Genomic DNA, 136,609 nt, shown 5'->3' with positions numbered 1-136,609 from the left:
GGTGATGCATTGACACTGACTCTAGTGCCATCAGCAGGTCGACATTTTTCAATCTGGTGATCCTGACATTATTTCTGAACATCAAAAACATCAACATCTACTTGGTGATTGGTTGCAAAACTTTGTTTGTGATCTCCAGAGGATTAATTTTAAAGTTTCCAGGATGGTCAGAAGGTATTTCCCTTCAAATACCATCACGTTAAAAACCACTGAAACTGTCAGTTGTCCATTACTTTGCAAGCTGATCAGCTGTACTTTGCAGGATGCTAACTAAGGGATGTTAACTAAGATAATAAACAGTTTGACAGAGGTCATTATTTTGTCATTAGTGGAATAAAGAATGAACAAAGTAGACAAACAACAAAAGACATTTAGTATTGATATCAATTCACAGTGGAGTTCATGTGAGCTCAGGTGTTCCATCTTGTTTAATTTAGTAGATACATCATCAAAAAATACTATTTCTATATGCTTAAGTGCCTCCATTGACTCACAGTCAAATCAGAAACAATGAAATGACACTGATTTGGCAAATTATCTCGTTTTCCTTTGTAAATCTCCTGAGCTCTGTGGGTTTGCTCTTTTCCATAAAGAATAGGATTTGCAAAACTTCCACTGACAGCGAGTTATGAATTTGATGGATGGTTAATCACGAATATGTGCAGCAGTTCCTGCAGATGTTTGACACTTTAGTCAAGGCAACACCACACAGCAGGAGCTCTGCACAAACACCTTCACAAAACCTCATGAAAAGGTATGTATGCACTTGTGTTTTTCTACTTTCTATTTAACATTGTAATTAAGGAGCTGAAGTTTCTACACAAGGTTTACAAGCTTCTTGCCTTTATTTTGTTTCATGCTCTGAACCTGTGCTTTTCTCTCTCAGGTCTTTTATCCGCTACTCTGCTCAGTCATGTTGCTTGAGTCGCATCTTCATCTCGATCATTGGTCCAACTACTCATCTGGACTCAGGACTTCCTGTGAAGGCATTGAATGGGGCATTTATGTTTGGAGTGTGTGGTGTCTCGCCTAACCACCTGAGGGCGCTCGAGGACAGAGTGAGCAGGAAGGAGAGCAGGGTAAGAGCGCTGCTGGAATGAGGACCCTGCTAGCAGGTTTGTTCCATGCTATTCGTTGGCTTGAAATAAAGTAAAGAAATCAAGTAAGGACTGCTTGTGTTACATACTCAACATATTGGCGACGAGGATGACGGCCCTGAACCTGAGCCAGCCGGCCCCTTTTCTACAAAATGTCGGGGAACCGCCGGTCCCATTCAAAGCATGGATTCGTACTTTTGAAAACTACCTACTAGCACTGTCAGACGCTGATCTGAAGGAGGCACGTAAGAGAGCTCTACTAATACATTGTCTGGGGGCAGAAGGACAAAGACTCTTTTATACATTGACAGTAGCTGATGATAAATATGACACAGCACTGCAGGCCCTCACAGACTTTTTCACCCCAACTGTGAATGTGGTTGCGGAGCGCTACCGTTTCAGGCAACGTAGCCAGCGCCCGGGGGAAACTACGGATCAGTTTGTTGCCGCTTTGAAAGAACTGGTCACAACATGTCAGTTCGGGAACATGGAAGAAGAGATGATAAGGGACCAAATCATTGAAAAGACTAATTCAGCCCGCCTCAGGGAGCGGCTACTACTGGAAGTTCCCCTTACACTCGCCAAAGCTTTGACCATTGCGCGCCAAATTGAAACTGCGGTGGCAGAAGCTAAAGCTATGACTGTGTGCACTGGAGCAACAGACAACGCTGTCCAAGCTGTTCATCAAGGACCACAACAAAACAGAAAGTTTAAAAGAGGAAAACCTACACCACAAATATCACAAACGGGACTACAGAAATCATGCTACAGATGTGGCTCAACCCAACACACTGCAAATTTCAAAGGATGTGCTGCAAAAGAGGCACACTGCAATTCCTGCAAAAAGAAGGGGCACTTCGCCAAAGTTTGCCGAGGAAACAAGCATGTGAGTGAGGTTGACGCTGTCCCAGAAGTGACTATTTTGAATGTGAATAGTGTAGGCTCTAATGTCATAATGTGTACAGTTAAAGTAAGTACTGCAGAATCTGAGAGTCAGGATATTGAGCTAATACTAGACACAGGCTCAGCAGTATCCATCCTACCAGAATCTATGGTCACTGAGTACTTCCCTGCATCCTCCCTCACAGAACCAAAACTAAGATTGAAGGATTATGGTGGAAATTCTATTCCTGTGAAGGGTTGTCTACAAGCTAATGTGACATTTGGTGACCTAAGTGCAAACACTGTACTCTACATTGTTAAGAAAGGTTCAGCAGTCCTAGGCAGAAACCTGTTCAATGTACTAAAGATGCAAGTCGCTGGAGGAAAAGTCACTACTGATACCAATAAAACTACAGTAGCAAATGTGAAAGCTGAAGAAATAGGATGTGCCAAAGCTTTTGTCCATAAAGTTAAAGTTCGACCAGATGTACCACCAGTACAACAAAACTACGCAGATTACCTTTCTCTGTGAGAGAAGCAGTGTCTAAAGAACTAAAGAAACTTGTGGACCAGGATGTTATAGAACCAGTGGACTCATCAGAATGGATTTCACCCATAGTAGTCACTACAAGAAAAGACAGACCTGAGCCAAGACTTTGTGTAGACTTAAGAGAACCAAATAAGTCTGTTGTCATTGATGGCTTTCCATTACCTCATATGGAGGAAATGTTTGCAGAGCTGAGAGGTGCAACACTGTTTTCCACATTGGACCTTCAGAGTGCGTACCATCAAATGCCACTACACGAGGACAGCCGTAGTTTAACAACTTTCATCACACATGACGGTTTATTCCGTTTTAACGGGTGCCATTCGGACTGGCATCTGCGCCCAGCTGCTTTCACGGATCGATGTCCACTCATCCTCAAAGGTTTACCCAGGTGTCCAATGCTACCTTGATGACATTATCGTCTCGTGGAACAACGACTGAGTGGAGCATGACAAAAGACTCTCAGTTGTACTTCGTGCTCGTATACATGATAGCTGGACTTAAACTAAAGTCACAGAAAAATGTCAACGTCTCAGGCAAACAGAACTATCTTTCTTAGGGCACACAGTATCAGGTAAAGGATTAGCAAGCCGTGAGTGCCTCACATGTGTATCTGCAGTCTCTCAAGCTCCTCCTCCTGACAGACCTGCCCAAGTTGAGGTCGTTTCTTGGGACTCACATCCTGTATTCTAAATTCATGACCAGTATATGCATGCTGTTGTCGAGCCTCTTCGAGCGCGCTGACTACGGGGGAGCAGACACATTCACATGGACACCAGAAAGCCCAAGAGAGTTTTGAGACTGTAAAAAAGCTCATAGTGAACAGTCCTGCACTTTCTCTGTTTAACCCAGAACTACCTACTTTGGTCACTACAGATGCATCAGATTACGGACTTGGAGCAGTACTCACCCAGATTCATAAAGATGGATCAGAAAAATCAGTTGCTTTTGCATCCCGTACACTCACCCAGGCGGAGAGGAAATACTCTACTGTTGAAAAGGAGGCCCTGGGTGTGTGTGGGCAACGGAAAGATGGAGAACGTATTTGTGGGAGACATTTCACATTACGTACTGATCACAGCCCTCTCACCACACTTCTCGCATCAAAAGGACAAGGACGAGCAGGTATGCGGATAGCCAGATGGTCCTCTAGACTGTTATCATTCAACTATGATATTCAGTATAAACCGGGACGAGAAACGTGACTGCAGACTGTTTGTCTCGACTCCCACTGCCAAGCTCAGAACCAACTTCAGAGGAGGACACAGAGGTTGCACTTACCTCTACATTGACGGCCATTTCTGACTCTGCTTTTAAAGCTGCTTGTATTGCATGTCCTGTACAGACAAAACTGCGTGAACTGCTTACTTCCAAATGGCCAAAGTCAGGAAAAAACTTAACGCCTGATATCCAACCATTTCACAAGTTGCGACATGAACTTTCCCTACAAAATGACTTAATCGTGCGTGGCACGCACAGACTAGTGGTACCTGACAGTCTTCAACCAAAAATGATTTCACTGGCACATGACACTCATCAGGGTATTGTGAGAACTAAGCAGAGACTCAGAGAAGCATATTGGTGGCCAAAAATGGATGTACAAGTCGAAGCAGCCATCAAAGCATGTATTACATGCCAGTCACACGACAAGTCCGCAGTCACACACAATACTCCTCTACAACCTGTGCCATATCCAGATGGAGCTTGGGAAAAGGTAGCCATTGATGTGGTGGGGCCTTTTGATAGAGCACCTATAGACTGTCGTTTTGCAATAACACTTATTGACTACTACAGTAAGTGGCCAGAACTAACCTTTGTCCCACAGGTTACCTCAAGAACTGTTATCCAGTTTTTTATCTGCAGTCTTCAGCAGGGAAGGTGACCCAAGGAGCTAGTCTCGGACAATGGTTCCCAGTTCGTGTCCCAAGAGTTTGAATCATTTCTCTGTGACAGAGGCATCATACACAGGAAATCTTCAGTTTATTATCCGAGAGCTAATGGTGAGATTGAGCGCTTCAATCGCAGCCTTAAAGACACTCTGCAGACAGCCGTGCTCGAAGGAAGACCCTGGAAGGAGTTTATGAGGGAATTTCTACATGTCTATCGTGCAACTCCTCACTCTACAACCCAATGTTCGCCTGCTGAACTGTTACATGGTCGACCCATGCGCACAAAACTGAACGTGGCTGGACGTCCACTGACCACCAATAAAACACAGTCATCAGAACAGGTGGCTCGCAGAGTGAGTGAAATGCAAAAGAAGAGCAAAGAGTACACGGATAGAAAGCGAGAGCAACAGCAGTGTCTTTCAAATGTGGATCATATGTCCGGGTCAGAAAACCTGGCATTATTCCTAAAACCCAGAGCAAGTTTTCCAAACCACTCAGAGTAATGGAGCAAAAAGGACAGTATACTTACCTGCTGTCAGACGGAAGATCCTGGAACGCATCTTACCTTGCGCCTGCTTCATGTCCGGAGAAGGGTAGTAATGGTCAACTACCGCCACTGGACTTTGTGAACACACCACCAACACCACCAGTGACACCTACACCCTCGACCAGACCAGTCAGGCTCAGACGATTGCCTGAGTGGACTAAAGACTTTGTGCGTTGAACAAAACGAATAGTTAACTGCTCAGGATAATGTTAGAAACTTATAGACTGCAAAGTTACTGTTACTTTATTCATGTTCTTTATGCAGACTTTAAGAAGGGTTCACTGATTTTATGAACATTAGAGCATGAGTTAAGTTCATTTCTAAATACTAATGCCAGTTACGAATAACATTTGTAATTCATTCACCTTCACAGCTAAAATGTTCATATAGATATAATGGTGGCTTAATTAAGGGGGATATGTGGTGTCTCGCCTAACCACCTGAGGGCGCTCGAGGACAGAGTGAGCAGGAAGGAGAGCAGGGTAAGAGCGCTGCTGGAATGAGGACCCTGCTAGCAGGTTTGTTCCATGCTATTCGTTGGCTTGAAATAAAGTAAAGAAATCAAGTAAGGACTGCTTGTGTTACATACTCAACAGAGTGCTAGCTCAATGTTGTGCTTTGCTGTTGGTTTTCCTGCATGTGCCGCCATCCTCTGGGAGATGTTTAAGACACACAGGAGAGGAGCTCCCTTCACACCATATGAATTTTTGATACTGAACCTCTCCACCATGGATGCCGTCTTCTTGGTTTTCATCCCAGTTGGATTATTAAATACTTTAATCTGGAAGATAGGCCAGATTGAAGCCATCGGGGACGGCATGTATGCCTTAAGCGTATGTGGGAGACCCCTGATGATGTCTTGTATCTGTGTCGACTGTTACCTGGCTGTGGTTCATCCAATCATTTACCATAAGAAGAAAAGTCTGGCTCCCAGGGTTGTGGTAGTGGGAATAGTTTGGGCTCTGACAGTTGTAGATGGGATTATACATGCTTTATCTGGACTATTTAAGCTTTCGCCATCGTTATCATTGTGATATTTCTAATTGTCTGTTGCAATCATTGTAATGCGCGGGACTCTTTTATTGTACATACACTAATAAAGTCTGACTCTGACAGGGAAATAACGTTCACCCTCAGAAGCAACGAGCCATTCAGACTCTCATCTACAGCCGTGTCATTGCACTCATCTCTTACTTCCTCTCCTGTGATTATTTTTGACAGCTGGGAAGGTTCTGGTCACGATCAGTGATATCTTCGCATGCAGCATCGTTCTTCCAACTATCATTACTTCCACTGTCGGATCTGCTGTCATGCCTTTAATCTACCTACATAATATTGGGAAACTGGGTTGTTTCAGGCTGAGATGCTGCAGCCGAAACCACTGATTTCTGTTTCTGCTTCTGGCTAAAACTGTAGGGAAAACAGAGTAGAATAGAAAGCTTTCAGTTGTCACATCAGCTGTGTTTCCTGAGGTCCTGGCTGTTATCGTGTGTAAATTTAGATTACAGGATGTGTTAGAGGGGGTTCTTATCTTGATATCATGTACAATGTTAAATTGTTCCTTTCAAAAACATGTAAGAACATTTTATATTGTTGTGATGTAATGTGTAGTTTTTGTCTTTAAAAAGAGGAGTTAAAATGAAAGCAACCATGGAGAAACCAAGCCTAGAAAACTGCAGTTCTCTTACATTTTAAAATATGTTTTTCTTAAGACTCTGCATGTATGGCTTTGGGACTTGTGTGTTTAATTAAATGTTAGGCCACTGAAATATATTAATGAAACTATCAATAAAAGCTTTGACCTCACTTGTTTTGCCCCTGATTATTGAATCTAAAATGCTGTCTCTCTGCAGGTGGATTGACTTGATTCCCAACAAGGGTTACTACAGGGAAAATACTTGATAAAAATACCATCCTGGCAGCTTTGTATAATCAGGTATATACAGGTACTTCTCAGGATCAGTCGCAAGAAATGCACAACTTTTTAACTGTGCTTAAGTGTGGCGTTAGTAGTGCTGAACTTTAATTTTCAAAACATTCATCTGTACAGTAGTAACTTTTATTGGTTATTGATTAGACATAACACATCAGAGCAAAAAATACACAGAGCTTCTTTATATAACTTCCTCTAAATTCCAAACCCTCAGACTGAGCCTTTATTCTGAAAGGTCAGAAACAGTCTTAATGCTGTTTACAAGCTCATATCGCAGAAAACTTCCAGAGAAAAATCAAAAAAAGTCTTTTCCATGACTGATTTACATGGGGTCCCTCATGTACAATGATCACATTGCAAATGTAAATGATGAAGGCAGCAGATCATCTTTCATGACAGGTGTGCAGACACATACGAATGCCTTTTACATACTGTGGTACTTAAGGCGTATGTTGGAAAAACTACACAGTATGACGGAAAAATGAAGCGTTTTCCATCATGCTCAAGTAGGTACAAAATCTGTGTCAGAAAGCCACAAATAATGTGTTACCTTAAAGACTATTCATGAATGTATGTGGAAAGTGGAAAGTGTATGGAAATACTTTGTAAAACAATGGCTGTGAGGACAGAACTAACTTTTAACAGAAGATGATAGCCATCTAGAAAAATATCTGTACTGGTGGGGACAAGACCTTAAATGTATGCCACAGACCACAAAGAGACACAAACTACCCAAAACAACTTGGAGCCAATGAAGACGAGACGTAAAATGAACACAAGTAAATGTCAAACTAATCCACATAAAAGATCCACAAAAACAGCAGAAAGTGATGAAAGTTGACCATACAGAGGAATAACTAACTATAAAGTGAACACAGTTACACAACAGCAAAAGACATCAAAAGACCCAAAAAAAAGATGCAAAACAACCCCAGACACACAAATCAACCAAAACGAAATGGAAAGCCAATGCAAAAAGATTCCAAAAGTAGCACAAGATAGAAGCTAATTCACACAAATACATAAAACCGACCTGTAAGGGACCAAATAAAAAAAATCACAGGTGGATAGCAAGAGAGCATCAAAAAAAAAAAAAAAAAAAAAATAAAAAAATTACAAAGACACTCAGAAACAATAAAAAAGGATAGAAAAGTGAAGGCATAAATAAATGCATAAATGACTACTAAGGAGATCTAGACCAATGAAATATCGACATGGAGAATCAACACATATAAGTAGCACAATAATTACTCTTGCTTGAGGAAACAGCATCGATTTACTGCACCACAGGGCAGCCCAAGATTAAACTAAAACTAAATTTGAGAAGCATTTTCCTTTTCATAAATGTTTCAATAATGACCACGAATGCAAAATAATTGCAAAAGACAACACAAAAATGATCAGACAAGCCAATTGAGAGAAATCTCACTAAAAATAGATCGAAAAATTTACATGAACAGATGCAAAACCATCACAACAGAGAAAAAACATCAGCAAAGGACTACAAAAAGAAGACCACAAAATAGCAATGGACTGGTTATCTTATAATGAGTCTATGGTTTGTGCTGTTAAGTTTGTTTATGTTTTACTTTGCTTTCATTACTCCAAGGAACGGCAGAGTTGTGTGATGATTGGCGGTACGTTATCTGTCTGTTAGCAAACATTACTCAGAAATGGATTAACGAATTTAGACTCAATTTTCAGGGGAAAGTCAGAAATGACACAAGGACCTAGGTTATATAAATTTTGGCAGTGGTGACTGCATACATCTGTATTAAATGACCACATTCCATGGTGCCGTGATGTCTGACATGAATTTTATTCAAGATCTCAGTCGTGGGAAATGATACAATGACTGAGCAGCCTTGGTGAAGTACTGCGCTGTCTGAGTGCTTTTCTTGTTTAAAAATGTGTATAATGTTTTATATTCATGGAATATATGACTGTCCAACAAGGGCAAAAATCTAAAGAGCATTTGCAATTTTCTTGTAAAACCCATTATATATAAAGAATATATATTAAAGAAAAACACATTTTTTCTTCAGATAATAAGCTTTTTCCTGTTAAGATTAAACCAATATTTTTTTCCAGTCTCAAGTGTCGTATAAATTACACAACCCATTACTATTACAGCCCATCATAAACGCTCTTAGACTGAACAGCAGGGGGCTCTTCAGACTCACCAGACTTTACACTTCTGCTCCACTGCAATTCTGAAGCGAATGTTGTACTTTTGACTTAAATTTTACTATTTTACTTGTGGATTCAACATTTTTGCATGCAGGGTAGAACATGCAACCTCTCCAAAAGCAGCAAGTTTGAACCCAGAACCTTCCTGCTTTGAGGAAACGGCATCAACTACTGCCTCATAGTGCTGAAAAAGAGCAACGTAAACTAAATTTGAGAGCTTTTCCTTTTCTTAACTGTTTAATAATGACTAAAAGACATGCAAAATGAATGCAAAGATACACAAAATGACCAGAAAGCAATTGAAACTCACTAAAATTGTTACAGGGGGTGTGAATTTGGGAACCCAAAGTGAGAAACACACAGAGCAGCAGACAGGCAAGTATAATCAGATTTCTTTTTTCTTTAGAGTTAACCAATAATTAGCCACTATGGCCAGAAACTCACTAACTGAGGGAAGAGGGGGAGGAAGGCAGGCTCCACAGGCTCAGCAGTCAGGGACAGAGCTGGTCGGTACAGTCCAGGGGGGGCAGGTCCTCTATCTGGAGGGCCAAGTGCTGCTCCTCACCCGGAAGCAAATCAAGCGGGGGGTCCAGGGCCTCTATCTGGAGGTTCAACTGGAAGGCAGGCAGCTCCGTATGACCGTCTAGTAGAACGCTTGGAGACACTCACTGTGCAAACAGTACAATCCCACAGTGCATGCAGTGTGGGGCTCCCTCTTAAAGCCAGGTAATGATAACTACCCACAGGTGTGGATTGCCCAGCTGCTCTCCCTCTGCCATGATCACCAGCTACTGTAAACAGAGGGAGAGAGGCAGAAGCTGGTGAGCCAACCATAGGAAGGTGGGGGTCACACGCTGTCCATAACAAAAATAAATTGAAAATTTACACAAACAGATGCAAAACCATCACAACAGAGAAGAAAACATCAGCAAAGGACTACAAAAAAAGCACAAAAACAGCCATCTATGGTCTATGGTTGCGCTGTTAGGTTATGTTTTGTTTGTTTGTTCCTCTTCCTCCAAATAATTAGTTTTTTCCATTTAAGACTAAACCAATTATGTTTTAGCCTCAAGCATTGTGTAAATGACACAAACCGTTGCCACAACAGCCCATCGTAAACACTCTTACACTGAACAAGAGGGGCTCTTCAGACTCCCCAAATTGCCCAAATAGAGCAGAGGCATGACTGCGCTCCCTGCAGTCGGCATTATGAGGACAGGTATGGCTATAAAGCACTCAAACTCCTGTTCATCAGTAAATATCAGATTCCCGAAGCCGTAGACCAGCACTGGAGGGACGTAGGAGGTGACGGTCATGACCATGCTGTTGGTGATGATCTGGAGAGTCTTCTTCTTGGGGTGCAGGTCGCCTCCTCCACGGTACGACTTCTTCAGAGTCCACAGGATGGAGGCGTCGCAGATGAGAATGATAGGGAGCCCTTTGGGCATACACCAGCATGGCCCAGGCACTGTGGTTCAGCTCTTCATCGACCCCAACGGGACAAAAAGCAAGAAAACCAGGTCCATGACGGTGAGGTTGAGCATGAAAACGTCGTTGGGGGTGATGGAGGCTCCTGCTTTGTGTCTCTGAAAAAGCTCCCAGAGGACGGCAACGCATGGCGGACATCCAACCAGAGAGAGGAGAGCGCTAAGAGAAGTCCAGACTATGACACCTGCCATCATGTCGCCGCAGTGTCCAAACTGATCCTCCACAGGATCACTGAGGTTGCAGGTCAGCTTCTCACAGCGAAGATGAGAGGAACATTTTCAATCAGTTACTGCCTACAGCTGAAATACAACAGACACGTATATGATTTACTAATTTTAAAGCTTCACACAACAAGAGGAGATCTGTTAAATGTTCATCTTACCTTGAGGATCGGACCTGGTTTTTGGGAAAGATGTTGCAATCATGCAGCCAATTATGGAAATACTTATTTCCTCTTATGGAAATACTGATTTGAATATGCAAGTCACAATGACGATCATCTTCTAGTGTTGGCTGGATGTTTTTTAAAGCTAGAAATCAAAGTGTTTGCGGGTACTGCAGATTCAATTAGTTCATATGTGGTTAGAAGAACTGGTTTACAAGATAATGATGCATTAAAATGAAGCTTTGCCTCATGTACAGTTAAAGGTCAGAGGTCAAGAGGTGTGACGTGGAACAGAGTGGTTCAGTGTACAGAAATGAGGCACTTGTATTATTTTCGTGTTATAAATGGCAGTTAATAAGCATATGTTGTATTTTTTTTACTTACATTTTTACTACTTTACTTGTGGAGTCAACATTTTTGCATGCAGAGAGAACATGCAACCTCCTCAAAAGCAGCAGGTTTGAACCCAGAACCTTCCTGCTTTCAGGAAACAGCAACAATCACTGCAACACAATGCAACACGCAAATAAACTAAACTACATTTTTTAAAGCTTTTCCTTTTAATTAATGTTTAATCATTTGGATTATATATATATATATTAGAGCATGTAGCAACATACTGTCCTGCACCAGACTAGCTCTTCACAAAGCAGAATAAAACATTTGGTGATGCTGCTTTCTGGTGTTTTGCTCTGAGCTTCCAAACAGAGGAAGACATTTTTAAAAAGCAAACTAAATAGCCATCTATTCAGTCTGACTTGTAGGATTTTATGATGTTAGTATTTACCGTTCAAGAGTTTGGGGTCACTCAGGCAATTTCCATGAAAACTCACACTTTTATTCATGCACTAACATAACTGCACAAGGGTTTTCTAATCATCAATGAGCCTTTCAACACCATTAACTAACACAATGTAGCATTAGAACACAGGAGTGATGGTTGCTGGAAATGTTCCTCTGTACCTCTATGGAGATATTCCATTAAAAATCCGCCATTTCCAGCTAGAATAGTCATTTACCACATTAACAATGTCTAGACTGTATTTCTGATTAATTTAATGTCATCTTCATTGAAAAAAAACTGCTTTTCTTTCAAAAATAAGTACAGTGACCACAAACTTTTGAACGGTACTGTTATTTTTAGTTTCTTTAATTAGCATTGACATTATCTATTTATTCTGCTTTATTATAATCACTTCATTTTGTGTAATAGTTATTTTTATTGATTGTACTACCATTCTACATTACACATCATCTTAAGCACCTTATGAAATTCCTTTTTCTTATTCCATTGTTTTGGTGTGAATTCATCTCTAAATCTTTAAATTTCTACTTCCTGTATTTCATCAGTCACCTGCAAAACACTTTGAACTGCATTTGATTAGTTTACAAACTGCTAAATACATAACATTTGATTGATTGGTTGATTTTAGAGTACATATTAATACAGATACCCACATTTTAAGTGTTTATTACATCAGCAGAAAGCAAGAGGAATCGAAGAAGACCAGAACTCCTTCCCGAATTATGAAAAAAAAATGAAAAATTAAAGCTACAAGCAGCGTTGGATGGGTCCTCGCATCCATGCTCGTCGTCGAATCCACGCACGTCCACCAGGTGGCGCTGCGACCGAGAGTGTATATTGGCCTATGGATGTGATCACGTCCGCACTCTGATGACACATATAACATTTCAGGCAGATCGGACCATGTCCAGGCTAGTTATAGAGCTTTTCCTTCTATCCACCAGGTGGCGTTATGACTGTGGCTGTATTTCAGCATGTGAATGTCATCAGGGCGGGACTCTGATCATACATGTAAAGTTTGAGGCAGATTAGAGTATGTTTAGGGCAGTTACACAGCAGTTGATGTGTCATGTCGAAGCATCAAAGTTTGGGAGCCTGCCATGGCCACGCCCTCAGACTTTTGTGGAGCATTTTGATAACTTTTGATCACCCATGCCTGGAGTACATCCTGGCTGAATTTCATATCTGTCGGTGTTACCCTGTTTGAGTTGATAGCTTTTCAAAATGTCTAAAAATGACCCAAAATTGAAGGTTGGTGTTAAATTCTAGAAAGAAGAAGAAGATTAAAGAAAGAAAATACATAAAAAAGAAGCAATTAAATAAATGGGAAAAAGTTAAGACAATTAAACTTTTATAAAGTATGGGGGGAAAAAAGATGTAAGAAATTAAAGAATTGTATTTAATAAATAAACAGGAAATTTGTAAATAAGTGTTGTAGTCTTTTGCAGTTAATTGATGGATAGGCGTAGTGAGAGACAGCCAGACAATGGGGTAGAAATAAGAATGAGAACAACTAATATAGCACAGGGTTGCGAGCGGGAATCGAACCAGGGCCTCAGCATTGAGGACCAACTACATGCGTCAGTGGCTTAACCCGCAGAGCTATATGATCACACATGTTGGCTGTCAGCAAAGGTGTATCAATCCAATAGAAAGTCTAGGGGTAGGGTTCGGGTTACAGAGGAAGGTCCTGACAGTAGCAATGTACCAAAAACATGGATATAAAATTATACATTTTTTCATAATTTAATATTAAGTCACACTAGCCAAAAAATTCTTAGAATAAAGTTGGGGTTTTTCCTTCAGCCGTTGTGGTTGCACTGTACCTTTAGGTTATCTAGATCTACAACGGCTGAAGGAAAAACCACGGATTAATTTCTCAGAATATTCGGCTGCTTAGTATTAACATTAAAAAATATTTATGTGTAATATTAATTACCCTATTTTTTTCATTACAACTGTAAGGACCTTCCTCTCCAACCCTAACCCTACCCCTAGACTTTCTATTGGATTAATACACGTTTTCAAGACCAGAACATGTGTGGTCATGTAGCTCTACGGGTTACGCCTGTGATGTTCAGGACTCATTCTTGTATTTTACACTCTCTGATGTTTTCTTTTCTTCATGTCTAGTGTGTGAATCATTTCTGGTTTGTCTCTTCAGTGTCTCATGTGGCCCTGCAGCTTCTCCTCCTCCACCTCCTCCTGAAGCCTTCATCTTCTTCATCATCAGCTGCTCAGTGACTCTGTTGGACATCTCACCGTGTGGCAGCAGCTCAGGTCAGTGGTGAAGATCCTCTTTATCAGCTCCACACCCACAGACGTAGTGAACGCAGCGTCTGTTGTTGTGCTAATAAGAAGCTGCATCTGAGCAGCAGCAGCTCTGTTCACTCCAGCCTCAGTCACACATGGAGTCAGAGCAACACTCTGTCAGAGCTGATTCCTCAATGTTAGATCTGATTAATCTCTCTCTAGTAACAGGTTATGTACCACTGGCTTTTAAGGTTGCTGTAATCAAACCTTTACTTAAAAAGCCCACTCTAGATCCAGATGTTTTAGCCAACTATAGACCAGTTTCCAACCTCCCATTTCTCTCCAAAATTCTGGAAAGAACAGTTGCAAATCAATTATGTGAACATTTACAAAGGAATAGCTTCTTTGAAGAGTTTCAGTCAGGCTTCAGAGTGCATCATAGCACAGAAACAGCTCTGGTGAAAGTTACTAATGACCTTCTCATAGCGTCAGATAATGGACTGGTCTCTATACTTATTTTATTGGACCTTAGTGCAGCATTCGATACAATCGACCACAAACTTTTATTACAGCGACTAGAACATTCTATTGGCATTAAAGGGACAGCACTGGACTGGTTTAAATCCTACTTATCAGACAGGTTCCAGTTTGTGCATGTCAACAATGACTCTTCTGAGCATACTAGGGTTAATCATGGAGTTCCTCAGGGTTCTGTCTTAGGACCAATACTGTTCACATTATACATGCTTCCCTTAGGCAACATTATTAGGAAGCACTGTATTAATTTCCATTGTTATGCTGACGACACTCAATTGTATTTATCTATGAAGCCAAATGAAACTAATCAGCTAGCTAGACTGCAAGATTGTCTTAAGGACATAAAGACCTGGATGACCTATAATTTCTTACTACTAAATTCAGACAAGACTGAAGTCATTGTATTTGGCCCCAAACATCTTAGAGAATTGCTTTCAAAGCATATAGCTACTCTGGATGGCATTACATTGGCCTCCAGTACTACTGTGAGGAACCTCGGTGTTATCTTTGACCAGGACATGTCCTTTAACTCGCACATAAAACAAATCTGTAGGACTTCCTTTTTCCACCTGAGAAATATTGTGAAAATCAGCAACATCCTGTCTCAGAGTGATGCAGAAAAACTAGTCCATGCATTTGTTACTTCTAGGCTTGACTACTGTAATTCCTTATTATCAGGTTGTCCCAATAGCTCTCTGAAACATCTACAGCTGATCCAAAATGCTGCAGCCAGAGTACTGACGGGAGTTAGCAAGAGAGATCATATTTCTCCTATATTGGATTCTCTTCATTGGCTTCCTGTTAAATCTAGAATAGAATTCAAAATCCTTCTTCTGACATATAAAGCTCTTAACAACCAATCTCCATCATATCTTAAAGACCTGATAGTACCATATTATCCTAGCAGAACTCTTCGCTCTCAGACTGCAGGCTTACTTGTTGTTCCTAGAATCTCTAAAAGTAGAATGGGAGGCAGAGCCTTCAGTTATCAGGCGCCTCTCCTGTGGAACCAGCTCCCAGTTTGGGTTCGGGAGGCAGACACCCTCTCTATTTTTAAGACCAGGCTTAAAACCTTCCTTTTCGACAAAGCTTATAGTTAGGGCTGACTGGGGGACCCTGACGGGGTATGCTTGTGTTTTCATTTGCACAACTGACTTCCCCTCTTGACGTCCCTTAGTTCTGCCCCTAGTTATGCTGCTATAGGCCTAGGCTGCTGGGGAACCTCTCTTGATGCACTGAGCCCTTCTCTAACTACCTATGTATTTACTACATATACCATTATTGCATTACATTCACTCTGTTTCTTTCTGTGTCCTTTCTCCGAGTGTCCCTGGTCCCAGAGCTGGATGCTGGATGCTTCAGATGTGTGGCTTGTGTTTTATGGTCCTTGTGTCCCAGCCCCCCCACCTCTCTATCTCTACCCCTCTATCTCTACCTCTACCCCTCTATCTCTACCTTTCTACCTCTTCTGTCCCTCTCAACCCGCCCGGCCAGCAGGCAGATGGTTCCCCCCACATTAGAGCCGGGTTCTGCTCGAGGTTTTTTTCCCTGTTAAAAGGGTGTTTTCCTTGCCACTGTCGCCTTTTGGCTTGCTCTGGGGGTCAGGCATATGGGTTCTGTAAAGCGTCTCGAGACAATTTGACTGTAATTGGCGCTATATAAATAAAATTGAATTGAAAATTGAATTGAACTGAGAGCTCTCAGCAGTTTTCTACCCATTTAAGAACAGGACAAACCGAACAAGCTGTTGTATCGATTTGTCCACGATTTCCTCTCGTGTCCATTTTAAGGAGTTTGCAGTCAACCAAGGCCGACTCAGAATCACTCCCACCGGGAAGATCTGTGAAGGAAGGGCCACCCGGCTGGTCCAGAAGCTCCGGTCCAGCAGAGCAGCGTCAGGATGGAGACGTAACCGGGTGAGTTAACTAGAGAGGCGACACATTCACATAGAAAATCCAACAATTCCTTCTGTTTTTACAGTTTGTGACTCTGGTAAATGGTGTCATTTTTCAAAGCTGGTGGGTTTTGGGCTTCACAGATTGAACCTAAATGCTTTTCTTAAACAAACTGCTGAGCTGCTGCACAGTGAAATGTTTGAGTGGAGCTCAGGATGAAAGCATCAGAGCTGTTTTACATGTTTTTATGTTCAGCTAATATCATTTCCTCTGGACAATGTTTGTGGTGTTAGAAGTGGACGTTTGTAGGGAGTTTTCAGTTGTGATACTTAAATGCATAAATATTTGCAGTGGTGGTTTCACTGCAAGCATCTACTGATGTCACCAGTGAAGTAAATAAAAACAGCATTTGTTGAACTTTACGCCTCTCAGTGTCTGCAGTTAGTTTAGCTGAATCAATGCAAAGATATTTCTATTTTTCTACATGACAGGAATGTCAGTGAAATCCAAATGCTAAGAATAAACAAGTGATCTGCCTGGTCACAGATCCCACTTTAATCCAAAATAAAGACTTTGCAAGGAAATGAACTTGAAATATGAGCCACCAGTAAAAGTTGTGATCAGACAGAAGGGCCTGTATTTTATCTTTGGAGAAGTTTAACATGTAAGTTTGTGCAGCTGATCAGTGGTGAGGCCTGTGGATGACTGGAGATGTGTGTGGACACTTAGACGAAGCAGCAAATGTGTTGAAAATGAGTTGTCTTCTCAGAGTCTTGAAGATGTTTTGTCAGAGCTAAGAAAGAAGTAAGAGATCCTGCAGGTGATTGTTGAGTGGTGTTGAGGAATTTGAATGTAGAGGAATAGCAAAGAGATTTTGAAGATATTTAAGCCATAAGTTGTATTTTATTTGTTTGCTGTTCTCTCCCATTTGTAGTGAAGAGAAGTGATTTGACATGAAAAAATGTGATTTGTGTGGATTTGAAATTGTGTTAAAATGTAAAAATGAGTGATGAGGAGAAGAGTGTGACTTTTTAGTATTGTGTTTTTTAGCGTGTTCTTTAAAAGTTGTAGGTAGATTATCTTCTTTTTTTGATTTTGTGGATTGTTTTTTTTTTCTTTCAGTGTTGATGTCACCGCCTTGACGAATAGAAGAAAAGCCTGTATTTGGGTATGTAGGACCAGTAGTCCAGAGGTAGTGATGGTGGTTTGGAACCTGGAGAGTGCAGGTTCAATCCCCCACTCTGCTCAAGCTTTTTTTTTTACATTTGGGCAAAATCTGCCTTCGTGCCTTCGTGCCTTCGTGCCTTCGTGCCTTCGTGCCTTCGTGCCTTCGTGCCTTCGTGCCTTCGTGCCTTCGTGCCTTCGTGCCTTCGTGCCTTCGTGCCTTCGTGCCTTCGTGCCTTCGTGCCTTCGTGCCTTCGTGCCTTCGTGCCTTCGTGCCTTCGTGCCTTCGTGCCTTCGTGCCTTCGTGCCTTCGTGCCTTCGTGCCTTCGTGCCTTCGTGCCTTCGTGCCTTCGTGCCTTCGTGCCTTCGTGCCTTCGTGCCTTCGTGCCTTCGTGCCTTCGTGCCTTCGTGCCTTCGTGCCTTCGTGCCTTCGTGCCTTCGTGCCTTCGTGCCTTCGTGCCTTCGTGCCTTCGTGCCTTCGTGCCTTCGTGCCTTGCTTATGGGTAAATCTCCTGGTTTTCCTTTTTCCCAGGATCCATCCTTGAAGTCCAGTCCAGTCCAGTGACACTCCACACCACAACCTTTCCACTCCACTATCATCCTCGACAAGGTTCCCAGCGGGGATTCGAACCATGACCGTCCACATGACAGACACACACCCTCTGTGTGAGCTATCTGTCACACAAGGTCCCTGGTGGAGTTTGTTGTAATGATGGTTGCAAGAGGTTGTCATGCAGCCAAAGTGTAAAAAGAGCCTTGAGCTGGATTCAAACCAAGGACCTCCTGGATAAGAGGCAGATAACTTACCACTGCACTATCCTTCCTACTGGGTGTAGCTGTTAGTTTTCATAAATGATGGTACACAAAAGTATTAAGGAAGTGAAGATAATAAAGGTACTAAGGTACCGGGGAGGCAAAAAACTTACCTCTACACCACCTGTCCTACAAGATGTTGCTCTAACTTTGCTTAAATGATGCTATCAATTAGTACTGGCGCAACCAAATGACAAATAAAAGGTGTGAGTGGAGATCTGAATCATGTGAGGTTTGTTTCTGAGACTGAATACACCCAATCTCATCTGATCTGCAAAGCTAAGCAGGGTTGGGCCTGGTTAGTATTTGGATGGGAGACTACCTGGGAATACCAGGTGCTGTAAGCTTTTTACTTCTCCTCACAACCTGAACAACACACTGCTAGCGACAGCTATCAACTAAAACCTCTTGGTTTCTTTATTATACACTCTATGAGGTGGATAAGCTGCAGCTCATGCTGATTTATTGCTGCTTCTGGTTGGAGCCAAAGAACAAAGGCTTCACCTGTTGGAGCAGCTGATGTCCTGCAGCCTCTTCACCACAGAAAGCCTCTGACAGCTTCAATTCTTTACACTCTGACTGCAAGACACCAATCACATAGGAACATTTACATGTATGGAACAAAGAGCTGAGCTGACACTCAACATATGTTTGAGCATTTATTGATAAAGACATTCAAACATGTCTAGGTGCAGGGAGCAATTCTGAGGACCTTTTATGGTTGTGTGGTGGTATCAGCCATCCTGTATGGACTGGTCTGCTGGAGCAGCAGCATCACGGCTGCAGACAGGAAGAGACTAAAGAAACTGGTTAAGAAAGCAAGCTCTGTCCTGGGCTGGTGGTAGACAGGAGGATGATGACAAAGCTGTTGTCTATCATGGAGGACATCTCCCACCCCCTGCAGGAAACAGGACCATCACCGGCAGCTCCTTCAGGGACAGACTGCTTCACCCACGATGTTTGAAGGAGGTCCTTCCTTCCTGCAGCAGTCAGACTGTGTTCAATCAAGCCTGCTCCCAGTAGTTCAGATCACCCATGAAGTAACTGCAATAAAATGTAAATAAGTCAATATGTGCAGTTTCACAGGGTTTTTTTTTTTTTTACAAGCATTTCTATTTCTTCTCTAAGGAGAAAGCATCTATTTATATCTGTGCACTGAGTGCTGCTTTTTTTTTTTTTTTTTTTTAACTTTTTTTCCTATCTGCTACTGCCACACTGAAAATTTCCCCACTGCAGGATCTACCTATCCATCCATCTATCTATGGTCCATCTACCTCCCTACCTATCTATCCATCCATCCATCCATCCATCCATCCATCTATCCATCCATCCATCCATCTCTCTCACAGGTGTGGGGAATGATTCACCTGTTCTCAATCACCTTAATCCACGAAGGCCCGGTTCTTCATTCTTCCGCTCTCTGCCAGACCACAGACTCTGAAACCAGAACCTTTCTCCTACAATTAGTCTGGTTTCCCCTTTTTGTTTTCACCTTGGTTTAGTTATCCTTTCTGTGTTGGTTTTAGTTTCATTCGTTAAATAAACTCCTTGTAATCTTTGACCTGTGTCTGCAGATGTCCTGTGACACCAATGATCCCATCTGATATTTAGCATGTTTTCAATTATTGGTCCCATTTCTTAAAAAAAAAAAAAAAAAAAAAAAAGCCCCCTGAAATCTGATCAGATAAATGAATGTGAAACTACTTTGGGTCTGCTGCAGCTGCCTCCCTCTGATCTTGTTCCTGCCCACAGCACAATCTGATCAGTGAAACACTGAAGGACAACTTCAGCATGTAAAACATAAATAAGCAAAGGCTGCAACTCGTGATTATTTTAATTTTAACTTAACTTTATGTGCTGTTCAAAAACTTTATTTTTCCTGCAAATGTGTAGTGATTCCAAATCTTGGTTATTGATCTCCTTGATTACAAAAAAAATCTGTATCGACCCGGAAAAAAAACAAACATGTCAGGCACCCTATGATGTTAACTGTTTGCCTGAATGTTTTTGTTTAAAATCCTCAGTAATAACCTTTGACTGGTTGCTCTTAACCCTGTAAAACTCACTGCTGCAAAAATACAACATCATCTTATTTTTTAATTACTATTTTCTATTATATATATCTGAAATAAACCCTAATCTGTGGGTCTGACAGCAGCGTGAGGTCAAAGAAGCTGCCATCAGCTGCTGCACTTCTGTCCGTCCAGCAGATGGAGCCATGGAGCTGCAGTCAAGTGAAGAGCAGCACAAGGCAACCACCACTTCCATCCACTGACGCATTCAATTTGACTGACGCTAATGTTTTATTGACTTCCAACCACTAAACCAATATGATCACTGATGCACTGAGCTGAAGAAGTAATGTTACATTTCAAACATAACTGGGGAAATAACCGAAACTTCTTCCTTAGGAAAGGAGAAAGTATAAGAGTATAAAGGCAGTGCAAGAATAAATAAGAAAAAAACGGTGCAAAAATTGCCCATAGCATTATATACAGATGACTTTATTCTTAAAAAAAAAAAAACAACAAACATGTAGAAGACTATATACAGAGGATCAGGTTTCAGGTATAGATAGATCGACAGATGAATCCTTACTGTGAAAATATTTAAAGACATTGAACATTGTGCAATATAAGGTCAGTCAGCAGCCTCAGTTCATGCACCAAGAAAACTTTTATGCATTTTTTAAAAATAAATTTTCTCCATTTACAAGGCAGGGAGATAACCGAAACTTCTTCCTTAATAGTTCCTGTTTAGTTTGTATGCTGTGGTGTCAGGATTACTACACGTGGAAATGAATATCAAATTAAAATCATTTCCATATCTTGACAAGTTGTTGCGATCAAAAAGTAAACTAAAGCTGCAAGCAGCGTTGGACGGGTCCTCGCATCCTTGCTGGTCGGCGAATCCACGCACATCCACCAGGTGGCGCTGCGACCGAGAGTGCATGTCGGCCTATGGATGCGATGAGGGCTGGACTCTGATCACACGTACAAAATTTCAGGCAGATTGGAGCATATTCAGGCTACTTCTAGAGCTTTTCCTGTCCATCCACCAGGTGGCGCTGCGACCGAGAGTGTATATTGGCCTATGGATGTGATCAGGGTCAGACTCTGATCACACGTAAAATTTCAGGCAGATCGGACCATGTCCAGGCTAGTTATAGAGCATTTCCTTCCAACCACCAGGTGGCGCTGCGACCGAGAGTTTATGTCGGCCTATGGATGTGATCAGGACTGGACTCTGATCACACCTGTAAAGTTTGAGGCAGATTGGAGCATGTTTAGGGCAGTTACACAGCAGTTGATGTTTCATGGCGAAGCATCAAAATTCACGAGGCCGCCATGGCCACGCCCTCAGACTTGAGGTGAGCATTTTGATAACTTTTGATCACCCATGCCTGGAGTACATCCTGGCCGAATTTCAGCTCTCTCGGTGTTACCCTATGTGAGTTTATAGCTTTTGAAAATGTACAAAAATGACCCAAAATCGTCAAAACGTATGACATATAATTCAAAATGGCCGACTTCCTGTTGGGTTTTGGGCATGGCTGTCAATTACATTTTGGTGTGTCTTGACGAGTTACATATGCCTACCAAGTTTCATAATTCTAGGTGACACGTACTGGCCGTAGTAAATGTTTGAAATTTTCCAGGTGGCGCTATGGAGCCATTTTGCCAAACACATGTGCAGTTTCCCTAAAATATCAAATGGGTTGCTGGTCCAGATATGTGTGGTAATTTTGGCGAGCATTTGAGCATTTTTAACCTGTCAAAAAGTACTTTGTTTATTCCGGCAACGATACGTTGCCACGGCAACAGCGTTTTATGAATCGTCAAAATCTTCACACTGTGCCATCGTCAATGTGTGGTCACTCACCTGACCAATTTTCAGAATCATATGACAAAGTATCAGGCAATGGCACGTGCAAATGTAATAACAATTTCTTCCTGTTGCCAATAGGTGGCGCTATGAGTATTTCTAAATTTATGAATGTGGATGTGTTCAGAACCGGACTGGTGTCCATCACATCAAGTTTGGTCCGGATTGGATCATTTCCAGCTGAGATATTAATAATTCAATTTTTATGGCGAGAAATCGAAATTCGCCGCAATGCCACAGACACGCCCCTTGACGACGAGTCACCATTTTCTTTGGGAATCATCATCAATGTGTTCAGGCTTATGTTACCACATTTGAGGTGAATCTGATCAACGTGCTAAGAATAGTACATCAAAGTGTGAAAAATGTCAATTTCCTGCTACCACAAGGTGGCGCTATGACTGTGAATGTATATAACCACATGGATATTGTCAGGGCTGGACATTGATCACACATGTCAAATTTCAGGCAGATTGGACCATGTACAGCTGAGTTAGACACCACTTCCTGTTTCATGGCGAAGGATCCATTTTTTTGGGAGTCGCCATGGCCACGCCCTTTGAAATGAAATGAACATTTTGATAATTTTTCATCAGGTCGCGTGTTTGCATATATTGGCCAAATTTGACGTCTGTCGGACTTATCCCCGATGAGTTATTAATTTTGAAAAATTTACAGCTAATTCAAGATGGCCGACTTCCTGTTGGTGTTAGGGCGTGGTCATGATTGACTTTTTTGGGTTTCCTGATGTGCTGAATATGCATACAAAATTTTGTAGCTGTACATGAAACATCGTGCAAGTTGGCCTAATGACCAAATTTTCAATTTTCCAGGGGGCGCTATGGAGCCATTTTGCCACACACATGCGCAACTCCCATAAAATATCAAATTTTTCGCGCGGCCTGATGAGCATGCCACGTTTGATGCGTTTTGGGGTATGATAAGGCCGCCAAAAAGGCAATTCAAAAGTCCGGAAAAGAATAATAATAATAATAATAATAATAATAATAATAATAATAATAATAATAATAAATAATTCCTTGCATTCCAATAGGGTCTTCGCACCATTCGGTGCTCGGACCCTAATCAGGTAATGAAATGAAACTAATACACAGGTCACTTATCATTATAGAAAAACACAGTATTTGTAGTTCCATTCATCACCATTAGGTGGCAGGAACGATTCGTTATAGTGGATTGTGTTGGAGTTGTCACATAAGTGGAGACCAAACTTAATACCTTCAACATGTATTTCACAAGAACATATCTGTGTAAAAACAGTTATTGACAATTTTCAATCATTATAGTCACAATACAGTCAATTATCTTCCCAAATGAATAATTAGCATATAATGGGCCCTTTTCAAATGTCGGACATGTTGCAGATTTTCCATTTTAATTCAGTTGTCATTAATGAAAGAGAATTGCAAACAGAATCACCCAGTCTTTCATTATCTATAAAGGTTTACAGCAGGTTTTAGTGTTTTATAAGCGTTTAATGACACACAATGTATGCAGACAATATAAAAATTTCTTCATGAAATATTCTCTCGTGTTTTCTCTCCCCTCCTTCCACAGGAGAGCAACTGGTCGCCACGCATCCAATCTAATTAGCTACCAAAATTGATTGTTTTTATTTATATACACAACACATTTACAAGATTGGACTTACTGACCAAAAATGAAAAGATGCACGTAAAAACTCCCCATAAAATGGTTATTATTCATACCTTGAAAGGTACAAGAATATTCACATAAAAAGTACAAAAGATACATTTTCTTCAAAGTGTAAATTACAGATATTTAGCCATTCCTGACTTTTGTGCTCTGGTTTAGCTTCTTGGATGAAAACATGCAGTTACGTGCTTCAGCCACATTTGAGACGCATCAACACACTTTTGTAGATGTTTAACAAAAGCAGCCTCAGGTCCCATTTTCATTTAGTTTGTTTTATCTGCTCAGTATCAGCATGACACAGTTACATCCGTTCATCATCTTTACATTTAGCCGTTTCCAGACAGAATGTTGATCGTGGTTCAACATTTTTGCTCAATGACACGTGAAGGCAGGAAATTCACCTCGTTACCAATAAACCACCAGACCGTGACCGGTGCCAGTCCTCTGGCTCAGAGCTGATTTAAATCCAACCGAGTGGTTTTATATCAAAATAACTGTGTCAAAGAACAACCAGAGAAAGGTCACAGACGGTTTTAAAAGGACACGGCAGGCAGATCAGCCCCGTCGTCTGTGAGATTCCTCGGTGGTGTGCAGGTTTCATGAGACATCACAATCACAAGACAGTGTAAACACCAGAACGTTATCTATGATTGCATCGAAGATCTACGACGTGGTTTCATAGTAACCAGAAAATATCACATTCTTAAACAAAGAGGGAACATCTGTGATCTGTGCTATAACATTGTTACAGTCTGAAAAAAGCCATGTATCTCCAGCAGAAGTCATGTTCAAGTTCTATGTTTCTGTTTTTAAAGAATACCTAATAAAAACCCCAGGAACTGATTGTATTATTGTGGAATAAAAATAAGTCATTGTTGCAACCTAAAAGTTCAATTCATGGGTTACAGAATTCCACATCTATTAATGTTCTTGAACCTTTTTCAAATTTCAACAGGATCAATGCAAAAATGCACTTTCATCATCCTGAAATCTGCTTTACTCCTAATAAGTTGCCCTCATGGAGATTTGAGGTTTTCAACAGACAGCAACAACACTTATGAAGGGTTTCATTCCAAAAAACTACACTGTATATAAACATGAATAGAGGTTATGTGAATCTTATCACTCAAAACTTCAAAAACAGTAATTCTAAATATTGTTAGTATATGATAGCTGACAGTATTAAAATAAAATCTTTTTATTAAAAAAGAAAAAAAAAACAACATTATTTTTACGTAAGAAATTGTCATCTAAAATTAGGTATATTTTTTAAAGATCTTATTCTGGAACAAAACTCTTCAAAACCCGTATGAGAACATCAAGATAAAAGATAATCTGACAAGACTTTTAGAGTGAAATATGTGAATGGGTGGGGGGATTTTTACACATTTTGGCAAACATCTCAGCTCTCCCACTGATGACACACTGCATTCACTATGTGGAGGGTTCATACATATATTTATACATTTGGATCTCAGAGAGGTTTGTCTTTAAAAATGCTCAATGTTAAAACTCAGTAGTAGTTGTTGTTTGCAGCTGGATAATAAGCTGCAGTTTGTTTAGTACACGAGGGCAGACAAGAAAATCACGTCTCCCACTATTTTTCAAGACCTGTCCAGGATTACAAGCCTCCAGTGAACCGCATTCTGCTGCAGAGTCCCAGAACTCTGCAAACTGCTTCTTTCTTTCCAAACCTGTGACAACAGCGACGTTGGGATGTGTGAGTTAGGACAGCGCTGACTTTCCAACAAGGACATGAGGGTCAGACAATGGCTCCATTGACTCGGTTTTGACCTCCCCCAGCCCAACACCAGTTAACATGAAAAAAAACAGCCTTCGAAAAAATGCTGTTGATTATTAACTGGGATGCCAGTGTGTTGTGGCGGAGTGGAATTCGAGCCATGCATTGATTATCCAAATGGAGCAGAGCAATGTTGTTGCCTCCTCAGAATCACATTCAGCTCCAGTGTCTGGAGGATTGCTCACTCTTACAAAAAGCACAAACAGCAGGGCTGCTTTCTGTTTTGTAAAGGGAAACACTTGTGTATGTTCATGCAGATTCTTCACATCTTGCACAGTGAAAAGCTACCAAACCCAAAAGGCTCACTGTGATAACACAAGCTTGGAGTATCCTAACATATAGTACAGTTCGCAAGATTTAATAGAAGTTATTCTCCCTGCTTCTCCGAAAAACTGACAGTCCCTGAAAGGTTTGCTTTAACTTAATTACTTATTCACTATGTCTTTACAACAAAAATAGAAGTTATATCTTTGTAGCTTAAAAAGTCTGCTAGTACCTCATAACAGATTCCTCGTACCACAAAGTAGCTGCAGCCACAGACACCAACAACCACATACATCAGTGCGGTACAATGCCGCTGTCTTCACCAAACAGGATGCCTTTCTTTCAGGGAACATTTCTACTGGCCAGATGGGCTGCAGGGCCTTCTCTGTCCAAAACTAAATGGCTTTGAGAGTATTAAAGACCCCCATCAGGTCCGGGAGATAGTGACCAGAATACTAAACATTATCTTCAATGCATATCATGGCTCACTTTGTCAGAGTTCTATGTGGATTTTTCACTGCTCAGCTGAGGGAACTGAAGGAAATAAAATGAATGATTCACAAGTAGTGGAAACAACCACAGAAACTGAACAAATTAAAAGAAAATGTCCTTAAAAAAATCAGCATTCATGAATCCAGTCGGGTGATTCTGTGACGATCTGATTCTTCTCGTACCATGACGGGTTTTTGACTAATGTGAACTTTGCATATTGAGTTATTTACAGAGGCCGAGTGAACCTCTTTTTGGCACTTAACAGTCACAGATTGATGACAGGAAGACATGAATACAAATGATGCCATAGACACCACATTATTGCTACACTGTGCTGAGTCAATATGTGTCACAACTGGGTGATATGGTGACTTCTGATAGACAGACTGCTTTTGTCGGTATCGAGAGAAAGTTCTGTCTCACGTGCCTTTACTACAACCAGTTTCAAGCACACACCCTGTTCATTTCTGTCACATAGATATCTGTCTTCCCTTTCTCTCATTTCCCTCTGCGATTTCATTTCAGTTCCCAGTCCCTCTCCTCAGGTGTGACCACTCCAGGTGTCTGCTAGTCCAAGATACTCCGGATTTTCTGCAGTAGGGGTCAAAAATCCGTTCACATGCCTGTTAACTCCGTCGCTCTCCAGTGCTGCAGCACCGTCCACCACTGCAGCTCCTGGTGCCACTTTGGCCACAAGGTCCAGGTAGTACGGGTTGTCAAAAGCAGGAGAGGTGGAGCTCGAGGAGCTCACAGGGACCAAGTAGCCGGGATTTTCCACGCTGTGACCAGAGCTCAGTCCGTTAGGGAGGCGTCGGTCCACTCTGGAGCCTTTACGAGGCAGCGTGCTCGGTCGCTCATAGATCCCTGGTCTGAGATCCTTAATCTCCTGGTTGATGTACTCTGATAGGGTGGACAAAGGAAAAAAAAGTTAGAAAAACACTTTGAGGTTTAGTTACTCCTTCTCTCTAGATTTTTTTTTAGAGAGCATACAGAGGAAGCAATCATTCACTCACCTGGCAAGGTATGATTGTGATTGTGGCCATGACTCCTCCTGGGCAGTGAGTGATGAAGGTGATGAGGATGGAGAAAGCCGTTGGGCCCATCGGTCTCGAGGTCTCCCTGGCTGCCGTTGGGGTTGGTGGGGTCTTCGCAGTAGCGTCCAGGGCTGGCTGGGGGCAACGAGTGGTCGTCTGGAGGCCCATCCAGGAAGACCGAGTCAGACTGGCCTCCAGCTGAGGGGCTGCGAGCCAGCGTCGGGTACTGAGGCCACAGACCGTTAGAGGTGCTGGCTCCTAACGGTAAGGTCGGGTACTGGCTGCGACCCAGAGTGCTCAGGGACGAGTACATGCTCCGAGGACCACCGGCGATGGAGGGCTCAACATCTAAGCCCTGATCTCTGCTCTGCTAGAAAGATGACAAACAAAAAGACTAATAAACTAAAGACACAGAGCATATACTTGTATCCATTACCTTTATGTAATTATTCCTTATGGCTTCATTCTGACAATATTCATCACCTAGTGCTCGGGAAGAATCCGTATTGCTGCCCAACAACAGTGATATGTTAAATAACATAAAGGAAGAAGAGTGTTTTCATTCACTCTTCTCAAAGTGAATCCACTAATAAAATTTCCCTTTAATCACATCTTTTATTAGAATGTTTCTGCCTGCTTAGTCTAGAAAAACATTACAGCAGGTTAGGACTCTTTAGCTCTTATTTTCAAGCATGCTGCATATAGCACATTTTCCTTCAAATGCAATTCCTCATCTGTTACCAGTGAACATTGAAAATATACAGAGATACTATCATTGTCCTGTCCAAGCCTTTTTTAAACATCTGTCTCCTGCATTGCAAAGAGGAAATTATTTCAGACTGACTTGACATGAAAAGAATCTGCCTATCAATGTAAGATTGTCCCTTCATTGTTTATTAGCAAGAACTGTATTAAAGTGATGTTAACTGGGTGTTTCTAGCAGATCTGAGCAAGGATGAAGATGATACAGAAACACTACAAGGTCCTACTAGTGAGATTGTCCCTGTGACTTGTATATAAGTGACTCACAAATTTATTCAGCAACATGTTTAAAATCATGGTGTGGTTGTACCTATAATCAACCGCTAAAGTCTGTAGTGCTGCTATTAAGAAAAATCATGTTAGAATTAGAACTATGACAGTAGAGCTATGATTTGAAAGTTTAGACAGATTATCAGCCAGTGTAAATGTATATGAAGAAGAAGGAAAGATAAATAACTGAGGACAAAGATGCTGTTCTCCCTCACTAACCCTGTATGACTGGTGTCTGGACGGTCCATTGGCCTGCGGTTCGTCTCCCTTATTTCTGGTGAAGAGGTTCGGCTGCGGCACCAGATACTCCTCGGCGTCCATCATTTCCCCCACGTTGTCGCCCTCCTCCAGAAGCATCCGGTAAAACCTGCTGTCCACTGGGCTGCACTTGCTCATGTCCTCATCGTTCTGCATCACACGAAACGACAACATGGTAGAAAAACACAGGAAAAATATAAGAAAAGTCTGTGTTTACCCATAAGGTCATTTTATGTCTTTTTCCAAGGGTGACGAGGCACACATAGACAAAAAACATTCCACAGTACAATGTAGACGACAACATACTGAGAGCATAGTCACACAAAAGTTAAAAACATGTGTAAGACATGCATGTACCTGAATGACTACATAGCGAGGTGGGTCTCTGGCCATGGCACTAAACTCGATGATCAGATCTTTGAACTTGGGCCTGCTTTCTGGATCGATCATCCAACCTGCGATCCAGACAGAAAATCAAGATGTCAGTCGGTCGAATTCAATGTAAACCAATTCTGTCAAATCCTGTAGTAAGGTACAAACAACAGGTCATTTCTTTGACTGAAGTTCATTTGAAATTCATTAACCAAACTACTCCGCCGAAATCGTTCAACTGACTGAACAGGTTCATGTACAGTTTCTATATTTACCAGAACAGTAAATTAGTGAACAATTAATCTTCTGAACCTCAAGCAATTTCTGGATGTTTTTGCTACTGTTACAGTTTTACTCATTGCAGGTATGTAATATAAAGTCACGCACCACTATGGAAACAGCACAACCATGACTAGAAGCAGAGAGAACTCAGAATTTTTTTTTTGTACTGTACTGACACAGTTATAATGTCATAAATCATTTAAAAATTATGTTTAATATCTATAATTACCTAAAAAAAATCTGTAATTAGGGTCGAGCGCAATATTTTTCCAAGTGTCCAGAAGTTTTAAATAAACTGGAAGAAAATAGTGACTCTACATACTCTAGATGTTTTACTATTAATATTTTTAATTCATTTCTTGCCTCAGACAGCCTACAGTTCAGCTGAAAATTTCCTGAATTTTTGTCACATTACTGTTGGTCACTTTTGAGTCACAAATGGCTTCACAATGGGGCAATGAATGAATGTAGTTTTTTTTTTTTTTTTTTTTTTTTTCCAAAATCAAGTAGATCAAATACTGCATTTTTGGCAACATTTTAAATGAGACATGTAGAATTAAAGTGATTTGGATGAAATATCACAATTTTGAGCTTCTAGTTGAGATGTTAAGTTTCAGAACACCAAGTTAGAGGTGAGTAGTTAAAGGACTGCTGGAAAGCTGAAAATGAGAGGATTCCTTCTGTTTTTACAGTTTGTGGCTCCTATAAATGATGTAATTTGGGTATTTTTCTTTTAAAGACAACATGGCTTTCAAACCCGCTGGTGGGTTTTGGGATTCAGAGAGGGTTACATTTTAAGACACAGACAAAACGTAAAAAAAAGTACTGACATTTGACCATGATCATGTAGACCTCGATGGTGCAGATGAGGGGCTGAGGAAGCCGCTCTCCGCCCTCTAAAACATCTGGGATCTCCCTTGCTGGGATTGTGTCATAGGGCTTCGAACCGTACGTCATCAGCTCCCAAACTGTCACTCCTGAGGGAGAAATTCCAACAGCACAACAGTCAAGCACTAATTTAAACCTTGTTTTATTAAGATTAGTTCAGCAGAGGGACACTGACCGTAGCTCCAGACGTCACTCTGATGAGTGAACTTCCTGTGCAGAATAGACTCCAGGGCCATCCATTTAATTGGGACCTAGAAATACAGAAACACATCTTAAAAAACAGAAAAATTCAATCATTGTGGATGTTTCAGGTGCTCCTACAGTCTCGTCTTACCTTCCCTCCATCAGCGTGATACTCGGTCTCGTCTATATCGAGCAAACGGGCCAGACCAAAGTCAGTGATCTTCACGTGATTGGGGTTCTTCACCAGAACATTTCGAGCAGCCAGATCTCTGTGAACCAACCGTACCTCCTCCAAATAACTCATCCCCTACACCAACACACACACAAGTCCATCACCCGCAAAGCCATGTGTCCACAAATATACAAACTGGTACCAAATGTAAAAGGAAAAATAAGATGAGAGGGACATCAGCAGCAACATTACGACACTGCATTTACAGTCAGCAGTCACACAAGCATGCAAATCAACAAAAACACAACATGTTGTCGTATTGTTTACGTACCTTGGCAATCTGGACACACCAGTTGAGGAGGAACTGGGAACCAATGCGGTCCTTGTTCTCCCTGACGTAGTCGAGAAGGCAGCCGTACGGCATCAGCTGAGTGACCAGCTGCACTGTGGAGGTCAAACAAATCCCTAAGAGCCGGCAAACGTACGGGCTGGCAACCCCCGCCATCACATAGGCCTCCTGGAGAAGACAGAGCAAAGGTGTTGAGAGATGTTTCTAGTGCACTTTTCGGCTGTAACTGTGTGTGTCCTGTACTCACGTCAAGGATTTCTTTATTGGCCTTTGGGGAGGTGTTTTCTCGCAACACCTTAATGGCTACGGGTATTTTCACACTTTCCCCTTCAGGAGCCCACACTCCCTGAAACAGTGACCAAAACCATTAAAAATCATCAATATGAATATCAGATTCACAACAAATACCGCTGCTGTTCATCTCAGTCAGTTTTGGAAGTTGTGGCTTGCTTACCTTATAGACAGTACCAAAGGCTCCTGCACCGAGCACCCTGAGTTTTTTCAACTCGGTCTCCTTCAAGATGCGCATCTGAGCTTGATTAGGTGACGCACCACTTGGTGTTAAAGGCTCCACCAGCTGTACACATAAAAGGAGCAGCACATTATTCATCGCAGAGCCAGGACAACACATAGCAGCAGTTGCTACATGTGGGAGCTTGTGTGCAGCTTAAAAAAATATGGTAATTCCGCCTCAATTCATCAAATTTTTAAAAAAGTTTATCCCTGACCATCTCAGACTTTTCTGATTTTATTCTGTGCATACGTATTTTGCTATGTAAAATCTGGATTCATAGGTAACATTACTTGTTGAGTTAAAATTCTTAAAGAAAGTGGGGTCGTGTCAATTTTTGCACTGTTTTCTTTGCGCCAATCTGTGGATCACTGTTTGAAGAGCCGTAACTGGAGAATTAAGACAGCTAGAGTCGTGAAACTTTGTAGGCTAATTGATACGTACATTTGGTCTTCAATGGTACAACCTTTGATAGAATCATACAAACCAGTTATATAATTGTGCAAATTCGGTCAAAAAATGGACATATTTTTTTGTATTCCCATATTCCCCCAACCATGAAACCTTTATTTTTCACCCTAAAAGGCTGATTTTTTTCCTGTGAGTGGCACCAATGGGAGCTTAAAAAACATCCGCAAGTCAGAAAATTAAATTAAATTCAAATTAAATTTTTGCATTTCCAGCCAATATCTGAAGATGTATTGAGCATGTATGATACATGAAACCACTTCAATAGAGATCCCAACTGGAAGAGTTCTATAATGTTGTTACTGGGCTAAAAGAAAAATTATGTTTTTTCAGCTCATAGTTATTCAAATAATTTTATGAAAAGTAGCAGCATAAACAATGACGTGTTTATTTCAGCCACATATATTATCAGGTGCTTTTCAGTTCTTTATCAAGATCTGTTTTAATTCATTATAACCTTGTTAACAAAGAATTAGTGAAATAGATAGTCAGACGTGGGGCATTCTGTAAACTGAGGCCCTACAGTAAATGGTGTTCCCATCATTCCCAGTGCTCACCTCGTGCTCCTGCAGGATCCTCCTCAGCGTCTCCTTCCTCTTCAGCTTATTCTGTCTCCTCAGGTAAAAGACCAGCAATGCCAGCAGGATGAAGAAGAGCACCACTCCACCCACTGCAGCTGCGATGGTCGTACCGGGCCTAAACAGAGAGAAACAGCTTAGCGCAGCTTCCAGAAAAGTTGAAAGTAAAATAAACTTGCTCTGACAAATTATTCTTTATTGTTTGTGCCTGAACGCTTGAAGCAGCTCACCCTGCCCTGTTGTCGATGGGGCAGCCTTTCTCATCCAAGAAAGTGCAGCTGAAACAGAAAAGCACCAGGTGTGAAATTATTCTCACTGTGTGTGTTTGTGAGCTTGTGTGTGTGTGTGTGTGGGTTCACTTACGGCAGTGTACAGTTGGTGTTGCATGGCAGACAGTGTCCGGTAGCATTGCTGTACTTCCACACAGCTTGCTGATCCTCCTTCACGCCGCTGGGACAACTCGCCACGCAAAACTCACCATCCTGGAAGTTCAGACATTCTGTGCAATTATCTGCACCCTGGAGACACACAGAGAGGAACGTTAAAGCAATTTATACAAAAGTGTCTGTGTTTTGGCTTATTTGGTAGTTTTTACACTACAGACAAGCAGGAAATGTGAGAAACATCCACCAGAGGATGCAAAAAACATCCACAGCTGGAGCCGAAGCAGGAACATTGTGGTTACTTGGTGACCGCTGGAGCACAGAATTACCCCGGCTTATTGACTGTTTACAATTTTAATCAATGCATTGTTGGATTAAGTAAACATCTAAAAATGTCAATCCTACATTTCCAAGAGACATTCAAAAATTTGATTTAACCAACACTAAAATATCTAAAGGAACTGTGGCATCTGCAGTGGATGCTTTGCCGGTCTGTTGTGGTAACAAGAGAGCTAAGCCAAAAGCTGAAACCGATGATTTACTGGTGGATCTACGTGCTTACACTGACCTAGGGCCACAAGCGGTGAGTACTGACCCAAAGAATACAACTGCAGACACAAGTGGTGGAAATTTGTATTTACCGCTTATGGGTGTCTGGGCTTTGTCACTTGGAAGGGGTTCAAAGTAGAATTTCTGCTCCTTCACATTGAAAGAACAAGTTGAGGTAAATCTGTCAATGACGCCTCCCTGACGAGGTGTTTTGAGCTCGTCCAACCAGGAGGACACCAGGACACTCTGGAGAGAATATGGCTGTGTTCCATACTCTGTATTTGTACTTTAAGAACATACTACAGCTGCCCTTCCAGAGAACATGCTGTTTCATGGAGTATGGACACAATTGGGAGACACTATTTCATTAAAATATTGTGCCTTGCTCATATACCCATCACAGTCTGTAGTGTGAAATGAGCTTGTTAGCTTGCTAGCTCTTGTGCAGGACACTGACAAATGTATGTAACTGTGTAGAAGATTGTCAGAACTGCATGTTACAAAATCCAACCGGATGTAGCAGGACATCCTGGTAATTCTGGCATATCACATATGACATATTATGTACTGGAACATACTAGATATTTTTCTGGCATACTATATGGTCACTCCAGATATTATTTGAGCATTTTGAACAATTTCATCCTTTTGGTAAGAGTAATATACTTTAAACTGAGTGTTCAGGTGATGTTCAAATACTTCATGTTCTCTCAATGATCACCACAAACTTCTGAAATGCAACTAGTTAGATGAGACCATCAAATCCGTCAAACAATCATTCTCACAAACACCTACCGGGCCTTGGCAGGAGGCAGAGCCATTGATAGGTCGACACTCTGGATGACACGCATTGCACTCAGATCCGTCTGTGTATTCCCGCACGGACCTGCAACACAAGCACAGGGCGCGTGTAACGTAACATCCCGTAACACAGTCCGGCATTTGTCGTATGCATCTATCTAAGGCACCTGACACCGTCATAAGGAGACACATTTTTAGAATGGGGGGCCCCAGCTGCAAATAACCTGATGAGCTGCTCAGGATAACTTGTTCTCTGCACCACACTGAGCAAGACAACAATGTCTGGTATTGCTTGGCAACTTTCAGCGAACTGTATGTGTGAAGATTGCAAAGATATGATGACAATAGTTGGATGAGAATATAGCTCTCATGTTGCAGAGTGAAGCTGCAACATTCCCGAACCCAAACCCCATCAATGAACCACAAACCGTCTCTTGAGTATGTATATTAAACATATAACAAATGACATGCTATGTCTCAGTGAGAAAGCAAATATGCATTCACTGTGGGATCATTTTTCACTGCACCTTTATGGAAACAGCACAACCCTGGCTAGAAGCACAGAAAACTTCAAATGTCTTCTGTGCAGTATAACAAAGTTAGAATGCCATAAATCCTTAAAAAAGAAAAAAAAAAGTAGATTTTTTTTGGATAACTTAAAAAAATAAAATTGGAATTAACACAAGCAACATTTTCCCAAGTGACAACAGGTGTACCCAATACAGGTAAAAACTGGTGACTCGATATTTTACTACTTCCATCTTTCATCTGCTCTGTGTAAACAGGCTGCAGCTCAGACGGAAATTCACTCAATTTTTGTCACGACTGTCATTAATGGCTTCTACGTCGTGCCAACGAGCACAAAAATTTTTTATTTTTTTTACAGAATCCATTTATTTTTGGCAAATTTTTAAATAAGACATGCAGAATTCAGAAACTTCAGTAAAAATACAGTTTATATTATGTAAATAATTTTCCTGACCAAATGGCACATCACAGATGAGTAGTTCAAAGACCACTGAAAAGTTTTTCTTCCCAGAGTTCAGAGGGATAAATTCTCCAACCAAGCTTTAATCTAAAAAAGTATTATTTAGTTGTACGCACTTACAATGCAATGCAAGGCACAGTTAATTGTCTGATGATTGAATCGACTATTAAACACAATTTTTAACTACATTTCCAGATGATTTTAACTTGGATACAACCATATTTTCAGGCAAGGAAAACAAGATTTTTGTTGAATCATATTTAAACTGCAATTTATGAAAAAAAAATGTCTTTTGACTGTGGCATAACTTTATCATTTGGATATTTTCAGCTTTATATTCATGGACTGTCGGACACCAAACGCTTGGCTCTCTATTAATTTGCTATGTCATCCTGAATATATGTCAGTTACAAGCACATCATACCACCCTCAGTTCAGTTATTGTTCAAAGAACCACAGTGTTATCACATGTATTTGCTGAAGGGCACACTTTAAGTTAAAAGCCTTTAGACTGATTTATTGTTGTGGTTGCTTTGACAGCCACTGTGGATCCAGTCATGCGTTCATCTTCACATTCTTACTGCACGAGAACGCCTAAATAGTTTTTCTGTTTTTGCTGAAGAGCTCTTTTCCGGGTTTTACACACAGTAAAGCATAATATTAAGAACATTATCAGGTGGCTTTTTATTGATTTAAAGTGGCCACACCCAGAGAAACACACAAACTTTCTTACCCCTGATAGATGTCACACTGCTCCACACACTCAGTGCCACGTCTGAAGGTTTTGCAGGACACACACTGGCTGGGCCCCGGACCCCAACAACCCCCCTCACACAGCGGGTGACAAACCTGCCCCTCCGTCTCTGAAAACACAGAGACAACAGAGCGTGAAGCACAGTGGACTTTTTTTATATCCTCAAACAGATAACAAGACTCACAATCACTGTGGTTAGTTTTATATGTCAGTTTATGAGCACTAAAACCACAGAGGCTTAAATCTCTTTAACTGACAAATACTTAAAAATCCCAGTAATGCAAAAACAAAACAAAACTACAGACAAGCACTTCTCATCCACTGCCAATATTTACTATGCAACAACATCTATTCATGTTGTTTAAAACAATAAAACATTATTCTCTGCATGGTAATTACTGCAGCAGTTTAATTCAATAAACATACCTGAATCTTATATTTGCCTGAGTAACTAGGCTATGATGTGCAAAGTACAACCCAGTAACTTTAATGCACCTTCTGCTCTGAATGCATGACGTCTGTGTTCACCTACCACACACTTGGGGGTCCTGGTTCTGTCTGACGATTCGGTGGGGTCCCTGGGTGGGATGGAGGAGAGTGTTCCAGGGCAGAGAACTGGTGTAACACAACTGAGAGTTGTTGTACATCAAGACCAAACCTCCACTGACGCTGCGTAGTGAACGCAACCCAAGAGAACGGATGTGTAGGTTCTGGACGGCCAGTGAAAACACACCCCTAAGCAGACAGAGAGGTTGGGAGTAATCAGACAGTGGGTTCAGGATATCAAGGGAAAACAAAACGCAAAAATGTAATCAAGAGAATTTAAATCGCCAATGAAGCTACAGAAAGAAATAATACTGCACAAGGAAGAAAAGGAACAGAAATGGATGAAAAACCACAAGATTGCCTATTCCAAAGAACTGTAATGGATAATAGCAGATGTTATTGTAAAACAGTGCTAAATATGTGGGGTGGAAACCACAAACAATGTGATGCTAACAATACATTGCCCACAATATTGATAGCATCCATTTAAGTGATTCTGTGATACTCAATACTTGCAGACAGTCATCTACGATACATCGCGATAAAACCTAAAAATGGGAAAAGGGGGAAAAAAAGGAACTGTGTATTATTTTCAATTAATTAGCATTCTGATTGGCTTTCTTCTACTGTGAACCATTTTTCCACTGGGAGTTCCTTCTTCTGCTACCCTGAGTTTGCCAATTTCTATTTTATTTACCTTTATTTATTTCATGAGTGCCACCACACAGCGTCAGGTCAAGTTGGCTACGACAAGCCATTTAGAGAGCCTGAATGTTTTAAAAATATTATTTGGCACCACTGTTTTAATAAAATATCACAAGATTAGCATACGCAATATATTGCTTGGATATATTAATAATTTATCTCACAGATGTCACACTTGTCCCTGTGACCTATTTTCAGCTTGCTGCACTACAGAACGTCCCAGACTCTGAAGCAGTGCTGGCTAATAATTAGCATTTATTACAGTGAAAGTGAACAAACAGCCTCAACTGAATCAGACACATGGTGGGGGAGAAAAAAAAAACAGAGCACAAAACACTTTGTGGGTGGATGGACATCAACACAGTGGCATGTGGCGTCACATACAACACAGTAAGACACTGATACGATGAATAGAAGATGACATTTTTTTTATAACTATATATATATGCAGTTAGTATGTATGCTTACTTTTTCGTGTTTTTGGTGTTTTAAGAATTATTATATCATATGTTGTACTCTTATCTGAAAAAAAAATATGTTCAACAATCTAGTTGAATGTTTGTTTACAGCTTTTCTGCAGGTTTACTGATAATAAAGTTGATAATAAAACCACAACATAAGGCAAGCTACTACAGTTTTAGCTGAAACCGTGCAGGGTTAATGTGTAGACAGACAGACAAGAGTAAGTACTGGTGAGCATACAGACATACAGACATGCCGTCTGAAAGTCTTACTTGTAAAGCATCCTGCCTCTGATCACCCTCAGGTTCTCAAAAACACTAAGGTCAGTCCACTCTTCTGGCCAGGCATCGATGTACAAGTAACCTGCAAATTACATGAGACACAGGTACTATAAATACTCTGGCAGAGAAGACTTCTGTGTGCCATTAAATGGAAAATTAGACTGAACTGGGGAAATTGCATGTAAAAGAAAAATTTATTTGTTTTTCTTTTCACGGTAGAAGCTTACAGAAACGGCTCAGTACCTGTAATCTCCTCCAGTTTCTTGAAGGCACTTAGCTGCTCCAGGGTCAGGCCTGATTTGTTGGTCACTGGGTCCCTGGACAGCAAAACGCAATCTGATTATCATGCTTTCTGCCGTGAATAAAAATATTAATTTGAGTGTGATCTTTTCCTGTTTAAACTTGGACATGGCAAGAATTGCCTCCATCTTTGTAGGACACTCGAGCCACTGAATTACAACATCTTTCAGTGTGTCAGGAAAACATTTTCCATAATATACTGTACTTGCACCAAAGCTTTTGCATTCTGTTTGCCTGAACAAGTGGTTCAGGTTAGCCCATATTTATTTTGTTCACACTTCACAATACAAAAGATATCATGCATGGTTATTGTGAACAGTTGGCACAAACTGCAGAAGATCATTTATTAAGATCTGGCATCACTACATGTCACGTAGGCAGATCCAGCAGCTTTGTATTAAATGCCCAAAGAGAACATGTGTGGAATAGTTTGACTTAACCTATATTTAGTATTGTATACAGTTCACTCTTACTGTCCAGGCACTGTTAGTAAACATAGCTCTACAGCATTTGAAAAAGATTTTCATCAGAAGAGATTGTCTTTTTAGTAAGTGCACATATTGGACCACATTTTCTTCCTTAACATAAAGACTCCAGTAAAGTAGAAACCATACAGTCTGTGTGTAAAGCACATCTAAAGTGTTTGGCCTGGGTGGCAGCTCTTTGCTCAACTCGCACAAAGAACTGAGCACTAAATGTTTCTGCAAAGTCAAATATTTGAGGTACTGAATAGGAGATATGTGACACTGTGGCAGATAAGAATCTTGGGCATCAAACTGCTCCTTGTGTCTCCGAAAGTGCACGACTGTTAGGTTTACATTGAGGTAATTATGTTAGTAATTCATGATATTGTAGTTTGACCCGTATGCCTCTTACCTTGCAAAGCTCTGAGGGTGGAAGGCCAGACTACCAAAAATCTTCTTGCACTTGTTGAACTGCTCCACATTGGAAGATGTTACCATGGTGGCACCTTGGCTGCCCATGACACCGAGGTTGTCCATACCCAGACCATAACACACTTCAATACAAACGACAAAGGAAAATGACAACAGATTTGAACCAATTCATCCTAAATCCAAACATTAAACTGAATTTATTAAAGATGCCCAATGTACCACGAAAGAAAAGATCAAATCTCCCATATGAACCAGGACATCGTCTGTGCTCTATTAAACATTATGTAGTGTATTGCATCGAACACTTGAAGGAATACATTAATCCGACAGTTTACAACTTGAAGGAAAACGGGCAGTCTTAGCAGCATGAGTTTACTCAACTGTAGAGATAAAGTAAAAAGAAAGATATTTACAAACCAAAAATGATGTACCTTAATCAATTAATAGGTCTCTTAATTTACCAAATGTAATTCATGAGACAAACTCAAATGAAAACAACAACTTCTGCAGAAACAGGTTGTGTCACTTTGCACCTTTGTCAGCACGCAATCCATCAGCACATCAGGACGAGCAGCTTAAAACATAACCATCTGTGCTCTAACACCGTGTCATGCACGTACAGAATGCATAACTAAATTAAATGCAGAACATCTGTTATGTAATGTTTGAGCTACATATTGTGAAACAGCTTTTAGGGCTGGACTTCACGATAGCTCCCGTATACAATGTATGGCCACTTCATCAGGCACACGTCTTCTAATGCTGGGTAGGACACACTTGGTTGACAGAACAGGCAACTCTTCAAGAAATAGATGGAACAAGGTGCTGGATTCATGCCCTAAAGATTCTGGTCCTTGATGACATGATGGCAGTTGCATCAGATTTTCTGTCTGCAAATTCATGCTATTCTCCTGGTCCATCACAAGCCAAAGGTGCTTTATTGGATTCACATCTGATGACTGTGGAAACTGTGGACTACACTGAATTCATTGTTATGTTGGTGGAAAGATGCTCAAGAGGGCTGGTGATTCCTCACATGGTGTATTATTTTGCTGGAAGTCGCCATAAGAATTTGGGTAACCTGTGTCATAAACAAAAGCACATGATCAGTGTGCTGTGGCTTTTAAGTAGTGTTCAGTTGGTGTTAAGAAGCACAAACCGTGCCAGAAAAACACTCCCAACACCATTACACCATCAGAACCAGCTTGAACTGTTGACACAAACCAAGATGGTTTTGTTTTTGTCATTTTGTTGACTCAGAAGTGAAACTGAATGTGGACCCATCCATCCATTTTCTTCCATTTTTCTGGGGTTGGGTCATAGTGGCAGCCGGCTAAGCAGGTCATTCCAGACGTCACTCGTGACAGCACAACTTTTCAGTTCCTTCTAAGGGCAACCAAGACGTTCCCAGGTCAGATGAGATATGTAATCCCTCCAGCGAGTTCTGGGTCTACTCCAGTGTCTCCTACCAGTCTGATGTGCCATGAAAACTTCCAAAAGAAGGCATCAAGAAGGCTTCACAATCGGATGCCTAGACCAAGTCAGCTGGCTGTTTATGACATGAAGAGGCAAGAACTATAATTCAAATTTCCTCTGAATGTATCACCCTATCGCTAAGGCTGAGCACAGCCACCCAACGGTGGAAAGCCATTTTGGGCACTTATATCTGTGACCTCATTCTTTCAGTCGCTACTCAGAGCTCACAATCATAAGTAAGGGCTGAAACGTAGATCAACTGGTACATCGAGAGCATTGCCTTCTGACTCAGCTTCCTCGACAGTTCGGTACATTGCCAGTATTACTCCTGAAGTTGATCCAATATGTTTGTCCATGTTCCTGCCAGTGGGGTCCCACATTAAAGGTCAGTTGGATTTTTGTCAGATTGAACCAACCAGTTCTACTCTAATCTCTTTTGTTGACAAGTCACAGAACCCAAATTCACTTGATGTTTTTGTATTTGTCCTAAAGTTGCTTAGATGCCTTTGCTTCCTATTTTGATGCCTTGTGTTAACAGCAGCTAAACCTCTTGATCATGTCGGCATATTATTATGTACAGAGATGCATTACTGAGGAGACGTACATGTTAACCTAATAAAGCCATGGCTGTAAATGATGTATTGAATCTAAATGCATATGTGTCAACACAGACAAAACCACAGTCACAATCTCTCACCTTTGGGACAGTCTCCGTGACAGGTTTCACATTTCTGCGTCTCCAGTCCATCAGGATGGGTGATGATAACTTCCTGGTTGGCTCGTGGACAAACCAAAGTACAGGCCACTTCCATAGCCAGATAGTTATCTACAAAGAGGGAGACAGAGGTTTCAAAGGGCGATCGTCCAGCAGGAAAAGTTACTATTAATTAAGCGTACTGAAATCTTTAAGTCTGAAAATCTTGGCATCTACATCCTGTCATGAAGGTGTCCTATAGACAGACAGTTAATTACAAGCTGTTCTAGTTCTCTTCAACTGGATTGTTTTGAAAGTTCTTACATGGACATGTCTTGACACAGGTGGCTCCAAAGGTGAATTTTTTGTTTGGGTTGGGTTTGGTCTGAAAGGTGACGGGGTCATAGATGGTGGGGGGAGGACAGTCCCTTATACACACACCGCTGTTGTTGAAGTGACGACACACCTGGAGACAGGAGGAAACAAGTTAGTGTGTAATCAGAAAATACTGTCTGACAACATAATGAGACGTCATTGCAGATAACAGACAATCTTACCAGACAGTCTGAGTCTTTGGGTCCTGTGCATCCAGCAGCACACTGCATGTGACAGCAGTCATTGGGAAGAGGACCTTTACATCGCTGACAGCCGGATGCACAATCAATTCGTGTCCCTTTAAACAAAAAGGTCGGAGGTCAACATTTTTAGCTACACTTCACCTGCTCCGGGTATTTTTCCAGTGAAAACCAAACGGTATCATTGTGCACATGATTTTAACTCACGAGTTTGGCAGTCCTGTGCAGTTTCTCCCCAGCAGCTTTTCCCACATTCAGAGGCACAATTTGGACCTGCACCAGAAGAAACCCAGCAATGATAAATAAGGATAGCTGAAAACTTACCCCTCACTTATATAAGTTAACAAGAGGGAAAAGAGACTCTGAGTCTACAGTCATGTTAGCAGATCTGTGGGTCTGTAAGGCAACACTATGTTTCATCACAATTGTCTTTGGATGGTCAAATATATTCAACAATTTCTTTAATTTTCCAAAACAAACTTACAACCTTTATGCCTACTTTATGCAGTGATTTAAAGGTGTGTAGTGTTGATAACGTAAGCAGGTGTTGAACTTTTCTCTCATTTGTTTTTCTATGTTATACAACTACCTGTGGAACTTTTAGGTGCAGATAACCAAGCGCAACATGATCAGTTCCTGATTTCGCCATCAGTGTCACCTCTCAGGGAGGACTGTGTGAAAATGTACACCTTTTATGGCTAAGCCTAAACAATGTCGTATGTACCACACTCATTAGGCTGCTTTTCATTCTGCCTTCAAGTCTGGAGCAACTTTGCCATCAGACAAGAGAAGGCAGAGTTTGGACACCACAGCATTATCTAGTTAATTTATAGAAACTACAAAACTAAAGGATAAATAAATACGATGATTAAAATTTGTGACTGTGGGGACTTTGCATACACTAGGGAAACCATGGGTGTTAATACAAATGTTGGTTATTATAAGAGACTCAATAAATTGATCTAGAGCGACGGATCGGCACCTTAGTTTTTCCTGCTAACTTGATGATATTATGCAATTAAACCTACAACCAAAAAGCAAATGTAAGGTTTATTAGAAAGGGATTAGTTTAAAAAAAGCACTTACATGATCAGCACAGAATTAATCCAAGGGGTGAAATGCATGTTTGCAGCTAATTTGACTTCAAACTCAGTTCTTCATTTCAAAGTAAATTGTAGAAAAATGCCAATGTGTTACCAAGGTACAGGATTACAAGATGGTGCCACATTCATTTTAATGGAAGTTCCTAAATAACATAAATGGCTTAAAAGTTTTCCAAGATTCCCCACTGAGCCATCTGGATGTCTTTCACACTTCAGCAGTTTCAGCTGCAGACACCACAAAAAAACATAGTGGTTGCTATTATTATATATTCTAGTCGATTCAGAGTCCGCTGGGAGGACTTTTTGTTCTATACTAGCGCAGAAGTTCGCCATCTATGTATTCCACACATTCACAATGCTGCCCTTAAAATGTAGTCACGAGGCTTCCATATACTTTGGGCTGCACTTTAATGTCCACAAAAGGGTCTGTACAAGCCCTCATTAATTTCAGAAGACAATGTGCTTCACGTTTTTTTGGTGATGGATGGAGAAGTTGTGGTGATCTGGCATCTACAACCAAAACATGGTGGGCAAACTTTTACTTATATGTGGACAGTAAGCTGTAGGATAAGTGAGTCTCTTTAATACACATTATATAGTTTTTCTTCGCAATATTTGACAAAAGAATTTCTTCTGGGATTGATGAAGTTTTATCTTATCTTGCAGTGTTTTTTTCTGTCTGAAATTTCCAATCAATCAGCAGCTCACAGTTTGGGGCTCGAGGCTGCAGTCGGAGCTGCTTGGCGTGGCGGTTCTGCTCGTCCACAGTGTCCCTCCAAATGATGTTCTGAGGGTCCGGGAAGCAAAGATGGGAGTTCCCCCAAAAATACACCCCACCAAACAGGATCTCTGCAGGAGATACAATACATAAGAGGACCTCAGCAACTTATGCTTTAAGTTGATAACAGGTGCTAAACAATAAAGACGGCCACTAAATCCCTACTATAATTTCTAAATCTTGTCATTTCATTGAAAAACTTTAAAGTTTTAAAGATGGTAGATTATACAGATAAAATGAACAAGCCAAACAACATGGCTTATTGATTCAGCTCAGAGTGAAATCTCAAAGCTCTGCTGCTCTATTATCTGACCTGTAAGTTTACGGAGTCGGAGCGTCCTGAGCCCCTGGTTGGCCACAGTGTTATCCAGTACAGCCAGCGCATAGCTGGAGTTGTACAGCTGGCTGCCTCTTATGATGCGGAGGTTGTCTAAAGGCACCAGGCTCACTGAAACATGGGCAACAAGTACATAACCCTGCACCTCCACGATCCCCTGGTGAAGAAGAGACAAGAAACAGGTAAGTCTACAAAACACTGAAGCTAGCCAAGCTAATTAACTAAATGCAATTTGTAGCGTTATTAAAACTTAGCTTTGTATGTAATGAATATGCTTCATTTGTGTGAACACTTGGTATCCACTGTAACGATACCTGTAGGAAGGAGAGGTCAGGGTTTCCATGGAGGTGTGTAATCTCTAGGTTGCCGTGGACAACCTGGCAGCCAGTGTAGAGCAGCCTCAGGGTCTCGTAGTGGTTTTCCAGGCTGGAGGGCAGGGCCAGCTTCATGTCTGTACCCAGGCAGACTGCAACACAGATAACAACACCCTTCGTTTATTGTAAGTGCATATAGAATTAAACTTTCTTACCATCAACCAAACTAATTTTGAAAAAAAAAAGTGCCTGTTGACTAATTAATTAAAAAAAAAACTGTCTCAATTCTGAGATTCCAGCTTCTTAAATGTGAATATTTTTTCCTGGTTCTCGACTCCTCTATGACAACGAATTTATTGAAGACAAGACCAAACAGGACGTCATCTTGAAGCTAAACAATAGTCCTCTCCATTCTCTGACATTTTATATACCAAATGACTGCTTAATCAAGAAAATAATCAGCAGATTAATCAACAGTGGAAATAAACGCTTATTGCAGCCATAATTAACAATGATCAAAAGATTAAATGATAATAAAAATAATCATCAGTGACGTTGCTAAAACAAATTTAAGTAAGTATTATAGAGACACAGTCCCTTTGTTGTGATAAACATAAAGTCCAGAACAGTCTGTCAATAAAACAATAAATATTATAAATGTAAACTGCGAAATATAGCAAGTAAAGTCTTCCAATAACACTTCTCTGTTGATTTTTTTAATTCTTATTTATTTTTTTACTTTTTCGATAATATTTTGTCTCACAATTAGTGTCCATTTGTCATTTTTGGAAGATCTGTAAATGAGATGTGTAGAAAAGTTAGGTTTTTTTTCTGAAATATCATGATTATATGAACAAGAGGAGTGCAAGAGGTTCTTCCAGTGTTTACAGTTTCTAGCTCTGATAAATGGTGTAAATTTTGCAGTTTAAACAACAATAACATGCCTTTCAAACTCACTGGTGGGTTTGGGTTTTCAGAAAGTTAAAGTTAGAGGCAGAGCTGCAGCAAGCAATTATTTTCATTGCTGATTAATCTGTTGATCATTTTCTTGATCAATCAATTAGCTGTTTGGTCTTTATAATGTCTGAATATGGTGAAAGGCATTTCCCGAACCCCAAGACAATGCCTTCAAATGTTTCTTTTTGGTCTACAACCCAAAGATATTCAGTTTAATGGCACAGAGGAGGAAAAACACTGAAAAGAGTCACATTTAAGATGCTGGAATCAGAGAATTTTTACTTTTTGCTTCCTAAAAAAGTGCTCAAACCAATGAAATGATTATCAAAAAAAGCAAAGGATTCATTTAAGTGTTGACAGCTACTTGAATAATTGAAGCTCTAGTCAAAGACAGAGGATCTTCTGTAGGCCTGTAAATTCAAACACCGACTGATGATGTACTCCACATAGTTTGACTGTGTAACTGTTTGCAAGCAGCCTTGAAATACAAACCCACATGCAGCGCCTCTGTCCGTCTCTCAGCCTATATGATATATTTTCCACTGGCAGCAGAGAGCACAGATTCCCCACAGTGGGTCACACACAGCATTACATTCAGGGTCATACAGCATTACAATTCACAGGGGCTTTTGCAGACACATAGCTCCCATGCCTTAGCAGGCAGTCACACAGTGGACAGTCCCTCCTCTTTGGAGGTTATAAATGACTTCCTCTGGCTTCCTTCCAACAGCCCTTCAATAGTCAACCCACTTCTCCTGATTAAAGCCCGTCACCCCCAGCCCTGTGCTATCTCCGTCTCTCCTTCTAGAAAAGACGGTTGGATGGACTCTGATACACCATCGGAGGAAGAGGAAGTCCTGGCTGATGATTTCATGATACACCGAGGTTCAGCAGAGTGCAGGTGGTGTGTTCTTATCTAGTGTGTGCGTCTGCCACATGTAAAGTTTCCTGATGATGCCACAGTGCTCAGCCGTTGACCCATATTGCAAATCAGTTAAAGAGTATCAGGCGATAAAGCATAAATATGGTCCGCATTAAAATCTGACAGCCTGCTACTGCAGCAAATGGGTCTATGATTAACAGTGCAGCTGCCAAAAATACACACCCAGCCGTCGCAGCTTGTGTCAAATAACAAATCAAATGACTAATCACTGCCTCTTTCAGTAATGTCATCATGGAAAATAGTGTTACATGTCAAGCCAGGAAGGGAGCTGTGCTTTTATTCCCCAGAATTTTAATCATTTTCAATAAGACGCAGTATCGAAACAGTAACAGGAGTCCCTGGAAGTCGCACACACATCTCCAGATGGGGGGATTAGGTAAATGTGCCGCAACAGAAAGCACAACGGAGCACATTTTCCATTTCTGAAAAGTGTGCGCGGAGCCCATTCACAGCTTCCTCTCCTTTTATTCCCTCATTGTTTGACTTCCAAAAGTCTCTCAGCAACGCCGGTGTGAGCGTGGCCTTGTGAGGAGCTGCCCACCCCTCCATCCCCACAGCCTAAAATACTCCCTCTTTTATCACTCTCCTTGCTCTCTCTGCCCACTGTCATGTCACTATCCCCACCTTCTACTTTCTAATTCACTCATGACATCTGTTTTAGGTCGAGAGTCAAGTTATCTAAAAATCTTCCTCTCTCCGTCCATTTCTTCCAAGTGAATTCTCTCAAATCCCGTGAGTTGCCGTCCAACTGTTTTTGGCCTCTGGAAAGTGTCATTTCACAGAATCGCGCGTCGTTGCATATCTAAAAGATGACACGCTTGTATGTGTTTCACCAGTTGAAGGCTGTGGGGTGGGCAGTAGACACTGGGCTGTAGGTCCGGACCTTGTTCAAAGACGAGTCGCTAACCTGTGACCTTCCAGCTCACAAGACGAACACTGTGTCTGACAGATCAGCAATAAAACACAAATGACTACCACTGACATCCAGGCACACACACTTAAACACATTAGTGCTGGTTCCTGCACAGCATCTAATGGTAACTTGGCAATGGAAACTTCCACAGCTCAGGTGTTTAAATGATTAACAACAGCAAGAAGGAGGGAGTATTTTTACCCTCCTGCCTGTTCTCCACATTTTGATTCTTCTGGTGTGGAAGCTTTTGATATTTCAGCTTATTTCTCCTCAGCATGAATTCATTGTTCTGACCTAAACATGGAGACAAAACAGGATCTTGATTCAGACTCCACAATACAGATTTTGCCATTTCAGTCTACATAAAAGACACAAGGCTTTTGCTTATTTGAAACAAGGCAGCGGTAGAAATAGGTTTTGTGTGCAGTCTTTTTAGAATGTAACAGTTAAGTAGCATATGAAATTAAATTCAAAACATACTTAATCCATCAGTATAGTCGACACAAAGAACTTGTCATAGCAACTCCTCATTTCCCCCAATAAGAGTCTAACTAATACTGAAGTTTTAGGGAAAATACCAATTTTTCTGGAGTTAAAATTGATCTGACATTGATATATCAGCCAGTATTATTATTATAAATGTACACACTTCCTTATGTAAGAGCAACATTGAATAGGAAAAATTATGGGATCCTTGTTTTAGTTAGCAAATTACTGTGAAGATATCGCTCGACTCCGCACTCTGCTACATGTGCTGCAGACAAATAAAGCTTTTTGTTAGGGGTGATGTGTTTCTAAATTTTTAAACAAAGACTTAAATTATTACTGCAAATATACGCATACAAAAAGTGGCAGATGTTACTGTGTAAGAAAGACAAAAGTGATCTTGGGAGAGAACAGGAAACCCTGCATACTTTCTCACCTTTGCACACCTGGATAACCACTACGTGACGAAGGCGTGACGGCTGTATCCTGCTGAAGTTGTAAGACTGTCACAACACCCAAACATGACAGCGGAAAAGTATGGGATCATCCAACAGGCACTCGTGTTGGAGCTTATCGATGCCAGTAAGTTCTCTAAGCTAACAATCCAACATTCACATCTGCGTAAAGGCACCAGATGTGGGAAAATGTGAAAGTAAAACTAGGCTTGAATTTGTCCTTTACTTCTGGAGTGCATCACTATCAAAACCTCAGAGGAAAGTTTGTCTTGAGACGTTCCATGCTGCAGAGACGTGATTTGAACTACTTCTGTTTGAGCTTCTACACTTGTGTCACTTCACATTTTTTAATACTACTTGTACTAGAAACTTGTTTACCAATACTTAGATTACCAAAAAAAAAAAAAGTTAGCATGCATCATACGATTTCTGTGTAACGTCAGCTGATGAAAAGCAAATGAACAGAAAGTCGATCGTCCAGTCTCTGTTGCAACACACTTTAAGATGAATTCCTGTTAAAGACAAGGAGCTCCTACCTGCTCTGTCTGGGGAGGAGCACCGAGTAAAGGACTGATATCTACAAATTTCCCCCCCGTGCTCATTTCTTCAGTTAATAGAGACAATCAATGTAAAATACCTCACAGATGGTCACAGGGACTTAAATATCTCAGGTGTCTGAATCTTGAAATGCAACTGGATTGTTTTCATTATTAATCAACAACTAAATCTTCAATTGTTTTGATGTATACAACACCAACTTTTTGAGAGCTCAGGTTTTAATCTTACAATGATCACAAATACGCAAAACCTGAGGATATGACATATGAGTACTAAAAAGTCACAAATAAGAAGCTGCTTATACAATTCATTTAGTCATTTAAAATTATTCGCAGCCCATTTGACATTGATTAACCGACTAAATATTGACTTGTTTTTGTTGTAATGAACATGTTCTAATCTCCTTATGTGCAAAAAGTGAAATTGTATCAATAGTACAAAACAGCCTGACCTTTTTCCTTGTAATGGATTGCATCATGTAAGAATTAACAATAACTGATTTGGTCCTAAATTGGCTTTAAGACAGGATGTGGCGACTGCAAGCAGCCTGTACTGACTGTGTTGTACTGACAGGCTGCTTGAGACAAACTGAACGCCAGCTTGAAGCCACACCTGTGTGTGGCAGCGAGCCAGTTAGCACAGGGAGTGTGCATGTGTGTTTACCAGAGTGTGTACAGTAAGTGACACAAACGCGATGCTACTGCAGGAGTTGGACTGAATCATGGTGGAAGAGCCTGCTGTGTGACACACCAGAACAATCAACAAGATCCTCTGGCCTCCGCTCTCCTCTAATGGGTGAGATCCCTGCAAAGCTCAGCGCAAACAGAACAAGCTGATCCAACAGGACTTTCTCTGTCAGTGTATTAACCCCTCAGATTTACCATGTCAGTCCCGATTCTACTGCAGGCCTAATCCTAGCAACATGTCTTGCATAAACTTCACATTTCTCCCAACCTCCCCGAACACATTCTTTCTTCTTCGTCACTCTACTGCCCAGGAAGAAAAAAACAGGTATTGCTCAACAGACAAGCAGAACAGGATCTGTACTGTACTGAAGCCATGAACTCCTCGCTCATTCACGCCGTCGTGAACAGACTGCAGTCACAAAAACACAGACATGCAGCAATGCAGCATCGGAGAATCTCTCGCATTCGTTACAGCATGTGTGCCAGAGCTTGAGAGCAACTGCAGCAAGATTTAAAAGGACTATATACAGAGAGTGCAGACAAGAGTGTGAATTAGGCCACTGCAATATGATGAAAAATAACAGACTACCTTCTAAAAACAAGTATTCACTGAATGTGTTAACAGGCTCCTGCCGGTTTGCAGAGTTTACAGTCATCACACTGATTAATACTATAACAAGTTAAAATAGGCTTAACAGTAACAAAAAATAATAATATTAATAAAAATGAGTGACAAAAATTAACCAGGGGTCGCCTTACAGGGTTTTCTCAGCGCCGATATCGGTACCAAGGACTAGTAATTAAGCAGCCCAATAACAGATATTTGGAAGTGATAGACATTTCCAGGAAAAAATTTAATCTTAGTGTCAAAATTTTGAATAACACAAACTTGAACACAAAACTGGTTGGCATGTGATTGTTGAATTTTTGCTTTACAAATGTTAAATTCATAGAAAAGCAGTTATGCAACAGTGTTGATTGGTTTTTACTGGTGCTTTTATTGGTGACCAATCAGATAATGATGTAGGCTGGACATTGTTTGAGACCACATCAGGAATTACTTTTTTTAAAAAAATAAAAAGGCCTATAATCTGAAAAATATCGGATCTGTTTATTGGTTGATCTCCTTCAACTATGTGGCGATGGAAAGTATGATAAAGATCACTTCCAAATGATACTTCCCTTTCTGATACAGGGTCACAATTAGAGGTTATAATTTGTGTTTTAAATTATTTTTGCATACAGCAGAACAACGTATAAGAAAAACTCATTATTATTAGCTGAAGGATGTAAAGTTACTGAGAAAATATAATCAGTTTTTACAATATTTATGGATGTGGTTTGTCAAACAGGAAGCATGGAAATGGTATTGTTATTATTTGCCACTTATTAATTACAATAAAACAGAAATACATATAACTAAGCTAATCGACAACTAAAACTATAGCTGGTGGCCTTTCTATTTATTTGACCATGATGTCATTCTGCCGATACAATAAGGGATAATGCTGATCTGAAATGATAATATGTTTTCACCTTTGTTTCTCATCATGAACGCTGAATCAAGGGGTGACAGTACGTAGGGAGAGACTGGAAGGATGGCGGGAAGCGAAGGTAGCAGCTCCGCTCAGCACTGCTATTAGTTTGTCATTTTAAACCCTCAGGCCACAAAGACGCCCATTAAATAATTGCTTCGTTTCTATGCCTTAATCATTATCCAATTATAACTACCACAAAACGGAACATTAACAGATTTTGTGACAAGTTTTTCTTTTTGTCACAGAGGCACAGAACCTGAGTAGAAATTTGGTTTTTGCAGGAGATAAATATTGAAAATCAACACGACTAGTGCGGAAAGAATGAATGTTTTACTCAATTAGTAGTTGAATATTAAAGTAATCGACTATTTTGATAACTAGTGAATCCGTTTTAGCACATTTTTCAAGAAAACAGGTTAAAATCTTCTGAATTCAGCTTCTTAAAAGTGGATATTTTCTGGTTTCTTTACTCATCTATGGCAGTTATCTGTACTTCATTGAGTTGAGAACAAAATGTGTTTGAATTTACGGGACTACAGAAGATCCTTTAGCTAGAACTGCAAAAAATAATCGATTAGTTTTCAGCAGTTAAATGAATCACCTGCTTTTTTAATTAAAAATTCATCGCTTTGAGTATTTTTTTATTTTTAGGAAATAAAAATAAAATTTGAAAAACCTCTTATTCCACCTTCTTAAGATTGAATATTTTCTGGTTTTGTTCCTCTTCTGTGACGGTAAACTGAATACTTTTGGGTTGTTTGTGTGAAACATTATTTTGGGCTTTGGGAAACACTCATTTACATTTTACCATTTTCTCACAACAACAACAACAAAATAATTAACAATGAAAAGAATCATTAGTTTCAGCCCTAAATGCAACTTTATCGAGGAAAATGCTTAATCCGAAATACAGACTACAGATTTCTGTAAATGCAGGCTTAAAGTGTGCAACTCAAACTCAAAGAAAGTATAGGAGAAGGTGCTGGAAGTGTCCTGTGAGGATGGAAACGAGGTCTGCTGGTGGTCTCCTCCTCAGCTCCCAGTGAGTTAGATCAGTAACACACAGTCTAGACTGGTGAGTCACGGCCGGCTGAGTTAACCTGCCAATGAGGCCGATTCCGTCGGACTTAATCACTACACAGCGGGTCTCGCTCAATAGGTGCACTGGAGTGTGACGAGGACATGAACCCTTGCAACCAAAGCCATCGAAGACACACACATACACACAGCGGAGGCCACAGAGTGTGTGTGTGTTGCCAAAAACACTGACATCACAATGCCTATCAGCTGAAAGTAAGACTGCTGAGCTTTATCTACTTGCGTTGCTTAACTCCGAGTGCTGATGCTTCAGAGATCGACACTGTGGAGTAAAGTGCACCAACCAGTTCCCACAAACAATGCAGTCCTATTTGGCAATCACCTCTCCTGTGACTATTGGCTTTGTTTGTGTTTGTGTGTGTAGTAGTCGTAGTGGCATCGGCGGGGGCAGCTAATAAAACGCAGACAGTGGTTTGTACTCATATTTTAGTAGTGGAGTAACAGCAATGACGACACAAATGAAGTATTTCGATGTAGAAATTTCATCCAAAGCTACATCATGGTGATGGTTTGTATATTTATTGCCGGGTGCAGGCGTTCTTTGTCATCAGTGCAAGTTGATAAAAACTGACAAACGCACGTCAATAAAGTCTGCATCGTGGCAGAAATTCTCAGTTATTGATGTCAGTACTGTTGTCCATTAGCCCGAGACACTCTGTGGCTTTTAAAATCAGCTGAACGGACGTATTGACATTTTTGATGCCACCTAAAATTGATTTATATCTGTACAGAAGCCCATTTACAACTACTAATATGTACCAACGCTGCATCAAATGATTATTTCTTTGTTTCTTTGAAAGTATAGCCTAGAAAATTTCATGAAAGCCAAAGTAATGACATAAATATGCTTTGTTTTCTTTTATCTAACCAAAAATTCAAAAGCCAGATATGTGCATAATTTTATTGTAATGTAAGAATAGGAAATGCTGCAAATCCTCACATTTAAAAGTGCTGTAATGATCAAATGATGGGCATTTTCACTTGAAAATGATTTTAACAACTTCATTAATCAATAAAATTGTTCTATTTGAGAAAGACCAATTTCTAGCTGTACAATGAATTGAAGACAACGTAAACTGGTGTTAAAAAAGGAGGGTTGGGTGCAACTTTCTACAAAATAAAGTCGAAAATATATAGATTTATATCTTTACAAGCCTATATGCAACTACTAACATGTCCTAATGTATCTAATCAATATTTTTAGATTAATAGACCATATGTATAGCCTATATATATATATATATATATATATATATATATATATATATATATATATATATATATATATATATATATATATATATATATATGCTTTTGTTTATCTCTGGAAATTCTGAATTTTTCTTCTATCTCACCAAAAATTCAAAGCCAGATATATTCATTATTTTATTGTTATGTACAAGTAGGAAACACAGCAAAACCTTGCATTTAAGAGGCTGTAATGATCGACTGTTGGGCATTTTTTGACTTTAACAATCATTAAAATTGTATTATTTAAGATTGACTAATTGTTAAAGCTCTAAAAGAAATGAAAGAAAATAGAAACTGGTGTTAAAAAGGGGGAAAATGCAACTTTCTTCGTAACAGAACAGATCAAGCACGTAATAAATGAGCTCAATTAAGATTTTTGACACTTTTAAAGCAAAAAACAGGGAAAATATCCTGATTTATATCCTGCAAATCTGCACTTGTTTGCACTTTCAGTTAGCTCTTGTTTTGCTGGCATGCAGTCAAGCTCCAAGTGTGACAAGTGGCCCTCTATCAGACAATGTCCTCTTTGGAGCCAGAAGTGAATAATTGACATCGTCATGATCCCGGGCGACACAATGCACCGCCTGTTGTTGTTGGTTTGTTTTTGTTTACAGCAAAACCAGCACAAACCTGCAAACGCACCAGTAACTTGTGTGTCAGTCCCTCAAGCTGCAAAGCAGGCTCTCATATTTCTTACCTGTTGCAGTGTAACAAGCTGCAGTGTGTATTTGTGCAACAAAACGCTGCTACGTGCGAGTTTTCGGTCCAAGCAGCAAATCTGGTTGTGAGGCTTCTCAGTGACAGGTGTGATTTTTCTCCTTATCAGCGCTTCATAAATCCCACAAGCCTCAGCAGGGACTGGAGAGGACGCGGAGTCACGGAGGAATGTGCTCCTGAACCGCCAGTATTTACTCAAATATACCCAACAGAGTGAGCTGCTATTTCACTAACAAGCAGAGCGTCCATTTTTTGGAGTGTTCTAACCGGGAAAAGCTGTAAAAGTCACCCACCTTCTCTTCCCAACGCGCCCGTCACTCCGAGCAGCACGGCCCCGACAAACAGCAAACTTCTCGCCGCCTCCATCTGCTGAGACCCGGCGCCTCTAGTCCATACTCCAGACTTTGGTGTATTCTACGGTTCCCCGTGAGGGATTGTCGCTGTTTTCGCTTCTCTCTCCCTCCTCGGCTTAGTTTCTCTGTCTTTTTTTTGGCACCGTGTGGTGATTGTCGTTCGTGTCCCAATCTCAGTAACTTCCTCCCGTGAATTCCTTCTGCCCGTTGGTAGTAAAAGCGTGACAGCGCGCAGGAGCAGCGGAGGCGCGCTCCCGTGGAGGCCTGAGCGGGGAGTGGCAGGTTGAGTCAGCCCGCCCCCCCTGCTGCCTGCCCGGCCACACTTGTCCTGATTAACACCCCCTTTACCTGACCATTAGATATAGTCACTTTTCATTTCAGGTCTTTTCTTGGATTTTATACTGGTCTAAAGAAATGAACATAAGGCATGTTGATGTAACATTTTGGCAGTGAAAACACAGGCCCTTATGTTTTTTTGTTTTTTTAACAACATACATATACAAACATTTCTAAACCGTAGCCTTGGTTATGTTACATTTCTAATAAATTATATACACCTTTATCTGGCTAACCAGCATTTAACCCTTTCATGCATAGAGGTCACTACAGTCCACAGCTATTCTAAAGCAGTTTTCTTGTATGTGTATAATTTTTGATGGCATCGCTGCACATCAGCTCCTACAGTGGATCCTTTTGCATCATTTCATGCACTGCCAGTGATTGGCTAGCCATTGCAAATTAAACCTCTCACCCAAATTTTCCAAGTATCGATTTTGTATTGGGAGGAAATTATGATTAATCACATGTCCACTAAAGTGTACATCATGCATCACTAGCTATATTTTAACTACAATTCATTGGCTACAATTAGGCTATTACTGCTGTTCTTCAAAATATGTCATCTGCAGGAACTTATTTTTGCTGTAAATAAACTTGTTCATGTTTTTAGACTGTAACTTCAAGTTTTTGTATATATATATATATTTTGTGGAGCTCAGGGCATAACAGACAGACCTACAGGATAGTAGAAGAATTACTACAGTCAAGTGAGAAGGATGACACTAGTAGAAGTGAGGAGGAATGGCAACCAGAAAGGGAAGGATTAGTAAATAGCAGTAGTAGTCTGATATGATTTACTTACCCTTTAAATTTGTTTATTGTTCAATTGTATGTACTATAAATTTAGTATATTCCACAATTCTGCAATTTAATTTACCAGACACTTTTATCCAAAGCGGGATATATCTGAGAGTAGATGCAACAGAAGCAAGGATCTAGTCAGGAGAAAGCAACCTGGATAAGTGCCATAAAACAAGTTCAAGTATGAGTATATGTTTTTAAATAGTGTTTTATGTGTGTTTTTGTGATTTGTAATCATATAGGAGATCAAGCAGACTCATTCGATTATTATATGAACTAAGAGATATCAAAATCTATTCTTATCTTCTCTAGTTTGGTGTATCAGCCGTGCAAGACCTCCTATAAAGCTGGGTTATTATGAAGTCAATTAACCATTTAATAATGCTTTGCAAATCTGGAATAAGACCTGCATAAATTAAAAAACTTTTTAGACTTTTAGATTTTAAGTAGTAGCAAAGTGAAGCAGTTACTGTATTACTGTGTATCAGTATGTTTCTATTAACCTTCAAATCTTGTGCATAAATTAGGAATACACTTTTTAGACTGATGCTTTTTCTTCTTGTGGCATTGAATTTATAAAAGGGGAATTATTTACATTATCCCAGCTCAGAGAATCTTCATATTTCTTTCACTTTTCTCATGCTTTTCATCCACGGTCACAAATCAGGAGTTGAGGGAGGAAGAATAAACTCTATTCATCCCGATCTATCCACTCTCCCCACCCACATCAGCCAAGGTCAGAGTCCAGCCTCCTGCACAGAGCTATCAGAAAACAACAAAAAGCTTCTCACTGAGCCAGACAGAACACAAGTCCTGCACTTTTTCATAAGGTTAAGTGGTCCTGGTCAAGTTAAAATGTTTGGTTCCCACACAAAAAGTCACTTGCCACCGAGGTACGGAGACAATCCAGCACTCTGAAGGAGGAGTTTCCTGGCAGTGAACAAACTGAGTTTTATGACTTTTCGTTTGCCTGCTCTGTGTCTAAATCCTCATATTTGCATTATAAGCCAGTTCTCCAAAAGCAAAACTTAGATCAATGGTCAAATTTCATCAGGTTAAATAATAGAAATGACTACAGTGTGGACAGAAACAAACTCGATGAGAGTAAAACATTGATATTAGTTGAGGGCTTCATGGGTTGAAAGGTGAGGCGACCTGCAAGTGGGTGAGAGATACTGTGTGCAAGTGAGAGGGAGTTCAGGGACGACTACAAAGACTGCAAAAATGTGTTTACTTAAAGTTTCTAGACTATAAAAAGGCTCTTTTTGGATCATTAGTACTATTGCACAGCTTGCTTAGGCAGCCAAGTACAAGAAAGGAAACATAAAGAAGTCAGTGAAGTCACTGAACTAAACTGGTTCACTGTTCTGACTGACTGGCTGCTAGCACACAAGAGATACAGTCTGAGGATCTTCAAGGACAACAAAACTATACTGTCCTACACCACTGAGTGCAAATACAGACCTAGAGGAATCTGTCTTGATTATGTCAGAGACACAACGACAGCGTGTGAAGAATCCGTACACAAAGAACAAACGGTACAAGGTTAGTGGAAGAACAAAGAGCTCAAGCACAGACTGTTCAGGTCCCCTGCTTTCAAGTCATTTTCTTTGTCCTGGGGGCATCACGCTCTGTAAGCATGTCGGGTTATTATACTGTTAGAAAATTGGCAACTAATTTTATTATGTCCATGTATTTAAATGCTCTACTTAGAAGTGTTTGTACTTGTTATTCAAGCGAAGCTGCTCAGAAACATGAGGCACAGAGAAAACTTTCTGGCCCAATAAAACCGGCTCCCCGTTCATTACAGAATTCAGTTTAAGATTCTCCTGGTTACTTTTAAATCTCAATCTGGTCTGGCTCTGCTCAAATTTATAAACTTTAAACACCTTTTTTTTTTTTTTTTTTTTTACATACAATTACAAAATCCACTTGTACAAACAGGCACTTGTAAAATATTTTGTGTCTTTCCTCATGTCTTTTTTGTCTTCCTTTAATGCCTTGTTGTTGCTTTTTAATGCTTTATATATTTTTATTCACCTTGTAACTTTACAAGGACACCTTTTAGCAGATTGAATGTTGGTTGTGGTTTTACCTTTCCATCCTTTTTATATTCTTCCCTAGTTAAACTTGATCTCACCCATTTTTATTTGCAGCTGAGTTTTATTATTCACATTTCCTCTTCCTTACTATACATATAAAACTGTCTTATGCTTGTAATTAACAGTTCAGTAAAATTCAGTTGTATGCAAAAACTGTATTTTTTACTTCACTAAATTTGCCTATTCTTTTGAAAACATAAGTTGCCATGGTTTCATTGAAATCATTTCTGAAGGTCTTTTTTGAGAGGTACAATGAGCCAACCTTCCATAGAAAGAAAGATAAATGTTCAAACAATACACAGATTTCATGAACTTTATGTCTTTTTTTCCTTTCCTACCCCAAGAATCATCTCTTGCCCCGTTACACTGGGAACCACTGGACTATACTCTAGATAAAGTAGCTAAAACTAGATGCACAAACTACAACAGTAAAAGCCACAAAACGTCAGGACAACCAGCTGCTAATGCTAGTTTTTTAAATTAAGTAGGAGTCTGAAATAGTACTTCCACTTGTCATAGCGTACTTTTACTGCCCTATGCTGTGTTCATTTACACAAAGTCTCAGTACTTCTTTGATTGCTGCTTTCAAATACACTAAATTAGTGCAGTACAGATAAATTGCATTCCAAGAGTTTGAAATGCTTGTTGTCACATCATTCTGCAATGGAAGGTTTATTTGGATATGTTTTCCAGAGACTGTGAAGTTGATTGTTGTATGAACTCAACATCTGTTACAGAATAGAAAAGTTCTTGAAGCAAAAACTCCCATTGCCTTGACACATTTTTCAGTGGTCCTCCACGGATGTCGTCTCCAGAGGTACATCTACAACATCTGACATGCTTAAGCCTGCCATTGTGCAACAGTTTAGACAATATTTCTCTTGTCTTGTCATATTGAGTCAATGAGCAACAAAGTTTGTACGATAACTTGCAGAAGAAGAGAATCTCACATTTACAGGACAAAAACTCGACTCTTGCATAAGGAAAAAAAAAAGACACATCTGAGCTCAGTTCCTTATCAACAAAGAACACTTTTATTTATTCCATTTCTGAAGTTACTTTTTTTTTGGTCAGATATTAGATGTGAAGAGGACAGTGCACTCGGTAGGAGAGGTGACGGTGCACAGGGCAGCAGGCAGGGGGCAGCAGATGGGTGACAGAAGAAGAGGTTACTGGCAGGAAGAAGGAAATGAACACTGGAATGATTTACAGAGCAAAAACTGGACATTGTGTTACACTAATCCTGTAGGTAATCTTTAGCTTATTACTGAGACAGACACCAGTGAAATGATTTTCTAACCTGTGGACAATACGTGGGGGCTTTTGGTTTTGAATCCACAATGATTACTGCTGTTGGAGAGTTTTTCAAATGATCAGTTATTGTTTTATCGACTTAGAAGTATGTATATGTTGTCTGAATTGGGCCCGATACACCATGTCAGTGCTTATTAAACATTACTACATCTGAGAATACAATCTATTTTGTCCAATAGCAATTAATATAAGATATATATAGTGTTTTTAATTGCAAAATCCCAGTATCTCTGCCATGAGTTCAGGAATCTCTCTGCCACCCAAACCTATGACCTATGATCTCCATGTCTTCCATCCTCTGTCTTCCCCCCACCCCCATCACAGCCTGTCAGCAAAGCTAAATTTACCCGCCGTCTCACACAGTCTCGCAGCAAACCCCCAACACATATATATATATATATATATATATATATATATATATATATGCACACATTCTCTCTCACGTCTTTTACAGAAGGATCGAGCACATTCTAGTGCTCTCTCTCAGCCACAGTGATTCAGTTTGTGATGGCAAAAAAAAAACAACACAATGTTGAGTCAAGGCAACGTGTACACACAGATACTGGTCATTGTTCACATTCTCACACCAAAGTACAAAGGCATGGGCAGAATTTCAAACAAAAAAAAAAAAAAAACTCACGTAAATGTACACACACTCGTAAAGTGCACATATGGAAGGGAAGCTCTGAGGGATGAAGACATACACGGAATGAACTGGTGTTGACTCTGAGAGGGAGACAAAAATAATAATGATTTTATATGAAAAAATTAAAAACAAGCTCATACGGTGTGAAAGGCCGACATGGAGGGAAATGAATATTTTACATGATGGAGTGGTTTTCTTTACAGCAGCTGGTGTGGTTGTGTGTGTGATTTTGGGGAATACTGCAGCAAGAAATGCAACCAAATTGAAAATAATGGGCATAAAACAAACACCAGAACACTCACTCACTCACTCACTCACTCGCACCTCCAATCTAACTCCAGAATTTATTAGAAACTTGATGTAAAAAAACAAAAGACACCCTGACTGCTGCATCTTCTTGTTGCATTGCTTATTCTCCCTACTGCAATCATTCCTCACACTAAAAGGCAATCCAGGTGATTAAAAATAATATTTCCAACAGTATGATCATCAGGCATTTCCCACCAAAATTCAAAATCAAGTAAACAAAGTCAAAATAATGCACAAAATTGGTCAACAACAAATTATCAAAAACAACTAAGGCAGATGATTGAAATGAAAATAATTTTTAAAAAAAAAATGATAACGAAGAATCACAAACAAAAGCAGCAGTGGAAACGAGAGGCACAGAAATAAAGGTGTGATGGTGAGAAAAAAAGAGGAAAAAAAACACAGTCAGCTAGAATGGCCTCCAACATAAACCCCCTTCCCCCTCTCTCTCTAGAACAATCAGCTGGCAGGCCTCTTCACAGGGGCCACCTCTCTGTGTCTGCCAGTCCACTTTTGGCACAGATGACACGTGTTGAACCACACCGAGTAGAGTTATGACGGCCTGGCCGGGGATTTGGTGCCATCTATTGTCAGCCACAGCAAAGTGCCATTTGTGCACAGCCAAGCCTTGTTGGACGTCCATGAGGCTGGTGAGAAAAGTCAAATTATGGGTTCAGGGAGTCAATTTCAGATGTGTACAAGCCTCAAGAATCAGGACACGACTCCGGTCACAGCTGGAAGTCAAAAACTGGGTAGAAAGCGAAACTTTCGTTCCTTCATTTTGTCTTGCGGTTGTGATGAATAGCAATAGAACGGCAGCACACATGTAAGTCAGTACGAGGCAGAGCAGAGCAAGCATCAATCGTGACATATTTTTTAAAGAGAGAAATTGCCCCTCCCCCAAATAAATACAACAAAATTTTAAAAAGAAAAATGTAAACAAAGTCTACTCTGATGAGAGTCATGGTGGTGTCATGCATGTCATCTGGGAGGCTGAGCTACTTCCGTGTTCGGGTGTCCGGCTGCCCTGACCGGCGAGGTGCACAGGTGTAGGCTTGGTGAAGAGGCGATGAGCTCCTCCTACTCGACTTTCACACCCATCTTCTCTGTGTTTAGTAAGTAGAGGCTGTCGTCTATCAGGAAACTGGAGATGAATACAGAATAAAGTGAGGGTCATTCACCATCAGGTATTTATGTCTGCACGTGTAGCCGTGCCATTTCTCTTGATTTTATAAACGTTTTGTGGCAAAAATATAATCTTTCTTTCTTTGAGATGCTGTCTGAAATGCTTGTACTCAGCTCTGACACAATGGTAGGACAAACCTGTAGAAAAGGAAGTGCACGGGGATGGTGCTGAGGTGCCAAACAGCGTGAGCATCTAAGACCCAGAGCAGCGGAGGGAAGTCCAGCAGCTCCAGCAGGGCCAGACCATGAAGCAGCAGCACCACCAGGCCACACTTCCACCAGTAGGGCAGAGTCCTCCGGTTCTGCCAGCACCAACACAGCCACCACAGGAGGTTCACCATGCCTTTAAAAAAAACAAAAAAAAAAAAATGGTGAACTAAGACACCAAGGAAATTACATCATGTAAGCTGTTCTAAATGAAGTTTGAAGTACCTGTAAGTTCAGTAACAGTAAAAAAGCAGTGATTGTAACTTAGGTATTAATCCTCTGAACTCTAAAAACCACCAGCAGGTTTGAAATGTGTGTTTTCAATAAAACTGCCACACTATGCCATTTATCAGAGCCAGAAACTACAAAAACTGAAACAAAAGTCAGATTTTTAACTTAAACGAGTCACCTGTTATGTGCAGTTCTATCAGGAAAATGAACCAAATCTAGGCTGAAAATTTCATCAGAATCACTTCATTTTACATCTCATGTTAAAATTTAACCCTCGTAATGTCCTCCCTGTTGCCATACACCTTTTGCCTTCTGGGGTCAAAAATTAGCCCACCTGGTTTTACTATTATTTGAAGCACATAGTATAAATGGTCAATCAAATCTGTTTTATACCTTTAGTCTTACTTCAGTTTAACCCATTACCACAAATTGTTCCCTTCATTTTGGAATGTAGGGCCAAATAGATCTTGTTTACATAAAAGTATACGACTGCAAAAGATTTTAGGAGGGTTAAGATCAAGATTTTGCTCTAAGCAGATCTGGTAAGCACAAATAAAAATTGCATGCTCCTCAGTGAAGCCATTAGTGACACTGCTGTGATGAACAGTTAGGTGACAGAAAATAAGGGCCTGTTAGCTGAGAACTGGAATGAACTGCAGGCTGTGCTTACAGACAGGAGCCAAGTATGTAAACAAATTAAAATGAAAGTAATACAACGTCCCTACTATGTAGAGTCACCTTTTTTTTTACCATGTATAATCAAAGAAATTCAACTGTTGCTCCTTTTATTATGATTTGTTACAACTTTGTCATACCATACAAACTACTTTTATGAGTTCTCTCTACTTCTAGCCATGGTTGTGCTATAACTGCGTCATACTGCACAGATATATTGTGGTGAAAAATTAGTCTACGGTGAATAAAAGTGTGACAGGAGCTCAAAATGCCCAGAAAATGCTTTGAGCTCAGAGGGTTAAAAAAAATGTGGAGTACATGTAGTGCCTACTTGCTTTACATAAAAGCTATTAAGAGGCTGCTATTGTGAGAACTAAAGCAATGTGTGCTTTCTATTAAAATATCCCACTTGTTCCTGATCAAAGTGCAGATTTGTTATGCAGACTGACTCATCTCACCACTTGCTGATCTTTAAAATGGTGTACAGCAGCCCTGTGTATGAAACTAGACAAACTATTTCACATAAAATAGTAAAATTAAAGCTAGATCAGAGAGTGGAGCCCTGTCAAAAAGCTTCACACCTCCTCACAAGTCAGCCATTATACCCATAGATAGTTTATGATATTTTATATTATGATTATACCCAACCACATAAGAGCTTAAAGGTGACTTGTGAGCATTTACTGTACCGATGGTGGCATTCGCAGCCATGTTGTAGCCGTAGTCAAAACTGACAAAGGTCAAATATGACACGTGTGAGGTAAAGGCCAAGATGAGCAGGACTCCCACCATGCTGGACACCCCAGGTCGCCTCAGACCCAAAGTCCTGATGGTGGACACAAAGAACAGACAGAATGGAAGAACAGACAGGGTTATAACAGAGAATTCCACAAGTCGAGAGTCCAAGCAGATTTTTTCGATTATACATAGATAAATAGGTTGTTTTGACAAATATTTCAACGTTATTTAAAAAGAATTGTCCAAATGTGACGTATTAAGGACTTTATCTTTCAGGGTTTTTGGGCCTGAGATGCATCAGATTTTATATTATGAAGAAATATTAGCAGAAACAATCTTTTATGCATAATCAACTTAAAAACTTTTTTGTTTTATTTTCCTTTAAGGACTTAATTTTTCAATGTTTTTGACCCTGAAATACGTTACATTTACCCATTGTTTAAAAATTACGTAGTTATATTAGTGTAGACAACCTATTTTTTAATGTATATTCAAATTAAAAAGTTGTTTTTATTTTTCAGTGTTCTTTGTCTCAAATTGTTCAGATCCTGTGTTCAGGCCTGAGATATGTCACATTTGCGCATTTCTTGTTAAATTATGTAAAAATATTAGTAGAAACAACCTATTTATTTATGTATAATCGATGTAACCCTGTAAACCCATATATTAAAAAAAATAAGTATATACAACAAAAAATACTAATAAAAAAATAAAACGATGTACTTTTGCAACAGTGAGTTTTACAAGGTTAAGTTTTTCAGATTGCTTGACATCACTACTGACTTCTGCTGAAGTTAATATTTGATCATTTATATTGTAAGAATTAATTTTTTATCCCTGAAATAGCAGACAGAAACCCACAGTCAGTGATCACCAGCTTTGAATATGATTTTAGATCTCCGACATCATTCATAGTTCACATGGAATACCTGCTTTAGAGCTTACCTGACACAACACAGGTAGATTGAGTAAAGAATGACTGCTGTCGCACAGAAATAGTCCATTTTCTGAAAGACAAGGAGATTTAAAAACCTTTACTAGCCCCACAATCCAACAATAAGATCAACAAAAGGATTTGTGCGTGTCTTTAAAGATACACTGCACCCTCCTTTTGTCACTAATTGCATTAGGATATTACTGATTTACTAAGCTCCTTAGCAAAGAAAACAGCAGAACCCTCATCTCATTAGGTGGTCGGGCAGTTGGAAAGGTATTTTAATGGCTCTACCACACAATAAAGCTACATGAGGTGGTATTTTTCTTTAATTAACGCTAAATCAGCTGAAAAGGTTGCTTTTAGCTCTTTTTTTCAGACCGCTGATCTGTCTATTTAGCCAACTAGCTGTATATAAACAGCCGCTGCCAGCTAACAAGCTGAGACTTTATCAGGAGTAATTGGACCAAAATGGGAATGAAATATGAACTATTATTCAGTTTAATCGCATAGGTCAGAAAAACTTTATCAACTAATGGCTCTTTTTGCTGTCAGTTATTCTGCCGTCAAGTGGACAAAAATAGTCATATTATAAGCATCTAGCCATTTATGAATCCTTACCTCAGTGAGATAGGTGTCCCGGGTGTGAAAAACTGTGGACCACAACCAGGCATTGAGAGAAACCTAAACAAGCACAAGTACAGGCTGTTGTTAAACATGCATGCTAGGCTTTGTCATATATTTGTGTAACGTCACAACAGACACAGCAGAACTGGAGTATCCATTCATCTTGCCATTTTTATTCATTTGAGCTTTTCATTTTATGAGACCAAAAAAGGGCTCTGATGTCATCCAATCAGCGGCTGCTTGAAGTACCGAGGTCTAAACACAAACACTGGGGTGACCAGGTGTTCTCTGTAGCTGCATCCAGGCTCTGGAACAAGATCCCCCCCAACATGCGCACCATCACTGACCTGGGTCTTTTTCAATCAAAGCTCAAAACCTTCCTGTTTAAAATGGCTCTTAATACCTAGCAGCATAGTGACATTTTATTACTTTGATTTCTTTTAGATGTATATTTTACTACTGTGTCTGTTTCAAGTTACTGTGCTGTTTTTAAGTTATTCTCTTGTCTTTCACTGTGAAGCACTTTGGTCACCCTTTGGGCTGCTGTAAAGGGATCTCTAAATAAATTTTGATTGATTGATTTTGTCCAGATCCCCCAGACGCAGAGGGTAACTCACCAGAGAGAAGGCGTTGATAGTGTGGTACATGGGGCTCTGGCGTGGCACCGTGCTCCGATAGCGCAGCAGCATGAGAAGGCAAGCCAGGCCATTTAGCAGAGAGGCCAGCGCAGATGCTGGCTCCTCGAAACACAGGAAACGCGCAAATGGCCACTGGGAGAAATAAAACACATCACCTGTGATTTCAAATTTAACTCAAAGTTGTTCAAGTAAAACAAAGTTGAAGCGTGGAAAGTCAGAAATCCAAAGTTTATTATTTCAAAACTATAAGTAATAGCATAATGTGTTACTATTGCTGAATGAATTCAGGTATGATTTGTGGCAAATCTTTTCTAACTTTTGTGTGATGCACATTTTGGCCTTCAGTAGAAGAACAGACCTTGCCGTGGAACTGTGGGACGCTGTACCCCTCAGCCTGGTAAAGGCCCACAGTGGTCCACATGCACTGATAGCGACAGTCATCACGGCAGGTCCAACCTGGAAACAAAGAAGAAGGAGTGGAAGACATCAGAGTCAAGTTAAACTTGTCTTACGAATAATCAACAGTGAAAAAAATCCGTAAATTTTTATTATTAGCTGTAAAGAGATCGCCTACTTATCAACTCTGATTAGAAAACACAACTGTTGTAGTAATTTTTAAGCAAAAAAATCACTGTGGTGGAAAATTTTATTTGTCTACGACATTCACCAAACTGTTCTAAAATATCTTAACGAGTTGAGAGGAACAAAATGAACAGTCCCTGATCTTTGGCCTTCTTGTAGATTTATTGAATACTACACAGAGAGTACAACATACAAAGCTGGTTTCAAGGGCAACTAAAATTGTCACAGAACGTACTAACTTAAATCATACTCGTTATCCAGCCCAATGTGCATCATACACCCCAAAATGTATCATAGTAGTTCGACTGTCTCCTCATGTTCAGGAGCTGCACGTTATGCTTACATCAAATCATGCAATCTCTGTTCAGCCTGCCTTTTGACCTGATCATTGCAAACTATGCCTTCTGAGCAGTTTTACAAAACACTCCTATCAAAGCTGTCTAGAACAGTTCATACATGGACCTTACTCATAGATTTTCAACCTTCTGATTATTTACCGCCATCATATTTATCTAACGTCTTACACATTTCCACATGCATATCAAACACAAGGCTCAAATGGTTATAGACTAAAACATCCTGTGCTTTTGCTGTCAGCAGCATGAGGAGCTGCTGCTTTTCTCTGTTTCATAAGGAAGAGTAATAAATAAATGCCTTTTTTAAAAAGTAAGACACTTTTTTTACTGCTAGTAAAACAAAATCATACAATCAAAGATGTAGCATTGGAGATCTTTTGTTCAAATAAACTAATAATAACAATCAGTCAGTAGCAGCCCTAAGACTATTCTCTCTGTATTTATAGCTGTAGATAAAGAGGCCTTTATTCTGCTCCTCTTTGCAAGTTGATGCCAACTTGTTGTATGTTTAAATCTCACCATGGCCACACTATACAAATGTTAATAATGGAGCAAAGGTGGAATTACAATAGGAGTGGGTGACACCCTGCTCGGCCTGTTAAACTGGTTGTTTGGGTTATGAAACGGTTGTACATGTTTCGAGAAACGTCAGAGATGAGAGAATATATGGGATTAAAAGTCACATAGCAGCCATGACAGACGCAGAGGAAGCGGCAGGAAGCTGCTGCACGGAGGACCGAACACACAGAGGATGTTTATAAAGTCATGAGTGTAAATTTGCGAATGTTAAAATAGAATATTTACAGTACAGTGGGTGTAAGTGTTGAGAAGCGTCTAGCTAGCGGGCTAAGTTAGCTTAAGTTACCTGGCCCGGAACAACTCACCTGTCAGCGCCATGTACTGCGGCTGGGCGGACTGGAAGCCGCGTAGCCGAGCCCCGGTGCAGTTAGTCCGGACACACTGCTTCACACAGTCTCGGTAAACCGGCTCCTTGTCGCCTTGAGAGGACTGCACGGTGGTCGCCGACATGAGGAGCAGGAGCACAGCGGTCAGAGCGGGGAGTCTGACAGATGTGCAGCGGGGCGACGCTGCGGCCATGGCGGCGGCTCTCTGCCCGTCAGGACTCACGAAGGCACGGCGGAACGACAGCGGCACTAAGCCCACGGTCCGCATCAGCACAGGGCCATCCCGGGTTTGTGGCGACAAACCGGGCCTGAAGTGTTTACAGTCACAGAGTCCGGTGCTCTGCTGCCGCTGGTCACCGTCCACTGTCACACTGCGCTTCCTGTCGCCATCTCCACAATAAAACAACGTCTGTGTGTGTTTTCAGCGACAAAACATCGAGTTATGAAGCTACACACAGCTAATAGTTCAGTTTGACCATCTCACATAGCTGGGGAAAATAATGCACTCTTTGTTTGCCGCCTTGTTTGTTAGATACAGTCTGCGTATTTTAAAGTGACATGCTGGCAGCTTTAATTTTGAAGGCAGGAGGATTTGTTGCAGTTGGTTTTACATCCTGTTTGGAATTGAAACGTCACTGAGTCACGTGATCCATGAGTCATCGCTTTGGACATTTCCTATCATTTTACAGTTTTTTTTGTTGATAAGCTTCATTTTATAGCCTTTCGATCAACTTTAGGAAACGGAAATAAAATAACAAGAGCAACAAAAAACTTTTTGTGCATTAACTATTAAATTATTAGGTATTTGTTATTGTTTATTTATTATATTACCAATGCTAGTTTATTATCACTATACCTTAGTTTACCGTGACGTCAAACGTGTCGTCATACAGCACAGTTGTATGACGACACGTTTGAAGGAAGGAACCGCTGTGGCCTTCGTTAAGTCACAACACGCCTAGTTGCTTTGCAAGCACTCTGTGATTTTCATCAACAGCTGGAAACATAAACAAATGACACAGAGAATAAATAAAAACTACCAACATGGATTCAACATGTGTGTTGATATAAAAACGTGGATTCAAGAATCATACCACTAAATCTTTTTTTTAAAGTATGATTTTAGTAGTTATTATCTTTAATGTAATCAAACATTTAAAATGTATAAAATAATAATTTCATTGTGGAAATATAGTTTTAAAAAGTGCAATTTAATGGCCAAATGTTGTAAAAGAACAAAGCATCATTTGAAAAAACGTAATTTTTTGAGGTGGGTGTCAAATACCTTGCATTTCATTGTGATGCTTTTGTGACTCTTTGGAGTGGTTTTGCATTTCTTTCATCCTAACTTTGCATGTCATTGGTGGCGTTTTTTTGTTGTTGTAATTTTGCATCTTATGTCATTTTGTGTGCTCATTTTGTCATTTTGCATGCCATTTTCATTGTGGTTGTTTTGTGTACTCATTTTGTGTGTTGTGGTAGTTCTGTACATTTTTGAGGCCATTTTGCCTTTTTTTGCCTTTTTTGACAGGCTCTGGTCAGTTTACTTTAACAGAAGGTGCGTCTGAAGAATTTAATCCAGTGACCCTAAAACTAAAGCTTATATAAGCTCATATTAGCTTAAATAAAGCTTGGTGGCATGTATATGCAGATTATGTATTCTGTGAATGTACTAAAGGACACCTTAAATAAAACAGGTCCAACTTTGACAACTGAGTGAAACCATGCCTCTTAATCTTTCAGTCACCAGAACATAATTATTTGATTTGATTGATTTATATGTTGTCACATTTATTTGTGTCTCAGTAGTAGCCAGTTAAGGACTTGCAAGGCAATAATGCAAAGACTGCAACTGATCTGAATTTAGAGTGCAGTGCTTCTCCTTAATAGGTTTGTGTTATTGTAGTTATTTTGGTTGTCCCTCTGTCCCGCATATTTAGAGTCATGAGTTGCTTGGAGAAATTACGTGGCAAATGGCTTTCCTTTGAGATAACAGATAGACTTTAAAGGTCAGCAGTTCTGACCAGTTTTTAGCCACTGCTGTAATCTCCATAAAAAAAATAGCTCCATCTAAACCTTAATAATGCTTCACTATATGCATATTCCAGTCAGAGTGCAGTCAGTGCTCTACAGGGCTGCTCTCACCCACACTCCCACTTAAACCAGCAGACACAGTGTCGTACGAAAGATAGTGGATTTTATTTGTTCTTCTTTATTCGTTACAGTGGAGACAGACACAGTCACAACAACAGGAGAGAAACAGCAGCAAGAAGGAGGAAGAAAGACGTTTATTCCCTTTCCTGCCTCCCACTCACCATCTTTCACTATCTCTTTCGCTATTTACAGGACTTCAGAAAAAAATCATGCGTTCCTCCTTTCACTGCACCTTTTCCGTTCACACCTGTGTATAAGAGAGTTTGGGAGAGTGATTAAAAAGAGAGGGGCAGGTAAACTATTATAGTACAGTACACCCACTCTTTTACTGTACACTCCTCTCCTATACAAACAGAGTGGGAGATCCATAAAACACTCTGTGTCTGGTTGAAACTAACAGACCGCCGGGGTCAGACTGCTCACTTGTTTCAAGCGAATGACTGCGCATGCACCACAGCACCCAAGAAACATTTTGACCAACCACTGTATACACTGGACTGCATATGCATAGTATACGTAGGTATGATGCATGCACTGTTGGCCTCAACACAAGAAGGACAGAATGAGTGATGGGGAAAAGGAAGAGGAACAAGAGACAGGGACAGAGATAGAGAGAGTGTTTCAGTGTCATAAGATTATTTTTATTGAAAATAATCCCATGTTCCCCTGTTGGTACTCACACACAAACACCCCCACAGCCGTCCATCCTCTTACGGAGTCTCTCGATAAAGGAGACAAGTCTTTTTTTGTATTGAACTGGCAAGTGGAAAGAGCGGGCCTGGGCGCGAGTGTGTGCAAGGAAGCTACGGCGTTGTAGGAGAGGGGTTGAGTAGATGGTGTGATGACGGTTGGTTTTAACGGAGGGTGAGGTCTTGAGAGAGAAGGATTTACTCTTCCTTTTCCTCTCCGTGTGTGATGACGTAGCAGATGTTCTTGTAGTCCACATTGCCAGCCACATCAGGGGGGAAGGCAGCCCACAGGTTGGTCATCTGCAGCGGAGGGAGTAAAGAAATGTCTTACAAAACCCTGAGCATAAGATGGTACAGTTGTAGAATTAGACAAAGACCGATCAGCTCACCTCCTCAGCGGTGAACCTGTCGCACTGGGTGGTCAGGAGCTCCTCAAGGCTGGAAAAATAAAGAAGATTGATTTAAGACTATGCCACAAAGAGTTTAGAGTGCTGTGGTAGAAGATAAGGTAAAGGTAACAGCTCTTACAATTCCTTCTTGATGGCGCCAGTGCCCTCGGGGTCCAGGACCTTGAAAGCGCTCACGATGACGTCCTCGGGATCAGCACCTAAGAGAAATAGAAGGTCAATTAGTCTTGATTCAAAGAGAATAAGGAATTATATTAAGCATAAAAAAGAAAGAAAATATAAGAAGTGACCCAAAAGGCAGCGTTGAATAGTTTAAGTCTGTCAACGCACCCTTCAGCTTCTCGCCGAACATGGTCAGGAAGACAGTGAAGTTGATGGGGCCGCTGGCCTCCTTCACCATGGCCTCCAGCTCCTCATTCTTCACATTCAGTTGGCCCATGGTGGCCAGCACGTCCCTGAGGTCGTCCTTGCTGATGATGCCATCTCTGTTCTGGTCGATGATTGTGAAAGCCTTGCCAGAGACACAGAGAAGCGATTAATCAAAGAGCATAAAAAACAAATTGTGTTGTTGGCGAGGGTGATCGAGGCAGATGACATTCAAAAGTCCTTCCTCAAACTAAAATACAATTACTCGAAACTGTGAAAACTGAGATTCTCACATTTCTCACAAGTCTTAATCATAAGACTTGCTAATCATAATTATTTGCGTGAGACGACCTGCCAACGTAAACGCGTGAATGTGGGGCTGTTATCTGCTTCTCTTTCCACATAGCAGGGCGTAGCAACCAGTGAAACCAAAGATGGCATTGGGAACCTTTTGGGACTTGGCAGCTGGTCGGCCACTTGTCTTTCTAAGGTGTTAAAATGGTTTCGGAATGTGAGACAAGCCCCTTGCGACATTTAAGGAGAAGGTATTGATTACAGCTGTCATCCTTTTGCCTTGTGACTAAATCTTCTGACCCTGTCACCAATGTTCTTTCACCTTCTGAGGTCTATAAAGGGTCAGATCAGCTACTGTAGCCATTGTGTTCTCTTACATTTATACCTGGTTACTAAAGTAAACCCCAGAATTAATCCAGATTTTATTATTTAGCAATAACAACAATAATCTCTTTGTTAAGCAAACCACTACAACTTTAAACGTTCAAAAAAGCTTCATTTGACGGATGAAAAAATTATTTTGTTGCCCCTATTCTTCCCTAAATGTAGACAAAACTTTAAGATCTCAAATGTTTTCTTGTTCTTTCCACTTTGAGTCCCTCTTTCCTGCTTTCATTAATATTACTGTCCACCAGCTGTTGGGCTGCATTCCAGTGGAGTCACAGAGCCGAATTACTGAGCTAGCACAGGGGAGAGGTAGCTGCTGTCATCAGAAAAGCTCAGATTTACCGTCCTGTCATGCTGATGAGGACATTTTTTGCTGTCACGCAGCTAAACTCATCGGAAGCTTTCTCACGTTACCTCTGATGTCAAACCATACGTGGAGTCATCAGTTACACGAGCACCACAAAGGACCTGAGATCTGTCTGCTAGAAAACTTGAAGTGCGTGAGATGCGATGGAGAAAAATGTTACCTCCTTGTACTCCTGGATCTGGCTCTGCTCAAACATGGAGAACACATTGGAGGATCCACCCTCACCCTGCTGCTGCCTCCTCTTGGCCTTCTTGGGTGCCTGAGAAAATGATAGAAGGTAAAATACACCTCAAACACACAGCACATGAATCGAACTAACAGATTCTGGATAAATCTGGTGAAAAAAGGACCTAAATTCTTGGTTTTATCCATTCATACATCTCTATTGTTCCTTAAAGTCTCCTAAATAAATACAGGTAAATAGATCTACATGGTGGCTTGTGCAAATCTGCCAATTAAACCACACTTTAGAGTGAAGTGACAATTTTTTTCTTCAAAAAATATCGCCCATCTTTAATCTATCATTCAATTTATGATAAAATACAATATAAAGTCTCTGAGTAATATAAACATAAAGCAAATATCTCCAAAACGATTGAATTTTACTATTAAGTTTATGTGTTAGCCAAAGTTTGGCTCATGTTAGCAGATAAAAGCTCAAACTGGGTCCAAATCCAGAGTTGGGAGGCTTGATTTAAAAGACTCCCCCAGTTTTCACTTCATGGGATGCTGGTAATCCAGATAGCAAATGTATCAGTGATGCTCTCATCTCATCAGAGAAGATCTTAGATCCTACAGTCTGTTCTTCCACACTCACCATCTCTCAAATTTGGGGGGTTGTTGGTGGTCAAGAAGAGAAGCCTACGCCAAGCCGATGTGACTGACATGTAAGCATTGGACCCTTGGGGCCTTATATACTAGCCCACGGGGGGCTAACTTTAGGCGCACCATCAGGTTTGGCAGGAAAACAGAGCTGAGGGAAAGTAAGAGAAAGAGGGAGGAGCGAGGAGGTGACAGAGCAGATCAGCTTACTGATGCTCCAAAATAGGCCACAGGAGTCTTGGAATGAGGTGATTTCAATGCCAACTCACAGGAATGACTTTGGTGGAATCTGTGGACTAATATGGCCAAATGGACGGACAGGACACACAGAGGGACTAACTGAACTGCCCCCATTCCCTATTTTCTTCTTCTTGACATACTGAGAGTCTTTGTTGTGGCTATTTTTGACACCTTTATATCCACAGTGAGAGAACAAAGCACAACCTGTGATTATAATCCACACAAACACAGATGGGAAGGATGTCCTGCAGTCGACCTGGACACTGCTTTCTATTAATTAACACCCCTGAGCAGCTCGATGTGCCAGCATGTATTTGCAGAGAGCATATCGTGAAGTCATCACCTGTCTAAATGATAGGTTTCATACTACTACCGGATCAGTAGTGGCCATCTGGGTTTATAAACAGTCATGAAACTTGTTGGCTGATGGTTACTGGTCCAGATCCAGTAATGACACACGACTACCAGGCCTCTAGAAACAGTGACTACGCATCAATGAGAAATGCAAACAGACCGTTAATACTGAGAAAAGGGAGTGTACAGTGTGGAAATACTGTATATTTAACTCACACATTGGGTTTGAAGAAAAAAAATAACAGAAAAACACACTATGAAATTGTCTACATGCATTACATTTAAACCAATATAGAGTCTATGTGTGTCTTTGATCTCTGATTATTAGTAACATCTCTGATGGAAAACAGCAAATGATGATTAGACTAAATGAGCAGCTTTCCCACCATGGATGCACTAATTTGAGTTCCTCCTGGACGTTCCCAGTATAGTTTCTTCAGAACGGGAGGACAGTGACCCACCCACTAAACACCATATATGAGCTCCATAGGCTACCATCAATCACACCACTGTACAGCTAAGGTATGTATTGGAACCAGCACCAGCGTCAGCCGATACTGTGTCTGCGCTCGCTTGTAGCCTCACTAGTATTTTAAGTGGCAAAATATGACCTAAATTCTCTAAAAGGAGCAACATTTCTGAATATTTTTTTTTAAAAATGGGTTTCGTTAATTGATTTTATTTGATCAAAGATCTGGTTGCTGATAAGTGAGATCAGTGACAATGATTTGGAGCGAAGAAAACAACAGTTAATTCTACATAAAGATGGTTGCGATCAGATTCGAGGCCAATGCTTCAAGCTGTGGGCTTGAAGGTGAAAAGAGAGAGAGACACAGAGGGAGAAGGACCAGTCAAAGTCCATAAAAACTAGACAGCTGTACAGACGGAAATAGCTCCGCTGCCCCCCACCGTTCTCTTTATCAGCCATTTTGACTCTCTTCTAAAATTCAACAGACTTTGCCCTTCTTGGCCTGTGTCGCCTCCAGACAACTGCCCTGTCCTTTTTTTACCCCAAGCATTTGTCTGACCTAAAGTAAAGGAGGTTTAAAGCTTTAATTCACTGGTATTATAAAAACCGGACACATAAAGTTATCAATAACATTGATACTCAGGAGATGAGGAGTAATATGCTTCTTAGGTTTAGAGAAATATGGTCTGTTGATATTTGGTATAAACCAAAACTATGAGCTTACTGTCTCATAAAGGATAAACACAGTGTGGAACCTTATGTGAAGTATAATGTAAACAAAACACGGATATCCCTGTGTGAACAGTTACACTCAGCAACATTACCGTTAGCTTTAGAGACTGGGAGGTTTAATGCTACTCCAGAGAAGGACAAACCTTGTTTGCTGTGTAATTTAGGTGAAGTTAAGAATGAGATTCATTTTATGTTTTACTGTCCTGTATACGAAGATGTAGTGAGGTACTTTTCAGTAAGGTGTCCTCTGTTTATGCTGATTTCTTTTGGTTGGAAGACAATGTTAAATTTGAGTTTTAATGCTAGAATTTCTTTGCTAGGTCTGGGATAAAAGACAGCATATTAGGGCCTTGTCCACACGTAGCAGGGTTTTTGTAAAACCGAATATCCTGCCCCCTCCGTCTAGAAAAAAACTTACGTACACACCACCTCGTTTTTAGAATAAAACTTCATCCACACCTAACCGCATTAAGTGCGTTTTTAAGCACATTCATAAGCATGCCGGACCTTTAGGTGGCAGTAGTTCCCCAAATCCTAGCAAGGTGGTGGAGAATAACCGTCCTTAACGTCGTCCTTCGCCTGTGTTGTTGAATGTGGAGCAGTATCTGGGCTTGTAAAAACAAGCAAGTAAAAAGCGCCTGTACAAGAAACAGCGGCCAAAACCTTGTGAGAGCATCCATACTGTTACCGAATGTAAACACAGGTCGCATATGTGACGTAAGTACATATTTTGTCGCAGGCGGTGACGTTTCGAAACGCAAAACCCCGGTTACTGATGTCCACATGCAGACGCATAAAAGGGAGAATTCGCAAATCTTCACTTTGGTCGGAGTTTTTAAAAAGAATCGTTTTTGATGACGTAAATCTGCGTTTTCGTGTGGATGATAGGCCGAATCGTAGAAAAATATCTTCGTTTTGTGAGATACCCGGCTACGTGTGGACAAGGCCTTAGTTTAAGAACTGAGCAGCAGAATATTGTGTATTTTGGATATATTGCTGCAATGCTGGTATATTGCTGTCTTATAAACCCATGGGGGCTGGGCACGCTTGTGTGCATGAAAATAAAGAAATCAATCAGTCAATAACATTTGATTATGGGTTATTAGGGCTTGGTATCAATGTGGATGTGTTTAATGTACTAGAACTTGTATTTACAGTGCATGTCTAGTCAAATAAGCTGTTGACAAATGTCTGGTGTTGACTTGCAGTCCTGTTTAACCAATCTGTGGTCAGATAAGAGCCCATTTCAAATCAATATATAGCAAATTAAGGCAAAGGTTTTGCCTTTTGTGTTTGAACAACTTAAGCTTTTGTGTGACATACAGTATAGCAGGAAAGATAGAGGCAATATTACACCATTTAGTTTTATGACGCCATTTCTTTTGTCATTCCGTTTCTGCCATAATTGGAAAGCAAAATGTATTGGAGCATCATTAAGATACCTTAATACCCTGACTTTAAATATCCCAATGCCACTATAGTTACAAAAGACAAACTAGCTGGAGTAGAAAAAGATTATCACATCAGAATCTTTCAGCTGGTGTCTATGATGTGCAACTTTACAAAGTGTCAAAAGGCAATAGTGCAGATCATAGATCATTTATTGATACATCTATGGTATAATAAGTAAAAAAAAAAAAGGGAAACACTATCTTCTTGAATAAAAAATACATCTTAAAAATAATTGCTCTAAACTGTATCACAATTTACAAAACAGCTTGGTCATGCAAACATTGTTATTTAAATTAAGGTTAAGATACTGAGTAAACTTAACATTTGTTATCCAAAATCTATTAAGTTTCCTTCCTGAACAACTGCGCCACCGTTTCCTCTTTTCCAGTCGGCAATCAGTTCCTTTACTTCCTTTCCAAAGTCCTCGTGGAGTTTACTAAATTCCTCCCTGGTGCTGAAGCAGACTGCAGACCACTCCCCCATGGACAGAGCTGGAGTGTTAACAGGCATCACATTAGCGCTCCTCTTGGGCCACAGTTTGGGGGATCTCTTGCTGGCTGTTTTGGATGAAATGTTTGGAGTCTGGAGCATAAGACTGGGTGCTGCTGCCACAGCTGGTGCTGGATATGAAGACAGTGTTGCAGCTTGTGTGTTCAGAAAGGCAGCCGGATATTCTACTTGTGCTGTGTTGAAATTGGGCATTGAGAAAGTCTTGCGTGGTTCACTGCCGAACGCACCTAAAGCATCTGAGGAGAGAGTAGAGAGAAAATACAGATAACCAAACAGATGAAGGTACACTAACAGGAAAGAAAACATTTATTAAGCAGAAGTTTTTAGCTGGTTCATGAGGTGCTTTTCACTATGCTCTCTCGAGGATCTTTACACTAAATGTATCTCAAGGGGCGAGCAGGCCTTAAACCCTTAAAGCTAGAAGAACACATGCAGAGCTAAGATGCTAGGAAGAACCCTGAGGAAAAGAAATCTAGACATGATAGCATAATAAGAAGCATAATGATTAGATCAAGGACACTTCAATGAGATGACAGGAAGAGCCACTGATTAAACCATCAATCCTACAAGCAATGTCTGACTACATCGAACCTGGCAGTAAAGCATTGTCGCACACCTACACAACTCAAACGAACATATTTTAATATAATTTATTACTTATGAAAAGCAATTTTTGGTACTGTTTGATTGCAAACTCTCTTCCCAAACCTCCCACATGGGGACCAGATCGCTACGCATTTCTTTGTTGACTTGAGAGTAAGCAAGAGACTCTTTCCTACTCTAAAAACCTTACGTCAAAAACATTGTCATTTATTAAACAAGTCAAACCACTGAATAAATTAATTACATGTTCATTATTACAGTAACCAGTATAACAGCAGATGTACACAAATAACTAAAGCTCTGTATTTTGCATAAAATACTCATCAACAAACTTACCTTTGTGCCTATAGTAAGACTTTGCTGCTTCTTCGTCAAAGAGGAGATAATTCAACGCTTGTTGTTGCTGAATTGCATTTTGTTCCATTACACGCATGCAGCAGAGGAAAATTGGATGTGCATTTTAAAGCGTGTGGCAATTAGAGCAGAAATTATAGGACCAATAATCAATTAGCTGACTGACTCTTCTGTAAGAGTTTTGAAGCAAAAATGCTGTTTTTGTTGTTGTTGTTTGTTGCAGTGTTCAACTAATCAAATGTGAGAAATGTGTGAAGCTTTTCTTTTTTTTTACATGCTTGTAAAATTGTACCTTTGAATTTTGGATTGACAGTCAAACAAGACCGGATGTCAAACTGAGGTAGTGGGAAATTATTATCCACTACTTTCTAGACAAAAGCAGAACAATCCATTCCAACAAAACATCATTGTTAGTTGCAGCCCTGACACACAGTGCCCTCAAACAACTACACAACAGTTTATCTAGCTCCTCTTCTAAAAGGTCTAAAAATGTGATTCTTCTGCTGAAACCAGCAGACAGTTTTTATGAGGTTATATTGTGTGTAAACCCTGTACCACAGTGTTCTTGGTATCTCGAGGCTGTGAACAGCGACGCAATGCCTCTCACAGCTGCTGTCCAGAACAAAGGTCGCTCTCTTCCCTCCACAGAGATAAAGAAACTCTGCCTCTCCGTGCCTCACCTCTGTACTTCTTCTCCATGTCCATCACCAGCAGGGACATGTAGCTGTGGTTGGCCGACAGCAGGGCTTTGATCCAGCTCTCCTGACTCGCCTGGTCCTCCGCCGCAAACTTGTAGGTCCGCAGGCCCGGCTCGCTCCACACCAGCGAGAAGGCGAACTGCTCCTCGGACTCGCACAGCTGGACGGTGCAGCCCTCCAGAACAATCACCCCAATCAGGTCCCGGTCGGTCGGCCGGTCCTTGTAGAAGAGGAGGTTCCCTTTCAGCACGAACCAGCGCTTCTGATAGGAAGTCTTTATCTCCCCCTGTGAGACAGTTGAGCTTTCTGTGGTTTACTGAGTCATTTAGAAATACACTCCATTTGTTACACACCTGCTTTTGTGAAATAAGTAGCAAACTGGGAGGTTAAATGTCACACTGAGTGGCAAAGAATGGAGCAGATGTTATTATATATTTATTTGGGGATGTTTGGATTCATTGGGTTTCCATAGTGAAATTGTAGTAGGGTTTTACAATACGACACACCGATATTAATACTACAGCAGGGAAATTTATGTTGTTAGAACAGCAAAGGGGATAGTGCAAACATTTAAGAAATATCAGCTGAAAAAAGAAAATAAACAAAAAATATACATACGTACTAGTTCAGATTGTCCAAATTGTTCTGCATGTGGAAATAATAATATCGCACATATAAATAGTATAATACAGATTCTTTCATGAATAGAAATATGGATGCAATGTCAGAATGTTTAATTTAGTCACGTAATTTGCAACAAAGTACAACATTGTAGGTTCTTGACCTGAACATTTTAGTTTTTTATATATATATATATATATATTATATTATATATATATATATATATATATATATATATATATATATAAATATAAAAAAATCTTAATCTTAGTTCTTAAATTAGTTGGATACATTTTGCATAATTGATAATACTTTAGGCTCTTAAACTTAGTATTTAAATTTGTATTTAAATGTCAGTTTTATTTCTCTACTGGACAGTACTTTGGCTCAAAGGCTACTGTTTTAAATGTGCTACTTAAATAACAGTGACTTGCATTTTGCATTTATTGCCTTCTTGTTTGAACTTTATCTTAATTACTGTCATGTTGCTTTCTAGGTATCTTGATTTCACATTGCCTGTCAAAGCATTTTTGTAAACTCTTGTTTTTAAAGTGTTCTATAAATAGTCAGAATTGTTATTTTTTGTTTGAAATCTATATATAATTACAGGAAAATCAAGTATTCAGCACTTCTGCTTCAAATATTTTGATTTTATTATCTTGTAGGCGGAACATCTTTCAAATGTAAAGCACTTTTAAGCTTTGTTTTGAAAGGTTTATTATTAAATGATTATTACTGAGATAATGTTTTAAATATCTGCATAGATTTCGTTTGAAAATTGAGGGGACACATCAAACAGTGGCGTGGACTTTCTCCCCAAGAAAACTGTGAGCATCAAACACTTACTTTCCTGTATTTTTTTTTGAATTATTATGCACCAAATTGTGCCTTTTCAGCCTTAATTGATGGTGGAAATGTCTTTTTTTGTATTGAACAACAACATAAACACGGTGTGCTGTATTTTATTACGTTTGATCCATTCATTCTATCTATTTAAGCGCCTGACTACGGCCCCAACTGACAAGCAGCGTCTGTGACAATATATTATTAGAATAAAGTAGAATTTTAAGGTGGCCTTTTATAGTCAGTGGTGATAGAAGTGACTGTATACTGATCATACTATCTGATTATTGTCCTTTAGAGCCACATACGACATCTCTGGATTAACTCAGTAGTTGAGAATTTATCACCAGTTGAACAGTGCTGAAAACTGTGGTGCACAATTGGCTAAATGTATACCTTTTTCTAACAATAATCATATCAGAGTTAGATAGCAGCTAATTTGGATCTGAAAGCAATAAATACACAACATAAACATAAATAACAGAAATTAGATGTTTAACTTTTCATCTAAGTCACAAAAGTAGACCATTTGCAGGCTGCATTTATAAGGAAAACATCAAATTCAGATGTCAAAGTGGTGCATTCCTCCTGAAATATACACCTATGGTATTAAATATGACAAAAGATTCACCCTTAAAATGAACAAAGTTTAATTTAATCCAGTCACAGTGGTCTTACCTTCTTGTGTAGGTAGCCTTCTTTGTCCACAGGTGAGTTACAAGATTCAAAGTAGGTGAGAATTTTCTCATCAATCTTCATTTCAACATCACATAGTCGTCAAAACAGAATCTGAAACACAAGCAACGACAAAACAACAAACCTCACGCTGGTTGTTGTTGTGTTGATGGAGAAGTGATATTGAAAGTGTTGTTAATGATGTCTGGAGGCTAAATAAGGTCTTACTGCAAGGAAACCTCCACAAACCGTGGTTAATACTTTTAAACAGCCAAGTTTCTGCTTTGAAGCAGGAAGTAACTGAGCGTGTTGATAATATTTGCTGGAAACGAGCCAAACCGTCGCCATTAATAACGACAACTGTTTTTAACGTCAGTCTGAGCCGCTTTACGGCGACGAAACTGTCGAGTTTCGCAAGTTAAATGAGTTTCAAAAAAAAAAAAAAAGTTGAGAAACAGCGATGTCGGGCGGTTTCTCACGTCCACATGGTTGTTGTTTACTCACCTCGGTGGAGTGTGTGGCTGACTGGCGGCGTTTCCTCGGTGGGTGTGTTGTCGGTTCTTCCTGGTGGAGTGAAGCAGCTCCACGTCAACAGCAACACAAACAGCTCCACAACTGTTAATGTGGCCAATCAGTGCTGCCTTCACTGAACCCGGTCCAACCCGTTTCTGTTAATTATCACTTTTATTTATTTCATTATTTCTGATGCTTAACGTCGCTGTATTATTATGTAACTTCATAAGTTTCAGATACTGGTTTGTAGCTAACATAATTCCACAAGGGTTTTCTAATCATCAACTAGCCTTTCAACACCATTAGCTAACACAATGTAGCATTAGAACACAGGAGTGATGGTTGCCGGAAATGTTCCTCTGTACCCCTATGGAGATATTCCATTAAAAAGCAGCCGTTTCCAGCTAGAATAGTCATTTATCACATTAACAATGTCCAAACTGTATTTCTGATTAATTTAATGTTATTTTCATTGGGAAAAAAATGCTTTTCTTTCAAAAATAAGGACATTTCTAAGTGACCCCAAACTTTTGAAAGGCAGTATTATTTTTAGCATCAACATTATCTATTTATTCTGCTTTATTACAATCAATTTATTTTGTGTAATAGTTTATTGACCGTGCTACTATTCTACATCATATATCATTTTAAGTGCCCAATGAAAGTAATTTTTCTTATTCCATTGTTTTGAATTAGTCTCTAAATCTTGAGAACGTGTCACCAGTTGAACAGCTCTGAAAATTGTGGCGCAAAATCGGCTAAATTCATACCTTTTTCTAACAATAAAGTAATCATATCAGAGTTAGCAGCTAATTTGGATCTGTTGTCCTTGGGCAGGTACAAAAAAGCAATACAAACACAAACATAAATAATAGAAATTAGATGTTTAATTTTTCATCTAAGTCACAAAAGTAGACCATTTGTAGACCATTATAAGGGAAACACTAAATTCAGATGTAAACATTAAAGTGGTGTATTCCTCCTGAAATATACACCTATGGTATTAAATATGACAAAAGATTCACAAAGTAATCACAGTGTCATCAGGTAGTGTATAATATATATTCCCTCTTCATCTGGCTTTTGAACTGTATCTTGTACATGGAGCTACTGTTTCTGAAATGCAACTATTTGAATCAATGTCTTAGTTAAATACTGTTGAAGTCGTTGTAATCACTTGTGTTTGCTTCCATCTGGTGGGTCAAATCTTGTGATAATATCTCACACGTTCAACCATTAGCAAATTACTTGAACCAAACAACTCATGATGTAAAATATTCACCACATCCTCAGGAGATATAAGGAGATAATAATAATAAACTAGACCAGACTTCAGACCAGCCTGTGACTGATGTTAACCAGCCTGCTTAAGACCAGTTTCCTTGAAACGTCACTTACTGAGCCATTTGTTGTGGTAATAAATTAATTTATTGCTTCAGCAGCTCTATTTCAGATTGCAATAAATAGATTCAACAAACAAGCAAGCAATAAATCAGTCTGGAATAACAGGCAGTTTTAATGACAATCATGCTGTTCAGGTTTGTACAAAGTTTCCATCCTTATCTTGGACATTTACTTAATATGAAAGCCCATTCTGCATGTGTTACACTATATAACAGTGTCAGCCAAAACTAATAAACCTGCTTTTTAGATGTAACATCTGTTTAGACCAAAATCAATACGAGCAGACATGTCCAAATACAGCTTTTGTAAAGCAAATGCCATTGTCGAAAAGTTTCCTCTCACAGCTAAACCTGGAATTACATGAGATATTCAACATTAGAGAGACCAATAATGTAGAAATACGGCAGAAAGTGTGATGTTCAAACTCTTAACAGGTGCAACAGAGTTAACGTCAAAGTGTCCTAGTCTGCACCACACAGTCTTGTCAACCAAATGAATTGAAATGACCCCCAAACTGTTTTACATGTTAAAATTTCTAACTCGTTTGCAAATTCAACTGTCTATTCATTTAAATTCCACAGCTGTCCTCATGAGAAAAAAAAATATTTCGAAGAAACTAATTTACATTCTGACAGTGTGCCTCTGTATGAGTGCATCTCCATCTGCAAAGCATCAGCCTCTCTGGTAAAGGATCAGCTACTGCAGCCCTGTTCGTTGTGTTTGGAGGAACTTTAAAAACAAAACAAAACAAAAACAAACAACACAATTATTAGGACTGTCTCCAGGTCTGGTCAACTGTTTGGCTTATATGTTCTCATCAGACCAAATTCTAATCAGTCAGACAATTATCGGTGTTCCTTTTAAAAAGGAGAAAAGTGCTCCAGGATTAAACCATTTTTTTTGGCAGCGAGAGGAACAGACTACCTCTGGACACCTCCATGTTTTCACAACTTTGAGCTGGCCTAACGTAATGGAGAGCTGACACCATGTCACAAAAGTCCTGCTGCGGCTGCATTATGTTTACAGAAATGCCCAAAAAGACTAGTTTAAATTTTGCTGACAGCAATTTATATATCACAGCTCAACAACCAATATGGCATTTCATCTAAAAATGACGAGCTAACTAATCTGCTTTATATTCGCTGACAGCTTTTGTGCTGGGATATATTTGTATTTTCAGAAATCACATGAATAGGGGCAGGTGCGTCATGGTTTCTGCTGAATCTGTTGTTATAATCTCAGTATAAAATAATAAGGTCAAAATGATTTAATATGCTGCAAATACTAACCACATATGCTTATGTATAATGAATTTAGGCTAATAAGGTTAGCAGGTAATGTGCACTCAGTGCATGCATTTAGTTATTCTCAAGATAACGTTTTTTTCCTCCTATCAATTGTTTTAGGAGTAGAAATGATCTGTTGACAACGACTTTCCTTCGTTGAATACAGCTCTAGGAATTACAGCAGCAAGTAAATTGTTGTGAGAATTCCCAATGAGCTACTAGAGACTAGCCTTTTTACATCCTCTGTAACATACTGGCAACTGTTTCTTAAACTTAGGGCACAGATCAAAAATTGTCATTCACATTTTCACCACAAAAGTAACCTCTGATTTATTAATTTGCGCATTATGTGATGAACTAATCAGAACTGTTGCTCACTCCATGCTTGCCGTAACTGCAAAGTTTCTCCGATGTGGATCCTCTGGTGTCTTTTGAGATTCTCCCCTCGACTGAAGCTCTTTCCACATTGGTTGCAGTAGTACGGTTTCTCCCCTGTGTGGACCCTCTTGTGTTTTTTCAGGTCTCCTGCCTGACTGAATCGCCTCCCACACTGCACGCAGCCATATGGCTTCTCTCCTGTGTGACAACGTTGGTGGATTCTTAAGTTCCCAACCCGGCTGAATGTTTTTCCACAAACAACACACAGGTGTAGCTCATCTCTCCTGAGATGTTCCATCCTGATTTGTCTCCCATCACCAGCGGCCCTGCTGGTTTTTGTAAATCCGTACCTTCTATGTGTGGTGTGATTTGAATGGACAAAAACAAGTCCGCAAGATTCTGCACTAACTTGTGGCCTCTGGGTTTCTGCAGCGGTGTGACGAGAAGAGCTGCAGCTTAAATCCACACATCCGGGGTATTGTTCTGGAGCAGATGGTTGCTCTGATGTTGTGCAATCTGCTGGTCCTGATTCTCTTTTGATGGCAGCCAAGTTTACCCCAAACAGACTGCTGGAGTAAGAGCTGCACACGTTATTTGATGAGACTGAGCTGGTGTCCCTGTTTGCACTGTGTGATGTGTGGCCAGTCGCTGCATCCTTGATAACATCTGGCTGTGCTGTGCAAGGTTCTGGGGATTTTTGTGCCAATCTGCAGTCAGTTTGCGATTGAGTATCACTGTGGCTGTCCGGCTGCTTGGATTCCTTCTTTACATCAACTATGTGGCTGTTTACCACATTTTGCTGCATTACAGAGACATCTGAATTAAGCCTCTGACTGAGGCTCAAATCCTGCTCGTGATTGTCTGCGTCTTCTTTAGCTTCAAGTAATGGCCCACTTGTAGGTAGAACAGCTGTGAAATTAAGACCAAAAGCAAAAGGTGTTTACTTTTATCCAAGAACTTGTTGCAAATTAGCCACTTCAACCAGAATGAAAATGTTACATTAACTAAACTGAGAAATGCCCCAAGATAAGTACGCTTGTACCCACGAGTGCTTTCTTTGGGTATCCTGTCCTGAAGCTCCTGCAGTCTCCTCCTCAGACTCTCATTCTCTCTCTGTGTTCTGGCAGTTTTGGCCTGGTACTCGGACACCGTCTCCTTCACCACCTCCAGAACCTCCTGCACTGCTTCTGTCAGTAGTTTGGCCACACGGGCATTCAAACGCTCAAGTTTAGACATCCTGGAATAATAATAATAAAAAAACATGCAGGGAAGAAAAGACTGTGGATAAATTATGAAACAACTACACATAACTCTCTGCAAAAAAAAACATAATACGGACATGTTATTAGATAGCAAGGAATAGAAAACGCCTTAATAAACACTGGGCTTATATAGCAGCAACTTGGGGTAGATAGAATTGGTTTTGTTTAGGTGGTTACACATCTATTCATACCAGAGCCGCAATTATTAAATCCTTTAGTTGTCAGCTATCAAATGAAATCCTAAATTACTTTGACGATGAATTGGTTTGGATATTTTTTAAGTTAAAAAAAAGTTACAATTCTCTTATTCCAGCTTCTTCATTTTAAATATTCTCTGGTTTCTTCACTCCTTTAGGACAATAAACTAAATATGTTTGAGCTGTGGACAAGCCAGAACACTGAAGAATGCCATTTTGGGCTTTAGGAAACACCATTTTCTGACATTTCTTAAACAAGTAATTGATTAATCAAGGAAATAATTGGCAGAAAGATAAACATCAATAATAGTTGCAGCCTTAATGCATACACGCAATCTGGGCTACTTTGTTCTTTCATGAACTGGTCACTAACTGCACTATTATTATACAGAAGAGAAACAGAATAGGAATCAAGAAGCTCAGTAAACATTTCACAAGTACCGTTCTTTTAAAAAAAAATTAAAAATCAACGGAATCTGTGGTATTATGCCAAAAGTTCGATGGCATGTCAAATTTCTGTCTTAACATGACAATGTGGGCTTTTTGCAGTAATTCTTCTGGCAAATGGCATTAATTATCCTGAAATATAGCTTAATTACAAGTAATGTTATCACGTTTATCTGACAGTAAATTCACATATAAGATCGTCCAAACACGTGTGAAATGACCACAGCAAAACTGGTGCGTTAGCTTCCTAGTTAAGCATGGTTAAAAACTGCACTGGTACCTGCAGGCTAGTCGTGAAGTTAGCTTCTTCAACACATACAGCTAACGTTAGCTACATTAGCTGCTAACTCCGTACGCTATAATTTTCCATTTAAACGTCCCAGAGGTCCAACAAACCGCCAATATGGTCACTGTGTCTGGAAAATAATGTGCTTTTATGGTGCTCTAAGCAGTGTAACTGATAAAAAAAAAATATATATATATATATAAAAAATAAAAACAACGTTACAAAGCACAACTCTGAACGCAACAAAACATTCCACGACCTCGGAAGTAGAAGCTGAATCACTTCCGCGTTGTGGTGGTTTTCACAATACAAGCGCGAGTTTAAGGCATTCGATGTAACTCTTTATTTTCCTGTGGTAGTGCCCTGACAAATCATGAGAAACAACAAACAGCAAACTGATTAAAAAGACTTCATACTTTATTAAGAACCAGGTCACAACAAAATGCACAAACAATGGACTACAGTTGTATTTATTTATTAAGCCCCTTTCAGACATGTACTCCTTTCCATTCATCTGACAACATTTCAACATGTCAGCTTCAAGTCCGAACAAGCGCCCAGTGCACTTTCCTGTAAAAATCACAATGGCAATCTTACTAAGTCAAAACTAGCAAGGTTTGCATATCAGTTTCAACACAAGTCTGAGCTGCATGTTTTCACATGAACATGTAGAACACATGCACAAGCAACATACTTTGAGATGTGTGAAGCAATTTGAGGAGGGCTTTTTACAGATTCGATGACTAAAACTGGTGCAAAGACATCAAAAAGAGCAAAAGACACAAAATGAACCAAAATGAACTTTCTCATTCCCTTTGCTCTACAGTTTATTACAAACAATTTATTACAAACAGAAAAGTTCACAAAAATAACACATTACTGTGATAAGAACTGACACACAACAGCTTAATTAATGATGCTCAAAAATAGTTCACGTAACCTGTTTTAATTTTTATATTTTATCCACAAAACATTCATAGAGCTGAAGTTAAGTTTGTTTCTTCCAGCTGTTCGTAGGAATCTTTCCTCTGAGTTTATTAAAAAAGTCAGACAGCAGCATGATCCATATGAACATCTCCAAAGTGAGGGAGATGAGTGCATTTCTGCACATAGAACAAAGGACCAACTTCATTAAACACTTAATATTATAAATTATCTCCAACATGGTGACAGGATCAATTTAGTTTACTCTGGAATTAAATGATCTGTTCTTCAAATTGATTCATCATAGTTTTCAAGCTATTTTTATTTTTACTGTTGATAAAGTAGTAGTTAGACTATCATCACAGAGTTTTCAGTGATTGTGGAAATCATAAAAAACGAAGCAAGAATTTTATGTGGACAGTTTGATGAGCTAACTAATGTAACTAGCATAGTCTCTGAAATATATATTTTTAAAATCAAATTGGATACTTCTGTGGTATTCATATGCAGGGCCAAGTGCATACATGGTATTACGGTGCTCTGGTAGCTTACACAAGCACATAAATTATGTAAACACAGAAATAAACACAGAAGCATATTCTAAGAATACCTTAATCATTTCAAAATAAAATATTTGTTTGAGATCTCAACCTACATGAGAATACATGTTTTTTCTGTGGTAACTGAATGGCTGAGAAAGGCACGCACAGCCTCATCTATCACCTCATTCAGTCCCTCCTGATTGCTTGAAGCACACTCAAGATATTTAGCAGCCTGTATTTGATTTGCCATTGTAACTCCCTCCTGCTGGGTGACTGTGGTCTGATTCTGCTTCTTCAGAGTCTCCAGAACCTCCTGATCATCTCGCAGGTCACTCTTAGTTCCCACAACGACAAAAGGCACATCGGGGCAATGGCGTTTAACCTCTGGGTACCATTTTCGCTTCACATTCTCAGAGGATGTTGGATTAGCAATGGAGAAGCAGATGATGATGACATCCGCTTGGTTGTAGGAGAGCTGGCGAAAACGTTCGTAGTCGTCCCTGCCGGCGGAGTCCCAAAGAGTCAGACTGACCTGCTGGTTGTCTACATGGACCTCTGTGCTGTATGTCCCATAGAAACATGGTATGTAGTCCCTTGGAAAGACTTTATTGATGTAGGTATGGAGCAGGTAGGTCTTTCCTACTCCACTGTCTCCAACAATCACACACTTGACACTCTGCATTATGACAACTTCGCCTCAAGAAAGTCTGAAACACAACCACAAGGTTTCAGTAGATTTTGTCCTTTTTCTTTCTGTTGAATGGTTCAACACCTGCCCTGATTCCACAGGATGCTAAGCTTACAGCCTACTAATTATATGGATGGCCATTTGTGCATTTCCTCGTAAATACGTACAGGTAAATTTGCCTCAAAATTCTGGTAACTCAGTCTGCTTTTGTAGTGCGCATTTACCATAGCAGTTAGGCTGGGTTTGGTATTTTGGTACTATGTAAGTCATATAAGTCGAGAAAACATCTCATAATCATGATATCTGGATCTTTTGTTGAACAAAAACAAACCTTCATATTGACATTCATCTGTCCTCTCAAGAACAGCATTGATTGATAACCACCTTTACTTTTTCTCCGAATTATTAGACAGGATCTCCAAATTTTTAACATTACCTTCAAAATGTTTATTTTGTGATGGTAACAGACACAACATCAATAAACAGAACTAATGGAAGAATCAAACTTACCTCTCAAATCTGCTGTTGTTTCAGAGGGTATTTGTTAAATGTCTTGTATCTTGCTTGCCTGAGTAAAAATGTAAAAAAATGTGTGTAGCAGGAAGTCGCATTTCATCATTTCAACCCGGTATCTTGCTTAAACAAGTTACAGTGTGTCAGGAAGGAACATGAAGTAGCTGCTAGAAATTTTGAAATTGGGAAACACCTGCAAAGTGTTGGGAAATCTGTTTCGTCATCCTCTCTGAAAGGTGAAGCAAAAGGGCGGTGTAGTGTTCCTCACTTCTGATTATCTCAATCAAATCTACAGTAAATCTCAGGAAGGAAATTGCATAACACATACAACAAGTCAAACACACGGGATGACACAATCCAATTTAGCAACAAATACAAACGTTTGATTATGGTTCAACTCTCTGATCCCTAGATGGATCTATATTTTTGTAGAGGATGCATTTTCTCTATATGACCAGGCATTTACACTTTTCATGCTAATAAGGAGGCTCTACAAGCAGGATTTACTTATTAATTACACTGACGTCACAGTTCACCTTTGACTCCTGGTTTTGTTTTTCATTCCTTCCATCCACCAGCCTTTCAATCATCTGTCTAACACAACCATCTCTCCTGTTAATCATTTTACACTCTTCTGATTTATTTTCTGCCACCTTGTCTCATATGTGTTTTAGTGCACCATGTTGAAGGATGTATTAATTCCTAAAATGCATGTTGCTCATTTTTTTTTCCATATTTGGGTTTTACAGGGTTACATTGATTATACATAAATATATGTTGTTTCTACTAACATTTCTACGTAATTTAACAAGAAATGTGCAAATCTTACATATCTCATTCCTGAACACTGGATCTGAACAATTTGAGGCAAAGAACACTGAAAAATAACAAGAAAAACAACCTTTTAAGCTGAATATACATTTAAAAAAATACATGGTTTCTACTAATATTACACCATAATTTAAAATGGGCAAATGTGACGTATCTCAGGCCCGAAAACATTGAAAAATTAAGTCCTTAAAGGAAAATAAAAACAAAAAAAGTTTTTAAATTGATTATACATAAAAGATTGTTTCTATTTAAATTTCTACGTAATTTAAAAAGAAAAAAATCAGCAAATATATATATATATAAATATATATATATATATATATATATATATAAAAAAAAAAAAATATATATATATATATATATATATATATATATATATATATATATAAATAAAAAAATAAAAAAACTATAAAAAGAAATAGAACTGATGTATTTTTTTGCAACAGTGGGTTTTACAGTGTTAAAAAGGCTTCATGCCTCTTCTGCAGCTATAAAATACAAACAATGGCAGGAGCAGGACTGATAAATGTACATCTTCCTTTTGTATTTATGGGGTATGTGTGTGTTTGAAAGAAAAATAGATTTAAAAAGTGGACATCCTTAAATTGTTTGTCCCTTTATTCCACATTATAAAGTACATTTATTGAAAGTCATATATAAAAACTGTCATGAACATCGCTTTGATCATCTCACAGAGATCATAAAATACAATACATAAAAAGGCAGATGATGCAGTTGTATCATATTAAACTGATGCCTGCTGTATCAACTCTTCTCTCCTTGTGTCTCTTTCTGGCCTCAGATCTCAGATGGGAGGAACTAAGATGTGACGACATGGATCGAGGATGTCTGATAAAGAAGAAGAGGAGCCGGTTCTCCATTTCCCCTCTTTATTCGTTTGTTTAGTGGACTTGTCTTCCTCTTACTGTGCTTTTTTTCTCCTTGCTTGCTTCACCATGACCTCTGCTTTGCTCTCTGCTCATGTTTTCCTGCTCACCTGCCATCCAGCCTGTAAGCTTCTCTTATCGTATTTGTCAATAAACCACCTACAAACTACCACCTGCTGGTTTTCTGACACCAACCACGACAACTGCTGTCTGATGCCTCTCCAAAAGCACCACAGATGCTTATTAAAAGGACCAGACATATTCAATACAATAATGCACCGTTGTCCAGAGACTTATCAACTTTCAAATAGCAGCAGGACAAACTCAGCACTTCTCAATACACCATCTCTCACATACAAGTTTACTCAAAGCTATGCTGAGATTTTACGGGTGAGAGATTCAAACTTTGTACAAGGTGAATCCTGTAAGTACCACATTAAAATCTGACAAATATCAGTAAGGCAGAAACAACAGGAATATGACAGATGCTTTACAATACAGACAAAAGAAGGCACAGCTACTTTTTCATGTATTTAAACTCAATGAATTCCAAAAATAAACTCCAGGAGGACAATTTCACATTGAATTTGAACTTGTAGTCCGCTTTCTGTTTGTTTGCAGTGTTCACCCCTAAAGCTCAATAACAGCAGCTTCACAGATGGGTTTGCTGGTGTTTCTTCATGTTGCTCGAGTGACTAAAACTTTTCCCACAGTGACTGCAGCCGAACGGTTTCTCTCCGGTGTGGTAGCGCAGGTGCACCGTCAGGTAGCCCGACTGGCTGAAACGCTTCCCGCACACCGAGCAGCAGTACGGTTTCTCCCCCGTATGCACCCTGCTGTGTTTCTTGTAGTCGCCTGCGTGCCTGAAGGTGCGACCACACAGCGAGCAGCAGTAGTGTTTCCTGACGCTTCTCTGAAATGCCGTCGAGGCAGAGAATCCCACCTGTGTGCTTGTTTGCGCATTATTCTGTTTGTGTGCTCCACCATCGCTGCCATTTTGATCCACACTGAAGGCCACTCCCGACTCGCTGTAGAGTCCAAAAGTGGCTTGTGGAGGTTCTAGGTTTAAAGATGTCATGCTTGTTGATGCTTCATTGTAAAAATAATTAACAACACGCAACCCACCTTCTTCTGATGCAGGCTCCACTTTCATTTTCTGATCATTTTCCGGGATCGGAAGTGCAATAATGGGTTCTACATGGTCTAAAACTGGTGTTGATTGTCCTTTATCGGTCTCTGTTTTAAGATTTCTAGTGCTGTCAAAGTTGTCATGAGGTTCTGTTGGACCTTTAGGGGAGAGACAGGGAGAACCTAAGGATGTGATGGGTGCATCATCGTCTTTACGTTCATCTGAGGGGTAAATCACTGAAGCCACCTTGTCAGAAGGGATGACCTCTATATCGTCTCTCAACTCTTCTTTCGGTTCCACCTCGGCCTGCTTGGATTCAGGGGAAGTTTGTGGCACCATTCCTGCAGGACAACACAAGATGACAAATTAAGCCATCTTTTCTGTCGAACTTCTCCAAAATTTCTGGACACAAATGCTCAGATGTGTTTTCTTACCATTGCTCTCCAGGTTTATCTTGTCTTGGAGTTCCTGCAGCCTCCTGCGCAGACTCTGGTTCTCTCTCTGGGTTCTGGCAGTCTTCTCCTGGTACTCTGACACGGTTTCTCTCACAGCCTCCAGAACCTCCTGCACCGCTTTACACAGCAGTTTTTCCACTCGGACATTGAGACGCTCAACTTTGGACATCTTTGAGGACTGAAAAGAAAAGAAAGTGAGTGAGAGGAGTAACATGATTTCTATCAAAATTATTACTTCAATTTGTCCTTTCTGATATGAAAAATATACCCAAAGTTATTCATACCCATACTAAATTTTGATTTATAGTGAGTTTTTATTGGACCAATACGTTTCTTTTGGATGAAAATGACATTAACAAAGGACAAGAAATGATAATGCCCAATTCACATGGCATGATATTTAGAATAGAATAGAATAGAATAGAATAGAATAGCCACTTTATTGTCAACCAGAACATACAGTAGTTGCTGCACATCAGACTGAAATTTCAATGCAAAAAAGCTTGCCATCGGAATGATGGAAAAAAAAAGAAAAAAACAAAGATTATTCTGAATAAAAAACAATTTCACTATTTACATGAAAAAAAAAAAATAAATAAAAAAAAAAAAATATATATATATATATATATATATATATATATAGACACACACACACACACACACACACCTGTAAACATGCACATGGCACATTTATTTTACAGAGTTATAGTTAAACTGTAGGTTTGGTAATTTCCAGCCAGAAGACACCAACTGGGGAACATAAACTTACCTAAAGAACCAAACGTGGGTTAAATATGAATAATTTTGGACTTCACTATCTGTTGGCTATTGAATCTTCATGCAAAAAAATCTATAAACACACAATACAAGTATAGCAAAGCTGCAAACAAATGCATTTCTCTATCACAGACAAACTGTAAGAAGGATGCATGTTCATTAATAACTACTAACTAAAGAAACAGCAGCATACCTTAATATAATTCTGTGAAACAGACTCCTTTGTTGAATCCCAGTTTATCCAGTGCTGCTCAAGCTGGAGTCGCGCATTGTTTCCAATGTTCACGTTTATGCAGATAATCGTCGCATTTAGGAACCATCATTCCTTCTGGTGGATCAAAAAAAGGCAAAGCAGGGGTCCATTTGGCATCTTTTCCTTAAGGTAAAGAGAACAAACGATTTAAACTAATAAATAAGCTGCTAATTGTGCTTGATGTGAGCGCGGATCACCATCTTCTTCCTGGGTTTAAGGGTTACTGGTGTCCGGGCTGCGGTGCGCTGCTGCCCCCTACTGGTGGGAACACAAAACATCCTCCGCAGGATTTATAGAAGTGAGTTCACTCCTGTGCAGTATCACCTAAATGTCAAAGGATTCCAAAACAATAGGAACTAAAGTCAATACAGTTTTCATTATTGAGATACTAATCTTTATTTATGATGGCAGGTTTAATTCTCCTGGACATGAAAAACACCAAATTTACACAGAGATGTTCTGTCATTCTCCAGAGACTTTTGGATGGGTTGTGTTGTTCTACCTTCCTCTTTAAAATATCCAAAAGGACTTTATTTGCTTTATTAAGATCCCCTGTTAGCTTTTACAGGGCAGCAGCTATTCTTCCTGGGGTCTTCATGATTTCATCTGTGACAACGCCACTGCAGCTCTGATTAGTGCTAGTGTAGCTCATTCTGTACATCCTGGTTACTGCTGTAACTGCGTTCTGACTGATTTTTAGGTCTGATTTTAACAGATTTTATTGTCTTTCATCTTTGTGAAGTTTTAAAAATAAGACTTTTAAATTCTTCTGACACTTGTTTTCCATGTGGAGCCAGGATGGAGACATGCAGAGTGATTGAACACAAAGATCTAAAAAAGTCATTTTATCAGTGCATGCATGTAGTTATACTACTTGGAAATCACAGGTGTACTCAATTTTGTTTCAGGTTCACTTTTGTTACACTGAGTTTCTACTTTGGGGCTTGTATCTCCAATATGTTCTTCCTGAACTATCTGTTTTTGATTGATTGTCAGAAGAAATATTCATTTTTGTTGGGTTAATTTTGAAAAGATACTCACTTGTTTCATATACTGTATGCCTTTAAAAATCTAGATTCATTATGCAGATTTTATGATACATCTTTCTGTTTGATCCTTTATAGCTGGATTCTGTGAAGGTAACACAATAGGCCCGTTATTGTCAGAAAATAAGTCGCATAACAAAGTACACCAATCAAATGTGTTTTTGTATCTTGCTATGCTTTATAGTCACAACATGTTCAATGAGTTTGGTTTCTTTTGCAACTCATAAGGTGAATTACTCAGAGTAGAACAGGCTTCTGAGAACTTATTTAACATTAAATCAAGACCTGTCATTTCAGTAACAGATTGTATTTACGCAAACATTAAAAAAAAGTGTTTTATAAGGTCTAATTACAAATTCAACCCTTTTTCCCTAAATTGACTCCTTTTCAAATACACATTAAAAGAAGCTGCTGTAGGACTGTTACACAATGGCAAGAAAAATCAGTCCATACAGTTCAAACGGTCAACTTGGTAGGTCCTTTGTTCGTAAACGTGAGATGGCAGTTTTGTTCTCATGGCTGTCCCTCTACAGACATTTCTTCAAACAGACTGAGCAGGTTTTTTGGTTCAAAGCTGGGTCGGGGCAAAGCCTCCTCTGTTCGGACCCGCTTGCGACCAGATCGCTGTGAAGACCTGGTGAGTGAAGAGTTTAAGCTCTGCATGGAAGCTGTGTGACGCTCAGAGTGTATGGGACTGGCACTGGGCGTCAGCGTGCAGCAGGAACCATTTGAATGGATGCTGGAGGGGGTAGGAGCCAAGTTACAGGAGGACCAGTCAGCCAGATCTGAGCGAGTGGGTGTGTGAGCAGGACTGTGTATCATTGAACCTTGGAGAGGAGTGGACGTGCTCTCAACAGATAGTCTGGATTTGACCCTGCGGGAAGAGGGAAAACAGAAAAAATACCAAAGGAATTGAGCAGAAATAAAAACTTAGTCCGAGGCAGAAGCAAAGCAAGTGGCTCAATAATGGGTTCTCTGCTTTGCAGTACCAAAATAGAAATTGATCATGAAAAACTGAAGCTTAATTTACTCAGGCAGAATAGATTTTTTTTTTTAATTTAAATAACCAGATATTACAGGGCACTGCTTAATTTTCTGCCAAATAAAGGAACACAGAATCCTTTCCTTTTCTGAGTCAGGAAGTGGGAGATTCTGTTTGTGTCTTCTGATTAAATAGCGTCCGTCACAAGCTTTAGAAGAGCATCACAAATCAACACAATGACTCCCTACCTGTGTGAGAAGGTGGGGGAAAGCTCTGGGTCTCTGCGCTGTAGAAACACTGCGTCGTCCTCTTCGCTGCCCGAGTCGGTATGCAGGGCACTAAAGGACAAGGTCACATCGCTGTCCCAACTGTCCTTAGGAGGAGTGCAGGGAAGTGGCTTGGTCCAACGGGGGAGGAAGGACAAGTTAAAGGAGGAGAGGAGTCTACACCCAAGGCACACCACTGACTATCAGGGGGGAAAAAATCACAAAAATATAACCATCAAAATTGAGAAAATGTACACTTTATGTTTCAAGTGTGTGTCACGTGTTTTCTGTTTTAATAAAAATCAGCCTAAATCTCTTCTAGAGAGCGGGAGAAGGCAGTATTCTTATTATTATTTTAATATCACAGCCATAATAATATTGGCAAAGCTGCCAATTGACAACAACTTTAGTCCCCCTTTGCAAGCATACATGTCATACATACAAAAACTTGTGTTAAAAGGGTTAATTGGGAATACTACCTGGCAGAGGGAGGCAAGTGACAGCATAGTCTCAGCTATCATGAGATAAATACACCTTTTCCATCTGTGTTTCCTCACACAGGGGAGTTCCAGAAGCTCAGACACGGTCGGCCTTTTGGAGGGTTCTGGGGTGAGCATCATCCGGAGGACTGTCTGCAGCTCCACTGACAGGCCTGCAAATACATGTGGAGAGCCAAAAAGCAATTTGAATAAAGACAATGGGACATTTTATGACGACTTTATAGAAAGCGGCTCTCACCGTTGGTAAACTCTGATGGCAGATGGCCTTGTCTGAGCTGCTGCCATCCTTCTCCCCCGTTTGGAACCTCTATATTACAGGCAAGCTCTAGAATAGAAACTCCCAAGCTGAAAATACAAAGATTTGATGTTCACACATTCATTTAAATTGGATCAATCAGTTACATATTTTGGAATACAATTTAATTTATGGTATGTATACCTGAAAACATCTGCAGCAGGTCCGTAGTCCCCACGGAGCAGCTCGGGAGCCATGTATCTGGGATCTCCCTCCTGAACGTCATCTTTCACTTTCCCCTCTACGGGACCTGAGCTTGGTTTGAGCTCCAGCAACAGCCCGAAATCTCCGAGCTTCAGGCGGCCAGAGTCAGTGATGAGAACGTTGGCAGGTTTGAGGTCCAGATGCACAAAACCTTGACAGTGCAAGTGTTCCAGTGCTGAGAGGAGGTCGCACAGGTAGGCCCAGGCTGCAGGCTCATCTGGATGGAAAACCAAGTCACAATGTCGTCAAGCTCATTTTAGTTCAGGGGGAACATTCCGCCCAATTTGACCTGAAGTGGGCCGAACCAGTTAAATCACAGCATAAAAACCAATAAATAATGAGAACTCCAAACTTTTCCTTTGTTTCAGCGCAAAAAAAATTCACATTTAATAAATTAGCTTTTTCCAAAACATTATGAAACTGAAATTTCCCAAGAAAAATAAATTCAATTTCAACAAGATTATGCCTCAGTTTATCATTTATGCATTACAACCTATAGATCACAGAGTGTCTATTAAGGCACAAAACATTTAGTCATCTGAAACTGAACAATGTAGTATTTTACTTTATGATCAAAATGACAAAAATTAGACAAAAAGCCAACAAAAACAAGACAAAATATTACAAAAATGAGACAAAAACACAAAAGTGGCAAACAAAATGACAAAAAAATAAGACAAATGACATGAAACAAAACAAAAAAGAGACAAAAAATTAGATAAAGATGCAAATCGACAAAGGACAAAAACTAGACAAAAAATTACATAAATGACACAAACGAGACGAAAATGACAAAAGCGAGAAACAAAATGACAAAAAAATAAACGAACGACACAAGCAAGACAAAAAAAACACAAAATGACAAAAACGATACACAAAACAACAAATAAAGCCAAACACAAAATGACAAAAATGAGACAAAAAACACAAGCAAGACAAAAAGGAAACACAAAACAACAAAAATGTGAGACAAATGACAAAAGTCAGACAAAAAAAAACAAGAACAAGACAAAATATTACAAAAATGACACACAAAATGACAAAACAATAATGAGCAATCTAGTATTTTACTTTTGCTCAAAACAACTTGTTCTGGTCTCGAAATTATTTTAAATGTATAGTTTTATAAATTTACTATTTGCACTTAATGCCTCCTCTGTAATTTTTACACTTTTCAAAGTCGTCCCGCGGGCCGGATTGGACCCTCTGGTTGCCTGGTTTTGGCCCACGGGCCGCATGTTTGACACCCCTGCTTGAAATGTATCTGAACAGGTTTTATTGTTGTTTTTGGACAGACCTGGACCAGGGGGTTGTTTCTCAGCATGGAGCAGCAGGCTTGTGTTACACAGCTCCGTCTGGATGTACAGTCGGCCACACTCCTCCCAGGCTGCCACAAAATCCAGGATGTGAGGGTGAGGACACAGACGCTCGTGGTTCCTGGCCTCCCTCACACTCCGGTTCCTCTCACTTTTACCTCTGAAGCGTTGAGCAGAACGCTTGACTGCATACCGGCAGCCGTCCTTGTTGTTTTGCACCTGGAAAAACACAGAAAACGCCCGGGCCTTGTCTTCCATTCATATATCAACACATGACAGTCATCGCCACAGTTAGAAAAGAAAGCTTTCAGAAACATTGACTGTAAACTTCTGATCATCACCATATATTACTTGGGTATCCTAAACTTTGAGACACATATACAAACAAGTCTTTGTCTTACTCACCTTGAAGACCTCTCCAAAGGATCCTCTACCCAGCAGGCCCAAATTCGTGAAGCACTGACTGAAATAGGACTGCTGCTTGCTGGGATCATACACAGAATTCGGAGGGGGAGATTTACTAAGAGAAAGGGACAGGGGAGTCCAGTGGGACGGGTGCTGGAGGAACATCCTGCTCAAAGAGGGACATCCCTTTGACGGTGGCAGAGGAGGCAGTGAATGCGAGAGTCGAGCAGGAGAAGAGCAGGGTGAGTTGGAGGTAGATGACAAGGAAAAAGGGAGGCGGCGCTTTTTGAGGGAGAAGGACTGCTCTGCATGGGAGAAGTGGGTTGGAATAGGGAGAGGCATCTTGGTCACTGAAGTTTCCACTGTGACGGACATTGTGTAGAGTCTTTGTCAGTTTCTCTGTATGACGAGCTGCAACATTCAAAAGAGAAAATATAAAACACTAGCAATTAGGGCTGCACAGTACATCTTTTCAACAACAACAATGTGCAATAGTCACACTGCAGGAAGCGTAATACAATATAAGACCAATTAACTTAATAAAATCATGCGACAAGTTTTTTTGCAACTTGATACAAACAGAAAATTCACGTTTTCATTTTACATGACTAATCTACAAGAAGAGTCTGTCTGATGAAATACAATTTACTCTGATTTAAAGGTTCTTAGATACACAGATTATTTTTAAAAATTTATTTAAAAGACAGAGTTAGTGGGTATACAGGCTCCATGTGTGTTGCAAACCTAGCAACAATGAAATGGAAAAGTTGTAAAGGAATTTTGATTACAGAAATATGTTAAGCAAAAATAGGCACTCTGTCAGAAGCAACACAACTAATTTGTGTGACCACTTAAATCAACACAACAAAGCTTAGTATGATGGGTGCAAAGCCACATCTGATTGCAAAGCAAAGCAGAAAGCAAAAATGTTCTGGATGCCTTTACCAGTGTTACACCAGAGGAGAAAGGCTCCAAATGGCTTTGTTAGCTTCTAACATTTTTTTCATTCAAGAAGAATCTTTTCTAAACAGATTTACTAATGTCATCTAGTAAAAATTGTGCGGGCTTCGTTATTCATTTTGGCTGACAATTAATGATAATGTATCAGTAAAAACTTTGTATTGTTCATGCTCATTCAGTGTATTCTTTCTTCTGCTGATGCACAGAACCTTGCTAATCTAAAACGACGAAAATCTCATTTGTTTGATTTCCACAGAGCCTTATCATAACTTACAATGTAACATTAGATGTGCCACTAGACAATAAAAACTGTTCGGTGACAAAATTAACTGTAGTACAGGGAAAGCAAAGCCTTTTAGAAGCTCTCAATGTGCAGTCAGGTCAGCGAGTACAGAGATCTCACATCTTGAATTTCTCGTCTGACAGGTTGTCGAGCATTTGTTTGATATCGGTATCGATCAGATCTTCTGGATCGATTGATGACAACCTCATCTGTAAATCAACAGGTCTTCTCAGCCCGTAGACAGCTAGTGGTGTTACCTGGTAGACCTGGCCTGCTGGATGCAACGCAGTTACATAAACTGAAGTAACATTTCGCACGTTTGACAGTGTGAGTTTTCAACAGCATTATGTATTTTATCTACATTTCTGAATAATCTAACATAAACATTATCACAAGCATTGTCCATGTTTGCTAACACTGACAACTGTAAAACAGATTTTGGCTAACGTCAATGAAGGGCGGACCAACAACAAACATAACAACACAACCCTGCTAGCTGGCTAACCCGCCGTATAACTAACTGACACTTCTACCGTCAGTGAAGCAGAGTTAAATAAAGTTCTCACACAGACCATGGTCCCATTGGAACGACAGTTTTCCAAACAGTTTGCCTCAAACAGTCGCTGTATCCAAACCTACGCAGCTTTCTTCATCCATGTCACCAGCTCGCGCCAAATTCTGAACATTTGACGCAGCGCTGCGCAGCTGCGGTTCCTGAATACTCTGCGCGCATCTTCATTGCGCAATTTCCTCAAGCGGTGCAGTCTGGGATTCTGCTGCACAACACAGGGCTGGCGTATCTGGCTAGCTAGCTGACCACCTGAAATGGTAACTTTATTATTATTACTGTCGACGATTTTCTGAGATTGTTGTCTAGATACAACCACGGAATTAACGCCAGGCGCTTTGTTCTCAAGCATTAAGGCTAAAATAAGGAACTATACTGTCTGTTGTTGAGATGTTAATTTCACTTTGTTTATGCTAAGCAGCTAGAGCTAAGTTTGCTATGTTAGCTTCCCATCTGTAACGGGAGGTGCAGCTAGTGAGGTAACTTATCTTAGCTAGCTCACTAACCAGGTACTCTAGTCAGATCAGCTGAACGTATATTGTGAACGTCAGACCTACGATGGCTTTTAATTAAACTGTTAGGCCTGAATTTAACTGAAGACTTAACGCTGCGGCTAATTTAGCGTTAGCTCAGAGCTACGTCTGCTTGTCACTGTCCACTGCTACCTGCGAGCTTATGAATCAATGAACTGTCATTGGCGCTTATTCTGCTGTATCCGGGAAAATACATTAGCAGTTAACGGATGACTAAAGATTTTAAATTCCTTGGAATGTCTTTGCTAACAAATCACGTTTGGTCTAGATAAAAGTTATGTTTCACAGAGTTACACGATGGACAGACAGTATTACCTCCTGACATGGCCCACTGAGATGTCTAGTGAAATGAAGCAGTTATTGCCTGACAACCTGCTTATAAATTGAATGAACCGCAAACAGTCTTTCCTATTTGATTACAGTCTAAACTTGGAGCAACATTTTGTGCAGCTAATGTGAAGTCTTCATCTTCTACTTAAAACAAATTTAGCTGTTGTTGATATAGTATTCAATATGAAATTGTGTGCTCACTTTCTTTTAGGACGTGTTCTTAATGATCCGGCGTCACAAGACCACAATCTTCACAGATGCCAAGGAGTCCACCACTGTCTATGAATTGAAGCGTATTGTTGAAGGAATACTTAAAAGACCACCTGAAGACCAGCGGCTCTACAAAGTGAGTTTAGGGCCAAGTATTACAGCATCAGAGTGACTAATGGTACATTTTATTTTGTGAAACTATGAGCAGGGTATCTCAGCATTCACATTTACACTGGTGGCACATTATACATTTTAAGCCGATTAATGGATTGAACTCTTGTTCCGCAGGATGACCAGTTGCTAGAGGACAGCAAGACCCTGGGTGACTGTGGATTCACCAGCCAGACTGCCAGACCTCAAGCCCCAGCTACAGTTGGTCTGGCTTTCCGTATAAATGGTATGCTCTGTTTCTGTAAGTTGTGTGCGTCTAAATATCGGAAATGGTTTTTCTTCATAGTACAGGAATTTCCGAACAACCAGTGTTTCCTGTGTTTCTGCTGGTTTTCAACCCAATCTTGCTTTTCTGGTTGGGCAGCTCTTTCACAAATGTTGTTTTGAGCATTTTTGTTGAATTTATTTGTTGAATGTCAGGGAATTATTGCTTCGACTCTGTGCCAATTTATCTGCATTCAATTAATTTAGGCCCTCAAGATGTGTAATTGTGCTGTGTCACTACTGAAACTCATTCATTCTTTTACACATACGAGTCAGTGATCTTCGGTGCCATCTAGGAGGTATTTTTTCATTAAGCAGTGTCATTCTTTATGCTATGGGATTTTACCTCTGTTTGACATGTCCTCTTAATCAGTGATTTTCTTACATTTCACATAATTCTCTTAAACTATCTCCAGAGAACGTGACTAATTTCAACTTTGTTGTGACTGTAACCAAGGACGTACTCATAAATACAGCAGAAAGAGATTGTACCTCTTACTCAAAATGTGTTACCGAAGCAGGAGAGATTGGTATTGGTTCCTCTTTTGGAACAGTTACTCCCTGTACGACCTTGTTGCTGTAGTGCTGCAGATATGTGGTTTAAATCCTTTATCATCACAGTCTCAGTGTAGCTGTTTGACATGTCTCTGCTTGATGCCATTGAAAAGATGAATGTATCCTGTCATGGTTTACACTGGTGTCACAGTTTGCTAAGCACATTCTGGTCTTGACATCACTAAATGAGGTGGATTGTGGGTGCTCTAGAGGACAGTTTAAATGCAATTACATTGTGAAGTAACTACACAGATTTCAAACTGTGTCTATGAATGCAGTTGAAATATGATTGACAAAGCCTAGATCTCTTGTGGATTTTGATTTATGTGGTCGATCAGTCAGATTCCAGTCTGGGTTCGCCAGCAATCATGTTTAAGAACATACACAGTAGGCTCCCTTTATTCCTGATAAATAGGCGCCCTTTCCTTCAAGCTGTCCAAGTGCTTTAACCAGACTAGTATTACTTTCAAACATGTCCTTAATTTGCTGTAGTTCGAGTTGATGCGTATTCACTTCGATGCACATGCCAGTAAATGTTCACCGCAGCAACTTTGGTGTCACGGCTTATGTAACCACACTGAGCTGTCAGGATGGAGCTCATGTTTCCTCGTCTCCTTTGCCCTCCAGATGAGATGTTCGAGCAGCTGCACATCGAGGCCTTCTCCAGCCCCCCAGAACTCCCTGATGTGATGAAGCCTCAGGACTCTGGTAGCACTGCCAATGAACAGGCAGTGCAGTGATAGCAGGGAGAGGAGGCGAGCAATGGAGGGAAGGATGGAAGTGGGTGTGTGTGGATTAACTGCAGTGAAGAAGTAGCGGGGTGGAGGATATGTAATATAATTTCAGTTGATGGATGGGGACATTATAGGTAACCAAGCTTATCCATGTTACCTCCATGCTATCATGTCAGCACCACCGCCCCTCCCCAAATTTACTTCACAAATCCTTTTTTTTTTTTTTTTTTTTTTTTTAAGAACTCAATACGATTTCCACATCACATGCAGTTCTGCTCCTTGAATTTGCTCTTAAGCACCAACTGGCTGAAACTTTTGAGTGAAGAAGTTGGTTTGGAAAGTATGATTGTGTGTGTGTGTGTGAGTTGTTATAATTATTATCATTAATATTTTGGAGAAGGTGGAGGCATAGTCGTGTGTCACAGTGCTCTAGAAGTAACATGCATGGATAAAGAGTCCAGTGTCTGAATTAGCAAAACTGCATGAACAAATTCAAAACGAAGGCTTTATTTTCACAGCAACTGATAGACCCACCACTGATAAGTTTCCTTGGTCCGATTCTCCCCGTTTTGTTGTACATTTCTGACTTGATTTCATACCAGGAAAGAACGTCTTCATGATAGTTATTTTTTTTTTTTTTTTGTTGTAATTTTGTTTCATCAGTGTGTTTTACTTGTCAGTCCTTTGTTGTGTTTCATGCACTGAGACCAAAGGCAGGTACCTCTTGGACAGCAGAGGGATATTTTTTTGGTCGGAGGACATTCTGTCTGTGACATACAGTATAACACAGGAGGAGTGTTTTCTTGCGTTACTTTTAAATATGCGTACATCACATGTCACCAACATTCATGTGGCACCTTCCCCTAGTCACACAAACATAGCCTGTAACTGTGAGCTTGCTTAATTAAAAGTTTTTCCTGTTTTGTTTTTTACTCTGCTTGCTAATTTGTTTTTATTCCAATCAAAGGTTTGTGTCAATATTTATTGCAGGTAACAGAGTTTGAGGGATTGGTATTAATGAAATGAGACGGGGCCTTTTGTCAAAGCAGATATTTTGAATTGGTGAAGGTGCTGCTAATCACACAATGGGTGCTTTTCATTGTGCTAGCTTATGCTTCATCTTTTCTCCTTCCACCAACCAGAAATCTTTCCCTTTCCACATTCATGGAGGGTTTTCAAATTTGATAAATGCACCTTGAGGAGAAAGGAGTGAGGAAACATTAGTGTAACCTACACAGAGGTCTTTTATGAAGAAGTCTGATGTATAAATGCCACTCCTTTAGGGGTGCTGGATTTGACAGGGGTGCATTATAAGTAATTGGTGAAACTTAAGATTGACACTATAGAGCAAAGTTTTGCGTCTCTTTAGCATTTTTCCTCACAGAAGCTGAGATGTGACTGAGGGAAGTGAGGAGATAATTACCACAATGAAATAATAATGATAATAATAATGACTGTCCGCTGTAGGTCTTCCAGTAAGTAACAGTGAACCAGCTATGCACAGTAAGCAGCTACATGAAATTCTCACATCTATTTTTCTGTTTTTTCTTACCGTGACATGCCAAAGGTGTCCATTCAATAAGGTCTAATCCTTAAACTTTAACACTTTATTTTTTTTCTAAAGGCAGGTTGCATATTATTTTGTATTTTAGAGAAATTTAGGGTCCACAGAAGTCCCAGATATCAGTTGCTTCTTCACTGCAGACATTTGACTTGCACAGGTGGAATTAATACCACTGATGAGGACTCCGTTCCAGCATGTGCTGCAGGAAGTCATGACAGTGAACCAGAATACACAATAGCACTCACATGGGGAGTTTCCTAAATATAGATGTTTGATCAAATGATCACAAATTAACTGACATACACAAAACCTGAGGGAGCACAGGTTAGTATTTTGGGTATTAGTAGTATTTGTATTTGAACAATTACTATTATACCAGTATAATATAATCCTCATAATTGCTATAAATAACAATTAACTGCTTTCATATATATATATATATATATATATATATATACACTACGAATATTTTTATTTATTAAATAAATTACAGATAATATATTAGAAAATAAATTCTTAAAAAGAATAATTTATAGAAAATATTACTATTATGTGAATATAATGCTCATTGTAATTACTTGAATATTACTAAGTAGTTATTAAAAACTGCTTTATTCATATAGTAGAAATATTTTCATTCAATGAAAAGGAGCAACTAATAGATAATATATTACCCATTAATTTTCATTCTTATAAAAGAAATCCTTAAGAAGCGAATGATTTATATAAATAATTGCAATTTTAATATTGGATTATACTAATAAAATATTCAATACAATTATTATAAATAATTACTAAGCAGTTATTGTTTTATTTATTTGTGGGGAGTTTTATTTCATGACACATCAGAATTGAATTCATGAGCAAATTAATTTATTGTGAAAGTTTTTTGTGTAGTAAAAAAAGAATAATAAATAATTTAATAATTTTTTTAATGTAGTAAAAATAAATTCAATAAATATTTAATAATGAATAATTTCTAATAAAAATTTAAATTAGAAATAAATTTAAAAATATGCGCGTAAATGAGTGCATGTTGTGCTCGTGGTCTTTAATTTCTATGGGCAATAAATACATAAAGATCAGAGTCTTTTCAAACTTTGCAAACGCTTTCTTTATATATATTTAAAAAAAATAATTAAAAAAAAAATCTGTCCAATACCCTGCGCTTGTATGGGACAGAGATATATGGAAAGAACATGACAAACTAAATGTTTTCTTTACGAGCCTCCTTCTCTAACCGAGGTGTCGTCATGTGAGTCTCAGACCATCGCAGCTCCAGCTCCTGGTCTCCGCTGAATCCTGGTTTTCTCTCCCAAATAAGGAGCAGGAATGTCCGGGATGACGTATTGTGTCCGGGGAATGCGGGTTTGTAACCACATTTATTTAACTACGCCTTCTCCGAGCCTGAGCTGCTGGTAGGCATTACACAGGAAAAAGAAACGGGACGCCCTCCTCCTCCTCCTCTTCCTCCTCCTCTCGGCGGATAACGGTGCCCAAGAAGTTATTCAGGACAGACAATAGCGCCGAGTCCGTCCGTCCAGCTCCGATCCTCGGCCATCACTGCTCATTATTGCTGCCTGTGTTGAGCCACAAAGAGGAAAACTGTCGGCTGAGAGCTCATCATGGAGGATTTGGGTAAGTAGTGCTGCTGGAGCTACATGTTGAGATATCTTGGAGGGATCAGAGGGAAGGGCTGCTGCTGCTGCTGCTGCTGCTGCTGCCCAAACAGAGGAAATAAGGTCTGTGGTAGTCATTCAGTCTCCAGCTCCTTCCTCACAGGGTCATGTATTTACACTGTTCTGCATTTGAAAGTAGAAAATTGACTGGTGCAACTTCTAATATGTGAATCCTTCTCATATGACATCCAGCAATATCTTCATTTTGATCTCAGGTTTGGAACATAGTTACAGAATTGTTGCGTTATTCCACATTTGCTCAGTTTTTCCATGCACATCCCGCAAATCCAATAAATTCCTTGTAAATTAGATTTAAAAAAAAGACTCCATCCATCTGTGTTAACACAGATGAATAGGAAGCCACTAATAATATTCACCAGGCTGAGATCCATCATCAGGGAGCTTCTTTTCTCTCCTGGAGGATTTTTTTTTTTCTCAAAACAACATTATGAGACTCTTGGTGTTTTTGCTGCATTGGAAAGGCCCTGAAATAGCCCAGGGCAACGCTGTTATTTGTAAAAGCCGCAGAGTTCAATGAAAATAGAAAAAAAAAAGGCCTTTTGCCTCCTTGCTGCCCATCCGTGCTCTCTCTCTCTCTTTCTGGGACTTTTTTGTTTGTTTTCACGAACTTCAACAGTCAGGCATTTGTGCTTCTCAAGCAGTATGAGGAGGGAATGGCAAGATGCAGCCAAGCACATGTGGGCACATCTGGATTGGATTGCAGGCAGTGAGACGGAGTCACTGGGTGACTGGGTGAGTGCGAGGCAGGCAGTGGACATGTTTGAGCCTTTCGGTTTGCGCTGTTGTCCAGTAATGTTGTAAGTTTATGTGTTGGATCTGGCGAGGCTTTCAGAAAGAGAGAGACCACTTGTTAGAGAGGCCAAGACAAACAAGTCGGTAGGCAGCTCTAAATATGGTCATAATTCCCATTGAGAGAAGTTCAGCTCCTTATATGTGCAGTTCAGTCTGTAAGAGAGACTGAGAGAGAGAAACAGCAGGACAAGGAGGAGGAGGGCGAGTTTTTTACTATATTCACAAGACTCTCACCGCATGGTCGTACCAGAAAAGTGAATCATCAGGGGCAGAAGTGGCCGCAGGGATGAGTGAAGGCTGGTTGTGTTTAGGTTCATCCTCTCACCTGACTGATCGCTGCAGATGTGGAGAACGCAGCTTCAAATATGGCTCAAACAGTCATATCATTATCATTATACACTCTTGATTCGTTGTTTGATCATTAAAATGTCACAAACTAGATTTTTTCTTCCTAAAGTGCTCTGGGAAAGTTCTGCATTTTTCTTTAGTTCCCAGAATGTTCGCCTCAAACGTAAGATAACGTTCTTTAAAGGCATTGTTAGGCCACTGATGTTCTTAAAATGTTTTGTGAATGTTGTAATGAGAACTTCCTGCCTTTGTTGTCATGTAACAGAGAGCATTTTTATAACATGTTACCTTTGCAACATCCCCAAAACACCCTCAGAACATTACAGGCAAAATGTTCTACCTCTGTTAATACGTAACACTTCAGAAACGTTTTATTAAAGATGTTCAGGATAATATTTTGAAAACAGTTTTCAAACACTGGTTCAAGAATGTGCCTCCTTTGTTATCATGCGACATAATCTGTGACCCTGACAGCATCCTCCAAACATCCTGTGAATGTTGTAGTTGATGTCTGAGTTGTAGCCTCATAGGAACATCATTGAAAATAATAGAAATCCCTAAAATGTTCTCTTTAAAATGGTTGTCAACTTGTAGGTAATGTTAGCCAGTGCTGTTGAACATTACCTGCTCGTTGGGTAGAAAATGGTGAAAAATGCCCATCAGTGTTTCTGAAAGATGAAGATGATGTCCTCAAATGTCTTGTTTTGTCCACAACCCAAAGATATTCATCAGTTTGCTGTCCTACAAAAAGAAAGGGACCAGAAAATACCCAAAATCAAAAAGTTGGAATCAGATCAAACGAGTAATTGGTTAATCATTGCAGAACTACTTAGTACCTGCTTTTAATGGAATAAATACAGCTAAACTAGGGCTAATCTTTTGCTTTTTAGTCCTGGTTGCTCTTTCCGAGGCCAAGAATAAACTTTGATCTTCAGCTGGTAGATCGGCATCAACACAAACCATTCAAAGTCCTCAGAACAAAGCCCAACATCAGCGGTTCCATCTGACAATGAAGTAGAGCCGCAATAAGCCGTCAATTAATCATTTTAACTGTCAACTATTTTGATAATTAATTATTTAGTTTGAATATACAGGTATCTGTGGATTTAGAGTTACATGCTTCTGATTTACAGTTGCCGGTCTCACTGGCCTTCAAACTCTTTAATGTTCTGTTATGCATTGTTTTCTGTTCTCTATCTGCTATCCGGTTCTCCTCTGAGATAATTTTGTTTGGACTTTCCTTGTAATGTTCCATGTTGCCAGAACTCATAGCCAAGTGCAAAGTAAAGTGCTTTATCTGGTGTGATTAACCTTAACTAGATCAGTGATTCCCAGCCAGAGGTACTGGTTCTGATTGATTGTATTCATTCTGTATTAATAAATGTGAAAATACCAGCAGGGATAAACCAGTTGCAACCTCCATCTGTTGCTTCGATCATATATAAAAGATGTACATAGCTACCGTGACGTCATCCAATGATTAGTAGTCTGCTGTTCAAAACCATGAGTTTGGATCTTGGCTCTGCTTTGTCATCTATTTTACACTGAATTGGACCTTAATTTACAAAATGAGCATGATGCTATATTAAAAAAGTTTCAGAACTAGCAACTGAATCAATAAATGTACCAGGAAAATGTTTACTAGGGTAACAAATCAAGTAAAAAGCAGGGTTAGTTCTTCATTGACTTCAATACAATCTGACTTCTTTTTGTAATCAGAGGTGTCGCCTCCTGCTGGCCAGTAGACAGAATGCAGGTTTGAGGCACTTCACTCTTGGCTTTACTATTCAGACCTGAGACTACGTCTATTTGTTGCGTACAGCCCGTGGTCTGTTAATTTAAGTCCGACTTAAAAGATGACATTGCAAGTGTGAGAATTTTAGTTGAGGTGCCACCAATAGATCACTGAAAGAAGTGATGCATAAATAATATAACCATCCAGTTTCTTCCAGTTCAAGTCTGCAAACTACAAAACCGCTTTTCAACAATTCCAAGGCCTGTGACTTATTAAAAACTTACTTTGATAATGTCCACTTTTATCTAAGTCAGCGTGTGGAAGCAGTTTTGAATTATCTGTGGCTTACATTAATCCAAATTATTATGATGATGAGTTGCCAATTTAGAAAGAGCATTTACTTCATCTTCCAAGCAGTGATTACAATTTGACTGGAAAACTTGAATTTTTCTCTAATTTATGTGGTTTTGAGGTCATCAGTTTGGCTGATTGTCGGATTTGATATTCAGCATTTTTCCAAGTATCAGTGTCATTATTTTTGTAATCAAATTCCTAATAAATTAGTGTTAAAATTGCTGCTTTGGTTGTGATGCAGCAGCCTCTCTCTATCAGGAGTCACCAATGTCCCACCCACAGCACTATCTAATTGACAACATGTCATGTATAATGGCCAACAACACTGAAGTATTAATGCTGGAAAGCTCTCTTTCAATTAAACAGATGGAAAACATAAGAAACAGAAGCATTTCAACAAAGTTTGGGTTGGAGTTTGTGCTATTCTATTCAAATGTAAATCAGGTCCAAATATCAGTTACTGTCTAGATATCAGCCCTGAAAAAACATATTGGTCGACTCCTTGTAGAAAACCAAAATTAGTGTTGATGCCTCACATTATATAAAGATGCTGTTTAGTGATATTAAACCCAAATTTAATGGGTGTAGTGGTTGTAATATGACATGAATGCAGCTTTTAGTTTGAAATAACTACCTCCTGATCATGTCTTTGTGATGTAATCACATTTATTTCAGCTTGGTGTGTCCTGCAGTTTTAATACAGACGTCTGCTGACAGATGCTGTTGTGTTGCATCTTGGGACTTGTAGGATCTGGCATTTCAAGGGACCAAAAGTCAACATTTTTTGGTCTCAGACTTTGTCCATTGTCCCACAACTTTGAGAAAGACTACCATCACCAGACTACTCTTTTCATAGGGTCAAACTGAAAGCAATTAAAATCAGGACAGTAAATGGTTGGTTTATATCCCCAATAGTCTGACCTGATCTGCACTCTAAAGCCCATGATGAGCAGCTGGTGTGCTATTATACACAGTAAAGCAGTGTTAAAGTTAAAACCAGTATTCCCCTGGTGAAAATGAGGAAATTCATCCGTAACAGCAGCAGTTTGTAAATACTCCTGTTCTAACATTCTCTGCTTTGGCCTTTAGTCGCAGCGACAGCAACTTGTCAGCTGTAAATGATGTCATGCAGCTGCAGAGACTAACGCTTGAGCAAGTTTAGTTTCTGGACAGCTGCCACTTCAACATGAGTGTGTTTGGTGGTGGGGGGTTGGAGTGGATTTAGGTATCAGTTGTCAAACACTCTTCCTCCTCTGCTTCCTTTCCATACTGGCATGTCTCAGATATGAACAGCAGAAATGTTTGTGTGCAAATAACTCCACTGTGTCGATAGATTCCCTCTGACTGACCTGTCCTCTAGTGTGTGAGGACGCTCGTTGTCCTCCATGTCTGCTGTGGACTGATCTGCTGCTGTATTGGTCACACAGGCTGTCTGTCTCTCCTTAGGAGTGCCTGAACCACCTAACTACCCTCTCAGTCCTCGTATTGTTGTGTTTGGTACGTAACTGTCTGTGCATGTGTTTGTATGTGTTTCAACCCATCCAGGGTGTCATTTACTAACCCATCCTCGATTTAACTCCATACGTTCTGTCTGTATTGTTACATTGCATGTTTCTTAAATACATTTCTTTCACTTCATTATTCTTTGAACGTGGGATTCTGTCTTTAATTCTCATCACAAATCCAGCCGAAACTACATTATATTGGTGAGTCCAGCCAGATTTCGCTCGCTTTCATGCTGTTTTATGTTCGATCATTTCCCCTCTCCTCCTCCTCCCAGATGCCCTCCTTGCTGATCTGGAGAACACCAGCTCTCCTCTTCCTCGGTGTCCCGTCCTGCTCACCTCTGACCCTCCACAAAATGCTGATCCGACCACCCAGGATCCAGCTCAGACCCGACCACCACCTCCCGCCTACACACCGCAGCAGGTGGACAATCTGGAACGCTTTCACACCAATATTCTTGTTGCAGATGCTGAGGATAATCTTGACCTTGTCGATTCATACTGTTTCCGTAACATCTCCTTCACTATAACGCGTGATTGTCTGTTTTGTCTCTCAGACTGTTTCTGCTGCGATGAAGTCCTCACAGAACTCCAACCCAGACAAATTATACAGGTAACTCTCTCCAAGATAGCTTTTCCGATAGGTTTTCTTGAAATTAGTCACATAACCTCTGATAAATAACTTCTTAGCCTTGTTCAGAGCCTCTGAAGTTCTGCCCACGTCTCAGTTTTGTTCAGAATGTAACAAGCAAGTACATCCCTGGGTGTTTCTAACACTCCTGCAGGCGACCCATCTGAGACTGATCAGACCTCAGCTTGTGTCCTACTTGCCTCCTGGTTCTTCTCTCTTGAGCCATCTGAAGGCTCTCTGCTATATCTGTGGTGTGACAGATGGATTTTCTGCATTCAAACTCAACTAGGAAGCACCTTGACTTGATTCACAACTAGCTCATTTAGCTCCTTCCTGTGGGATTCCAACATGGGATTGATATCTTGTCTCAAGTGGGTGACAGAGATGTGCTGACAGAACTTGAGTTGTTGGTCCAAATCCAGCAACAACTGAAGCCAGGATTCCTGCAGTTGTGCTTCTCCAACTTTCGGGGGCAGGACTACTTCCACCACTCATCTCTGGTGCTGATCATTTCTGCAACGACCCTCAGGACTTAATCATGGTGTCGACAGTCTCACCCCTCTTCTAATTCCTTGGTGTATCCCAGGAGGTGCTTTAGGGCTCCACCAAGGAGCATTGTGGGCTCTTTAGTATTTTGTATTTTTACAAATTTAACCCTCTGAACCCGAAGCGTTTTGTTTGCTCCATCACATTTTCACTCACTCTGGGCTCATTTTTCAGTGCAATATAAAATCCTGCACTTCAGTAGAAACAGCACAACCATGACTAGAAGTAGAAAGAACTCAGAAATGTCGTCTGTGTATTCAAACAAAGTTACAATGCCATAAATCATAAAAAAAAAACATCAAACAAAAGTTGAATCTATTTGATTACTTATTTCATACACATTGAAAATAACAATATGTACATCGGTGCCCACAAACGTTACCAATGTTTGAGAGAAAACAACACTGGTGCCTCCACTTACTACAGATATTTTACTATTTAATCTTTCGCTTGTTTCCATACTTGGCTCCTATCTGTTCTGCCTGCAGTTCAGCTGAACGTCCCTGAATTTTTGTTACATGACTTTAGGTCTCAGTCGAGTCACTAACAGCTTCACCATTGTGCTTAATAGTGCAGAATTTTGTGCTTTTTTTTACATAATGTGGTTAGTATAAACTATTTATTTTGGGCATTTTTTTAAAAAAAGGACTTGTAGAATAAACAGATTTTGAGGAAATATTGTGAGTTTAAGCTTAGATTTAGTCACAAATTTCAAATTCAGTGATTCTTTATATTTTCACAGTTGCTGTCTCTGGTTAAAGGTATAATTTTGTTGATTTTTTTGTATGTTTTTTTTAAAAGCAGGCCTTTCAAATCTGCTGGTTCAGAGGGTTAATCTCAGAGAGAGGGACAGTTTTTCAGCACTAAAGTTCAGTACTAAAGTGATTAAGATGAATCCAAGCACATTAGTGGCAGTGTGTTTTCTAATGACATTAACTCTGGACAATGTCTGTCTTGTGTCTCCTGCAGCACAGTATGTAAACCGCGATCTCCCCGAACAGCAGATCCTCCTCCAGCCTTCTCCTCCTCCTCGCTGCTGGGTGGAGGTCTGAGTGAACTGGACCATCTGTTACAGGAGCTAAACGCTACACAGTTTAACATCACAGGTTAGTGATTGAGTGTGCATGTGTTGTATAGACACTCTGAGGTGAAACTTGTCTTATGCGCGACCTTGTTTTTGTCATCAGATGAGATTCTGGCTCAGTTCCCTTCGTCTAAGAAAGATGAGAGGGATAAGATCAAGGACAAGGCTACAACCTCCTCCAGGTACCAAATCCAATCAAGTTAGTCATATTTATAGAATCCTTTCTGCACCATAAACTGCTTAGAAATCACCTCAAGATCTTTATAGTTGAACGCACATCTAACCATGTGATAAATCAAGTGACTAGAAAGTTTAAATGAACTGTATTGTTGATCAGTCCGTGTGAAGAAGAGTGTCGAGAAGGTTTGGAAGAGATGAGCTACAAGTCAAGTTGTGCTCATAAAATAGTGAAAACAATTTGCAACACGTCTATCAGAACTAAAATTCTGACTATCTAATTCCAGCTGTATTGCAGTGAGAAATGTCATAAAAAAAAGCACTCAGAGAGGCTGCTCAGTCGCTGTATCATTTGTGATGGCTGAAATCTTTAAAAAATTTGTGGCAGAAATCACAGCACCATACCCACAAACAAAATGACCTTGTGCTGAGCACAGGTGTGTGTTTTGCATGTGTATATTATGTATGGATACTGAATCAGGTGACCTAAATATGTAGCAGGTGGCGGGAATTGATGGGACTCAGAAACACCCCCACAATTTAATCAATTGTTCCTTCTATCATTTCCGATGGATAAGTCCTGATAAGTCCACAGCGTTGGATTTTTAGTAGGATTGCAATCATGTGATCATCAGCAGGCAGCTGAGGTAGTGTTCACTTGTTGTCATAGTTAGATGGATAGAGAAACTTTATTGTCTCTCCCAAACAGAACATTCTCCTTTGACAACGCTCCAACAATAAAAATACAACACATATAAAAACACGTTTAAGACATAAGCTCACAAAGTACAGACTTCTAAAAGAAATGTTAAAAAGAAACAGCCGCTGATAAAAAGATATATGTACTGTTCAGTGTCTTGTTTGATTTTGTTCAGGGTGGTTATTGCAGTGAGAGTAAAGGATTTTTAATAGATGTTTTTGCGAGTCAGTGGGACTTTAAAACGTTTGCCTGATGGAATTAACTGGAAGGAGTGATGAAGGGGGTGAGAGGGGTCCTCTGTGATCAGGGTGGCTTTCCTGATCGCAGAGTGGTTATACAGTTCAGAGACACGAGTTTGTGGTGAAACAGTGATTTTGCTGGCCTGATTAACAATACAGGAGAGTTTTGTTTTGTGTTTAGTGGAGAGGGAGCTGCACCAGGATGAAATATTGAATGTGAGGATGGATCCTATGAGAGAGGTGTAAACCAGGGTTAAAATGCCTCTGCTGACATTGAAAGTCCTCAGTTTCCTCAGCAGGTGAAGGTGCTGCTGTGCTTGGTGTCAGTCTCTGTTCCCAGATATTTAAAAACTTCAACAGTAATGCCATGCAATTGCAATATCTCGCAATGATACAGAAATCTTTAACAAAGCCGTGGATCCAGATTATAAGCCACATCACTGCCAAGATCTAAACACTTGGTCCTTGTGCCATTTCTGAATTTCCCTGAAAATTTCATCCAAATCTGTTAATCTGTTTTTGAGTAATGTTGCTAACAGACAGACAGACAGACAAACGTCTCATAACTCCACCGTTCCTTGGCAAAGTAACTAATGATGCATGTCAGTTTATGCAGGTGTTGCATATTTACATAGCCAGCTTGGTAAAGTGACTTAAAAGGAGCCTGTGGAGTCATTTATGGCCAGAAAAACAAATCTATATTACATGTGGGTCATCATTTTGATTTTAGTACATGTGCAAACATGTGGGTGACACATTCCTGCTGCCAGTTTCACCCTGTTCAGCTGATGGACAGTTGGTGGCGTTATTGCAACACCGTGTGAAGACTGCCAACCAGAAAAGACTACTGGAAGATTTAATATAGTCATAAACTCTGATATGCTGCTGAGACAAAAAAAAGAAGGCTGAATGTAAATCCGACTGTTTTACAAGAAATCGCCTCAGTATAATTTTCCCCTAAAACATAGAAAATCTCCCATAAAATTAGCAGCATGTTTCCATAATACAAACTGGCAGTACACATGCCTCATAGAGTCCCACAAGCTCAGATTTATGTAAATACATATAAGTTACAAACAACAAAGTACACATTTTCAGGACAGTCCAGACACACCTACATATTTACATTTAGCAGTCATGCGAACTTCCCACAAGAATTCCCACCAATCTAAATAATCAGACACTGCAATGACTGATGTTTCAAGCAGCATTCCAGGGTAGATCAGTCTAAATTGTGCATCTTGTCTTCTGTATTCTAGCTCTGCGAAGCCTTCAGCAACATCCGCCACACTGGAACTGGACAAACTGATGGCTTCTCTGTCCGACTTCCGAGTCCAGAGCACAGTAAGAGTCCTCACAACAACACAAAGGCTTACCCCGGCAACTTTTTACTCTAAATCCATGATTGTGTTCTTGATGGGCTGTTTTCTATTTTTATCATTATTTGTTCTGAGCTCACACTGATTCATGATGGATTCCTGGTGATGTTCACTCGGCTTCATAATGACTTCACTGTTCCTGTGCCTCCTGGTGCCAAACAGTCACCAGATATGGCCTGAGGATGAAAATTAGTCTTGGAGGACACATTTTCCAGCTTCATAAAGAGCTTTAGATAGTTGGAACTTATTGATCTACGTGTGATATTATGTAGTTGTTTTCCTTTTCAGTGAGCCAGCAGCTAACATGTGAGCAGATTAAGTGATATAAAGTTGTTTGGTTCCAGTGTGCAGTCCAGCTGATGGTCATAAACAAAACTGCACCGGGTTCTGGGAACAAGGATTTAGAAGAGAAATTTCTCCACTGGATACTCTGGACTCTGTTTTGACTGGGACAGCGCGGCCAAAACTATGAGATGGATTGTCAATATACTTGTACAGATATTCGTGGCCTCTTGAAGATGAACTCCGGCGGCTTTTCTGCGCTCCGAGACTAAAGTTTTCACTTGTGCAGACATTTACGACCCCCAAACCATATATAGTCATGTTTTAAAGACTTTTCCCTACGTGATAAACTCCTGAAGAATTGAAATTCCAAACACGCATGTGCCCTCTCTGTTCTTTGTCTTCTCCCAGCCAGCTGCTCCCGTCACTCCAGTGGTTACAGCACCGCAGCAGCCCACCGCCCCACCGCAGCCCTCGTCTGGAGGCTCGTTGGACAGCATGCTGGGGCTCCTCCAGTCAGACCTGAGCCGACAAGGCGTGCAAACATCCTCCAAGGGAAACTGTTCAGCGTGTCAAAAACCAGTGGTTGGACAGGTGAGTTGTCACAGTATGTCTGTACGGGCAGGTACAGTCATGTAAGTATCCCTCCGAACCACCAAACCACACTGATATCTTTTAAAAGTCGCCAAAATAAAAGCATTTCTCAGAGCAAGAGAGTGTAAAAACAGGAAACATTGCTGGATATTCAACTTTCTGATAAACTCTGAACTTCTTATCTGTGATGCTCTGATTTGTCATCAAAGCTTGAGACTGTGATATTTCATCAAAAGCACATTATTCTACATGTAACATTTCACAGAAAGAAGCCATTTGTACTGACCAGATTCTGTAAAAAAAAAGATAAAATTCCTGCTTCTCAGCACAAACATGAAGCCATTAATGACTCAGCTGTGACCAGCAGTCACAAGACAAAAACTCAGGGACTTTTTTACTGAACTGCAGGCTGTGTTTATACAGAGCAAATAAGACACAAATATGGAAGCAAAATGAAAATATAAGTAGTAAAATATGCAGAGTATGTAGACACACTGTTTTTCTCTGAGTTGGTAGGACCTGTGGGAACTGATTTCAGTCATTTTTTGAATTTTTTTTCTTTTTAAAAAAAATAATTTACGGCTTTATAACTTTGTTGTCCTGCACAAAGGCTCTTTTGACTTATTTCTACTTCTGGTCTAGCAAGTAAAAATTCAACAGGAGCAAAAATTGCTTTGGGTTCAGAGGGTTAAGCCTTATTGATGTAATATTTCTTGTGCATGTTCTATCTAAATGTTTGGACTGTAGGACTTTCCACTTTGAGTTCAGGATTATTTCTGCCAATAATATTAATAATTTTAAGAGAGTATGAGCTCATTTTTATAGAATTTATCCCACTTTGATGGACTTGGCTGCTTGTTTCTGCAGGTGGTGACGGCTCTCGGGAAGGTTTGGCATCCAGAGCACTTTGTGTGCACCGAGTGTGAGACGGAGTTGGGGAGTCGCAACTTCTTTGAGAAGGACGGACGGCCGTACTGCGAGTCGGACTACTTCACCCTCTTCTCCCCGCACTGTGCGCACTGCAACAAACCCATACTGAACGTGAGGCACCTAAACTTCTAGACTCATTTTGGGTTCATTGTGACGTGAACAACTCCAGTCCATAGCTCCAGCCTTCCTGAAACTATTTGACTCTTTGTTCCCTCTTGTTTAGAAAATGGTGACCGCTCTGGACAAGAACTGGCACCCCGAGTGCTTCTGCTGCGTTAAGTGCAGCCGCGCCTTTGGAGAGGAAGGTAATGGGCGGCACTAATGCATCCTGTCTGGGTCAGAAACTCAACAGTGAACTGCAGCGAGGTTCACGCTCACATGAAACCCTTTCTATCAAACATACATAAATATTCAATTCATAATTCATTTTAACGCTGAGAAAACATGTGGTGTTAATTGAAGGTTTTATTGTGTAGATCAGGGGTGTCAAACTCATTCTAGTTCAGGAGCCACATTCAGCCCAATTTAATCTAAAGTTGGCCGGACCAGTAAAATCACAGCATAATGATCGATAAATAACCACAACTCCAAATGCTTCCTTTGTTTTAGTGCAAAAAAGTGCATTCTGAAAATGTTTACAGTTAAGGAACTATCTTTTTACAAAACATGATGAACAACCTGAAATTTCTGAAGAAAAATAAATTCAATTTTAGCAATATTGCGCCTTAGTTTATCATTTATACATTACAACTTCCAGATCATAGAGTGTCTACAAAGGAACAAAACATTTAGTCACAGCTATCTGGAACTGAATGATATAGGATTTTACTTTATGATCAAAATGACAAAAGTCAGACAAAAAACAACAAAAATGAGACAAAATATTACAAAAATGACACAAAATGACAACACAACAATGAACAATGCAGTATTTTACTTTTTGATCAAAACAACTTGTCATGGTGGAGAGATGATTTGAAATTTATAGTTTTACAAATTTACAATCTGCAGTTAATATCTCCTCTGTGATTTTTTACACTTTACAAAGTCGTCCCGGACCGGTTTTGACCCGCGGGCCGCATATTTAACACCCCTGGTGTCGATTAATTCTTCATTTTAACTATAAAGTCAGTTTCTGAGTTTGTAATAACTAGAAAATCATTGCTTTTAACATTTCAACAGTCTTTTTTGGCTTCATGAAAACATTTAAATGGTAAGGTTTTCAAAATACTACTTTCTGGCCCCACAGTTTACTTCTTCTGCTCAATGCCAAGAATTCTTAGAGAGAAACACTGAATCTTTGTATTTTCTTGGCAGTGAAATGGCCAAAATTTATGCAGCACAAGCTTTGAGACAAAAATACTCTAAACCATTACAGTCAGATTAAAGTTTAATGCACCACAGACCAGAGTTACATGGAAAACATTCAGGCTGTTCTCATCAGTTGGCAGTTACCAAATGAACTCTGTGTAAAACTGTGACTTTATCCTCTGCAGGTTTCCATGACCGGGAGGGCCAGCAGTATTGCCAGCAGTGCTTTTTGACTCTGTTTGCGTCTCGCTGTCAAGGCTGCAGTCAGCCCATTCTGGAAAACTACATCTCAGCTCTTAACTCTCTCTGGCACCCACAATGCTTCGTATGTAGGGTGAGTCTGTGAACATTTGATCCTTACTGTGTTTGACTTTTGCAGGTGTTCTAGGTTTACTGTATTGTATTTTTTATTAGGCTAGAATTACATTATAATGATATGAACCCTTGGGTTGTTACAAAAAGATACGGAGCAAACCAAACTGAGCTTACAGACACCTTAGACTCTCTCTAAGTCAAAACATGGAGGTTTATCCACAGATTTTTTTGATGGCTGTCACATTTTTCCTCACCGTCAGCTCATTTTTTACTGCAATATATAAAGTCTTGGACCACAAATGAAACAATAGAATAGAATAGAATAGAATAGAATAGAATAGAATAGAATAGAATAGAATATAGAATAGGCCTTTATTGTCACTGTTAGAGAAAACAATGAAAATCGGTTTGGTACTCTCCGAATAGCAGCATTGAAAATAGACTATATAACACACCCTAAAATATATACAGCATAAGAGCAAACCCTTATATATATATATATATATATATATATATATATATATATATATATATATATATATATATATATATATATATATATATATATATTTACACACACACACACACAAGTACAGCCAGGACTAGTTTGCATGTTCTCCCTGTGCTTGTATGGGTTTCCTTCGGGTACTCGGGTTTCCTACCACAGTCCAAAAACATGCTGAGGTTAATTGGTAACTTTAAATTGTCCATAGGTGTGAATTCGAGTGTGATTGTTTATATATGTAGCCCTGTGATAGACCGGTGGCCTGTCCAGAGCGTCCCCTGCCTTCATCCTAAGTCAGCTGGGATAGACTCCAGCCCTCCCAGTGACCCTAATGAGGATTTAGTGGTGTATAGAAAGGGATGGATATGATTTATGGTGTTATAACTTTTCTACTACATTTTTTCGTTTTCTCTACTTCTAGCAGTGGCTGTATTGTTTCCATAGAGGTACAGGACTTTATATTACAGCAAACAATGAGGCCAGAGTGAGTGAAATTGTGGCAGAAGAAAAAAAAAAAGCAGAGTTTGGTTGGTGGTGTGTCAGGAACCAGTGTGGTAATTTGAATTTATGACTTCTTAAATCCTTGCTGCTACACAACAAACAGCTCATGGGACACTTAATACCTGTGAACTAATATGTGTTTTATATGATTCCTTGAGCAAGAAGCTGCTCGGTTTCCAGCCGATCATTTTGGCTGATCAGAGAAGCTTCCACAAGGAAATCTGTGTAGCTGCGTGACAAAAAAAAAAAAAAACAGAACTCTGAATCATGTCATGGGAAAGTTGTGATCCCACACGTAAACCTTCTAATTACAGCAGCATGAGTCAGGTCTTTCCACTGTGACCGAACCTCATCGCTTTTCTTTCCTCTGGTCTCCAGGAGTGCTACAGCCCCTTCGTCAACGGCAGCTTCTTCGAACACGAGGGCAAGCCGCTGTGTGAGGCCCACTACCACCAGTCCCGCGGCAGCATGTGTCAGGCCTGCCAGCAGCCCATCCTGGGGCGCTGCGTCACCGCCATGGGAGCCAAGTTCCACCCGCATCACCTCGTGTGTCACTTCTGCCTGAAGCCGCTGAGCAAAGGCTGCTTCAAGGAGCAGGAGAACAAACCGTACTGCCACCCCTGCTTCATCAAACTGTTCGGCTGAGGACGCTCAACATCCTCCGTGGAGTGAAGAAGCTGTGTGACTCTCAATTAGTTAGTGTTTTTACCACAGAAGTGAGGCTGGAGCTGGTCTCTTTGTTGGTTTTATGAATATTTGAGAAAGAGGAAAAAGAGAAAGTCATCCAACCCAACTTATTTCTGTTTATTTGACTCAAAAAAAAGGACTGTATGAATTAAACGTCCAGCATTGGTTCGACAGACACAAAATAAATGTATGTAAACCTTTTACATACTGTATTAATTCAAATTGAATATTGAAAATCGAGTTCTTTTGCCAAAGGTAGAACAGAAACTGCATTGAGAGCAAATTTGTTGTTTCAATTAACTTGCGCTGTTGTGTAAGAAAGTCCCTTTTAATATATTTGCTTTGTACTGCAAAAAGTATACGTGTCACTGCAATGCTTTTCTATATTGTATGCTGACTGCTATATATGTTTATGTGTAGCAAACTGAAGTATCACATGTTTAAAGTCAGATATTTTGCATTATTCAGTCACTCTTGCTCTATGCAAATAGCCAAAGACAATTCCAAAGAATAAAATAAACGTGAACACAACTTGTTTTGCTGTTTTGTGGGCGAATAAATCAAAGAAATCAGGGAAAGTGGGCTGAAAGACCAAAAATACCAATGCATACATTTTCAGACCATAAACCTGATCATTACAAAAAGTCAATAATTTAAAAAAAAAAAAATTTGTTGACATTTTATGCTCAAATGTATTTACAAAGATAATTTGGGAGATTTTTTTCACCCCATAAATCAGTTTTAATCATGATGCACACATTCGCCTGATTTATAGGACATTTTATTCCTATAACTCAAACTTCTGACTGATATATGGCCAAATCTGTCAAAACTTGCATAATATAGATAGGAATAAAACGCGCAATTTTTGTGTATTTAAGTGCATCTAAAGTGCAGATTTGTGACTACTTTGTGCAGAAAAGTGTGAAGTAATATCAACGTTGGCCACCAGAGGTCAATATTCTCCCACTGCTTTTGCCAGAAGAACTGAACAAAATCTGTTGAAACTCAGGATATCCAGGTTTGGTAATGAGAAGGGACAGAATATAACAAAATCCTTGCACAAATCAGAACCCACGTGAAATATGCGGCTTCAGGTCAGATGAGTCGTGACGTGTCCACGCCTCTGCGTCCACAGGTGAGTTCGTTTAAAAGTTAATGAGCGTGTCCACGTTGTCTGACGACAGAAAGCAGGGAACCTGGACAGGAAAGTCACCGAGCTGTCGGCTTGTAGTGTTGAAAAAATACACGATGTGTGATTCAGAACAGCAACAAGTAAGTTCTGCGACTTTTACATGTGTGAATGGAGCTCTACGGAGCAAGAGGTGCCAATTTAAGCCCGTCAGGCACCTGCTGCGTGCTGAAAATAGCAAAATGATGTGCAATAGTGATGTAAACTTACAATGAGTGGAATTGTTAGGTTTTTAGAGGCATGCTGTAATTTTATGGCGGGCCTCTGCATGTGGCTTTGCTGCTGAAATCGTGCGTAAAGTGAAAATTCAGCACCACGTTGTCTCCATCCACGCAGAACGCAGCACAGGTGTGCGCGCCTGAGTGGCCTGAGAAAGGAGAGGAGTGGAGTGATGGAGAGGATGGCACGGAGATGGACTGCGGACTTCTGCAGGCCATGGCTGAGGAGGACGAGGAGATCAACGTCTACAATGAGGAGACGTTTGGGATGGGTGTGTACATGCGTCCGCGTTAGTCACCAGAGAATATGTAGAAGGTTGTTCTGCTACTTCTGTCCTCCAGATTGCAACCAATCCAATTGTTTTTACGACCTGAAATAGCTTTAAAGGATCAGTTGAACTCCTGTTGCAATTTTTCATTTGCCAAAACTAAATTTCTTGATTTTCATCATGTGGGTTGACTACTGAAGATTATACACTGGGAAAAAATCTGGAAGCAAATGTGCAACAAAAATGTGTTAAACGGTGGAATACTGTAACGTCTGTCAACACAACAGAAAATATTTGTAAAATAATGAAGTTTTTAGCTGATTAAAATAAATTAAAACTGTCATTTTATGGTCAATCTTATGGTCAATCAGTTTTGATGTGGACATTGATACAGCTTTAAAAAACAATGTTTTTAAACAATCAGCATGTAAATTATTGCTTTCTAGATATTGCCTGTACTTTAACAAAAACAGAATTATGCAAAAAATATGAAAAAAGTTAATGAAATAACTTCCCATTTTTCATTCCTTAACATACTTATTTCTTTCAAATAATGGCAAGTATTTGTAAAATAATGAAATTTTCTGTATCAGTTTAAATACTGTAAATATTACATGTTATTGTCAAACATAAAACGACAAATTCCGATTTAGAAAATTAAGTTTTTTAGCATAACTGGAAAGACTGCATATAGAAACTCATCTCTAAATCATGCTAATTACAGTCTAAATTTGACATGTCTGCTGACACAAATTCCTGATCCATCAAAAACAATGCCGTAATATTGTCTTTAATGTCAATCCCAGTCACGCTACAAACTAATATTTTTTTGGGTTGTAAGACGCCATGTAAGCAACCATTTAAAAATGAAATGTCCGTCATTCGTGTTTCTTAGCAGCATCTTTACAAGCTTCGCTCTGACTGCGTCTCTGCATGTGTCTGTCTTGTAGATCTAGATTCACATGGAACCACTGATGGACACGGTGACGACCTTCAGTTTGGGAAACCGTCGCCTCCAACGCCACCACCAGACCCCAAACCTCCGTCCCCTCGCAGAGTCCCCTCCCCTCGCAGAGTCCCCTCCCCTCCCAGACAGAAGCCACAGTATTTGCCCCGGACTGCCCCAGGGCATCCTGGCAGATTCCGGGGACAGAGGGGAGGGCTGGGCAGGGGCCAGATGTTCGAGGACCCAGCTGTGATGAGGATAGTGGAGGGACGACCGAGCCTCAAGGTGACAACGATGCATTTATTTATTGTCTGAAAACTGGATGGATCCCGTCACGGCAGCTGGTTTCATTCTGGTCTGTTTTTGCCTTTCAGAGTCTTGACAGTGCCATAGTGGACTATGGGAGCGCCATGTACCGGAGCAACTTTGAGTATGATGTAAGTGTCAACTTGGGATAGCTTCTTTTTTTACTACACTTTGTGCTGCTGAAGTTTCTTACCCCAGTTTGTTTTTATCCTCAGAGGTTGTCACCATCTTACAGAAAGACCAGAAGAATCTCAGGATCAGTACTTCAGGTTAAGAGCATCAAAGAACTTGTTGTAGTATATAAGATAGGAGGTTAAACAGGAGTACTTTTATCTCAAGTCTTATTTAATTTTTGTCTCGTAGGATAGTGCTATAGTGTGTGTGATTGGTCACAGAGGCAGAGGTCAACACCTGAACTCCAGCTTCATGGATTTGCCGTATCCTGCCTCCACCTTCCGGGGCAGGAGGGCAGAACCCAGAGGATCCTTCGCCAGGAGGCAGTTTGGCCATAGAGGGCCATCTCAGGTGGAAAACTAAGTCTTATTAGATACTTATATGTGAATAAACTAGTTCTGCCGATGTCTGTGTGGTTCTAATCGGAAAATTCCATCATTGCAGTGCAACGGGCAACTTACCCAGTGACTAAACTGAACATGATTCTACTGTAGTCAATAAAAGCAGCTACAGTAGGCTGGTGCATATGTGCCATGGAGATCTGCTCTGCATATATATAGACCAGTTTTCTAATTATAGTTTTTACAAGAGGTGCATGTAGCCCTTTTGCACAGGAATGAGCCAAAATGTGTCTTTGTTTTTTTTTTAACTACTAGGATACAAAAAACGTGTCAAACAGGGCCTCTACTTTGGAGTCTTGATTAGTATTTATTTGCTAGAACTAGCTGATGGTTGCTAAGTAGCTTTATCCCAACACAGTCTACTGGTCCGTAGATGGTGATGCTCCCATTCTACACAAACTTGGTGAAAAGCATATTCGCAAGTTTCACAGTGCAAGAAGATGCAACGACCCCAAAATGAAGTCTCACCCTCATGTTTTGCCACAACTCGACACTGTTGGTGTGCCGCAGTCTGCTCAATGTTCAATGTGGCCAAAGCGTTAGACTTTACACACAGACAGCCGCAGGCCTGTTGAGGACCCCCAAAAAGCCCCAGGAAATGGCCACTGTTCATCCCATCTGTTTCAAACTTGACACTGGACTTCCTGAGCTCCCCTCTAATGCACCTGCCAGCTATGAAGTATAACCAATGTACAGTTGTCGAGCTATATGAAGAACAGACACACACACACGTAGACTTGGATTCTTTCATTTAGGTACTGAGGTAGTTTTTGCTTTTTTGCCAAGAGTCACTCCATCTATGAGTACTCCGTTAGCTTAACACAGATATTAATGAGGGGGAAAAGGCAAGCAGGAAGTTTACGAAAATGTACCTCCAGCGCCTCTTTAAATGAAAACGCTCTTCTTCATCCTTCATCCCTGAATCTTGCTTTCTTTTTGCAGATGCATGCCCCCATGGCACCAGTGTCTCCCGTCTTCTCCCGTCAACCTCTGACCCCACGACAGCTTTACAACCAGGTTTATTCCACCAAGAGTCTGACTGTTACGGACACATAAACACAGATGTGGTTACAGATGTTTGTTTGACTTCACTCATGGCATCACTTTGTATTGACTCAGACAGGGGGCTTCATGTTTCCTCCCAACCAGCCATGCCCCTCCACCCCTCAGCCTCTGACCCCCAAGATGATGCAACTTCGCTTTGGCGCCAACTCGCCGAGGCCGTCGCCCTTCTACAGCCCCTCGTCTAATCCAGTGCAGCATCTCAGGTGATGTCATGGATATCACAGGGATTCCAGATGTTTGGTTTGTGGACTGAAATTTTTGTCAAGCAAATCTATGATCTGACAGTCTGGCTCACCCCACGAGAGCATATAAAACACTCTTAATCGACTTGGTGTGCATAATTTTTACACAGTCTGGGACAATGATGTGTATTTTGATTGTAAAATAGAAGTAGTGGAGATAAATGATGGAGGAGAGAAAGTGTAGTGCAAGTTTTCAAACTGTATTGCGAGAAATTGCATAAAGATAAAGAGGCCTGTGTACTCTGACTGTGTACATGTAACACAGTCAGAGTAATCAAATTTAATGGGAGCTAATGTTTTTAATTTTGAACCCTCTCTTTGGCCAGCAGGTACCCTGGTCCTGTCACACAGCTCCATCCCCAACATAAACGACTACTCAGTCAAAAACAACACATGTTCCAAAGGTAGGTGCTACATCCTGTGAACGATTTGAATGCTTTATGTTGTGAGTTAGCTCTATTTACAGAAAACATCTGACCTGCTTATAGAAAGTCGGAGGGCTGGGATCCTTACTGCAATTTAATGACGGGGAAAGAGAAGGAGTGGATCATCCGCCTGCAGATGATTCAACTGCAGAGTGAGAATCCTTACCTGGAGGACTACTATTACCAGGTAGGAAAATAAAAGCTCTGCTCACCTGTCTTCATGTTATTTACTATTGCTTGAGAGCAGGGGTATCCAACATGTGGCCTGTGAGCCAAAGCCGGTCCTCCAGAGGGTCCAATCCAGCCCTCAAAGTGTAAAAATTCCAGAAGACATTAACTGCAGATTGTAAAATTGTAAAACTATAAATAATTTGTACACTATGACAAATTGTTTTGATCATAAAGTAAAATACTAGATTTTGTGTCTTATTTTCATTTTTGTAATCTTTTGTCTTGCTTTTGTTGTTTTTTGGCTGACTTTTGTTGTTTATCTCATGTTTTTGTTGTTTTGTTTCTATTTTTTGTTGTTTTGTGTTTTGCTTTATGCGTTTTGTGTCGTTTGTCATTTGTCTACTTGTCATTTTGTTTCTTGCTCTTGTCACTTTTTATCTCATTTTTGTTGTCCATTTTTTTGGTCACTTTGTAACTTTTTTGTCAGTTTTTTTTCTCTTTTGTTTTGTTCTGTGTGGTTTCTCTCATTATTTTTGTTTTGTGTCTTGTTTCAGTCATATTTGCGTCTCATTTTTTGTGCTATTTTCTCTTGTTTTCGTTGTTTTTTTTGTCTGACTTGTCGTATTGATCATAAAGTAAAATACTGTATCATTTAAGATAATTCCTTAAATGTGAACATTTTCAGACTGAGCTTTTTTGCACTAAAACAAAGGAAACATTTGGAGTTGTGGTTATTTATAGATTATTATGCTGTGATTTTACTGGTCCGGCCCACTTCAGTTAAAATTGGGCTGAATGTGGCCCCTGAACTAAGATGAATCTGACACCCCTACTTTAGAGTCAAATAATCCACTGGCAGCCCTTCATGATCCCAAACAAAAGTGAAGTCTAACCACTGGTGTATTTCAACTTTGTCCCAGGAGTACTATCGCCGAAAAGAAGCCAAGATGGCCGAGGAGGAGCTGGGCATCAGGAGCAAGAGGGAGCCCCCCAAACTCACCACTCCATACATCACAAAAACAGACTCCTACACACCAGGTTGTCCTCTTGTCATCTTGACAAAGCCACTTGAGTTCTGAAGTAAATCATAATGACTCCACACCACCATGCACTCTGCTACATGTGCTGCAAACAACAGCACTGGAGTTGCTCTGCTGGACAAACTATGTAATGACACAATACGCAGCTGTTTTAAAAAAAAAAAAAAACACTTGTAAGTGTGGAGGCCTCAGTGTTAAAGGCTGTTGTTAGTCGTGGCTAAAAAAAAAAAAAAGTAAATGCATGATGTAATGTATGATTTAATACCACTAATATTCTTTTACCCTCTGGACCCCAGGCAGTTTTTTTGCTCCTGTCACATTTTTACTGACTATAGGCTCATTTTACTCTGCAATATGAAGTCCTGTACCTCTATGGAAACAGCACAACCATGGCCAAAAGTATGACAGAACTTAAGTGTTTTGTGCAGTAGAATACTGTTAATACGGATAGAATAAATAGTTTTCATACTAATCTCTTATCTGCTCTTCATAAAGCCTGCAGTTCAGCCAAAAAGACCCTGAATTTTTTGATGGCGAATGGCTTCACAGTTGTGCCGAGAAGTTTAGAATTTTGTTCTTACAGAATCTGATTGAGCAGATAGATTTTTTTTAAAAAATGAATCATTTTGAAAGAAGTGATTTTTTTTCATGTAGTTTTCACGATTTTAATTTTCAGTTTGGTTTTCCCAACAGAACTATAGTCACATGTTTGAATGTTTACAATGAGACTGGAATTCAGAAAATTAAAAGACACCATTTTAAATAGTTTTTTTTGTGTGAAAGCAAAAACTTAGTGTCTTTTTCTTTTTCAGTGGTGCACATCGAAGGCTCTCTGGGTCAGGTTGCTGTGTCCACATGCTACTCTCCTCGTCGGGCCATCGGTGCAGTTCATGCTGTCCAAGCTCAGAGTCCACACGAGGCGAGTTTCAGTTTCTGCCATAATTGCCGGTATTTTAAAATCCCAATCTGCTTTCCCTGACACTTCCTTCTCGTTATTGCAGGAACAAAAAGACACCAGGCAGCAGCGGTTAGAGATCCTCAGCAAAATAGAAAAGGTAGCTGCTCAGTGTTTTGTTTGATGCAGTGAGGTTTTATTTTTTTCTTCTCCAACTCATTGTTACATCTGTTCTGCCCTGCAGCTGTTCATAGTTCTGTTGGAGGTGGAGGAAACGGAGAGGATGAAAACCACAGTCCTGTCTGAAGCAGAAGAAAAAAGGTTTATGGAGAAAAGTCAGAGGAAAGTGGCGCACATCTACTCTCAGCTGCAGCACCACCCGTGAGTCATGCAGGACGTGGAGCATGTGGTGTGAAGGGAAATTATTTTTACTGTTTTCATAAGCAACAAGCTGATGTTTAGATTTGAGCAATAAAACCTCCCCAAAATTCTCACTGTAGAGATTCAGGAGGGGAGTTTCTTCCTTTCCTGCTCGTCTCAAAAGGCAAAAAGCTCGTCGCCCGTCTGCTGCCGTTCCTCCAACGCGACTCTGCGCTGAAAGTCTTGTGCATCGTGACCTCTAACCTGCCGACGCTCATGAGCAGAGATTCAGATGAGGTAGGGCAACTTTAAATGTCATTTTTACTCCTTTACTGTGCTTTTCTTGGTAACATGTGGATCTGAAGGTTCTACTTTGCAACTGACGATGACTTTATTACACGTGGTTTATTGCTTCCTGCTTGCTTTTGTATGTCATATTTAGATGTGTTGTAACCTATTCTAGCGAGGCATTAGCAGTCAAAGCTTATTTATGATAATTTCAGTAGCAAGGCGGTTAAAATCTTGAACTACATCTATGGATGCAGAAGTCAGGAATGAGCTTCGATGGTCAAAACCTCTTGTTTTGTCTTTGTAAAATGATTGGGATGAATCTCATCCTCACATCCTCTCAGGCCCTTCCGGTGCTCTACCCTCCTCTCCGAAATGTGATCAGTGGCCTGACGTTCAGTCAGCTCATCAGCCTCCTCAAAGATTTGACGTCATCGGAGTCTCTGATGACGTACGAGTGTCTTACGTTGGCCTGCCAGAACAAGGTCCGTGCTTTTTGTTGCTGCTTGGCTTTAATTTTGCTGCATTTTATGGCAAGTTTGAGGTTTTCTCATGTTTCTTTTCCTTTCAGTTCGGACTGTCCTTGTTGTACGCTCTGCTGTCCCACGGAGAGAAGCTGCTGTCCTCAGGTGTCCCTCTGGAGCCCAGCATCGGTGACTTTGAGACCTGGTGGGAACTTTGTGTCCAATGTTCAGTGAGGTGGTTTCAACGTTCTTGATGTTGTTTGTGTTGTTTATTCTTTGGAGTTTTTTTTTTTTTAGGACTGACGTGATCTTTCAGGTGGCTGGACAGCTGTCTCAGTGTTCACTGGTGGAGCCGCTGCTCCTGCCTTCAAACCTGCTCACTCTATTCTGCAGATACCTGGACAAACGTACGGTGCATCAGCTGAAAAGCAACATGGAGTAGGTGCTCCTTTTTTTTTCTTTATATGTATTGACAGATATTCTCACACCGACTACATACACAGCTTCGGAAATGATTATTAGACCACTGCAATTACTGTTTTTTACTTCTTTTTTTCACGTTTCTTTGGAGTTGCGCTGCGTTTTAAGGACAGCTGTTCTGCTGATTCCAAGTCATGTTTCTTGCTGCATCTTTCTTTTTTAAGCACTAAAATGTATTTTTCCTCATCATCTTGCACTTTTGTTCGTTTAGGTTGTTGAGCGATAATCTAGTTTGTATTATGTGTTGCTTTTAAAGATTTTGCACTAAATAAATGTGACTCAATGTCAACTAAATGGTTTAGTTTCAATACATCATTATCATGTAATTTACTGTATGTATTGAATTAACTTTTTGGATATAATGTATAGAAGATGCTGTAATTAACTACGAAGATAAAATTCAAAAAAATTATCAATTTTGATAGCCTGTTGTGTAGATTTTGTAAAGCAAGCATGTGGACTGATATTTATTTCCAAAGCTGTACGTTTATTTGACAGACCCAAATATAATAGTGAGCAAAAGTTTACATACAGTTGTCGAGACTGTCTTGCATTTTCAGTGACTCTTGTAATTCTTGATTTCTTATGGAATGATTGAGAAACATGCATCTTTGTCACAAAAAACAATCATGCATTTTGGTTCTTTCATAGATTTATGACAGGTCTTTTGAAAATACGGTATCTGTCAAAAATCTACATACAGCAATAATAATATTTAAATAATAATGGTCACAGTCCATTTTGACAGAACTGGTGCAGTTCAACTAAATTTGTTGGATTTCTGATCAAGAACTGTTTCTTCATCACAATCTACAGGTTCTTGATGGGGTTTAGGTCAGGACTTTGGGGAAAACAGTCTAAAATCTTAATCTGAGTCTGGTTCAGTCATTTCTTTACCACTTTACTGTGTGTTTGGGGCCATTGTCTTTTGCAACATCCAACTACCTTCAAGACCTTCTGGCTGATGATTATAAGTTTTCCTGGAGAATGTGCAGGTAGTCCTCCTCCTTCATTGTTGTTGTGTTTCAATCATTCAGTCACAGAAAATTCGGAGTTGAAGCAGTTATTGTAAACTCAAGACTGCCCTGATGAATCTAGTCTTTGCAACTGTGCATAAACTTTTGTGCACAACTGTATCATTTTCAAATATCTTTATTTAGATCTGCGACTGGATTCCTGGCTCTTCCATCGTAATGTGGGCGGGAGCTGAGACGTTCAGCTGAAGACCAGGTCGTGATGAGCGCTAGAGTGGAATGAGCAGAAGCACAAAAACTCCTCAATGCTCATAGCAGAAGCCATATAATGTGCTCTGACCTTTTGATTCTTAGTCCTTCCCCACCCCTCATCCCTTCACATTTTTGCACTCTCAAACTGTTTCCCTTTTCTTTCTTTCCTTTATCTGATCTTTCTACTTTCCTCCCTTTGGTCTCCAGTATCAATATAAGCTTCTCTCAAATCACAGAACTTAATTTTTTGTTTTTTACCTAAATACCTAACACAAGTCAGATTACTGTCTGTCTTTCATCATATTTACATGCATTCATTTCCAAATGTGCTCTTGAAACTCCATTACAACACATTTGGGACTATTTAAGTGTGCTGGATCCGATATGGTGACCAGGTTGAGGATTGTGTTGTAATTTATGATTGTATAGCTGAACCTATATGTTGATTATTACGATAATAACCATTTAAGGAAGTTGTCCTGGCATGGCCCAACATGCGCCATGCAGTTTTGGGTTTTTTGTAAAATAAAAAAAAAAGCATGCATTGTGTATACATGTGTAGTGATACTAAATAGGATGTGTTTGATCTAATTGTCCATCTTAAAAGTTTCAGTTGTGAAGAGATTTTTGTTAATTGTATTTATTTGGAAACAGGAATTATTTAAATTGCACCCTTGTAGAGCACTTGCAATATGAATAAAAAAAAAAAAATCTTTGAAATTGCTGAACGGCCTGTTTCAGTCTGCAGAAAATGTATCTGGGCTTTGTCTTATCCGGGGACAAGTTAACTTCCAGTGTGGTTTGAGGAAAGTGGCCAGTCTGCAATTCCACCTTTTCAAAGCAGCAGCTGGACTGTAATGCTTGATTTTTGGGAAAAATAACTAATTTGCATTTATCAACTTAGTGCTTCATGATTTTTTTTTTTATTTGTAATTGTATGAGAAGCAGGTCTGCAGATGATTATTATGGGATGACAGAAGAAAAAAATTCTGATGCACAGATCTTGAACTTTTTAATCTTTAGAACTTTGGAACATATGGATATCTATTGAAATGAAACCATGTAAGAAGTATTTGGGGAAGAATCACTGTTTGGGGGAGTTGTTAGTAACTCATTCACATCTGAAATGTGAGCCAACTACACACTGCTGAGGCCTAAAAGACTGGAAACTGGGTGTTATATTATCTGTTCTTTACAATCTTCATCTGAAGAGGAATCGAAACTGTCAAATGTAGTGAATAGAAAGAAATATAAAGTAGCACAAATGGAAATGCTCAAGTGCAAATACCTTAAAACTGTACTTCAGTACACTGAGTAAACGGTTACTTCCCACCACTGAGAACAGTTTAATTAAATGAGCAAAATGCAGTGGTTTGTTTAACAAACCCAACAGTGTGGTCTATGAAATCCTAGACAATGTGAAGTCAGTGTTGACACAAATGAACAAACGTGCATCATGACTTAATCTGATTGTTAACCTGGTTCGAAAATATCAAGCAAATATTCAGATTTTCTGTGTTTTTTTTGCTGAAAGGAGTTTAAACCAGACTAGTAATGTCGTGTGCTGAAACGCCAGTGTGTGAGATTCCTAAAGGGAGAAGAAAGAGTTCATAACGGCTGCAGAAAACAAATATTTAGTGTTGTCCAGAGCAGAACTAGACAAACTGAAGAGGATTCATGAGGTAAGTTATGACTAATGAAGTTTACTATTGAGAGCAGTGGCAGGAAGCTAAAGCTGACACTTTAACTGACTTCATTACTCAACCATCAGTAATTTGTGATTTTAATGTGCCCATAAGGTAACATCACTACCTCTCTGAACTACTGTGATGTTGTTGATGTTCATTTTGTCATTTCTTATACTGTGATGTATTTATTCTGTTGCAATGCATCCCCACTCCATAAACAGCATATAAAATGTTAGTGTTGGCAGACATTTAATATTTATTATCCTCTGAGCGGACTGGAGTATGGGTCTGTGGTGGATAAACAGTGGATCTTTTTACAGTCCAAACATATACCGATGAGTCACAGCACTAAAACCACCAACGTGATACAGAGTGAGTGGAGTGTACATACCAACAACAACATCAGGAGACCGCTCAGAGGAGAGAAGCATTCATGGAGGAATTTTAAATCATCCCCAACCAACAAAAAAAGGTAGTAGAACCTATTCAGGGACGACTGCAGAGATGCAAAAAAAAATTCTTTAAACCAGATGAGTGTATCAGAAACTGAGAAACCATGGAAACATTCTCCATCCTCCAGAAAATAAATCCAGAGGAAACCAATTGCATCCGCATAGTCACATGCAATAAATGTAGGGCCCAAAGCTTAGAAGGAACAGGAAATTTCCTACTGTGGATGCTTTGATATGGAACATTTTTATCTCAACACTGAATGTATTGAAGTGATTTTGTCCTTCAGACTCTCTCAGTGTTGTCAGCTGAGGTTGGATTTCTGACACCAGCTTGTGTCGGACACTCAGCAGTTGGCAGATTCCGCTGGCTGTTAACCAGACGCTAACTCAGAGCTCCTCTAACAGCTGTACCCATCTGGAAACAGTGCAGACATGGATACATCCAGTCTGAGAATATCTGTTGAGCAGTGGTTAGGCCTTAAGCCCTTTTTTTTCCAGCTACAAGAGAGCAAAACTCCGATGTTCAGATCACAGGAGAGCAGTGAACTCAGTCTCAGCAATTTTATCAGTAGACACAATTTGAAGGTTTATCAATATTCTTTTACCCCACTGTATGAGGAACTACTACACACGCAGTTGGAATAGATGTCTTTGGTTGCACATTGATGATGCAGCTGCACAAGCTGTTAGTAAGAAGCTGACTGCGGCTGCTTTACTTTGGTCTTTTTCTTTTTAACAGTGCTGCTTTGAGTTAATGCTAACACAGACAGATAAGATATATAACTCTTACACTGGAAAAAATGCCCCTCTCAAAACAAGAAAAAAAACTTATTTCAAGGAACTTTTACCTTGAAATAAGTGAAAAAATCTGCCAATAGAACAAGTGAAAAATGGCTTGGTAAGATTTCTTGAAATAAGATATGATATTCAGAATATTGAGATCTTAAAATTAGCTGGGAAAACTTATTTTTTTAAAGCTATATTTTACCAGGATTGTCAAGCATAGGTGTCTTCAAATAAGCCAGATATGCTTAAAAAAAAAAAAAAAAAAAAAGAGCAGTTTTTCACTCAAAAATAGATTTTTGCTTTCATATAACCTCCTAATTTGAGATGTATTAACCCTCCTGTTGTCCTCATTTACGGGCACCAAAAAATATTGTTTCTTTGTCTGAAAAAAATCCAAAAATTCTGCAAAAAAATTCCCCAAAATTCTGAAAATTTGCAAAACCTTCAGGAAGAAAATTATAATAATTCCTTAAAAGTATCCCTTCAAAGTTTTTTTTTAATACCCAAAATTTGGCAAGACAATTCTTGTAAATATTTTCAAAAAATGAGTAAAAATCTTCCAAAAAAATCCTAAAAATATCTAAAGTGATTACAACCATATCAGTAAAACTTCTAATATTTTCTTTAAGAACATTCACAAAAAAATCAACCAAAATCCAGCGAAATTCATTGTCATCACAAACATCTACAACAGGGGCATCAAACTCATAGTGTCTACAAAAGGCACAAAACATTTAGTCATAGGTATCGGGAACTGAGCAATTTAGTATTTTACTTCATGATCAAAATGACAAAAATCAGACAAAAAACCCTAAACAAGACAAAATGTTACAAAAATGAGACACAAAACGGCAAAAGCGAGAAGCAAAATGACAAAAAATGAGATAAACGACACGAAACAAAAACAAGAGACAAAAAATTTGACAAAAATGTGAGAAAGCGACAAAAAAATGAGACAAACTCAAGTGAGACAAAAAACAAAACAACAAAAACGATGAGCAAAAAAATGAATAAAAGTAAAACACAAAATGACAAAAATAAGACAAAAAACAAAAGAAAGCCAAAAAGGAAACATAAAATGACAGAAATGAGAAACAAAACGACAAAAACATGAGACAAACCACAAAAGACATGACCAAAAAAGGCAATAAACAAGACAAAATATTACAAAAATGAGACACAAAATGGCAAAAGAGCAGTGAACAATCTAGTATTTTACTTCAAAACAACTTGTCAGGGTCTGGAAATTATTATAAGTTTATAGTTTTACAAATGTACTATTTGCAGTTATTGTCTTGTCTGTAATTTTAACACTTTACAACACGGACTGGATCGGACCCTCTGGAGGAGCGACACCCCTGATGTACAACAACCTGCATCAGCTATTATTTAGTCAAAACACTGTAAGAGACTATCTGCAAAGATAAGTTCACTGAAAACAAACTTGTCCCATAAGGATTTCAGTCTCCTGAATATCTGATGATTTTTTAAAAAAAAAAACTTTGAAAAGCAATCAGAAACGGAATGACCTGTCTGGAATCCAAGCACACATCGGTTACCAGGCGGAGAAAAGCTGGACAGATGGTGGGTCTGTCGGTGTTGGGCGAGTTTGTTGAGAAGCCAAGTATGTGAGAGGTCTGGGTGGGCTGGGAAGTGAGACGTTAACCTCTCCTTGACCCCATAAGAAGAGGATTTGGACTTTAGGTGAGGAATCTATGTGAAAGGTGAGATATCGTTCTCTTTTTACTCCTTTTTTTCTTTAAGTATACGTTGGGCCAACAGTGACTGTGTGTAGACTGAGACTGTGGAGACATTATGGGCTGGAAGAGGTGTGAACAGAGGATGAAGCTCAGTCACTGTTTCCATCATGTTGGTTTCTCTGCATCTTTAAATGATGTCACAAAGTCCACGCAGGTCGCATTTTGAGCTTTTTAGCCTTTACCGCCTTTGCAATGAAATATTTTGTATTAGTTTTAGTTTATGGAAAAAATTTACCAGAGCTCTGCAAAGACTTTAAAGCTAAATATTGGACAAAACTGCTGCCTGTTACTTTCACTGCATGTACAGTTGTGTTCTGTCACCGCGGATGATTTATTATTCTGGCGTTGGTTCATATTTACATTAAGCAGCTTTTCCAGGGTTTGACTGCTCAGACGAGGCTCAGGTCCTGCTCAGGCATGCTTTACAGTGCTTTTTTTTCTTCTACGTTATCTTTCGATTAAACTACAGGCAATTTAGCTTATTTAAAGTACACCCTGATTAAGGAGCATGTATTCATGTTTTTGTAATGCAAGACCTGCACAGATCAGTAGGAACTACATGGAAATTATACACTTAATCCAAATTATTGCAAAAATATTAATGCTTAAAATAGTAAAACTTGCCTAGGTATTAAGAGCAGAATTCTTCATTTTTGACTCACAACACATTTAAGTTGATAATTGTTCATTTTTCTGTTAAGATGCTGAATAAATAAATGAATGCATACAAAGATCCAAGTGTGTTGAGTTTCTTTTGGACACTGAACAATAATACCAACATCATTTAATATTATGTGCAATATCACTTTCAGCATTATGTGCCTTACTTCAATTTTGTGTACAATATTACATTATTAGTTCAGTATCGTTGCTAGTATTACTTCTTAATTTTCTGTTCTAGTTCCATACTAACCTATTTCTACTAATCTATTGTAATCGGTACTTATTTTATTCTGTTAGTTCTGCAGCACATTTTTTTTTAAAAATTCCCTATACACTTTACATTTACTACTCTTAGTTTATTGTCGTGTTTTTGCAATTTTCTCTGAGCAACATCTGGCACAACAGTTTCCTTCAGGACCAGTAGAAGTTCTGTCTGTCATTTATCCAATTAACTACTATAAATATTCCACAAGTTCCAGATTTTCTTGCGTAAATCTCACCTCTATCAAACTGTTTCCATAAGAATCCCTTCTGACTCCCTCCTTTTGCTTCATAATTTTCATAACCAGAATAAAATATCTGAAGAGGACATAAAGTCAAGACATGATGAGAACATTTCTTTATATTCTGT

At 39.8% G+C, this 136,609-nt stretch overlaps 11 protein-coding genes across 18 annotated transcripts; 3 read left to right on the top strand and 8 right to left on the bottom strand.

Annotated features, from left to right (window-relative positions):
* Nucleotides 1-23,785: 23,785 nt before the first annotated feature.
* Nucleotides 23,786-54,808, bottom strand: erbb2 (erb-b2 receptor tyrosine kinase 2). Of its 2 annotated transcripts, none has more exons than XM_023284148.3 (27): nucleotides 54,509-54,808; nucleotides 44,614-44,765; nucleotides 44,276-44,456; nucleotides 43,893-44,033; nucleotides 42,289-42,354; nucleotides 42,064-42,179; nucleotides 41,831-41,972; nucleotides 41,510-41,638; nucleotides 39,317-39,458; nucleotides 38,384-38,457; nucleotides 38,132-38,222; nucleotides 36,679-36,881; nucleotides 36,126-36,255; nucleotides 34,399-34,489; nucleotides 33,035-33,189; nucleotides 32,902-32,949; nucleotides 32,651-32,789; nucleotides 31,569-31,691; nucleotides 31,362-31,460; nucleotides 31,097-31,282; nucleotides 30,745-30,900; nucleotides 30,586-30,661; nucleotides 30,353-30,499; nucleotides 29,226-29,323; nucleotides 28,830-29,018; nucleotides 27,558-27,948; nucleotides 23,786-27,444 (listed from the first exon to the last, which is right to left on the bottom strand). In XM_023284148.3, exons 1-27 carry the CDS (start codon nucleotides 54,579-54,581, stop codon nucleotides 27,086-27,088), a joined length of 3,897 nt encoding a protein of 1,298 aa, XP_023139916.2. In that variant the 5' UTR covers nucleotides 54,582-54,808; the 3' UTR covers nucleotides 23,786-27,085. The 2 variants fall into 2 exon arrangements, with proteins under 2 accessions (XP_023139916.2, XP_023139917.2); XM_023284149.3 differs by having other exon boundaries at nucleotides 27,558-27,945; nucleotides 54,509-54,807.
* A 4,859-nt stretch (nucleotides 54,809-59,667) lies between these two features.
* On the bottom strand, nucleotides 59,668-67,539 carry pgap3 (post-GPI attachment to proteins phospholipase 3). Its single transcript, XM_023284189.3, has 8 exons — nucleotides 67,137-67,539; nucleotides 65,673-65,770; nucleotides 65,294-65,446; nucleotides 64,671-64,733; nucleotides 64,061-64,122; nucleotides 63,067-63,203; nucleotides 61,403-61,607; nucleotides 59,668-61,223 (listed from the first exon to the last, which is right to left on the bottom strand). Exons 1-8 carry the CDS (start codon nucleotides 67,423-67,425, stop codon nucleotides 61,160-61,162), a joined length of 1,071 nt encoding a protein of 356 aa, XP_023139957.2. The 5' UTR covers nucleotides 67,426-67,539; the 3' UTR covers nucleotides 59,668-61,159.
* A 1,798-nt stretch (nucleotides 67,540-69,337) lies between these two features.
* Nucleotides 69,338-72,788, bottom strand: mylpfb (myosin light chain, phosphorylatable, fast skeletal muscle b). The gene is made up of 6 exons (XM_023284150.3): nucleotides 72,639-72,788; nucleotides 71,982-72,080; nucleotides 70,738-70,918; nucleotides 70,529-70,607; nucleotides 70,390-70,438; nucleotides 69,338-70,300 (listed from the first exon to the last, which is right to left on the bottom strand). Exons 1-6 carry the CDS (start codon nucleotides 72,639-72,641, stop codon nucleotides 70,199-70,201), a joined length of 513 nt encoding a protein of 170 aa, XP_023139918.1. The 5' UTR covers nucleotides 72,642-72,788; the 3' UTR covers nucleotides 69,338-70,198.
* A 3,233-nt stretch (nucleotides 72,789-76,021) lies between these two features.
* On the bottom strand, nucleotides 76,022-80,833 carry LOC111568884 (sesquipedalian-1-like). Of its 3 annotated transcripts, none has more exons than XM_055004361.1 (4): nucleotides 80,699-80,833; nucleotides 80,198-80,308; nucleotides 78,038-78,341; nucleotides 76,022-76,636 (listed from the first exon to the last, which is right to left on the bottom strand). In XM_055004361.1, exons 2-4 carry the CDS (start codon nucleotides 80,276-80,278, stop codon nucleotides 76,218-76,220), a joined length of 804 nt encoding a protein of 267 aa, XP_054860336.1. In that variant the 5' UTR covers nucleotides 80,279-80,308; nucleotides 80,699-80,833; the 3' UTR covers nucleotides 76,022-76,217. The 3 variants fall into 3 exon arrangements, with proteins under 3 accessions (XP_054860336.1, XP_054860338.1, XP_054860337.1); XM_055004363.1 differs by lacking the exon at nucleotides 80,699-80,833 and adding an exon at nucleotides 80,444-80,676; XM_055004362.1 differs by lacking the exon at nucleotides 80,699-80,833 and adding an exon at nucleotides 80,423-80,441.
* Nucleotides 80,834-81,576: 743 nt separating this feature from the next.
* LOC111568728 (zinc finger protein 16-like) lies at nucleotides 81,577-86,234 on the bottom strand. The gene is made up of 3 exons (XM_023270519.3): nucleotides 85,962-86,234; nucleotides 84,822-85,012; nucleotides 81,577-84,684 (listed from the first exon to the last, which is right to left on the bottom strand). The coding sequence occupies exons 2-3, from the start codon at nucleotides 85,009-85,011 to the stop codon at nucleotides 83,759-83,761; spliced, it is 1,116 nt and encodes a 371-aa protein (XP_023126287.2). The 5' UTR covers nucleotide 85,012; nucleotides 85,962-86,234; the 3' UTR covers nucleotides 81,577-83,758.
* A 138-nt stretch (nucleotides 86,235-86,372) lies between these two features.
* On the bottom strand, nucleotides 86,373-88,897 carry LOC111568745 (ras-related C3 botulinum toxin substrate 1-like). Its single transcript, XM_023270543.3, has 2 exons — nucleotides 88,632-88,897; nucleotides 86,373-88,140 (listed from the first exon to the last, which is right to left on the bottom strand). Exon 2 carries the CDS (start codon nucleotides 88,113-88,115, stop codon nucleotides 87,543-87,545), a length of 573 nt encoding a protein of 190 aa, XP_023126311.2. The 5' UTR covers nucleotides 88,116-88,140; nucleotides 88,632-88,897; the 3' UTR covers nucleotides 86,373-87,542.
* A 1,168-nt stretch (nucleotides 88,898-90,065) lies between these two features.
* LOC111568738 (zinc finger and SCAN domain-containing protein 21-like) lies at nucleotides 90,066-93,194 on the bottom strand. The gene is made up of 3 exons (XM_023270531.3): nucleotides 92,907-93,194; nucleotides 91,916-92,114; nucleotides 90,066-91,822 (listed from the first exon to the last, which is right to left on the bottom strand). Exons 2-3 carry the CDS (start codon nucleotides 92,103-92,105, stop codon nucleotides 91,005-91,007), a joined length of 1,008 nt encoding a protein of 335 aa, XP_023126299.2. The 5' UTR covers nucleotides 92,106-92,114; nucleotides 92,907-93,194; the 3' UTR covers nucleotides 90,066-91,004.
* Nucleotides 93,195-94,168: 974 nt separating this feature from the next.
* Nucleotides 94,169-99,954, bottom strand: pkmyt1 (protein kinase, membrane associated tyrosine/threonine 1). Of its 3 annotated transcripts, none has more exons than XM_023270691.3 (8): nucleotides 99,796-99,954; nucleotides 97,981-98,391; nucleotides 97,557-97,794; nucleotides 96,200-96,476; nucleotides 95,999-96,105; nucleotides 95,740-95,912; nucleotides 95,243-95,460; nucleotides 94,169-94,886 (listed from the first exon to the last, which is right to left on the bottom strand). In XM_023270691.3, the coding sequence occupies exons 2-8, from the start codon at nucleotides 98,353-98,355 to the stop codon at nucleotides 94,526-94,528; spliced, it is 1,749 nt and encodes a 582-aa protein (XP_023126459.2). In that variant the 5' UTR covers nucleotides 98,356-98,391; nucleotides 99,796-99,954; the 3' UTR covers nucleotides 94,169-94,525. The 3 variants fall into 3 exon arrangements, with proteins under 3 accessions (XP_023126459.2, XP_023126466.2, XP_023126482.2); XM_023270698.3 differs by having other exon boundaries at nucleotides 99,790-99,920; XM_023270714.3 differs by lacking the exon at nucleotides 99,796-99,954 and adding an exon at nucleotides 99,344-99,754.
* LOC111568874 (elongin-B) lies at nucleotides 99,924-103,520 on the top strand. Its single transcript, XM_023270733.3, has 4 exons — nucleotides 99,924-100,051; nucleotides 100,866-101,000; nucleotides 101,153-101,261; nucleotides 102,482-103,520. The coding sequence occupies exons 1-4, from the start codon at nucleotides 100,049-100,051 to the stop codon at nucleotides 102,592-102,594; spliced, it is 360 nt and encodes a 119-aa protein (XP_023126501.2). The 5' UTR covers nucleotides 99,924-100,048; the 3' UTR covers nucleotides 102,595-103,520.
* Nucleotides 103,521-105,469: 1,949 nt separating this feature from the next.
* LOC111568780 (transforming growth factor beta-1-induced transcript 1 protein) lies at nucleotides 105,470-120,998 on the top strand. 2 transcript variants are annotated; one of them, XM_023270584.3, is made up of 12 exons: nucleotides 105,470-105,790; nucleotides 110,528-110,578; nucleotides 110,862-111,010; nucleotides 111,144-111,199; nucleotides 112,733-112,869; nucleotides 112,951-113,029; nucleotides 115,223-115,307; nucleotides 116,036-116,218; nucleotides 117,086-117,259; nucleotides 117,372-117,453; nucleotides 118,645-118,793; nucleotides 120,159-120,998. In XM_023270584.3, exons 1-12 carry the CDS (start codon nucleotides 105,778-105,780, stop codon nucleotides 120,423-120,425), a joined length of 1,425 nt encoding a protein of 474 aa, XP_023126352.1. In that variant the 5' UTR covers nucleotides 105,470-105,777; the 3' UTR covers nucleotides 120,426-120,998. The 2 variants fall into 2 exon arrangements, with proteins under 2 accessions (XP_023126352.1, XP_023126361.1); XM_023270593.3 differs by lacking the exon at nucleotides 110,528-110,578 and having other exon boundaries at nucleotides 105,478-105,790.
* Nucleotides 120,999-121,469: 471 nt separating this feature from the next.
* On the top strand, nucleotides 121,470-131,343 carry patl2 (PAT1 homolog 2). 2 transcript variants are annotated; one of them, XM_035948327.2, is made up of 19 exons: nucleotides 121,470-121,605; nucleotides 121,996-122,149; nucleotides 123,097-123,377; nucleotides 123,467-123,529; nucleotides 123,614-123,667; nucleotides 123,762-123,923; nucleotides 124,916-124,990; nucleotides 125,093-125,241; nucleotides 125,610-125,684; nucleotides 125,769-125,892; nucleotides 126,797-126,914; nucleotides 127,729-127,835; nucleotides 127,918-127,971; nucleotides 128,056-128,192; nucleotides 128,312-128,468; nucleotides 128,804-128,944; nucleotides 129,031-129,128; nucleotides 129,221-129,361; nucleotides 130,564-131,343. In XM_035948327.2, exons 1-19 carry the CDS (start codon nucleotides 121,570-121,572, stop codon nucleotides 130,595-130,597), a joined length of 2,160 nt encoding a protein of 719 aa, XP_035804220.2. In that variant the 5' UTR covers nucleotides 121,470-121,569; the 3' UTR covers nucleotides 130,598-131,343. The 2 variants fall into 2 exon arrangements, with proteins under 2 accessions (XP_035804220.2, XP_023126373.2); XM_023270605.3 differs by lacking the exon at nucleotides 121,470-121,605 and adding an exon at nucleotides 121,610-121,742.
* The last annotated feature ends 5,266 nt before the right edge of the window (nucleotides 131,344-136,609 follow it).

This window comes from Amphiprion ocellaris, chromosome 18 (assembly GCF_022539595.1).
Source record: "Amphiprion ocellaris isolate individual 3 ecotype Okinawa chromosome 18, ASM2253959v1, whole genome shotgun sequence".
In the NCBI taxonomy this organism is placed as follows: Eukaryota; Metazoa; Chordata; class Actinopteri; family Pomacentridae; genus Amphiprion; species Amphiprion ocellaris.
The sequence above is the reverse complement of the archived record's forward strand: the minus strand, read 5'-3'. Positions and strand labels throughout refer to the sequence as shown.

Coding starts and splice junctions, on each gene's coding strand:
- erbb2 (XM_023284148.3), bottom strand. CDS start 54,581: ATGGAGGCGGCGAGAAGTTTGCTGTTTGTCGGGGCCGTGCTGCTCGGA. Junction 44,457..44,613: donor CTGACCTCTCCTTCCTACAG/GTATCGTTACAG, acceptor CTTCTTCACCAG/GGGATCGTGGAGGTGCAGGG. Junction 31,692..32,650: donor GGATCCTGCAGGAGCACGAG/GTGAGCACTGGG, acceptor TTATGTGTACAG/CTGGTGGAGCCTTTAACACC.
- LOC111568738 (XM_023270531.3), bottom strand. CDS start 92,105: ATGTCCAAAGTTGAGCGTCTCAATGTCCGAGTGGAAAAACTGCTGTGT. Junction 91,823..91,915: donor GATAAACCTGGAGAGCAATG/GTAAGAAAACAC, acceptor GTTGTCCTGCAG/GAATGGTGCCACAAACTTCC.
- patl2 (XM_023270605.3), top strand. CDS start 121,626: ATGAGCGTGTCCACGTTGTCTGACGACAGAAAGCAGGGAACCTGGACA. Junction 127,972..128,055: donor TCCTCAGCAAAATAGAAAAG/GTAGCTGCTCAG, acceptor TCTGCCCTGCAG/CTGTTCATAGTTCTGTTGGA. Junction 128,193..128,311: donor TCTCAGCTGCAGCACCACCC/GTGAGTCATGCA, acceptor TTCTCACTGTAG/AGATTCAGGAGGGGAGTTTC.
- LOC111568728 (XM_023270519.3), bottom strand. CDS start 85,011: ATGTCTAAACTTGAGCGTTTGAATGCCCGTGTGGCCAAACTACTGACA. Junction 84,685..84,821: donor GATACCCAAAGAAAGCACTC/GTGGGTACAAGC, acceptor TTAATTTCACAG/CTGTTCTACCTACAAGTGGG.
- LOC111568780 (XM_023270584.3), top strand. Junction 112,870..112,950: donor TACACAGTTTAACATCACAG/GTTAGTGATTGA, acceptor TTTTGTCATCAG/ATGAGATTCTGGCTCAGTTC. Junction 117,454..118,644: donor CCGCGCCTTTGGAGAGGAAG/GTAATGGGCGGC, acceptor TATCCTCTGCAG/GTTTCCATGACCGGGAGGGC.
- LOC111568874 (XM_023270733.3), top strand. Junction 101,001..101,152: donor AAGACCAGCGGCTCTACAAA/GTGAGTTTAGGG, acceptor CTTGTTCCGCAG/GATGACCAGTTGCTAGAGGA. Junction 101,262..102,481: donor TCTGGCTTTCCGTATAAATG/GTATGCTCTGTT, acceptor TTTGCCCTCCAG/ATGAGATGTTCGAGCAGCTG.
- LOC111568884 (XM_055004361.1), bottom strand. CDS start 80,278: ATGAAGATTGATGAGAAAATTCTCACCTACTTTGAATCTTGTAACTCA. Junction 78,342..80,197: donor AAGGCTACCTACACAAGAAG/GTAAGACCACTG, acceptor ACTGTCTCACAG/GGGGAGATAAAGACTTCCTA. Junction 76,637..78,037: donor CATGGAGAAGAAGTACAGAG/GTGAGGCACGGA, acceptor CTCTCTCCTCAG/ATGCTTTAGGTGCGTTCGGC.
- pkmyt1 (XM_023270691.3), bottom strand. CDS start 98,355: ATGTCCGTCACAGTGGAAACTTCAGTGACCAAGATGCCTCTCCCTATT. Junction 96,477..97,556: donor GAAACAACCCCCTGGTCCAG/GTCTGTCCAAAA, acceptor TTTTCCATCCAG/ATGAGCCTGCAGCCTGGGCC. Junction 95,913..95,998: donor GCCATCAGAGTTTACCAACG/GTGAGAGCCGCT, acceptor ATGTATTTGCAG/GCCTGTCAGTGGAGCTGCAG.
- mylpfb (XM_023284150.3), bottom strand. Junction 70,608..70,737: donor GTTCGGCGAGAAGCTGAAGG/GTGCGTTGACAG, acceptor TATTTCTCTTAG/GTGCTGATCCCGAGGACGTC. Junction 70,439..70,528: donor GGCGCCATCAAGAAGGAATT/GTAAGAGCTGTT, acceptor TTATTTTTCCAG/CCTTGAGGAGCTCCTGACCA.
- LOC111568745 (XM_023270543.3), bottom strand. CDS start 88,115: ATGCAGAGTGTCAAGTGTGTGATTGTTGGAGACAGTGGAGTAGGAAAG.
- pgap3 (XM_023284189.3), bottom strand. CDS start 67,425: ATGCGGACCGTGGGCTTAGTGCCGCTGTCGTTCCGCCGTGCCTTCGTG. Junction 63,204..64,060: donor ATCTACCTGTGTTGTGTCAG/GTAAGCTCTAAA, acceptor GTCCACCATCAG/GACTTTGGGTCTGAGGCGAC. Junction 61,224..61,402: donor GTGCACTTCCTTTTCTACAG/GTTTGTCCTACC, acceptor ATTCATCTCCAG/TTTCCTGATAGACGACAGCC.